General features: G+C 41.4%; 11 protein-coding genes and 1 pseudogene across 12 annotated transcripts; 7 read left to right on the top strand and 5 right to left on the bottom strand.

The window, feature by feature from the left end:
- Positions 1–5,494: 5,494 nt before the first annotated feature.
- LOC104420643 (RING-H2 finger protein ATL56) lies at positions 5,495–6,121 on the bottom strand. The gene has a single exon (XM_010032447.1). It carries the CDS (start codon positions 6,119–6,121, stop codon positions 5,495–5,497), a length of 627 nt encoding a protein of 208 aa, XP_010030749.1.
- A 6,256-nt stretch (positions 6,122–12,377) lies between these two features.
- LOC104420642 (methyl-CpG-binding domain-containing protein 9) lies at positions 12,378–30,318 on the top strand. Of its 2 annotated transcripts, none has more exons than XM_039301965.1 (10): positions 12,378–13,237; positions 16,179–16,887; positions 17,091–18,188; positions 18,297–18,986; positions 20,395–20,700; positions 21,166–21,501; positions 23,858–23,956; positions 24,390–24,821; positions 27,130–29,334; positions 29,458–30,318. In XM_039301965.1, exons 1-10 carry the CDS (start codon positions 12,708–12,710, stop codon positions 29,743–29,745), a joined length of 6,693 nt encoding a protein of 2,230 aa, XP_039157899.1. In that variant the 5' UTR covers positions 12,378–12,707; the 3' UTR covers positions 29,746–30,318. The 2 variants fall into 2 exon arrangements, with proteins under 2 accessions (XP_039157899.1, XP_039157900.1); XM_039301966.1 differs by lacking the exon at positions 12,378–13,237 and adding an exon at positions 13,252–15,439.
- Positions 30,319–31,359: 1,041 nt separating this feature from the next.
- On the bottom strand, positions 31,360–34,399 carry LOC104419278 (homeobox-leucine zipper protein HAT5). The gene is made up of 4 exons (XM_010030902.3): positions 33,833–34,399; positions 33,243–33,376; positions 32,495–32,734; positions 31,360–31,912 (listed from the first exon to the last, which is right to left on the bottom strand). Exons 1-4 carry the CDS (start codon positions 33,897–33,899, stop codon positions 31,550–31,552), a joined length of 804 nt encoding a protein of 267 aa, XP_010029204.2. The 5' UTR covers positions 33,900–34,399; the 3' UTR covers positions 31,360–31,549.
- A 2,286-nt stretch (positions 34,400–36,685) lies between these two features.
- Positions 36,686–40,206, top strand: LOC104419277 (peptidyl-prolyl cis-trans isomerase CYP38, chloroplastic). The gene is made up of 7 exons (XM_010030901.3): positions 36,686–37,096; positions 37,433–37,726; positions 37,864–38,063; positions 38,534–38,769; positions 39,117–39,259; positions 39,575–39,646; positions 39,760–40,206. The coding sequence occupies exons 1-7, from the start codon at positions 36,890–36,892 to the stop codon at positions 39,985–39,987; spliced, it is 1,380 nt and encodes a 459-aa protein (XP_010029203.2). The 5' UTR covers positions 36,686–36,889; the 3' UTR covers positions 39,988–40,206.
- Positions 40,207–40,681: 475 nt separating this feature from the next.
- On the bottom strand, positions 40,682–45,620 carry LOC104419276 (serine/threonine-protein kinase STY13). The gene is made up of 6 exons (XM_010030900.3): positions 44,903–45,620; positions 43,635–43,756; positions 42,570–42,766; positions 42,267–42,441; positions 41,539–41,673; positions 40,682–41,215 (listed from the first exon to the last, which is right to left on the bottom strand). Exons 1-6 carry the CDS (start codon positions 45,219–45,221, stop codon positions 41,009–41,011), a joined length of 1,155 nt encoding a protein of 384 aa, XP_010029202.1. The 5' UTR covers positions 45,222–45,620; the 3' UTR covers positions 40,682–41,008.
- On the top strand, positions 45,292–54,092 carry LOC104419275. The gene is made up of 8 exons (XM_010030899.3): positions 45,292–45,297; positions 45,400–45,473; positions 45,775–45,868; positions 46,891–47,049; positions 48,243–48,392; positions 51,128–51,664; positions 52,704–52,868; positions 53,423–54,092. The coding sequence occupies exons 1-8, from the start codon at positions 45,292–45,294 to the stop codon at positions 53,741–53,743; spliced, it is 1,506 nt and encodes a 501-aa protein (XP_010029201.2). The 3' UTR covers positions 53,744–54,092.
- A 580-nt stretch (positions 54,093–54,672) lies between these two features.
- On the top strand, positions 54,673–61,254 carry LOC104419274 (protein farnesyltransferase subunit beta). Its single transcript, XM_010030898.3, has 14 exons — positions 54,673–54,913; positions 55,061–55,147; positions 55,464–55,569; positions 55,834–55,869; positions 56,502–56,584; positions 56,672–56,725; positions 57,319–57,370; positions 58,305–58,369; positions 59,145–59,201; positions 59,373–59,445; positions 59,663–59,749; positions 59,817–60,006; positions 60,231–60,358; positions 60,789–61,254. Exons 1-14 carry the CDS (start codon positions 54,702–54,704, stop codon positions 61,041–61,043), a joined length of 1,485 nt encoding a protein of 494 aa, XP_010029200.2. The 5' UTR covers positions 54,673–54,701; the 3' UTR covers positions 61,044–61,254.
- Positions 61,255–62,553: 1,299 nt separating this feature from the next.
- On the top strand, positions 62,554–65,971 carry LOC104419273 (CASP-like protein 4A2). The gene is made up of 3 exons (XM_010030897.3): positions 62,554–63,429; positions 63,673–63,808; positions 65,573–65,971. The coding sequence occupies exons 1-3, from the start codon at positions 62,690–62,692 to the stop codon at positions 65,765–65,767; spliced, it is 1,071 nt and encodes a 356-aa protein (XP_010029199.1). The 5' UTR covers positions 62,554–62,689; the 3' UTR covers positions 65,768–65,971.
- Positions 65,972–66,990: 1,019 nt separating this feature from the next.
- LOC104419272 (2-methylene-furan-3-one reductase) lies at positions 66,991–69,393 on the top strand. The gene is made up of 4 exons (XM_010030896.3): positions 66,991–67,918; positions 68,015–68,314; positions 68,524–68,683; positions 68,887–69,393. Exons 1-4 carry the CDS (start codon positions 67,706–67,708, stop codon positions 69,159–69,161), a joined length of 948 nt encoding a protein of 315 aa, XP_010029198.2. The 5' UTR covers positions 66,991–67,705; the 3' UTR covers positions 69,162–69,393.
- Positions 69,394–70,580: 1,187 nt separating this feature from the next.
- Positions 70,581–112,088, top strand: LOC104420641 (annotated as a pseudogene).
- LOC120288292 (2-methylene-furan-3-one reductase-like) lies at positions 74,199–76,059 on the bottom strand. The gene is made up of 4 exons (XM_039302116.1): positions 75,641–76,059; positions 75,237–75,545; positions 74,907–75,066; positions 74,199–74,677 (listed from the first exon to the last, which is right to left on the bottom strand). Exons 1-4 carry the CDS (start codon positions 75,851–75,853, stop codon positions 74,403–74,405), a joined length of 957 nt encoding a protein of 318 aa, XP_039158050.1. The 5' UTR covers positions 75,854–76,059; the 3' UTR covers positions 74,199–74,402.
- Positions 107,680–109,354, bottom strand: LOC104419269 (2-methylene-furan-3-one reductase). The gene is made up of 4 exons (XM_010030893.3): positions 109,037–109,354; positions 108,634–108,942; positions 108,316–108,475; positions 107,680–108,086 (listed from the first exon to the last, which is right to left on the bottom strand). Exons 1-4 carry the CDS (start codon positions 109,247–109,249, stop codon positions 107,812–107,814), a joined length of 957 nt encoding a protein of 318 aa, XP_010029195.1. The 5' UTR covers positions 109,250–109,354; the 3' UTR covers positions 107,680–107,811.
- Positions 112,089–120,151: the final 8,063 nt, after the last annotated feature.

Genomic DNA, 120,151 nt, shown 5'->3' with positions numbered 1-120,151 from the left:
TGCTTGGCATGTTCCTCGAGCATTTAGTTATATACACAAACCAATCAAGAAACAAGTGTAGTAACTTATTCGTCAAAGTTCAAAATGTGGCCAGCACGTTAGTCAAGCCGAAAGGCATGACAAAGAACTTGTACGATCCATATCAGGTCACGCACGCGGTCTTTGGCTCGTCCCTTTCAGCAATCCGAACATGGTAGTATCTTGATCGAAGATCGAGTTTGGTGAACCACCGAACTTCCCCAAGCTGATTGAACAAATATGTAATGGGAGGAATCGGATACTTATTTTTTATGGTGAGCTTGTTTAATGCTCAATAGCTAGTGCACATCTGAAGGGATTTGTCATACTTCTTATGGAATAGGATTGGGGCATTGAATGGAGCCTTAAAGAGCCGAATGTATCCCTTGTCGAGCAACTCCTTGATTTATTTTTGCAATTCTTCCAACTTGGGCAGGGCCATATGATAAGGTGCCATGGTTGGCGTTCAAGCATCAAGTATGAGCTCGATTCAATGATCCACCTCTCTTCGAGGGGGAAGCTTCTTGGGCACTTCAAGCAGCATCATATCTCGGAACAAATTGAGAACTTAGGTGACCTCCTTTGACGTGTCGCCTTCCTTCATGTCATCAGCCTTCAATGTTGTTAAGAAAATCATCTCCCCTTTCTTTGCTCCCTTCGACAGTTGCATGGTCGATAAAATCTTCCTATCGCGTCCCGACTTGCAATGGATCGAAACCATGCATTGGCACTACTTATCTAGGATGCATATGCAATTTGCGAACGACATAATGTCTGCATTAATCCTGTCGAGCTATTCAAGACCCAACACATAGTCATAATCTTCAAGGGGGATTATCTCGATATTCTCCCCGCTGGTCCATGGACCAAGATGGAGCTCTACATTCCTAGCCACGCTGCTAGTTTAGACTTCCTTGGAATTCATGATTTTGAGCCAACCGGTTCTTCCTTTCTCAACTAGAAGATTTAGCTTCTCTACGGCCTCTTGAGATATGAAGAGGTGAGACACCCGAGTATCCACAAGTGCACTCATTGTGGTACATTTGATATTCACATCCACGAATATCATGCCTTTAGGTTCATTCACCTTCTTGGTTTTGATCAATCCGAGGTTACGTAGCGAAGCCAATTGCGCCTCCTCTCGTAGTTCATCCTCCTTGCATACAACTGCTAGTTTGCCTCTCTCAGTACAATCATGAGCCATGGGAGGACCATCATAGAAGAAACATTTATAGATGTGCATCTTTCTTTGTCCCCATCCACTCGACTTCGGTTGGGTAGGCGCTACCGTCAATGGTTTGCCTCCATTCGGATGATTGAATTTTCTCCAATCTCCTCTACCATTGGCCTTGTCCTTCAAATAAGGATTGAACTTTGCTATGAATAGCGACTTGTACTCCACGAGAGACTCAGCCACGGACATGGCTGTCACAAGATCCGCTGCATGACAACGCTTGAGTCCTTACTTGATCCATGGCTTGAGTCCACTCATGAACTGGTGGTATGCCTACATCTCTCTCATGGACGAGATTTTGGAGCAACAGGTCCAAGAATCGCTTCACATAGTCACGAACTCCACCATTTTGCTTGAGGCACTTGAGTACATTGCGAGCTTCCTCTTCCGTGTATGCATGATAATAATTCCATCGAAATTCTTCGACGAATCGAGCCCATGTCATGATAGGGTCATCACACCTATCATCCGACTGACAACACCACCACAACAATGCATTATCAACTAAATACATAGATGCGGTGTTTACCCAAGATGCGTCGTTGTTGATTCCTTTGGCCTAGAAGTATTGTGCTATATACCATAGGAAATTATCCATGTTCTTAGCCACCTACGAGCCCTTGAACTCCCTTGGCTTGGGTCCTTCAATACATGAGTTTGCACGCACAATGACCACCCCATTCACGCGTGTTATTTCAACCTCAATGAGCTTGCCTTTTAGCTCAGCAATCTCCAAGTCTCATCCTGCTACTGCAACTCGTGGGTGAGGGACCCCAGCACCTCAATGCAAAGACCTCCTATGCTGACCTTGAGTTCTTGCACTTTGGCCAAGAACTCCTCCCTTCCAGCTTCCGCTCCCTCAACGATCTAGTTTTGATCGTCCACCATCGCTTGGATGTCCATGACGGTCTCCTCTAGAACCGTCATTTGATTCTCCAAGTCACCCTTTGGATCCCTCAAGTTTGAGATAGCACAGTTTTTCTTGGACCGGGTGGTCTTCTCAATCGACCTTCCATGATCCTCACGATCTTCGCTTTGAGCGATCGCAATATCAAGACGAGGATTAGCCATTGGGTTTAGAACAAAGGCTCTAATAGCATTTGTCACAAGTCGGTCGACTACAAACAATCACACACCCATGCAACCTTAAGATTCAATCCCAAGTCAGCCTTACATGCCCTCAACTCACAAGAACGAAGTATGGGAGTGAAACTCGAATGTATTAGCTTGTGAACTAGAGTGTACAGTGAAGGGGGAATGTCCCTTATTTATACATGGATGAATCTCATCTCAGCCATTGATTCCTCTCTAATCCAATGGTGGTATTCAAATATATACAATCATTAGAAGGCTACATGTAGCACAAGAGACCCTAAGGTGTGGGAAGGCCCAAGGGACGCCTGACATGGGTTTGTAGGATCAATCCATGGGGAAACCAAAGAGTTGCTTGACACAAGGGACTCGAACGGTCACGGGCTTGTTCCCACATTGTGCATGGGCCGACTCTCACATTGATCATCAGTTGTTCATGGGTTGTTCATGGGCAGCTCGTGGGCTAGCCCTGGTATGGGACACGGCCCCATCATTTTGGACGGTCTTGGATCATGCTTGTCCTTGGGCCGTGTCACAGGCATCTATGCACTCTACATGGAAGATATGCCTGCAGATCATCCTTGGGCTGTTCTCTCGATGCCGGAGGGGAGGCTCGAGATATCACCTAGGAAGGGGAGGAAGACAGCGAAGGTTGGGGTGCCAATGAGGTAGCGGGAGACGAAGGGAAGGTTGGAGGGAGTGGTGAAGACGAGGACGGCGATGGCAAGGTGGCGGAGGAGGGAACGACGTGTATGGGATCGTCGGAAATTAGTGAACCCATTTTTGGTGCTTCTTCTATATGTGGAACATCAAGGAGGTGCACGAGCAAGTTCTCTATATAGAGCTTACTTTCTTTTTTGCTTGCTGTAATTTGGTCATGCATCTTTTTGCCGAAATAAGTAAATCTAGACTAACCTATATGCACTCCCGATTTAAACTCGTCCAGTTAAATGTTTAATAGACCTCGATTCGACACAAGTTTGGTATAAGAATCCATCCATTTGGGTGATGCATAAAATGCAATCATCTGTCCCTTTCTCTTCCCTATAACGTCACTAGTATAATCAACAAGAATCCGGTAATGGGAATGGGAAACAAACAAAAAAAGAAATTTTGGAATGGTAACTAATTCACAACCTAATCGTGTTGGGCATCGAGAGTGACATTTGATGTAATATAAATTGCGGGGATGAATTATTTGATAGATGCAGTATTACCACTCGATATAGACTCCTCCTACAATGCTGTTTCCATATCAAAGTTTCTTCTCACAAGAAGTGGAAAGTGCTAGTTCGTTTTTTTTTTTTTTTTTTTTGTGGTTAATCCTACTCTAATATATTCTAATACTTACTTTTAGACTTTTGCCATGTCTCCTTGCAGGGCGTGAGAGTCGAAACCCACTCCTGAAATGAAATCATTCTCACCCCAATTCCTCCTGAGAATGTGGGGATTTGAACCTCCAACCTCCTCATTCCAAGTTGGAAGGGTGGCCACTAGAGCGAACCCCCAGTGGTTGAAAGTGCTAGTTCGTTCATTCGTTGTACAAATTCACTTTTCCTTAGCTTGCTGATCTCACTCATTTGCTTCCCATTTTTATACCTGTACTTTCCCGTGGATGCAGAAAACTATCCACGGACCACCTCTCTTTCCAAGCTTAAGGTTGAGGAAGGATGTCCATACAACATGCAACTACAAAGATCGACAAGCCTGGAGGAAGTTTTGCCATACGAGGTCAGCTCTTTTTCGTGCCCCTCTCTCTCTCGCCACATACCATCTCTCTCTTGATCTGCAACTCCCTGGTGCTCGATATGTGGCTTAAAACTATTTTGAAGCGTAGTACCAACTGGCGGTCGCATCATTTGATACTCACAGCCAAAGCTCTCTACACCAGACATTATCTTCTCGCCTGAAAGCGGAGCGCGCCATCTTTCATCCTTTTCTGTGAAGCGCGTTTTGTCTCTCTGCGCTGGAAACTCAAGACCTCACACGTCGCATGCGCACCCTAGCCCTTTTCTAGTCTCCTCTTGTTGTTGTTTGAACCATAAAAGGTATACAGTACATCCAGCGTTGACTCATGGGTCGCGATGTTAGACAAGGCATTGCATTTCACTGGACTCCCGAAAGTCGATGAGGGAGAGGACGTATAACGAGAAGTCTTGTTCAGCACGATGCTGATAGAACAGCCGAATCAGTGCAGATATCAGATGTACTGTATTCGGACGCATGGTTGGGATCGAAATAGCACTCCACGGGCGGCGTGATCAGTTGGCGAAGATACTCGGATCAATTCTTTTGGCTGGTTTTGGAAAACAAGAACCTCACGCAGGTGGCTGTGAACTTCTATGATCGGGAGTTAGGGAAGGGACAACCCCACTCCGCCAACCGCACCGCATTGGTGGGGGCAATGCGTTCGTGAGCATCATGGCACATATGCCTCCTTGGTGTTATTTTGTATCCATCGCCGGAAAACATGACCTTATCAGTTACGTTCTTCCGTCGTGTTGGGCTAATTTCTTGTACTTTAATTCACTTCATGTTCAATTAAACAAGGTCAGCAAGAAATAGGCAGTGAGCATCGAAACATAATACGACAGATGTTGTAATCATCTTGAACAGAATATCGCTATTGCACGATATTATCGAAGAAAAAACATAGATTTTGGTACAGATACTTGTTGAGTCGATCAGGCCCACCATTCTTCGACATTATTTACATTACTATGACTAAATAGACTATAGTGTCTTGATTCAATATGAAAGAATAAAGATGGAAAGATGTTTTGAGATTGGACTCAATTACTAAATCAGTCCTCTTCATTTGTAAAGCATTATTGCGACATATACTATCGCTGTTGAAAGTTAAAAAGAAAAACTCCGCAAGGACGCACCTCTATGAAATAATAGGTGTGCATAAAATGTGACATCCGGTCATAGAATAGGGCAGGACCCTCTATTCTTATAGACGTGTTTATGTATGATCAAGATGTTATTATCAGTGGAAATTGAATTTTTCGCGCACGATTTAAACCATAACATCTACTAGGGTAAAAGGCCAGAATCAGAAAGAATCGATTTCTTATGAGCAGTGAGAACAGCTCAAGTCGGTTCTATCATCATTTACAGCTCTATGATTTACCTGAAATGAAACTTTCACACATCAGGTTGGGGCACTGTTTGGAGATCTTGAATCTCTGCTCTCACATCAACAATTTGCTCTCCTCTCTCTCTTGATTCACTCCTGCTAATATCACTCAGGTTCATCTGACCCTCTGCGATTCCCGTGCTAACATCGTCCTCGAAATGGCTACTGCTGCCTGGCCCACTCCCGCTGCTGCCCCCCTCGCCTAGGGACCGGCCAGAATCAGCACGGCTCCGGCAGATCGGGCAATTGGCCATCTTCAAGAGCCAAGCATCTATGCACTCCGTGTGGAAGCTGTGCCTGCAGATTGGCAATAGCCGGCACTTGTCGCCGATCTTGAACTCCTCCAAACAAACCACACAGTTCACGGGACTAGTAGCAATGCTCATGGTAACTGTCCCCTTGCAGTCTTGATCATCATTCTTGGCCTCGAATTTGAAGCAGGGAAGCTTCTCCACATCGTCGACGGACATGCTTGTGTTCCCGGTGCTGGCTCGATCAGCAAGAGCGCCGTCAGTAGCTCGACCGGCAGGGTAGAGTCCGCTTGCTCTGAAGCCCCACTCAACTATGCTCACGTAGAACAAGACCAGGATCACGATACCCACGAACAGGAGGACTAGTAGCATGATGACCGTCATTTCGGAGATCCCATTCATGGAATCCGCAAGAACTGAGCAATGAGATGTGGTGAAAAGAGAGAATGAGCGACTTGGAACGTGTGTTCTCAGAGTGGTTCTTTGTTATACTAGAGACAAATTTGAACGACAAGGACCTGGCTAACCAACCGTTTGACATGTTGAGGATGGGACAATTTTAATAATGGTTTATGGTGTGGTGGAGTTGGTAACGAAAGACATAATCTCTACGCAAGGAAAAAGACGGACAAATTATCTAAAAAATTCCTAAGCCTATTTGTACTTTATCAATTCAATCATAAATATTTTAATTTCATCAATTTAGTCATAGATATTTTTACGTGTCCCTTGAATGCTAGTCTTCTTATGTAGCATGACAGGTTTGGATCGGGTCATAAATGATTCAACCCAAATTATTCCATTAATCAATTTATGATCCATTTATTAATAAAATAAGTTTATTAACTCATACTCGACCCAACCCATATCCAATCCATACTCAATTCAACTCATATTGTAAACACTTTCAAATTTAATCAAATCTAGAAAAGCTTTATAAGTTAAATGAGTTGTAAATGAGTTTAAAGACAAGCCCATTTACAACCCATATATCATTGGACTTAAATACAATCCAAACCTATTAAAGACCCATTTATTATAACTTTACTAACCTATATATAACCCATCTCACTTTAAATGGGTTCAACCCATTTTGACAGCTGCCACTAACATTGACAATTTTTAATAATATTAATTATTTTTATTTTCTTTTTCCTTTAGTCGGTTGCTAGCATTGGCAACCAACCTGAGATGAGGGCCAGCAAGATTGACCTTGCCAACCTCTAGTGAAGCTTGTCCCAATCAGTCACTAGCAAAGGTAAGCCTCGCTCACCTCTAGCGAGGTTAAGCTCACCAGTGGCCAGTGAACTTGACATCTCCTGGCGAAAATGAGGTCAAGCCTTGCCAAGGGCAGGCGAGGCTTGCTTGAGGTTGACCTCCTTGACCCTCAGTTATTACCGAGGCCTAGTGATCGACTAGAGGAGAGAATGGAAGAAAAAAAGGAAAATAAAAATAAATAAATAAATTTTTAAAAATATAAAAAAATTATTTATGTTAACATCTATCACAACACGTAAAATATCTAGCGGTCACATTAGCTATTTTCGTCCAAAATTAGGCTAATAGACTTAATTGACAAAATATCAAAATTTTATAATCCAATTGACATAATTTGAAGGAATTGAACTAAATTGGCAAAAGTATAATATATTTAAAGTAATTTAGACAATTTAAGAAAAGGGCATAGTCTATTTATTATTTTGAGAAACTTTTACATAATTACATAATATGCAGTAAAATTGAACTTGGACCACCGAAAATGGTCCCACTATTTGGTAACGTTGTACTTGGCTCACCGAATAAATTTTTGTGCTCTTTGATATTTTATTTATTTTTTCCTTCTCTCTCTCTCTCTCTCTTTGCCTGCAAAGAAGAGAGAGACTAAGCAGGAAATGACACGAGGAATGCCAAAAAATATTGGAGCTGTAGCTTTTGGCGCACCCAACGTAATTCGGCCTTTCCGCCTTAGAGATCACGCGCATCTCGCGTACGGGTCCCTTTGGTCCAACTTGCCGAGACAATCGAAATAAGATCTTTTTCAGATGTACGACAGTGGCAAAGGGAAAATAAGAATCCGGGAAATTAAATGTAGTGTCAGTGGCAGGATCACACGATCCATAGCTTATGTCAAATGTCATGCAAGACTAGGATTGAGTTGTAACGTGAAAGGGCGGAAATGGAATTAATTTTGACGACTACTATCGGTGACAACTACAGAAATTGGAGTGCCTTAAAAATGTCTGATCAAGTAAATAATCACCTTACTGGAAAAAATTGAAGCGGACGATTCTAATTCGAGAAAGAAAATGCGTTTTGAGACATCTCATGTCACTGAATTTAATGCAAATTTTGAACAAGGCCATGCCAAGTCGTAGTACTTGAGGTGGGGACTAGGGATAATCGTGTCCTAGTTCCCAATTCCCAAAATTGGATACCAAGGACTAGACTGGGAATCTGTCATTATTTTTTCATATTTACATCCATATATCTTATTGTCCAAAGTACGACAAGGAGCAAATTCAAAGTTTGAGATAAATCTTATGCATCCATCTATATATCTTATTGTCCAATTGCGTACTTTAATTTTCTTGAAAACACAAAAACTAAACTTACTAATTTTTTTGAAGAAATAAAGATATAAATAATAAAGTATATATAGTCGGTACGGTCCCATCTAGTTCTTTATAGGAACTAGGAACTAGACCGGATTGTCCATATAGGAGTTCTACTTTTAGGAATTAGGAACCGGATTGACACTACTGAACACTAGACCAAATCGGACGCCGATCAAGGCAAGTCTTATTTCAGGCGGTCCGTTTTGCGCACTTCTAGCGGGAACGAACTTTCCAGAAGGACATTAGTACAATCGAGTTTAAGGAAACACGTGAAAGCCCTATGTGCTCTTTGGCGAAATCTAAATAGAAGTCTTCTGTGCATAATGATTGACTTTATTTATTGAGACTATCGTAACGTGGAAGCGGACATTTTGAGTGGGTCGAGGTGTGGACAAAGAAAAGACGCCTTACGGACCAACCATTACAATTCGCAAGCTACGTATATCATTAAGCACCACTTCTTAATGAATGACCTAATCCACTCATTGTGCACCTCCTCTATATATTAATAGCCTCCTTAATTGCATGATATTAAATCACAAAACGGGGTTGACTTGAAATAAACAGTTGGCTCGTCTACAGCTAATCCCAGTAAAAATTAGGAAGACCCCCCCGCCATCTACACCCCTCTAGCATGCAAATGAAACACAGATATAGATCGAAAATATTTGTAATTTTTGCTAGACAAGCCGTTCTCCTCGAATTAAAATTTAAGATTCGAGTAGAGTTGGGCCTCCTTGATCTCGATGGAGTCCATTGTCTCATGTCATTGCATCGAATGTTCACTTCAAAGAAAAACTCAATTGTGAAATTCATGAAGAATATTTAGAAAAGAAGAAGTTGCGATTGAGTTGAATATCTCATAAGAATAATTTAGGTGGAACTTTTTTTTTCCCTATTATTCAATGTACCACATCGAAAGTCAAATTAATAAATTCCACTAACTTGAATTAATTGAAGTAGACTAATAGCCGATCAGTCATTTCTCTCTCTTCTCTTTGTTTTTCCTTCATCTTCTTCGACCTTCAATCATGGGAGAGGATTTGAGTTAGTCTCATCCTCCCCTCTCTCTTTTGTTGATTTTGTTTGTGTTTTATTGTTTTTATTTTTTACCATCTTGCTTTTTCTTCTCTCCCGGTATAGGTTTTGGAGTTCTTTTTTCCCAGTCTAATTCTCAATTTGAGAGTTTGAACTCTCTCAGTTTATTTTTAGATTTGGATGTTATCTTCTCTCGATTTAGATCTTGGAGTTTATTAAATGTGTTTGTGGGGATTTGGGGATTCGATGCCTCTCCACTTTGTTCGTGTACAAGTTCCCTACATGTAGCCTCAATGAAGATCTCAGATGTTTTGATGTCTCGTTGAACTGCAAAAAATTTTCTCCTCCACATATTAGATCCATGGTTATTTAACCTATTATGGTCGTATCCGTACGATGATAGTGTAGAGGAAGCCAAACTCATGCATTGCAACGTCATAATAATTCAAGAATGAATTTTAAGTGTATGCTCATCACTAACAAAAACCCGAAATCTAGTAATCGGCTGCTAATTTTACTTAACAAATCCATTCTTATGAAACTTGTATGTGCTTAACTTTGCTAGTGCTTCTCTGATCCTTATTGTTTTTTGGATTTACCTTTATATTTTAGTATTCTTATTCTAATTTTGATTTGCTTTGTCTTGAAAACTATGTATCTCTATATTTGTTTAAAGTGCGTGGTTCATGAACTTCGATATGTATTTAATTTACTTTATAAATTATGTAAAAATATTCAACGCTGTCATTTAATTTATTTTATTTTTGTTGAAAGAAAATTGTATTCATTACTCAAAATGATATGACAACGTTGAATAATTTTACATAATTTAGGAACTAAATTAAATACATATAAGAAGTTCATGAACCACACACATTAAACAAATTAAAAATTTGGATATGAAATTGTACATTGTTTTCAAAACGAGTCTTGAGGTAAGCTTCGTTGCAAGTTGATTATCGATGGGCACGAGCAAGTGAAATACAAGTTGACGACTATCGTGCTGCACCGATAACGCGAATGAAAGTTGAAACCTTCGATCTTATTTAAAGTTCACGAGTCACTCGAGTTACAAACGTTGGCACCTCGATAATCGAGGCCGTCGATCTGGAGTAACCATCGGGGGCCAATTTCTGGTCGGTTGGTCGGTTGGAAATCCGTGCATGGGCGCCAGGTGCTGCCCCCGCTTCGACCGTGCCTGCCGCACCGGCAGTTGCTCCGATCCGGCGGGGGCAATTCCGTCATATCGGGCCCGACCTACCCTCTATCCACGATTTTGCCACGCACGGAAGCGGGGACCGAAAAGGAACCGATAACGAGAAAAGAGGAAAGAGAAAAGGAAGGAGGGGATAAAATAAAACCACGCGTGAAGCGGACACGCCACGCGCCTCGAGCAGCCGCGGGGACCCCTACTCGCGGCGCCCGCCCGACGCGTGCCCTCGCGTCGTCGAGGGGTTTGACCGAGCGCATCCTCCAAACGGGTGCGCCCCGTCGTACCGGATCTTTTCCGTTCGCAAAGGAAATGAGATCCTACGTGATTTTTTGTACCACTTCCACCTCCTTAATTTTTTTACAATTAATCTGCAAACATCGCGGCCGCGCAGTCTCGTGATGATAAGATTTCGAGGTTGCCACCTTGCTCGAAGTTAGGGCATCATCGAGTCGAGTCAATGCGGTTTGGTATTCGAACTTAACTCGATTAAAATATTCAAGACTATTACGCTCACTTTTTTTAACTAAAATTTTAATTCGAGTTAATTTTTGATGAGCCCAGGTTTGACTTAACTGAGTCAATTGTTTGATATGCTTTATTCAAGGCTTGAATTTGAGCTGGAAGACATGTAATATACGAAATATAATTATTCGACCAAAATCACGAGTTATTGAAGTCAGAGTATTCAAGCTCGAGCTCGACTTGTTTAGGCACTCGAGCTACTCAAATTCGATTTGAAATTTAAAGAATTGAGCTAAGTTTGAGATATTCACTAGTCGAGCTCGAGTGGTTTATTTTATTTACCTTGGCTCGGAGTAAAAAACTAATGACTGGCCATCTTTCATTTTACTTTCAGCAGCAAAATTCGTAATCTTCATATTTCTAATAATAAAAGAGCTTTTTTTATAATTCGCAACTCATGATATCATTAATTCGGTTTTTTAGTTACCATATGTTAATCCCACGGTTTCCGAGGAGCCAATAAAATAAGAAGAAGTTAATTGAAAATGCCCGGTAATTCGCTACAAAAAAATGATTATTACTTTTCACTTTAATTAGACGGATTTCGTAACTGTATAAACAAACATATCTTACTGAATTTGACAATTCGTTAGTTCGGATCATCAATTTACGAAAAAAGGCCAAATCTTCGGATGAGCCGAATCGACACAAAACCAAACACGTGGCCGAGCACCGTTTGCGAAAATTATAAACAACGCCATATGCTCCGTGATAAAATGGGTCGAGTGGCGACATTGCCAAAAATGGATCATAATGCATATGATTCATAAACCTATAATTAACTCGATGTGGTATTTAAACTTTTAATCTGTTCAATGTGGTTCATGGATTTTCAATATATGTTCAAACTAACGAATTTTCCTAAATTATACGATTAGTGAATTATACGAAAATACCCAATATTGTTTTTCCATTAATAACACGTTGACCCTTTTAATATGTATTGAAAATGGCGAGGATTATATAGCATATTCCTCATGAGAGCTCAAGTACAATTCGTGGGAGTTTCTCTTATGAAAGACAAGACTCCACCTTCCGCTTGGCTGGGCTCACACGTCTTTGTCCCGAGAGCTGGCCTCCCCATTTCCCACGCCGTGACCGCGGGAGAGGGGGAATGCGGGCGCGGGGAGCCCACGCTCGCGAGTCGCGAAGGGGCAAAAGAAGGCGCCCCGCCCCGCCCCCAAAATTCCCCCACCGCCTCCTCCTCCACCACCTCCTGCTGCTCCTCCTCCTCATCGCTCTCTGTTCCATAGAAAGAAGAAAGTCAGGGCAGGTCCTCCTCCTCGGGATACGTCTCTCTCTCTCCCTTTCTCTCTCTTCTGCGCCTCACCCCAAAAACGTGAACTCAAAAAAAAAATCCAAAAATCCAAAAATCCAAAAATCCAAGAAGCCGGAAGAAGAGCCAACCCCCCATAAAGCGCTCCGCTCGGAAAAAGGCAAAGACAGAAAAAAAAGAAAAGAAGAAGAAGCAGCAAACCCCCACCTCCTAGCCTCCTCCTTCAAATCTCGGGCAATGCCGTTCTTCACGCAACACCGCGGGGACCGCGACGACGACATCTTCGCCCTCGGATAAGTGCAGGCAATGGAGCCCAGCGACGTCGCCCCGCGGCCCCAGGCCGGCGGCGACGGCGACGGCGGCGTTGGGGAGGCGGCCGCCCGGCCGTCCCACCTCGAGATCGATCTCAACGAGATCCCGTCCCCGTCCCCCGATTCCGACCCCTTCGACGTGGTGCGCAGCTTCCAGGACGCCCCGGACCCCCCCGCGGAGCCCGCGGCGGCGCCCGTCGCGGCCCCCCGCGGGGCCGCCGCCGCCTGCGCCGCCTGCGGGCAGCCCGAGGAGGGCGGCGGGGGCGGCGTCGTGGTGTGCGACGGCTGCGAGCGAGGGTTTCACGTGGCGTGCGCGGCTGCGGGGGCGGCGGCGGCGGCGGCGGCGGCGCCGGGGAAGGACGTGGAGGAGTGGGTGTGCAGGGAGTGCGTGGGCAGGGGGGTGAAGAGCCGGCGGTGGCCGTTAGGGTTTAAGCGGAACCGGAGGCGCTTCCTGGATATGAACGCCTCGCCCCCCAGCGACGGGGATTGCGAGGGAGAAGGAAGTGAGGATGTGATCGAGCTGAGGTAACCGGGCGATTTTCATGGGCATTTGGCTGACATGGCTCGTTCAAAAGTTTGTTTTTTAAAGCATTTTATGGTGTCCTCTAAGCTCATTTAAGTTGGCAAAGGCTGTTTGATAGATTCCTATTGGCTCGCCGAGTTTAGGTGTCTGTTATGCTCGCGGATACTTTGGTTTTTCTTCGTGGCCGATCTCTGTCGAAGTAATTTTTAGCTCGTAATATGGAGCAGAGGCGTTATGGGGAGTCTTGTGATAATTTTGAGTCACATATATTGCATGCTAAAGCAGACGATAAAGTACTCCTTGATTGTATTACTAGCTATTAGAAGTTTGAAGAAGGGTATCGGGTTTTTGGCCTTTTGGATATGCTCACTCGATAGGAGCCTTCTGTGGTTCACCAAAAAACTGTTTCCCGGTTGTAACCTGTCACAACATCGTGCATTTTGCCGTATTTCCCATATAAAAAACGGAAGCTTTCCAAATTTAACGATCAGTGAGGGAGATTTACTCTACTCTGGTTTAATCTAAGGCCCACCACCTCCTGGAGGATTAGATCCTCGGGGAGTCGTAGAAACTTCCACTTCGATATTAGCTGTTTGATGGAGGTTGAGCTGGCGGTTGCTTTCCAGGATATGCTTGTATATATGGTTATAGGGAACCTAACAACAACTAGATCTTTTTCTTCAAGTTTCTATTTTTGAGCCTTTGGCCAAATTCTGGCTTGGGATATTATTGTCCATCTAGCATGCAACGTTGGTATGATGCATTTTCATAGACCATTTAACGGTGAATGCTTGATACTCACTACTACCAGTGTGTTTTAACTGGTTAAACCTGTGATGCTCCAACATCTGATTTTTGTTGCTTGTGTGATGGATGCTCGTGGTTTTGTTGTTTGCGCTTGATATTCACAAATGGAGGACATCGCTGGGATCAAATGCAAATTTGATTAAGTTGTCAGTAGCTTCTTCTCATGCTACAGGGCATAACTTTTAATATGATTGCCACCCATACTACATGGCAGTAATGGTTTACACCCCAATTTCCTTGTAGTATCATGTAACAGTCTCATTCTGTTTTAACACACAGAGGCTAGTTAGATTTTTCTCTGTGCCCCTTAACCAACGTACGATTTTTATCTAAGCAATTATCTCTGATAGTTTCTTGAGTTAAGGAGTGCTTATGGGTCTGTACTAGGAGGTTGAGACATCACAATAGTTTAATTGTCACTGGTCTCGACAGCCAAGACTATTTATAAAGCATAAGAATTGGAAGAATGCCATTCTTAACCACCTATTCAACCTGCACATTTTAGGTGCACTGATATAGCAACCCAGGCTTTTCTCCTTGGACAACCTTGCATTATTGCGCTACAAGCCTCTGTCTGGCCATTTTTCACTTGAGCCATATGCCCTTCTCAGTCCCAACATCTTGAGGCCATGGTTTCATTTTGTAGTTGTATTGGTGACGAGGGACATGTACTTAAGCGTTCCTCTTCTGGCTCGACTTACATATTATCCATGCTAAAAAATTCTGGAATATCACACCTCATCAGATCCTGTTCTTCTTTATTATAACTGCAAGGAAATCTTTGTTCATCTCATCAATCTGAATTTTCGATGTAATATAACGGAGTTAATAATGGCTTTCTGCTCATCAAAGCAGACTCATTAGACAATTCCATCATATCTGAAGCTAGTAAATAAACTGTAGGAAGTGTTATAACTTCTACTTCTTATGTAACTCCTGGATCTCACTGGTTGTTGTACAAGAGATTATAGGTGTGAGAAATGCTGTAAAAATTGTTCTTTTTAAAAGAAAGTGACGATACTTCAGCAATGCCAAAATCCTACCTGTCTTATCACTTCATCCTGCTGGTAGGGAATGACTGATAGGTCTGCAAAACAGTGTCTACTCTATGGCCGTGATTCTTGGAAACTTGGTTTAACTGTCCCAATCTGTAACAATTTGCTGCTGCAGAATTGCTGCGTCAGCATGCATTAAGCATTAGGTTTGGAAATTGAGTAGAAGTGTTTTGGGTGAGGAGGGTGAAAGCGGGCTATATGGAAAATAGCAAATTGCGTTTGGTGGTTATATCCATTATTCTAGCTGTTCGAACTGATATGTAAGTGAGGTTAATGCAGCTAGTGAGGGATTTGCACTTCGCTGCAGGAGGTGTTCTTATCTTCAGGCACTTACATAATTTGGTATGTCTCTCTCTGCATGTTAATCTTAAGAAAGAGAGCCGGAAAGTGGAGAGGAATTAAGCAATATATTTGACCTTTTCCTTTGATGGTACTGCAATGATAATTAAAGCCCAACAATTTCATCTCTGAAGAACACATTGTATTACCTGATCTTCATAGTTGGTCGTGGTGAACTTATTGATAGTTAATGAGAAGAGAGAAATAATTACTAAATGAAGAGAGTAAAATAGAGGATAAAAGCAGACATGACAGACTGCGTTATATAGAAAGACAGCATGTTAAACACATGATACAAGGATTTTAAATTTTTTGAAAAGACTAAAGTGAGGAAAAGAAGTTGGGACGAAGTGGTAACCTGTGTCCACCTCCGACCCAACTTTATGCATAGAAGATTAATGTAGTCATTCACTATGTTCCTCCATTTTAAGGTGGTAACTAGACTGGGTAGCTGTTGCAAGCATTGAGTCATTGCATGACTTCTCAGCTTGAAAAATTGGAATTGATATTTTGAAGCACTGACTATATGTTCATGTCGGTGTTGCCAATTTTTTCCTTCTTTCTTTTTTGTTTCAGCCTTCAGCTCCATGCATAATTTGTGACAAGTATGTTCTGGGCGTGCTTGTTAGCTATCTTTGTAATGGTTGCAGTGTTCTGGCCCCTCGTTTTGTTCTTGTCATTGATGTATTGATCTTGAGAACCTACTTTTATGAGTAGCTGATGTTCAATTGATTTCATTTAGAAAGCGCACCTTGGGTGATAATTCTTCTGGTGGGAATCCATTTGGTGCTCCGGTTAGATGTTCAAGTTATGCACATGCTGGAAATGGATGTCACTTTGAAAATGCTGCTGGTGTTGTGACTGAGACTTTGGGTGCTGGTGTTAGAGATATTGAGCATCATCCACTAATGCAGTGTGGAAACTTTGAAGTCGATTTGGGTTTTCCAGTCATACATTTAAAGAGCAGTAATAATACAGTGATAAGACTATCATCTGGGAATCCTAAGGAGTTCCTTTTGCAGACTCTTAGGGAATATATTTCTCAATGGCATGGTGTACTTGATGATGGTTGGTACGTGGAGTTCAAAGAATCCTTTAATGGCTGTGGAACATATGTCTGGTACTGTGCTCCAGGTGGGCTAAAATTTGATACAATGTCTGAAGTTGCTTCTTATCTTGGTTTGACGTCAAACCACAAACTTGTAGAGCCCAAATTAAATAGTGAGGGATCTACAGTGCTGGAGAGATTTCATCTACCTAGGAAAAGGAAGTCATCTAAGTCTGTAATTAATGGTTTTGCCGAAAGTAGGGGATACCTTACACATGCTCATCATAAGGAATTCATATCTGACAGTCAAACTATGGAAGTGGTATCTAGTAATGGGAATACTCTTAAAGCCGCAGAAGCAAGATCTGAGGAAAATTTTGGATCTGAATATCAGCAATACAAAGTAAGTGCCTGATCCCTCTCCCTTTTATCCTTGAACTTGCTAATTGTTTGTATGCTAAGCTACTTCCTCTAGCTTTTGCCAAAAAGAAAAAAAAAGGAAAATCTTTAGGTGAATGATAAAATTCATCAGAAGGGCTCTTGTGTGCTTGTGGTTGCTGGTTAAGTTTGCTTCCAACTGATATTTGCTATTCCTTGCCTTTTCAGGATGGGCTACCAGTGCAATTTGAGGATTTCTTTGTTCTCCATTTGGGGTCAGTTGACTTGAGACCTTTGTATCATGAGCAGGAGAGAATCTTGCCTGTAGGTTACAGGTCCTGCTGGCATGATAAGATTACTGGTTCGATCATGTTTTGTGAGGTGTTGGATGGTGGCGACTCTGGACCTCTATTCAAGATCAGAAGGTGTTCTTGCTCTGTAGTGCCGATTCCAAATGGATCAACTATTCTCTTTAGGCGAGTCCTTCCACAATATGCTGGGCCAGATGCCAAAGTGACTGATGATGTTATATACTCTAGTATGGACTCTGATGATGATGGTATCATTCAGGCGATCCTCACCAACCCAGTGCCTCCTGTAGAAAATGAACTTTCAGCTTGCCTTTGTAGTGGCAGAAATGAAGTTTCTGATGTGAGAGAAAACTCTAGGCAAGCTGATCCAAGTACTGCTCTTGTCCGTTATGCAACTGTCAATCACGAGGACTGCCTTCGAGATGAAATTGGTGAAATTGTGGTTGAAGAGCGTTCATCTTCCTTAGCTTGGAAAAGATTGTCTCAAAAATTTGTTGATGCCTTATCTGACATCCGTAGCAGGAAAAGCTCTTACAAGCTGTCTTGCAAGCATGTAAAAAATGAGACAATCTCATCTTACTGGGATATGGTGGATGAAAAGTGTGTTCCTTCTCCATTGCAGAGATTTTCCAGTTCACCACTCTCTGCAGGCTTCTCATTGTACAACAGTGATTCTGATATTTCAACTGATGCCTTGCTAAAATGGTTGGGCCAGGATAGATTTGGATTGGATGCAGAATTTGTGCAAGAAACTATAGAAAAGCTTCCAGGCATCGAAGGTTGTTCTAGGTATGTACTTTTGAGTAGTAGAAATAACCATTCAAGGTCGCTGACTATTGGAAATGGAAACCTTATTGTTAAAAGAAAAGGAGTAGAGATCAAAGAAGGAGCATTTAATGGTCTATTTGGTGAATTGAGAAAAGGTACGGTGGATGTAGATGATCGGTGTAGCCCACCTTCTGGGACAGAGCCCTGCTCCAGGCTATCACCTACGATCACTGGAGATTGTTACCAGGTATGAAAGAGTACATTATTTTATGGTTATGACATTAAATACGAAAATAAAAAGTAGAATTTTCAAAGTCCGGTCAAAACATGATGTCGTTATTCCTAATTAATGCAGGTATGGGAAGTATTGTGGCGTTTCCATGATATTCTGGATTTAAAAGAGCCTCCCACTCTGAAGAAGCTTGAGGATGAACTTATCAACCCATGGGTAGATGCTAGCAAGCTTGCAGTGAATTTTGGTCAGGGATTGCAAGGATGCCAAGTCTTGGATTTGCATCCAAGTGATCATAGGGGTGATGAAACACCCTCAGGAATTGCACCTGGTTCCCAGCTTTGTGGGGAACATCTGTGTAAATTTAGGACAATGGAAACAGGGGCAAAGGAGGAATCATCTTACACTAAAAGCCCATGTATTTCATTCAATACCTGTTGCGGTATGGCTTTGACAAAGGTGCATAGCTTGCTGCTTGGAGTTCTAATAGGTGAGCTACAGTTGAAGGTTGCTGCACTTGTGGATCCAAATTTTGAGACTGGTGAATTAAAATCCAGAAGGGGAAGGAAAAAAGATATGGAAAGCTCTCTTCCTGCAAAAAGAGCTAAACTCAGTATGCTGCCTATCAATGAACTGACTTGGCCTGAACTAGCACGGAGGTATATTTTGGCTATCATAACCATGGATGGTAATTCTGACTCTGCTGATGTTACTAGTCGTGAAAGTGGGAAAGTTTTTCGCTGCTTACAAGGTGATGGTGGCGTGCTTTGTGGCTCATTGACTGGTGTTGCTGGGATGGAAGCGGATGCTCTTGTAAGATCGATCATAAGTTTTCATGCCCCTTATTTTTCCTTATTATCCAGAGCTAAATTATGTGAGCTCTTCAACTTTATTGCGAAGCAAATTCCTATAAGACTACCATTTCCCCTTTTGAAGAGTCTAATCTGCTGAAACCTGCCAACTGTGTACATGGGCTGTAGTAAGGGGATAGGTTGCAATAGTTTTCTTCCAAGCCTACTGATTCAAATATTCGTTAGAGAGGTTGCGCTGTATGCTCGGATGATTTATACGTGTTTTAATTGATACTTGATTTTTTATTTGTCTTTGAGGATCCTTTGCCTTTTCTTTTCATGTAAATTTTTCATCATTAGTGGGAGAGTTACATATCTGCAGCTTAAATAGCCTGCTTTATGAGTTAACACTCATCCTTAGAAGGAATATATTAGGGACAAGTGCACTAGAAGTTCTAAAATTTGTTAAGTTGGTGCAATCAAGTTCTAAAACTTGTCAGAATTTTCCATTTGTCAAGTTGGACAAAGTTAACGGAAGGACTGCACTTTGAAAAATTTAGGACTCATTTGCACTTTCGTGACAAGTTTTAAGACTTCCAGTACATTTATCCCAATATATAAATGGGCATTTTTTTTCCAGCGTGGATGATATTGTTAGGAATTGGTAAAGTAGATGTTGCCAATTAACTGGACCTGCAGCTGTGTTTATAGTCCTATGTCAATTATGAAGCAAGTTTAGAGTAAACTTTAGTGCCTCTTGTTTCATTGTTCTTGATATGAAATGAGGGGGAATATTAAATGGAAAGATTTGACTTATGTAGACTAGTGAAACTTTTGCTGGATAGCACAGAACTCGTTTTCCTCAGGTCACATAAGAAGAACAAAACTACCTACTTTGGAATTTCTTTGGAAAGTATTATCCTGCTCAGTGTTGCCTTTTTTGCTTGGGAGCAGTGACAGAAGGGATTAACTTTAGAAATCTTGTAAAAGAATGAAAGTTGTTTACGGATGCTCGCTTTGCAACAGAAAGGCCAGCTAAGAACCAGTGATTTAGCAGTATTATCAAATTTTGCAGACAAGGAAATCACATCCTGGGATGAATTTGCTTCTCCAAGGATAAGATGATGCTGCCTGGGGTTCTTTACATGCTCATCTGGATTATGTTGGGGAAAGAAAATCCTAGCATTTTTAGGGTGTGGGCATACCCTTTCATTTTGGGACGACCAGATGGTTACACTCAATGTTACACTTTAAGTTTTTGGTTTGTTAGGTTGATTAGTTATTTTTGTGTAACTTTTGTCCCTTATCATAAATAAATCTGCCATGTGTACCTTTGCGTGCTGTTTAAGTTTTTTCTATTATATTGCTAATTTTATGACTGCTATTATGAAAAAGTGTTTTCATAACATCTTGAATGGTTTGATATCTAGTTGCTTGCAGAGGCTTCAAAGCAAATTCTTGGTTCTATGACCAAAGAAAATGAGTTTCTCACCCTGGAAGTGGAAGAATCAGCTGTACCTGATGCTGTTGAAAAGAATTTTGTTGGTGATGATAATCTTCCAGACTGGGCCCAGGCCCTGGTGCCTGTGAAAAAGTTACCAACAAATGTTGGGACCAGAATTAGGAAGTGTGTGCATGATGCTTTGGCTAAAGATCCGCCAGACTGGGCAAAGAAAATATTGGAACATTCAATTAGCAAGGAAGTCTATAAGGGCAATGCATCAGGACCAACAAAGGTACTGTCCTTGACTTCTCATCTTTCTTATGTTTCTCCTATTACGCATTGATGCATCTCATTGCTTTCTTAACTCAGTGAACTTATCTGGTCCTTGTGCATTGTTCTGTCGTTCATTTACATGCTGAAGTTTTCTCTGGGGAGAAATGAATCTGGATATTTCTCTCAAAAAAGCAATCCTGCAAGTTTTATTAGGTTCAAGTGGTTCACTTACATGCGCAAACCTCTACTTTTACCTCTTGGTCCTCTGTTAAATTTTGGGGAGTTATTAGAGTTTGCTACCTTATGTACATTGACTCCAGTGTGATATTTTAACTTCTTGACAAGAAAATTGTTGGACTCCATGTGGTGCAATTTATTTGTTTGTTTTCCTGTTGCCAAATTTGAATTTGTTGTCTATGCTTATAGTCATCATTCATTTCATTGTAATCATGCTGAACTCTATCCTTTTGATGATTGAACACAGAAAGCTGTTATTTCTGTGCTAGCAGACGTATCTGGTGAAGCATCACAACCAAAACCTGAAAAGAAAAGTAAAAGGAGGACTGTTGTTTCTGTTTCTGATGTAATCATGAAGAAATGTCGTGTTGTCTTACGTCAAGCTGCTGCAGCCGATGATGGGAGAGTTTTTTGCAATTTGTTGGGAAGAAAAATAATGAATAATAGTGACAAAGATGAGGAGGGACTTCTTGGATCTCCAGCCATGGTGTCTCGACCACTGGATTTTAGGACCATTGATTTGAGATTGGCATTTAATGCTTATGGTGGTTCACAGGAAGCATTTGTCGAGGATGTTCGAGAGGTATGCGTTTCATGTGAAATGAAACTTGTTTTATTATACTCATGCAATCTTGATTTTTTTTTTTTTTTTTGCTGTTGGTAATGTAGAGTTTCTATGGTGAACTGTTGAAGTATTGTTCCACATTGCTTGACTTGAGATCTTAAATACTCTTTATATTCATGTAGTTTTGCTCCACTATTAGCTTAAGCTTTTGGGTTAGACTTTCTAACATGGTATCGGAATCAACTTGATCTCTTTTGTAAATGTGTGGGGTCAAAATTCCATGTGAATGTGCGTCATTAAAATTTTACGCGTCTCTCGTAATCCGACTTGCACGCGAGAGGGTGTGTTGAAGTATTATCCTGCATCGCTTGACTTAGGTTCTAAATGCTTTTTATATTCATGCAATCTCCCTCCACCTATTAGATTAAGCTTTTGGATTGGACTTTCTAACATGAATCTCTTTTTTGGCCCTCTGGTCATTCCATGGATTTTTCCCCTTTTTTGCATCGGATAGTAGGCACAGGTTGCGTTTGCTTCGATTGACTGGAATAATAGGAATTTTGGTGGAACTTGGGGAAATGGAACATGATGAGTATTCCAGTTTCTTTGGTTTTTAAGCAATGCTTAGAAATGGAAAATCTAATAATTATGAGCATTTTGTTACTGAGTGCCCCACTAAGCAACAAAATAAGAAAATTTTGCAATTTTCACTGCATTGACTTTTCTTGTGATATGTGTAATTGATGGTCTCATCACAAAATGTCAAAGTTGTCATGATAAAGTATGAGGAAGACAAGTTAAGGGTACAATAGGAAATGTCTGCACAAATTAGTGAAGGACCCGTGCTGGTGCACGAAGTTTAAAAATCTCTTTCATAATTTACTTTAAAGAAATAAAAATTGTAGCTACCTTTTTTGTGACTATATTGATTACATTTATCTATCATCTATAATTACGGGACAGATCACTTTTGGTCTCTATCCCTTTAAATCATTATTTATATTTTTATTTATTTTTTGTTAGAAAGGCTTCTTCTAATCTGCTTTCTTGGTAATGGTACACTGCCCACTCTTTCCTAAGGCAATGGATGGGTGGAATTTATTACCCATGTAGCAACTATAACTGTGTTGTGAAGATGTGAGCAATGCGTGATGGTGCTAATTTTGATAATGTAGAGTTTTTAGTTTAACTTGGGTCAACCTAGATAATTTTGATGCATTCTTTTTTACATACAATATGTGTATAGTGATTTCTGTCAATGGCCAGGATAGATCTATATTAGAAACTTATCTTCTTTTTCAATATCAAGGTTCTAATTGCAGTGATGTCTTAGAAGGATGAAACCATTTAGGAATTGTTCTTATTTATTGCTTATAACTCTTACTTATCTTGTGTAAATGGTGATTATCGAAACCATCTGATTGTAAATGAATTCTATCTAGTATGAAAGTACTAATATTTTAGTGAATAATATCAAGCTGGGTTCTCATTCTGTAATTAATCAGTTTCTTCCTAAAATACTATCGAATATATTACATAAAATTTGTGACAAGTATATATGAATAATAAAGTTTATCTGCGCACCCACTATTTTAATTACATCCATATTGCCCTTTCCTTTTTTTACTCTACTCCACTGTCAATTTTTTTTCTTTCCATTCATGAGTTTTTGTTATCTCATTTAAATTTAAAACCAAATATTCTTTCATTAATGTGATTTAAACAATTTAAGCTTACAAATAAGTGCAAGTGTATGCACAAAACGTGGTATACAAATTAAGCAAAAGGAATTAATATTATAGAGTATTCTCTATCCCATGGAAAACATGTAAAATTCACTTTTGTCATCATAAATATTACTTTTAGGTGGTTACAATCTATTGGAATCTCAAATATACAGAATTCATACAATCGTCAATTATAGATTTATCCTATCTCAATGAGTTAAGAACACTTTTGGTCCCGACTCTTGTCAACTGAGCAATTGGGTCCTTTAACCTTATTTTTGTGTCTTTAAGTCCCCTAATATGTATGATTTGTGTAATCTCATTATCTTTTTCTTGATAGTTTGTAAAATTTTACGATTTTTTACCATTGAATCTTAAATTAACTCCTCAATTATCATAGTTTATATCCTTTTTAGCTGTGTAAGTTTTCTACTCCACTATTATTATCCTTTACACACGCAGCTTCCTTCATCTTTTCCTTTTTCAGTTGGGAACTCTTTCTATATTTTCTGAGTTTTTCCATCTGACAGTTCTACATGGAAATGGAGTATCCTGTTTGCTGTAATGCAGTAATGATTGATAGCAGAAATAGCTATGCTGTGTATGTTAATGGACTTCCTTTTCTGTATGTCAAATTCTCTGTGCAGTTGTGGAATAATGTGAGGATTGCCTTTGGGGATCAGACTGATGTGGTTGAGCTAGCTGACAAATTATCTCAAAATTTTGAGTCGTTATATGAAGAGGAGGTATGTAAATTTATTTTTCTTTATTTGTGAATAAGTTGCTGATAGCACCACTATCCAAATAAAAGCTTCATATCATCCAAGAGATTAGCGAATGAACATGTGTATAGGTGTAGGATGTGCATCCGTTTTAACTTATTTTGGACTTATATTTATAATTTGTCCGTACTGTTCTCTTCCTTTGATTAACGAAATTTTCTCAAAAACTAACCGAGTAACATGATAGATTTCTTTCCAGTAAACCTGAGTCTTAATGCTTGCATATCTGGTGCACAAAAACTTTTTTAAGTAATGCTCATGCAGTAAGTAACACTTTCTACTTATTCAAGTGTTTGCGTGATTTGAATCAGCCATCTTGTATGGTTATGTTACTCATGACTCTTGGTCTTTTGTGTTCCTGTTGGGAGGCTACATTAGTTCCTTTCCTTCCATGCAGGTTGTCACTCTTGTTGATAAACTTCGGGTGTATGCAAAATCGGAATCCTTGAGTGCAGAAATAAAGAAGGAAGTGGATGATGTTCTTGCCTCTCTAAGTGAGCTTCCTAAGGCCCCATGGGAGGAAGGAGTCTGTAAAGTTTGTGGTATTGATAAAGATGATGATAGTGTTTTGCTATGTGACACATGTGATGCTGAGTACCACACCTATTGCTTGAATCCTCCACTTGCAAGAATTCCTGAAGGAAACTGGTATTGCCCTTCTTGTGTTGTTGGTAGACGCTTAGTTCAAGATGTGTCTCAGCAGAATTATGTCATCCGTAAGCGCCGAGCTAAAAGATTTCAAGAAGTTACCCGTGACTACTTGGAGGCACTCTCTCATTTAGCATCTAGAATGGAAGAAAAGGAGTACTGGGATTATACTGTTGATGAGGTACATTCGATAGACTTTTATACTCTCTATTATCAGTTGTCCATGGAATTTTTAGATGTTACTGGATATTTATGTCTACCACTTTCAGTTAAGTCAAAAAATTGGTTTGGAGCCATTTTCTTACGTAAATCTGTTCAACTATTCTTGCATTTCTCTCTGTTTTTTTTTTTTTTTTTTTGGTAGGTAGTTCTTAGACTTTTACTTAAGACAAGAAAGGAGATTGTGGTTGGCACATTTGCTATCTTTTAGTTTAGCCATTGCTTTGAAAATTGATGAGATGGGGCCACAAGAGTGTCGATTTTTCCTCACTTAAGTGAACCTTGAAATCCTCTTCGAAGTATTTTAGAAAACATTTTTCTGTATTTGGAATGTAGAACTTGGAAATAGACTGTTCACGAGGTTTTTTCTTCTTGGACATCCAAGTAATGTGCCAAAAAGAAAGAAACGAAGAAGTGTTGCCTTTAGTTCTGAAAGTTTGACAAACCTCTGCAATAACAGTGTCTGTAGGTTGTACTAAGACTTTTGACTTTAGATTGCAAGTGACAAAATCCAAATTTGTATATCTCTATGTCTACATCCACATATAATGTACAACTACTCTCCTACTATATATAAGGTTCATCTATATATTACTTTATTATATTTTACTATTAATGGAGGTCATTCTTTTAGTTATACCTATTTATAATTTTCTATGATTTATCATTCTTGAGAGGTGTCTCCCTAAATGAACTAGCAAAAGGGGCAAAAAAAAAAAGCAACCATTTGTATTGAAAAATGTTCCTATCAATATGCAAATAGCTAAATAGAAAGTAAGTCACACAAAGCATGGGCTGTAAGACTGTTATTGCGATAATTCTTGACTCCTAACTTTTACATTGACTCTGCCCAATAACAATGAGAATTATTTCTAAGGAGTTCAAACAAATTTTCAGATACTTTGGATGGACCACTTAGTCTTTTCTTGTGGTACATCTACTTGTAATTCTAATGGACTTGTGTTTATCTTTTTTAACACTAGTTTGTCAATTACACAAAAGATTTGCCATTATGTATATGACTCTTGAGAAGCCATCCCCTTAGAAACTTAATCCTGGTCAAACAACATTGGAAGGCTTTGTTGATTTAATGTTTGCAGCACTCTATTTTATCTTTGGAGGGGGCCTGTTTTCATACTTATGACATGAGAACAGTGTGAATGGTAGACTGGTGGAACATATCATTTTGGCCATACCACAAGAATTGCTGCTCTTGAACCTCCAAGTCCGCAATAATTTGCTTATGGCTGTTAGTGTTTATAACATGATGCTTAATGCTGATTTGCTCATTGAATGATTGGGTTTCGTCATATCATCGATTAATTTTGTAGATAAGATCCAGAAAAGTAATGTTCATTCCAGCATGAGAAAATTATCGTCTTAATTACAACGAGTGCTAGTTGCATCATTTCATGTTCTCGTTACATTAAAGCTTTGTTTGTTTTGAGGAAAATGAATAATTTGAAAATTATTTTACTGAAAACGAACACTTGTATTGCTTGAAATAATCAGTCAGGGAAATGTTTTTTAATTATTGATAATTTTTGTCTAAACATTTTCGTAGAGGATGAAAATACCTTTTGTACATATATTTTTGTAAGAGATATAAACGATCATTTTTAGGATAATGTTTTTCAAATCATTCATTTTCTTTGAAACAAAACACCCCAAGGATGCTTCACACTTATCATATCCTATGTCTCCACGATTTCTTTTAGCACCTGAAATAATTTGCCACTGTTTGCTGTCTAATTTAACAAATTGAAAGGTTCAACCTGGCCCTTCATGATATGACCTCATCCCTTCAGTTGGAGGATGCAGTGATTATCCTCTAAGGAACCTGTGAGGATAAAAAATCAGGATATTTAAGTAAATGGCAGTTGTGAAGTGTGCTGTCTGCCTAAAGAATCACTTCAGCAGTTAAGTTTGGCTGAGGAAAGTTATTAACTGAGTGAAAAAGCTTGTGCTGAGACACTAGGAGTGAAAATCGTTTGTTGAATTCATCCATAAAAAAATATCCTCAATGTTTACTGGCCACTCATATCAACATATGTACAGCTTGAAACTGATAAAAGAAAGAAGTGAAGCTTGAAGCCCATTCAGTTTGCTAAAGCGCTCTTAATTTTAATTGAAATTGTTTTCCTCTTTACTTGTTACTGGGATGAGGGTGGTTCAGTTGACCACCGGAATTATAACAGCTTTCATTTGTCAGGTCGTGTTATTTATTTGGTGGTAGTTTCCACTTATGAAATCTTTTTGCCATGGTGCAGAGGACCTTCCTGCTCAGATTCTTATGTGACGAGTTGCTTAGCTCAGCTCTTGTTCGACAACACCTCGAGCAGTGTGCAGAAATATCGGCTGAGCTGCAGCAGAAGCTGCGAATGCTTATTGCGGAGTGGAAGAACCTGAAGCTAAAGGAAGACTACCTGATGGCAAGAGCTGCAAAAGCTGATGGTGCCACTAACACATGTGGAGAAGTTTTGGGGAAGCGTGGTTTAGACCCTGCACAATCAAACAACACTAGACGTATCATCCATCAGCTAAGTGACAGATCCAAGAATCTTAATATTCTCCCTGAACTGCGATTCTTGGAGGCTGGTCATGAAAAATGTGGGCTTAATGGTTTTGACCACTCATCTATCAATATGGCAGAGAAGAATGGTCTCTACAAGGATAAGGCAAGTAATCCTGCTAATGACGAGTGTGAACCGGAAGACAATGGTGTTGCCAATGGCGACAGAAAACTGCTTGGCAACACTCTATCCTCAAGGGCTTCTCAAACCGATGATAGTACTCTGAAATCACGTGACTCGCCTACATCAGATCCTTTTCCAGAAGAAGTCAATGACCCTGAAAGAAAAAATTTTGAGCAAGAATGCTGCCTTCATTCTGATTCAAGAAGCTTCCCTCGTACTCAGAACCTTGATGATCTGAATGAGTCAACCCACCAGGTCGAACTGACTTCTGTGAAAAATGAGCTTTCAGCACTGCAGGATTCAATTGGCAACTTAGAGTCACAGCTTCTCAAGCATTCATTACGCAGGGAGTTTTTGGGTAGTGACTCTGCTGGGCGATTGTACTGGGCTGCAGCAACACCTGGCAGTCGGCCGCGGATTGTTGTTGATGGTACTTTAGTATCTGGGAAAAGAAGGAAAATTTTAAATTCTATGGTCCCGAGCAGTACTTGGGGTTCTGCTCCCACTGCAGAATCAGCTCTAGAGGGGTCAAAAGCTTGCTGTCCCTTCATGCACAAATCAGATGGAGCAGCCGCTGCAAATCAATCATGGGTTTTTTATCAAACTGATGATGAAGTTGAACAGCTTGCTGGATGGTTGAAGGGTAGTGACTCGGGAGAAAAGGCTCTGAAAAATGCCATTTTGCACTGGTGGAAGTTTAAATTGCAGGATGTTGGCCATATTTCTGATGGAAGTGAAACAACTTCTGAAGGGTGCTTGAATGGTGAAAACTTGGTAACTTCTGTTTGTGTTGCTACAAAGGCTTCCTCTTTTTTGGAAAGAAAGTATGGTCCTTGTACGGAATTGGAAAATATAGGTACTTTGAAAAAGCGAGCAAAAAAGGCAAGAGCACCCAGTGAAGAAAAAATGTACCGGTGTGAATGTTTAGAGCTTATTTGGTCATCTCGATATCATTGTCTCTTCTGCCACAAGACTCTTCTCACTGAGGATGAACTGGAGGAGCACAATGACGGCAGGTGCAGTTCAGAATTTTCAGGGCATGAGAAGGGTAAAGAAAATGCAGACTTATCCAAAAAGAAAGGAAATCTCAAGTCTGATCCTGCTCGTATAGAAAGAACAGGTGAAAAGGATGTGTATGATAAAAGTCAACACCTCCATTTATGCTCAAATTTGATCACATTTCAGAATGAAGGTTTCGTGTGCCCATATGACATTGATGAGATAAGTTCTAAGTTTGTCACAAAAGATTCGAACAAGGATTTGGTACAGCAAATTGGTCTTATCGGATCTAATGGGACTCCATTACTTGTGCCATCAAGGCCTCCTTACCTTGATGACTCTGATCCAATTCTTTTATCTAGTGGTGATGCTAGTGTCCCAAATGAGGATGACAAGGAAGTAGGAGTGACTGCTGTTCGGGAAGATAGAAGTATATGCAACACCAACACATCTGAATGTTATAATATCAGACCTGGAGGTGAGAATATTGGCACACAAAGGGATGCTAAATCAAGCTTGGCCTGTTCAGAGGGGAAGGAGAGAAAATATACCCTACATAAGCGCGCTATGGCAACAGGGCTTAGTCAGCGCTGTGTGGTGCCACAGTCATCCTTGAGACCCTTACCTGGCAGGGTCTCTCCAATTTTGAGACAGTTGAAGATTAATTTACTTGACATGGATGCTGCTCTAGAAGGAGAATATTTGAAACCATCAAAAGCACATCTGGAAGGGAGGTGGGCCTGGCGTTCGTTTGTTAAATCTGCACAGACTATTTATGAGGTTAGTGTCACTCTCACTTTCCTCTCCGTTTAAAACTTAGAAATGTCATAATCATAAATTAGGTTATTTCGTTCTTGCTAACTACATTTAATACTCTTTAAGAAATGCACTGTGTCTTTCCAGATGGTTCAGGCGACATTTGTCTTCGAGGACATGATTCAGACAAAGTATTTAAGAAAGGAGTGGTGGTATTGGTCATCCCTCTCTGCTGCAGTTAAAACCTCCACCTTGTCTTCCCTTGCCCTGCGTATTTATTCCCTGGACTCTGCAATTTTATATGAAAATATATTGCCCGACCTGGACTCAACTGATATTGTGGTAGACAAGGCCATAGCTTCCACTTCGGATCCGACCGAGAAACCCAAGCCCAGCAGAAAGTCAAGCAGGAAAAGGAAGGAGCCCGAGGGCTGACGGAGCACGGATCTATGTGTAGATTTTTTTTCCAAGACAAACCTGACCCCAGCATTGAGCTTATACAAAAGTAATTCAAGAGGCTACTTTGAGAAGGGAAGAGAAGCCCCGAGTAAGGCGGTTTATTGCACACATTTCGGCTTCTTGATGGGCAATTCATGCTGACCGCAATGATGTAGGCTAGGAAGAGGTTGCTGCTGCTTCTGATTGGTATATGTGTACATAGCGCCAGCTCTGATTGGCATTTCTGTATATAGGTATAAGGCTGACATCTTTGGCCGTCGGGATCGAGGTTAAGAGAGGAGTCCGGCGGTTTATTAAGCCTGGCGTACTAATGCTATCGACAGATCAGTGGGTTAACCAAGGGGTGTACACATTTGTTTTTTGGACCGGATTTTGCTGCAGATTTTGGGCTTGCTCGGGATGTTGGAATCAATCGAGGAATTTGTCTTGCGGGGCACAACTTCCAGATTTCGTTAGCAGGAAGATTACTGTAAAAAGTTGAACAAGTCAAAAAGAAAAAAAAAATGTTGATAATGATGCAGCTTAGCGATAGACAATTTTCATTCTTTATGCGGGTCTCTCTCTCTCTCTCTCTCTCTCTCTCTCTCTCTCTCTCTCTCTCTCTCTATATATATATATATATATATATAAATATATGTTGTATGTATGTATGTTATATGTATATGTATGTATGTATGTATGTATGTATGTATGTATGTATGTATTTTTTGTTATATGCTCCGGGTGTTATTCCAGGGCGGTAAGAAGATTCAATAGCTTCATGTGAAGTATTTCTACCATACGTAGGTAGGTGTAGAAAATATATCAGAACGTGTATTTGCATCCTATCTAATCTCAAATCTCGTCTTTAAGAGCCTATACCATTATGCATCTGGAAATAATTTTTACTTAGAAATGATTTTTTTTTTTTTTTTTTTTTTGTTTCTTGTTTCTTGTTTCTTGGACGAGATTTTGAACATTTGAATGCATTAATGAACTACATAAAATTTCTGTGTCTAAAATAGAAAAATATCAGAAATGCGCTTGGTACGACGTTTGAATTTTTTTTGGGATGAAGAATATTTTTAAATTTTTTGAGATATAAGGTTTTTCCTTCTCTTATTCCTCTAGGTGGCGACCTCAGGCCTTGTCGATGGCTGAGTGAGTGAGGCTAATCTCATGTTAGCTAGGCGAGATTGAGCCTTGCGCAGCTAGTGCAAGGACCTCGATTTGTCATGGTGAGGCTCTAGCAAGGTTGTTGGACCTTGTCTTTGGTCGACGATTGGTTAGAGGAGCATGAAGAAGAAAAGAGAAACAAAAAAGAAAAATAGATTGACGTTAAAATTGTTGTTGAACATAAAGAAGTAGCTTTTTTTTTTTTTTTTTTTTTTCATTTTTGATTTTGTTCAAAATCTGTTTTCGAAAGTTGAAAAATTAAAAAATTGACCGGTTACCAAACATGCCCTAAGTCTTACACCCATTTCAAATGCTAGCAAGTCACAATGTCAAATGTCAAGATAAAATTACGAATTTAGGAAAGATATAAGAGGAAAAACTGAAGAATTTTCTCATTTCTCGCACCAAGGAGAGAAGCACAAGAACACCGGAACATAGTGGACAACGCACAAGACCTGTAATCTTATTCATTAGACGGCCATGTTCAGTATCCCTACGATTTATTTGACATCGTATACAGAAGGAGGAACATAACCGAACCTTCTTATGACAAGGCACACATAAACAAAGGGAGAGATTAGACTATCCATAGCTAAAAAGAGAGGTCTTCAAGGAGGCCCCAATCTCAAGACCACACCCACCAGTCCATTGGCTCCTCCTCTTCTTCGTGGTGTGGCTGCTCAGTCGCGGCGGCAAAAACGCCCGGGAAGTAACTCTGGCCGTCATCACTTCCATCATCCTCCGATTGGGCTACGCATCCGGGGTAATTTTCGCACAGGAGGTACGAGTTGCCACTGTCCACAAGCTGTGGACCTTCCTCGTCGATCACTGCGCTTCCCCCGCTCCTTGTGCTCAGCCTATCCTCCACCTTCGCACTGAATTGGACGGCCTGGACATCAGCCTCCTCCAGCGGAGCTGGCTCCGAGGGGCCTGTCATTGGTGCTCCATCGACTTCCTTGCCCTGAAGTTTTTCTGTCAAGGAATAGACCTGCCAATATTGAAAGGTGAATAATATGCAGGGAGACGATAGATCAATCCTAGTCGGCAGTTGGAATCGTCAATGATGTTATTGGAGGAGAACGGTCCAGTCATGAGAATCTAAATTAAGAAGGAAAAATCGTCATTTTACTTTAAAAAAGTAGGAAGGGTAACCGATGCTGATGTGAGAGCACATGTGTGTATGTGGTAGACAATAGCTGTATAATAGAATATGGAGGTCAGAGAGATGGCTATCTTCTCTTAAAATGTAAGGCTAAATGTCTGCCACTACCTTCATCTCAACTTTCGTTGACCAACGGATCAAAATCTTTAGTTAAATCAAGGGTTATGTTGGGTGCATGCTGTCCATGTATTTAAGCATCTCGCGATAGAATACTTGGAAAAACTGAATTAGAACCCGAGTCAACTGTGAATAGTTTCATCTGGCCAAAATAAAAAGAAAACTTTGGAAAGTTTCCACCCAAGTTCAATGAATAAATTCGACATTCACTGGTAAGTCCATTTCATTTCATGGATTCTTGTAAATGAGAAGGTTATGACCATAGAATAGACAAGGCGGAATAAGGAATACCTCCAGTTTGAGCTTCTCGTTTTCCTTCAAGATGGAATCATAGTCCGAAAGAAGGGAATCGTATGAAGATTTGAGGTAATCATAATCCCTTTCCAGTTGCTTTGTCTTCCACCGAGCCCGGCGATTCTGGAACCACACAGCAACCTGCCTTGGCTGCAACCCCAGCTTCTTAGCCAGCTGGGTCTTCCGCTCCGGTTCCAGTTTGTTCTCTTCCTCAAAGCTCTTCTCCAGCAGAAGCACCTGTTAATTATGCCCAAAACATTTCATAACTTCTCAGACTATTTAACATTAGGTGCCATCACAAAAGAAGAAATTTTGGTCTTCGATTTGATAGCTGAGAAGAGATGGAATCCGAATGCTGTGTTTTACTTAAGAATAATTGAATATAAGCCAACTTCCTAAACAGTTAGAACATGGAAATCTAGGTGAAGATGGGAACTTTCCAAATGAAGCATATTCTTTCTCCATAATATGGTCACTTCACATTTACTACCTAATTTATAAAAGACTGATTTCTATGTTTGGTCATCGAACCATGATGAGAGGTCAAGTCTTGTTATCTTATCGGATCACACTTCAGATAACTCAAGAAAGGAATATATTCTGTTTTGATCAGGACTAAAAGAGTGCGGTATCTGAATATGCCACCGGTTGGGGGGAGGTGGAATACAAAGGGAATGGAACAACTAGATACACATCGGATCAAAGCATATTGTGTTAGATCTTGAGTTCCTGATCTGTCACGTACCTGCTCAGGAGTGAGGCGACGTTTCTTTTCTGGCATCTGCTCATCGTAATATTCCTCATCGAAAAGTTCGTCCGGCGAGCAGAAAAACCGGCGCCTCTTCGGGGATTCCTCCATGCCCATCATGGATCTTGATCCTGAAACACCACCAAACAGTGAAGAGAAACGAAATTTCTACTCATCAGCACCCAATCACAGATCTTTGAGCAACCGTTTGCATACGAAGCTTTCCCTCTATCAATTCTTACTTGTTGAGTTCCCTTATCTTGTAATTTGGAATAGAAGTTTCGAAGGTCAACCAAAGAACACAATTTTTTTCCCAAGCTTAGAGCTTTCAAGATTGAACCGTTTCAATCCAGGAGAGGCTAAAAGAGTTCCAAAATTCTTCAATTGAGCTAAACAATCAAATTCGAAAACCAACCGGCATGAAAATTGATCATCTCGTATCATACGACGCAAAAAAAAAAAGAGGCTCCATATACATGCCAAACGACAAGATCAAACATTAGGAAAAGCACCAAAACAAATAAATTCATCATAGTCAAGACCCAAGAACAAACAACAAAATCACGAGAGAGAGAGAGAGAGATCACCTTTATCAAGGAAGAGGATGTTCCCCTGAAGCGCGGGGGGATCAAACAGAAAACGCCCTGCCTCCATACCCTTCTCAGCCCGAGGTGGATCTCCGGCAACCTGTATCCCAGCCTGACCGAAACTCCGGCGAGGCACTGGAAAAAAAGCACTTAACACGTAGATATACGTACAAACGAGTTTACACTATGTCTACACAGGGAGGCCGCGAGTTAGAAGAGCATGAGCTTGTGACGGAAGAAGCTGGTCGTCCACAGCAGCCTCGCCGGCGTCTCCAGCGGACATATGCAAAACCCCATCATGCCACTCCTTCCCAAAACACTTCCCAGCTCCTCAAATCTCTCTCTTTGCCTCTCCCCCTCTGCTTCGTCTGCTCTCCCTTTCTTGGGTCGGAAGCTCCGGACTGAAGACTCAGTGGGCCTCCATGAAAGCAGCCACCTTCTCCCCTTTGCTCAGCGCTTGCTGCTGCTGCTGAAGCGAGGTGATCTGAGGCCGCCAGGCGACGGCGAGAGGGAAAAATGGAATCTTTGCGTTGCGTTTGGGGAGGCGTTGGGAGGAGGTACGCGAATGTAGCTAAAAGTTGAAACTTGGAAGAGGTGATGCGAGTGGGCTTTATACTGGAGCCCAAAAAAAAAAAAAAAACAAGAAAAGTTTTTTTTCTCTTTGTTTTTTGTTTTTTTGTGTTTCGTCAATGGTGGAAAACCCGAAATGCCAAGATGCCCTTTTTTATTTTTTTTTTATGATGCATCTGTTTTACAAAAATTGAAAAGTTGAAAAAAAAAAACTATTTTTTGGAAAATAATCACTTATATTATTTATAAAAGTAAATGAACGTGGAAGTAAGATATGAATTATCATTGATAATGTAAGACATTTTAAGTTGACTAATTTTTCTAAAAGATATAATTAGTCATCTTTTCAAAACATATATTTTAAATTTTAAATTTTTCGTGAAACAAACGCGTTCTTTAATTGTTATTTTTGTGAGGTGACGTCTAATATAATCTTTGGATGCATTAAGATGATGTTTGTTTTTTATGATGGGTTTGTTCCATCTGGTGCTTACTTTAATATTTTATTCCGTTCGAAGTCATACACTTGAAGCTATACTTTATAATCTGATTATCTTTCAATGATTCAAGAGTCATCACATGCGTAATAATGTCGATCTTTTAAAACTTTTGAGATGTGCATTTTCAACATTTGATAAATAATTAAAATGCAAAAATCTTTTAATTTTAAGTACGTTTGGTCGTCATGTAATTTTATGGTGACGACTTATTGATTTTCTTTTCTCACTTAATGAATTTCATCCTTCAAAAAAAAAAAAAAATGGGGTCACTTGGCTATCGATATGTTGCAACACAAACTCATATTATCTGGCTAATGCTATTCATGTTTAAGAAGACAAATCAATTAAAATTACGCATTCGATATATCAAGTTCGATTGTGCGCGGGTGGAGTCTGTCCCTACTCGATCTCTTTGCCATGCTTCCATGGCTTCGACTTTACAGCCCTCGCTACCTCCCCTCGAATCTGTTTTATCAAATCGAGTTCCTATAATGTCAAGATGTAGACTCAATTTATTAATATGGAACGAATCGGTTAGCACGTCCTGTTTTTGGCATTTGAACTTCAGGGTGTGAATGCAGAATTGGGTGGAAAAAGACGTCATTACACGGAGAGAGAGAGAGAGAGAGAGAGGAGAAGAAAGAAATGGCAAAAGATGCTTATGTGTTAGCAAGATGAAACTCCACTTTGAAAGGGTCTTTATCTTTTTTTTTTTCTTTTTTTAATGATGGTTGCTGTTATTAAAATCCAAATGCCCTAGAAAGCAGAGGTCCACGATGCATCATTCCTCACATGGTGGGGGCTTTAATATGCCGACCAATCAATAATGCGAAGGGGCATGGGCATGGCTTGTTTGGAAAGTGTCATAATGGTTAAAATAGTTAAAAGAATATATATATATAGAGAGAGAGAGAGTCAACCTCTATTGCATTTTAAGCATGAAGCAACATCCCAACACAAAGCAACTCGAGCAGTGTAAGTAGGGGATACAACTACCCAGATACAATGCCTGGAAAAAGATTGAGGTCCTGTTTTGGTGACCATTATTTTCCCTTTGGGTGACATTTGGGTATGATTATGCCTCGGAAGCATTGTTCGGGTTCGACGGTGGATAGAACTGCAAGGATATGCAAACAGTGAATGTAATCCATCGAATTTTGTGGGTTCCACATGAGGGCCATTAGGGTTTTCTTTTTCTATCTGACCGCCACCATTAATTTTCTTGTAAACAGAGGAGTATCTTGGGGTGAGAGAGGGAAGAGGGTGGGGGTTTTACAATGCCTAATGAACACTTCACAAGGGTTGGGGTGTTCACATTTTCAGAGGCAGCACTAAAGAATGTAGAAATGTGATATTGGAATCCTAGATTTTGAGCAAGTAAGTGTAACGTCGCCGAATCTATTAGGTTGATTTAAATTAATGCCATGATAATAAAAATTGTGAGAGGTTTACAATATCTAATAAATATTTATCATAGGGATCAAGAGTGTTCATAATTACAAAGATGGCATCGAGAAAATATAAATATACGATAATTCGGATTTTAGATTTTGAGTGAGCAAGAGCAAGTCAAAATCTATTGAATCGATTTGATTAAATGGGTGATACAAATTGTGCGAATATCATAACAAGGTTTAAGTCAAAAGTCAAGCTTTTCAAACCAAATAACTGGTATTTTCCTTTTAATCTAAAATTAAATTGTCCAAAATTATTCGAGCTATCCTCAAAAATCCCGAACGAGATATCATCTTATCCGTAGCGAGAGGATTTCTCCCTCTCTCTGTCTGTCTGTCTCTCTCTCTCTCTCTCGCGGCATCTGGGCGTTGGAATATCTTCTTCTTCCTCTCAGACCGTCCCAGAAGCCTTATCTTCATTGGCTTCTCTCATCTCCTGTACCAATTTCGTGTCTCTCTTGTTTTCTTCCGACACACCCGTTTCCCATGTCTTTGTAACACCTCGAAAGCTCTTATCTTCTGCGCTCTCTCCCATGGCAGCAATCATATCCTGCCACCACTACCACTCCTGCTGCTCCTCCCTCATCGCCTCGAAGTGGGTTGGCGCCAGAATACCCACAAGCTGTTTCGGCCGTTCGAGTACGCAGGGCAACAATGCGGCGTCGGTCAGGCAGTTCGTCACCCGGTGTTCTTCAAGCCCGAGCGGTCGCGGCCAATGGCAGCCTCACCAGAACGGAGAGGTGGGTTCGGTGAAAGATTGTTTTTTTCGGGAGTTTTGAATTTCAAATTGTAGTCTTTGTTAGGACGCGCATTCGAGAGTTACCGCCGAGTAAGTGTGGCATTTTGACCTCCAATCTGTTTGCTGGCACCGGTTGGGTTGTGGTGCAATGTTGGTACTTAGATTGGATCGTGTTCATGTAAATTGGGAAAAGCACCGGTCGGAAATGAATAATTTGCTGGCTGTATTCTAGTTACATCGAAGGGAGGTCTCTTATTCGTTAATTTCTGCAACTTCCTTTGAGAATCCAATGTCTTGTGTTGGTGTCACTGATGAAAAGTTTTGAAATTTTGAGCAGAAAGGGAGATCATTTTCCTTGAGAGAATGTGCGATATCTATTGCTTTGGCGGTTGGATTGGTGACGGGAGTGCCTTCGTTGGATATGTCTACGGGCAATGCTTATGCTGCTAGTCCTGCTCTGCCTGATCTCTCTGTCCTAATATCTGGCCCACCGATTAAAGACCCCGAGGCTTTGCTAAGATATGCTCTTCCGATTAATAATAAAGCCATAAGGGAAGTTCAGAAGCCGCTCGAGGACATCACGGATAGTCTCAAGGTTGCAGGACTCAGAGCTCTTGACTCCGTGGAGAGAGTAAGAAACCGAAGCAGGACTTCATTTTGATTTTACTTGGCAGCTCGAAAAGATTCTTTTGTATGTTTTAGTTTATTAGTTTTAGGGGACCTTGAAACGAAGATAATTGATTTTGTGTTTGGCTATGAAAAATATAGAATGTGAGGCAAGCATCTCGGGTGCTCAAGCAAGGTAAAAATCTGATTGTATCTGGCTTAGCTGAGTCAAAGAAGGATCACGGAGTGGAGTTGCTTGACAAGCTGGAAGCTGGAATGGATGAGCTCCAACAAATTGTGGAGGATAGAAATAGAGATGCTGTAGCGGGCAAACAGAGGGAACTGCTAAACTATGTTGGAGGGTGAGTTAAACGATACAGCATCCTTCATACCATCACATTTTTTTTTTTGGGCAAAATTGAGTATTAGTTGATGAGGTGCTGCAGAAGATTGATCTACTTCAGTGTCTGTTTTAGAAGAAGAAATTCTTAGAGTTTGTGCCGCTTGTGTGCACAGTAAGTTCGGCAGATAAAAATTTCAATCTTGCTAATCTGAAAGTGATGAACCTGCTTATGATTTTTAATGGCGCCGTACTTTGTGCATAGTTGTTGAGTCTCCTTTTCTTCTCCTATTCTATTTTTGAATAGGCACTCTTGGGCATTAGTATATCTAGTATTTACCTATTAAAGCAGAAGAATGTCAATATTGGTATGTTAACTTGAAAGGCGGAAGGATCATGTAAAATTAATCCCCTCAAGAGGTAAATCCTTCTCATAGATACCCTTGTTATTGACTGCAGCTGAGATCTTCCTGGGGCATTGGGTTTCTGCAGTGTTGAAGAGGATATGGTGGATGGCTTCCCTTATGAAGTTCCTGAGGAATACAAGAATATGCCTCTCTTGAAAGGTAGGGCTGCTGTGGATATGAAGGTCAAGGTCAAGGACAATCCCAACCTGGAGGAGTGTGTGTTTCGAATAATCTTAGATGGTTACAATGCACCTGTGACTGCTGGGAATTTCGTGGATTTGGTAGAGAGGCACTTCTACGACGGCATGGAAATCCAGAGAGGTAAACTAGCCTTCCAATCTTCTGCTTGATCTTTCACTGAAAGGGGGAAAGGCCTAGCCTCTTGAAAATACCCTTGAACACTCTAGTTTCTTATTCAGCTTGGATGGATATGGTCACAAGAAAATTTTATTATCCTTATTGTTGCTTAAATCCCAGTTAGCTTCATCCTTCAAATATTGGACAACACCATATCTTCAGGGGAACTGTGCTACCCGAGTCTAGCTTAAGATCTAGTAGCAGCAAATATGTTAGCTAGGATAATTAAAAATCTGTGCCTAGGGGATATCAATTTCACTTGGATTCTGTTCTTATAGTGGCTGATGGAAGACTTTTTTCTTTTCCTCCAGCCGATGGATTTGTTGTTCAGACAGGTGATCCCGAAGGTCCTGCTGAGAGTTTTATTGATCCTAGCACGGAGAAACCCCGGACGATACCTTTGGAGATCATGGTGGATGGGGAGAAAGCGCCAGTATATGGAGCAACTCTTGAAGTGAGTCTCTCTGTGAAAAATTCATAGCTAAAGACAGTAGGGGCTTGGGTGTTTTCTTTCACCGTGTGAATTTTATTGATTAACCGGCAAAAAAAAAATATTGATTCTCTTGAGAATATAGGAATGTAAAACTTGTTGAAGTGAGCAAGAGAATGACCTCGCATGCCTTTTGCATGATGAAACTTTCATCGCAAAACAGTGTAATGTAAACAGTGAGTAGTTGTCCTGCTGCAATTTACTCAGTGAACCATCACTCAATATGAAGTAATCGATGAGATGAAGTATTGTTGTAACTCTATGCTTTTCATTTTACAGGAGCTTGGCCTCTACAAGGCTCAAACAAAGCTTCCATTTAATGCATTTGGGACAATGGCCATGGCCAGAGATGTAAGATTTACTACCTTTTCATGGCCGCACTCTACCTATATGTTATATGGTCATTCATATAAGTTAGATGGATTTCAGAAAATTAATCCTGTGTTTATTTTCTCACTTGACAGGAGTTTGAGGACAATTCCGCATCAAGTCAGATATTTTGGCTGCTAAAGGAAAGTGAACTGACCCCTAGTAACGCGAATATATTAGATGGGCGGTATGCAGTTTTCGGTTATGTGACAGAAAATCAGGATTTCTTAGCAGATCTTAAGGTCGGTGATGTCATAGAGTCGGTGCAAGTCGTCTCGGGCCTGGATAATCTGGCGAATCCCAGCTACAAGATTGCCGGCTAGAGTTTTCCTTTTCTCTCCGTTTCCCAATATCGTTCGTTTGGACACTGCACATGCCAGCTTGTATGACTCCAACGTGTAGTTGTTTAAGGCTAATGTTCTTCGTATGATTCTTGTTATTTATGAGAGATAATGTGTTGTCCACATTGAGAATGTATTATTTTTTGGGATTGCATTGATATCAAATTCAGATCTATTAGTGAAAGTTGGCATGAGTCTCAATCTTAGGGGAATACAGTACGGAGAATGAATTTCTGGATGAAATTGGCAAGCTTTCTTCTTCTCACTGTTTATAGGAAATGACTCATAGAACTCTGTTTGCGGCACAGTTGCGATGAAACTACTCATATTTCCGGCACAGTTGTGATGGAACTACTCATATTTCGACATATGTCCGACACATTTATACTTCTTTTGAAATCTTGTGAGATCGTTGAGATTGACTTGATCTAATAAAATAAGTTGTGACAAGCTCGTTTAGCTTTTCGTTCCCATTCTCTTTTCAGTATTTCTAGTACCTTTCCATGGTCAGGCTTCTTTCACTATACTAAACCTGACTCAAGAGTCTCAGACCTTTGGCCGTGGACATGATGTGATGTCCCACAGCAATTTGTGTCGCATCTGGAACCATGAGCCACAAGCAGAAGTTGGCATATCCAAGGACAAGTGCATATCAGAATATATGAAAACCAGAAGGTTTTGGGTCAACAAATTTTTTCTTTATTGCCCCTAACAATATTTACTGTCAGTTTCCTCCACCAATGGAAAGTGATAGTGAAGAGCAGATCAAGCTTTACAGGATCCATAACAAAGAAAAACATAGGGCTCTTCACCTACTTAAAAACAAAATTAACCAACGCAGAAAAAGAAAGAGAAACATAAGAACTTGATATCTAACCCTCCAATCGAATGCCCTCAGCCCATGCACTCCACCCTCTTTAATTGTATTACATACAGATCAAATTCCAGATGTTCTTTCTCAGATGCTCGACTGTCACTTCACTTGACGTGGCTGCACCAACATTCAAGGACCTCGGTGTTTGCGGAAACAGAAGCAACCCTGCGACTGATCGAGAGGGATCATACCTCCTCCTTTCGAGGTGTCGATAGCCTCCAACATGGCTACCACCTCATCCATTTTGGGTCTCTTGTCAGGATTTCCATCCCAGCAGCGTTTCATGACATTCGCAAGCGAGCTCGGACAACAACGCGGGATCTCCGGCCTCAAGTTCTGTTGATTCATGAAAAAGCTTAGAGTTCTCATCTTTGGATCCAATGCTACATTTGCCCAAATGAGCAGAAGAAAACCAAGTAGATTAAAATTCTCACAAGAGTTGTTGTCTTTAAGAAACTGCAGGCGAAATACTTTAGCGGATCCAGAAATTAGGATTCTGCCCAAATTTTCCAATCTTAAAACCATAGCTATTCGAATCCCTCTTCTGATTCATAATAGCAGTGCCAATGTCTCTGTATCACAAAGTGCGAGCTACGCAAGCACAAAAGGCAGGAATCTGTACCTTTATAATCTATCAAGTAAAATTGCATAGCACTTACCTGACGGACAACAGCTGATGTCACTTCCGAGAAGCTCAGATCAGGGTATGGCATATCACAACAGTATATTTCCCACAAGCAAATACCGAAGCTGTACACATCACACTTTCGGTCATAAGCACTACCATTGAGAACCTGCAGAGTAAGAAGTCATAAATTATGGATTAGACGTGAATGCTTCTGAAGAATTGGTCAAAACAAACAAGATACAAACTGGAGCTAGCTATAGCTAACATTAGTTGACTAATAATTAGAAGCTTAATGCGCATCTGTCAACTATAGTAGTGCCAGGCATCTGTAGCAGTATTTCGTATCCCAAGCTTAGTTCTTTCTATTTCCCTCTTGCCAGAAAAGTAAACGACAAATATTTGCCGCAATCGTGTCCTGGTTGAAAATCTAACCAGAAGGTCCAGGATTAAACTCAACCAGAAAATCTGCGACCAGTGAAACAGAAGAAAAGAAGGAAGAAAACACTGAGGATTCTGATGTGGTTGGCTATGATTCCATTTATACAAGTAAACCACCATCCCAAGAACAGGTCAAATTGAGGTATGGATAGCCTTCAGGTCAGTATAAACTTATGCATGTGCTACCAATCGAAAGTTCCTTTTAAAGCATTCAAACGCAAGTTAACATTCAAAAGAAAAACTTGGGCAGAATAAGTTTCATATCGCTGTGAGAGAGAGAGAGAGAGAGAGAGAGAGAGAGAGAGAGAGAGAGAGAGATACCTCTGGAGCCATGTAACCAAGAGTTCCCGTCTCACCAGTCATGTCATGAGGATTGGAAGCCTCAATCCGAGCAACTCCAAAATCCGCTATTTTAAGAGTGCGTGTCTTGTCCAAGAGCATGTTTTCAGTCTTAACGTCTCTGTGCACAATTTTCTTGGAGTGCAGATAGCTCAACCTATAAAAGCAATTGAATAAAACCAAAAGAATTTAAATAATAAACGAAACTGCACACAGACTGGATTCACTTAAAAAGTTGAACTTCAAAGATCTGATTCAAAAGATAAAAGAGCATAAGATCTCAACCCTCGTGCAAGATCAAGAGCCAGTTGAATGACTACTTTGAAAGCCAGTTTCTTCCTTCGGTTCTTGATGAGGTAAGATTTCAAAGCCCCTCCAGGGCAATACTCCACAACAACACAACAAATGTTACTTGGCATGCCAATATGACCATTCTCACTTTGTATATGCAAATCTGACGTGCCCATGGTCGCCCCTATGAACTGCCAAAGGGAAATGAATGAGAAAAAAACAATGTTGAGTACATGTTTTGTTGGACATCTTTCAAAGCATTATAAAGGTCTGAGCAACTATTTATCAACATACGCTGTCCACCACATAAACTTAAGCAAGCTTTGACGAATCTCATTTTGGAAGAGCAAAATTCTTCAAGAGGTGAAATAATGAAGAGGAGGGATGTCATAACATGATCGCAGTTCATGTGAATTGCATCCTAAATTGTACTCAAGTATAGTCAATTGACTGAGTCTCAACTCAACTCATGCAGGATGTTCTCACAACATAACCATGACCTCCCAACATACCATAGCAGCTTATACCAAAGTGATCAATGCTCAATGGGAGCTTGGAGGCCCATGTTCCCATCATGTATGCTTCCACTGTCATCAAGACCCAAATTGCAGCAAACGGTATAAGTTTATTATGGGTTCACACAATTATCCTGCGAGAGATATGAATCCAGACCTAACACTAGCTTGTAACAACCCATCTTGAAAGCAAGTGGACTGTACTTCCAAAAAGGGGTATGAACATGTAGAATATCAGGGGCAGGTCATTGCTAACCAGTATCTGGGTTAGACTTCATACTTAAAAAAAAAAAAAAAAAAAAAAAAAAAAATCCGTGGTAGACTCCTACCGGTAATCCATGAAGGATTCAATTATCAAGAAGGGTCAAAACATATTTTATCTTTCACACTTTGTACTGCATTATCATAAGATTTGCGGTTCCTCCCAACCCAGAAATGAAGGAAAAGAACAGATCCAATGCACTGCTTTGTTAGAAAAATAGTGACCGTTGTCGTAGAGGCAGTTATCCAGGGTAACTGATAGAATCAATGACCCAAATACTACCTTAGTCACATTTGGATGCTCCAGCTTGTGCCAAACAGCAACTTCTTGTGTAAATGCCGCTCTAAGGGAAGCTATTTCAGCCTCTGATCTGTGTCCCTCTTCCCCCCAGTCAAGAAGTTTGACTAGGCATAAAGAAAAAGAGTAAAAGGTCACTCATGTACTGTGAAGTCAGCATAATCGCAGAGCAGTTAATTTAATCGGACATGCATCATCTAAATCATAGGTGCAGTGCAGAAAGAAGCTTAGTAGCCAGAGCAAAACAACAAAATTGATATTATGGTTTTCATTTATAGTGGCTTTGGTATTTAATCCCAGATCCTGTTTCAAGTTATAAGCTAGTCCATAGTTTCTGAGTGGCCATTATTTGATAAGCAGAAATCATTACCCGGGCAAAAGAAAATCTAAATTTACAGAACACCCATACTCCTATTAAGTATCCAAGCTGGGAATCAAGTGTAGTTGCTTGCATCAGCTTCACTGATGTAAAAGGAGCGATGGTGTTGTAAGGTTTGATAAGGACAGTCGCAATTTGCATTTGGGAGCAAAACACTGTAACAATTTCAGTTAAGTCACCCAACTTTTTGGACATTTTTATTTATCCACGGAGCACAGCGGCCATTTTTTTTTTTTTTTTTTTTTTTAATCAAAGGAGTGAAGCGAGGAGATCATCAGTGACTATCAGAACACGTTAATGAGGGGGAAAAGAAGGGGGAAAAATAATGCAATCAATGTACCCAACTGCCTAACTCAAGAAAATCTCGTGAGTCACGGATAATAAAGTTGACCAAATTTTGCAACAAAATGCAAGAGAAAAAAGAAAAGATATTTTTCCCAGCGATTTTTCTCATGAACTGCAGAAATTGAAGCTTGGAGCTGCTAGATTAAGCACATGAAAGTCTGGAAACCTGAAGGATGGAGGGAAAAACACGAAAAAGGAAAGGTTTATATCAAGAACTATGAACAAATCTGTGTCACAACACACTCGAAGGTCGCAAAAACCATCTCATCACTCCTAAGAGAATGTTCTTTTGTTGATGTTTCGAAAGCATTGAGCTAAAACTTGCACTCTCAGCACAAATCAGAGAGTCGACGAAAATGAACAACCCCATATCATCTGAGCTAAGGTTGAAATCTTGAATCTCCATAATGGGCAGTAAATGGGTGTTCTTTTTTCAAAGAAAGGAATCATCTTTCCGAAAGAGAAGCTCAAAACCAGCAAAGAGAGCCCCCATATACAAAGAAAGAAAGAAAAGGAATGTTTCGTATACCAGCGACGTCTTGGCCGTCGTAAATGCCGCGATGAACAGTCCCGAAAGTGCCGCGAGCGATGACGCTCTTGATCACGAGCTTGGACGGGTCAATCTCCCACTCCTGCCTGGTGGGGAGGCGGCTCCCGCCGCCGCCGTACGCGGGCCTCCTCGCTAACGCATCGTTCTCCTGTTTCCCGTCGCCGTTGGTGTCGGCGTTCTTGTTCTTCTCCATCGTCCATGCTCTGCTCAGGTGCCTCTGGAGTTGCTCGTCCAGGCTCTTCAGATCTATCTGATCCGCTCTCACGTACCCTCCTCCGCTCTCTCCCTTCTCCTTCATCCTCGCCCTCCGCGACCCTTCTGTCCCTCTCCCTCTCCGGCGACGTCCAAGGGGGCGAGAGCGGACTTTAATGCAGGTGGGTGTGTGGAGAGCGTGTCGCCTGCGTCTCTCCTCGGCCGCGTTGGTGTGCGTGCAAGTGCAAGTGCAAGTGCTTTTCGTACTGCTGATACTGCAACAGGTTGTGGTTGATGATGATGATGATGATGATGAGGTTATGACTATAATTATTAGGATTGAGAATGGGTTTTCCAGGTACTGTCTCTCTGTCTCTCTCTCTCTTACTGATGCTGCTGCTGTTGTTGCTACAACACAGACGCACACACAACACTCACTCTCTCTCTCTTATTATCTCTCTCTCTCTCTTCTCCATCTCCATCGTCCATGTGGGCACATGGATTTTGCCTGAACACGACGTGTGTTTCTGACCCACCTCTATATCTCTCTCTCTCTCTCTCTCGTGCTTCTTGTTAGTTTTTTTGCGAGAGGATCACGGTCAATGTACCTTTTTTCGTATTTTTTCTCGAACTGTTCACTTCTCTGTTTTGTTCCGTAGGAGGAGTCCAATCCCTTTCAAACATGGGGGGAAGCGTCCTTTCCTGCCGTCGATACCGGCAACCGTTGGAAAGCATGGGGAGTTGCGAAAGGCGGTTGGATTTATTACCCCTTTTTCGTAAAGCGAAAATGGAAACGATCCTCGAAAGTTATTACAGAAAGATTCACGTCTCTGCGAAATGCATGATCCGAGCTCTATCGATCGTCCACGAGGATGAATCAATCATTGTAGCTACCGTGTTACAGGCCAAGGTTGTTCCACCTTGAAAGTATGCCTTGTATTGCTCGGCTATTACTGCCGACGATACTGAAGACCAGTACATCGAATTAGTATACTAAATGATATGATTGCTTGCCATATGGATAGTAAAGCAAATAGGTCGCTTGCAATATCTATCCGTTGTTTGAAAGTAAGTCTCATATCAGTCCATAATCACTACCAATAATATCAAAGATCGGTGTACCAAATTAGTATACTAAATAAGGTGACTCGCTGTCCTATGGACAGTTAAGCAAACGAGCTGTGTGCAAAACAAGTTTTGTCCCACTCCTGAAAGCAAGTCTTGTATTGCTCGATGTTATTGAAGATCAGTATTTCAAATTAGTATACTAAATGATGTGGCCGATTGCCCAATGGACAGTTAAGCAAATGGATCGCTTGCAATATCTAATAACATGCTCTCGCATTAGTTAATATATCAATTTCGTAATTCAAATTTAGTAGATATAGCATATCTCTCAAATCTGTTGGAGAAGATTTAGTGGCCTCCATGCGATGTCCGGTGACGAGGTAGGATCCTTACAATGAACTCTGTATTGCCGCCTAGCGTAAACATAAGTCCATCCATTTGTAATTTGGATTCATTGAATGTCAATGTGCAGACTATTCAAAAGACTAAATAATGGGAACATACTATGCTGGGCAACTTTTCTAGTGATTCTCCGTACTAGTTACTTCTCTTCTGGAAAACAAAGTTACTAGTAGTTGAAATTTACCGAGATAAGGAACTTACTAGACTAGGTTAAAAAAAGAAGGGAGAAAAAGACTTTTAGATTGAAAAAGTACATACTTTGCCAACATAAGAAAATAATTTTCATCATGGTTACTGATGTTTAGAATGTGAAGCTATCAGAAGTGGGTGAAGTCTGCACGACTGCAGTAAATTTCACTGGAAATGGATCCGACACATGTAATTCCGAGAGATGGTCTCGTGCCGACGTCGATCCCAGGCTCCATGTGATCATTCATATCAAGCTAGACAATGCTGCTGTTTTGGTGGGTCTATGCTGGCCTCAAACTCTCTCTCTCTCTCTGATCACGAAATCTCGAAAGAGCTATGTTGGGTTTGGATCTTGTCCAGTTATGTCTACGACAGCAAATGAGGCGGATGAGCACGGCATGTGAACTGCATCATCTTCGGCAGTTTGCGCGCAACTTTGTATGAAAACTCCCCCATTTGGACTGGACTCGTTTCTTTTTCGAGACTTTCTAAGGTACAAATAATAGAATATCAAAATATATAATCATGTCTTCATTAAATGGCTTAAATATTTAGAACGGTTAACAATGATCCTACCAAAATTTCACATAGAGCAGGAGGCTTTGAGTTCAAAATCTCACATGGTATTACATATATTATTTTGAGATTTCTTGCAACTTAGTATGAAAAATCGCCGTTAGATAGGAAACTCATTTTTTTTTGTCTCATAATACAACACGGTAATTGAATCAAAATATTATAAGTTTGGAAACCCTAAATTTAGCAGGTGAGGAAACTTATCTTTTGTCTTGTGATGCGACGTGATGACCAAATTTGAAGCATTTGTAGAACCATAATGTCATAACCTCGAAAACCCTAAATTTAGCAAGTGAGTTCAAGTGGGGAAGGGCCAGCCTCCTGGACACAAGCTTTTGTTTATGTGATGGCCGATGATTTTCCAACCCATTTTCAAATGCGGGAGCCCGACCGAATCATGCTTGCAACAACTCACGGCCGGGCCATCATCAGAAGCTTCTTGGTGCTCATTATCCAATTTAAAAAAAGAAAAATTGGAATTGGACATGGTATTCTACTAATATCAGCTCTACATGATATGTTTTCCAGGTGATATTGCTCTTGAAATACGTTCGTAGTCCAAACTGAAACACGAGCCAACCTTAGAGAACTAGTCTAATTTGCAAAAATCGACGTGTCTGTTTATGTGTGATCACATGTTGCTTCCATAAAGAATCAAAACGAGACAATAGGAAATCCAGGTTTTGATAAATTTACTTTAATATGAAGCCAAAGTTGTGCAAAGCAATTTCATGGCATCCAAATCAGCCGCACAACCATCCATCCGATACTCTGCATAGGTTTTTTGCGTATCGTGGGGGATCGCCTAGGGGGATCGCCTAACACCTAAAAAAGGGACCCATCCATCTTCTGAAGAATTGACATGATTTTTACATCTTTTCTATGGGGGCAGGGCAAAGAGTCTCAAATGCTTGCCAATGCTAATTTGGGGAAGTTCCACGTTTCGATTGCACCAGTAGTTGCACAAGTACGGATACGAAAGGAAGGTGCAAGAGCTCCAGCAAAAAAGAAAAGAGAAAGAGATGGCATCATTTGGGGGCAGGTTGGATCTGGAAAACCAAAGAAAAATAGAGGATAAATCACCTTTTAATTCGGGTAATGAATATGTGTAACCTTTATTCCCTCTATCTTTTTTTTTTTTTTTTGGAAAGTTATTCCCTCTATCTTAATCGGTAGTGGTTGATTTAATCTCATGATCCGCACTAAACTTGAGGGCAAAAGAGAAAGGAGCCAAAGACAAGGACCCAAAATGGAGCAAATTGGATGGTGTCAAGAGCACCCTTTTGCTTATAATTTAAGAATTGGGAATTGAATACCGCAATTTCCAAGAGGAAGCTCTAGGTGATAAAGCGGCACTGAAGGGTTTGTTTGGGAACAGAAGCAACCAGAACAGATGCTCAGACAAGTGGTGTACTTTCCCGAGAAGATGGGCGCTTTCTTGATCGATAAGCAATCCACACCAACACAGATGATCAGACTAGGGTTTGCTTTTCAACCCGGGTCGAATGCCTGCGCCATGCATGTGAACGAAGGCCTGCACTTTTTGACTTGAAACGAGGCATCAAAAGAAGAGGCTAGCCTCTCTTGGAGACTGTCCGCACGAAAAAGGGGAGTTCACGGGACATTGAATCTCCCTATAAGCCTAGCCTTCTCGTGTGTGGTCGTCTATTGCCATGGCATTACATGGAAATAGACCCCACGAGCTATCCATGTGAACTGATCCGATCGAGCTGGGAGGACTGAATTGATGTGTGAGGCTGAGGCTGGAGAAAAGAAGAAGGTATTGCGCAAACAAGCTCACGTGTTTGGTTATCTCGAATATATTTCTTTTTGAGTACAAGTAAAGATAGATCATTTCGGCTTGGAATTATTGCAACTTTGCTTGCGTGAAGCCAGAACTGCTTGTAATTGTCGGTCAGCTAGAAAGCGACCATCTTAGTTGTGACCCTTATATTGTACACTGCCAGCCGTCACATTATATGAGCAGGTAATATCTTCGATTTACGATTCTTAAAAATAATAGTTCCTCTTAATGATAATCATGATATGAAATCGCCATGTTACACCAACAAAAATTTGAATCCATACTTCATTAGCAATTGATTGACTAGAGAACTTACAGTTATCAAGAAGAAGTGGAGCAGAATCATAAGTCACTGAGCAGACTCCGACGGGTTGCTGCTACGTATGGCCTAACTAGTGGTCCTAGCTCCTCCCGTGAACAAAACACGTACGTATGAATGTTGGAAGGGGACTGGTGTCCGCTTAGGTCCAATTGAACTGGGCCAGAAATTTAAAGCAAAACGGGGATCTCCAAACCCGTCCAAACGAATGTATAGGCCCACTTGGTTTGGGCAGGCCCATGGACCGGTCTGACATCAAATTTAACCGTAAAAACAAATAGACTGTGGGCTAATAGCCTTCGAGTAGTTCCTATATCATATGGATCCATTTGGTAGGGAGGGTAATCGGCGGTAGCGATCCTCCGGGATCTTACTTCTTGCTTTTTCTGGACGACTTGCAGGAATTTTACAAGCCCGTACCCTACTTCTTGCGATAAATTTGTGTCATGAGTTGGGCAGCTGTATGGTCCACGTAATCCTAAGCTTGCCCAAATGCATTATGAAAAAGGATCAATATAGGCATGTGCTCTTTTTTTCTTTAGGGAAAATTACGCAAATAATCATTAACAGTACTAAACATTTTTATGTACTCTAGTGACTAGACCAAACATCTATTAAGGGATCACCCACCTAGGTGGCGCTGCTGGTTTTGGGCCCTCTCCCCCTCGTGAAGGGGAGGGTTCGAATCCCCAGTGCGTCGCAGGGTGACTTAATCGTTGACGTGAGTATAATGGCCAACTTGCGTTAGCCACCGGTTCTTCCCCGCCACCGGTGGTTTTCGGGATTTCTGGGTCACAAAAAAAAAAAAACATCTATTAAGGGCGCGTTTGGTAACGATCTGTTTAGAAAGTAGATTCTAATCATAAATGATTATTTTTATTTTGTTCAGGAAACAAATTATAAACATTTTAAACCGTTTGATAACGTTTCAAAATTTCGATTCTAGAATAGAATTACGTTTGGTATCGTGCTCATTGATTATATTCCAAATCAATTTATTTTAATTTTTAAATAATTTTTATACTTTTTTCCTTTTTTCTTTTTTTCCTTTTTTCCTTTCTTCCTTTTTTTTTTTTTCTCCTATTCTTCTTCTTCTTCTTCAAGTCGGTTCTTCAGACCGTGGCCACGAGGGCCGGCGACCTCAGGAGCGTTGCGGCCCTCATTGGCCGAGCCTTGGCGCGGCTAAGCGAGGCTTGGCCTTGCCTGGTGGCTGGGCTTGCCTTCGGCGAGTTTGTCGGGCGGTTTCTTGGCGACCAACGAATGGTAGCGGCGGACGGCGGTGGACAACGACGAGACGGCGGCGGTGGCGGACAATGGCGAATGGCAATAGAGGAGGGGAGAGAAGGGTTTCATTTTTTATTATTTTTTTTTGTTCCCTGGAACAATAATCAATTTTTTTCTTGATTCTACTCTAAATCTGTTTCTGGGAATAAATTTTTTATCAAGCTTGATTTGTTCCTAAACTGATCCCAGAAATAAAAAAATCATAATTAGGCACTATTTAGATAGTTACCAGAGAGTGCCTAATAGGTCAATGATCAGATTGAATAAATTAAAAGTTCAGAAATGACATTACAAGATAGACCAAAGTTAAATTACCATTTATGCCACTTTTCCTTTTCTTATTCATCGTCACAAGGCCTAGCCCGCCTAGTACATCCGGGCCTGGGGATACAAGTCGGGCCCGGTCCGACCCGCCTTGTCGATCACCCCTATCTGCATTATTAATCACGTCGACACGAGTATAAACGAGAGGCCAGTGTCGCCCAGCTCCAACGAGATTTTAACTTCCACTGTGCTCGGCAATGGTGGTCGGGACCTCCACCCTCACTCCCTCTCCCTCTCCCTACACGTTCCTCCGCAAACCCGCCTCGCCTTCTTCCCTCCTCTTCCTCCGCCGAGTCCGCGCGCGCCCGAGACGGCCGACCGGCGCCGGAGCGGCCGGCCCTCATGGGCCTCCTTCTCGCCGCCGATCAAGTCCTACATGGAGGAACAGACCTCCCTCGCCGGCTTCGCCAACAAGGTCATTGGCTCCCTGCCCGTCGTCGGGCTCGTGGCGAGGATCTTCAGTGACGAGGGCGGGGTCGGCGGGGACATCATAGACTTCGCCGAGTTCAGGAGGCGGGTCGGGAAGAAGTCCACCGTCAACGACTCCCGTGCTTTCTACGAGTTCCAAGATCGTCGCGGCCGGGTAAAAGCTGAACTCTCTGTTTTTCTCTTGGGATTCGGTGGATTGTTCTTTGGCTCGAAGTCACCGTTTAAATTGATGATTCGGTTGTGTATGTAATGTGTGGATTGAGATGTTATGCGCTGAGTGCACTGTTTCGAAATCAAAGCCGTTTCGGAATCGTTCACTGGTACTGGAATGTCATGCTGGTTTTGTAGATGCCTTGTTGAGATATCATCTGGTTATGACATGTCCGTGCAGCTGATTATATGAATGGTTCAGTTGTTGGACTGAGGTCTTGCATGATTAATTGTTAGATGAATGTGTGATTTATTATATAATGTTGTAACACTCTCCTAACATGTAGATTAGACTTTGTCCTAGGCATGAGAATATATAATTGAGGAGGCAAATGGGGGTTTGGAAAGATTTGAACTTTGGATTTCTTACTCCGATACTATGAAAGATTTTGTGGGAACTATTGTCAACTACTCTAAAAACTTAAGCTATTAGATGGAGATGTGATTTAATATTTAAATATACTATAACTCTCCCTCATGGTTAGTTTTGTTTTTTGGTCTAGTACTAAGTGTGGAAATATTTCATTGGGGAGACAAATAGGGGTTTGGAAATATTTGAGCTTAAAACCTCTGCTATGATAGTTGGTACATGTGATATTTTGTGGGACTATTGTTAGTTCTTCTAAAAATTTAAGTTATTAGCTGGAGGTGTGGTTTAATGTTTAAATATTCTATCGGTAGCTTAATGCTCATACATGGGTAAACGCTATTGTGTGAAAGTTGGTAAGGTGATGGAAATCTGAAACGTTAAAGTTGTGAACTCGAGGCGGGTGATGGAGGGTGTGAAAAGTCTCACCTGTGAACAAGGTAGAGTGCGAGGGGAATGTGACTATTGAGTAACTGATCACATTACTTCCCCATGCTGACACCATCTTAACATCGTGCCCGTATTTGGATTTGTGGTGTTCTTTTTGCTCGTGTCATTCTTTTTCATGATAGTTGGGTATGATGGTGTTGAGCCTAAGCTGGGACTTGTTGGGTAGGCAGGGGATCCCTTGTATGTTCTGCTTTGCTGTTGGTTAGCAGCTGTTGGAGCTGGTCTTCTCAAATCTGAGGATATATTGGGAGGTGTGGCCAGGCTGCGGCTTTCGAACGATATCGAATTTGAAGAACAAAACTTCATTGCCTTGATGAACGAGGCGAGAGAGGTGGGTTTTCTCAATTTTAGATCATTTCTTTATCAGACTGTTGTCAGCTGTTGGATTATGATTCTGGATCCTAAATATGCATTGATAAAAAAACATCACATCTTGTTCAATTTGGTGAGAAATAAAATTTGCTTCTTTTGACTGTTAGAACAGATTGGAGATACGGTGAAGGATTCATTCTTGGCATGATTACTGCCATTGTTGTGGTCCCAGTAAATCTTACCATGTACTTGAAACTATGCTAACCATTCAGTATAGCGATTGTTCCATTGGATCACATTCTAGTTCTCTTCTTTGTTAAACTTTCTGGAGCCGAAACAGCATTGAGTTGAGCTGAAATTGTTCGAGTCTTTCCATGCTTTCACTGGAAATTTTCGTGAAGGATTTCTATTTGTCTGACCACTCAACTTATGTGATCATTCTACATGAGCTTTGGTGCTCCATCCTATTGTTTGTTTTTTCTGTTGACATATTCAATACGAGGCTTGGCCATCTCTGGGCTTCTTTTGTTTTGATTATGCAAGTCATTGCTTATAAGTTTATTCATTCTGCAGAGAAGAGCAAAGTTAAATGCATCAGCCCCAAGCATCCCCATGGAGGTTCGCGTGGAGAAGGCACTGGAGGCGATTTATGTCTGTTGCTTCGGTAAGGATCCTATTGAGGAGGAAGATGAGCAACTCCTGCAAACCATGCTCGGCGTCGTTTTCCAGTCGGTCAAGCAGTCTCAGATACAGACGATGATTAGAGACTTGATTAAAAAGGTAGCCGAAGGAGGCAGTGAAGTTACATTCGTGGAGGCGAAGCCCTTACCTAAAGAGGCCGCAGAGCTCCAAATGAAGGACCTCCAGTTTCTCAGACAAAACAGCGAGACTTGAGAATTTGAGGTGCTGGTGAGGAAAGATGGAGAGGTTTGTGATTCGGAGTATGATATGTTGTAATTAGCACGCGCTGTCACAGGAAGAAACCGGCGATGCCTGTCTGTTCGATGTTCACTCATCGATCGAGGCAAAACTAGAGCGTGCAAATGCACTGGAGAGAGAAATCTTGATTAGAGTTTGTTCTGCACTGCCTTTTCCTCTCCTTGTTACTCTTGAGTGCTTGTAATTCGATCGAAGTTAAAAGGAGAATTAAGGGCGAGGCACCTTTAATGTGATTGAATAACATTCCCGTACCTTAGCTGTTGTGACACTTTTAGTCAACCCTGCTCGTCCTTGTTGCGCCTTTACATGTATGCTTTCACATTGATCGATCTTAGATTGGCAAATGACAATGGTTGAGCCTTGAGCATGATCGAAATCGTCACGCCTTTTTATCTCCAAGAGCAATGCAACGTCGCTCTAGATTGAATTTAGCAAAATGGTGGGGCTTAGATGAGCCGGTCCTTGTACAAAGCCTAAAATTCATTGCCCAATTTACTTCATAATGAGAAAGATCATTGCATTTTTCAATTGAATTTGATGGGTCTATAACGAAAATTCAATTGGTAAAATGTTAAACTAGTATTAGGATCACATGTGAATAGGAGAAACAAGTTAAAATGATAAAATTGCAAGGGTCGTATAACCTAATTGAGGGCCGCCTCAGTTGATGGCCACGGGCACTAGATCTGGCTTGTCGGCGGTTGTAGCCTTTTCTTGATTCGGCGAAGGGTTTAGTTCAATTTAAAAATATAAATATATATATATATTATAAACTCATTAAAGCTCATTACCAAAGTTTTTTTTTTTATCAAATATATATTTAACTCAAAGTTTATTTACAAATTTTTTTATCAAACACAATTGGTTTCCCGACCACCTTTCAGCATTTGCATCGGAATTAAACCCCTTACAAATGCCGATCGGAATCGCTGCATCGTTCCGTTTCGCTGGACCGAGGAAGGAGAAGAAGAAGAAGCTGGGAGGAGCGCGCATGGAGCCGCCGCCGCCGCCGCCGCCGCCGTCGGGGACGACGGTCACGCAACGCGATCAGTGGACGGTGGAGCAAGAAGTCGGCAGGATCTACTCTTTCTTCGCTCAACTCCCTCCCGCTGCTCAGTCCTTCGCGTCCGTACCACCTCTGTCTCTGTCTGTCTGTCTGTCTGTCTGTCTCTCTATATCTGCGCTCGCCTGAGCTGCTGAAGAGTGATTTGATTTCTGTACTTTTTCCCTTCTCCTTTGCTCTGTGGGCTGACCGCTTCTGCGATTTCGAAGGCTGGAGGTTCAACGGGATAACCACATCGAGTACTTGACCAGAGGCCTCCGTGGGCTCGCTCCTTCCTTCGGCTCCTTGGATGCCAGGTAATCCCGCCGTTCCGCTTCACCTGCTCCGTCGAGGAATCGGAGTTGTTGATGCTGTCTACTTTGTAGTTTGATCGGGAGGTTGGCCCTCGTGTTATGAATTCGGGCATTTTCTGTCGCGATTGCTGTCTCCTGGTTGGAACGAAGGAGCCCTTTCTTATTATGGTGATTTTGGGCGCTAGTCGGCGTGTTCGGAATTGAGGAACTTGTTGAGTGGATATGCCTTTGCGTTTAGCCCTTGCTGGGTAATAATTTCGATGCCGACTGCTAGGCCTGAGCTAATGTTTGATTACTTCTTCATGGAATCCTTTTGCAGTCGTCCGTGGATCTGTTACTGGATCATACATTCTCTTGCTTTGCTGGGTGAACCTATTGATGCTGAACTTGAAGAGAGCATCATCGACTTCCTTAGTCGCTGTCAGGTATTGATGCATTGCTTCATACTGGCCATTTCTATGGTTATGTTTCCAGTAGAATTGACTGCAGTGTCTTCCCTGCTGATGTGAAGGGTTAGCCTCCTTGGGGCCCCTTACGAGCAAATTTGAAGTTGGACGACTATTTTCGAATTATATTTTCCTCATTATCTCTGCTATCCATGCTCAATTACATATTCTCTGGTAATGCCTTAATTTTTGCCTTAATTTTATCTTGTAGTCGCATTGACGGTTTTGCTTTTTCGCCTGTAGGACCCAAGTGGTGGATATGGGGGTGGACCTGGACAGGTAGTTATTACTCTCCCAATGTTTAAGGATGGAATGTTGCAAGATATTTTGAATGCTGAAATAATTTCTGTCTTCATTTCTACTGCTTTGACCACTTGATGTAAAACTCATTCTTCTCCTGATTGGCTCTTTCTCTTGACTCACCTTCCATGGATGAACCTTGTGGAGGAACACTTAGGTTTTGGGGAACTGGGTTCTCACCAACGTTTGAGAGAGTAATTGTAAAGTTCTTTGGTGGATATTCCAATGGAGATTTTCCATCTTTCTTGTACCCATCAGGAAAATTAGTCAAAATGCGACATTTATGCAGATGAATTGTGTCAAGTAGGGCCATAATATATGTGTCAAATACTCATTATTGCAGCGCATAAAAAGGTTCTAATTTCAGTTTGTTCTTACTTTTAACATTTACTTGGTTAGCCTCTTTTGCATTTTTGGAGTTACCTAGATGTATTATAATTTTTGCCTAAAAGGTGTCTTCCTATTCTTCCAGCATAGCTAGAGGTTATCTAGCTCAGATCTGAATGTAGTTCAGCTGTGCAGAAGATTGGTTTTTTCCTTTCTTTGGTTTATCTGTTAAGTTGCCTGGTCTCTTGCTGGTGGTTAACAACCTATAAACATTTTTTTCTCAGCTGCCTCACCTTGCAACAACTTATGCTGCAGTCAATTCACTTATTACCTTGGGTGGATCCAGATCTTTGTCTTCAATTAATAGGTGGTCTCTTTAACTTATGACCACATTAAAGTTCCTTGCTCTTTTTCATGGATGGGTTGTAATATAGCGTAATTTTTTTTTTCTCAGAGATAAAGTGCACAACTTTTTGAGGCAAATGAAACAACCAAGTGGAGGCTTCAGGTATGAAATCAATTCAGACGTTTAATTTATAATTGAAGTCTTGTCTATCCAAATAAGCTATATCATCTAAATGTCAAACTCTTCATTGAAAATTTTGAGATTTAACAGCAAGGCCTGCAGCACACCCCCTCCCCCCTTCCCTGGGTTGTGTGTTTAACCACTAATTTTCACAAGTGATTACACATTGACCCACTTCATTTTTTAAGTGCTGGATCTCCATGGAGCTTTAGTCACTTAAAATTTGAGATTCAACGGGAGAGAGAAAAGGGGGGGGTGTGGAGTGGTGATGAGCAATGAACAATATGTGACAGTTGTGTTTAACAGCTAAATTTCAGAAGCAATTACGCTTTGATCCACTTCATATTTTTTAAGTGCTGGACAAGTAAGTCCTTTGCGTGTCCTCTCTTTAGTGGCATAACCATGGAGCTTTAACCGTGGTGGAATTGTAACCTTTCCAGCACAGTAGAGAATTACTTTTCATACCTTGATAAAATACCATTCAACTATCTATTTTCTTTCTTATTTGCAGAATGCAGTGTACGATTTGAAAACTTTTACTAATTTGGGTTAATTGGACTTCTTCCCCCCCACAGGATGCATGATGGAGGAGAAATCGATGTCCGGGCTTGCTACACTGCTATCTCTGTAAGTTTATGTCTCCCCCTCCCTCCCTCCCTTTCTCTCTCTCTCTCTCACGCACTCGCATGCGCACACACAATCAATCGTGCATGAATGATTCAGAGGACAGCCATATGATGTACTTCATATTGACAACATGATATAGCTTTGTTTCCAATTATTTAGTAGCTCAGTAATGACTTTAGTCTACTTATATTAGCACTCAATTTCTGGAAACCGTCGTGTGACCTGCTGTGAGGTTGGAGACACATTAACTATGTGATTCTGATGCTTTGTGAGTCAACTAACATATCAACTTATAAGCACTTGTATTACTGTAGTAATTGCTGTTAAGGCTATGTTTCTTGCTTATTGAGATTTTTTATCTGTCCATATAGATTTTTTTTTGGATGCAAATATAATCTACTCAAATTAGATGGTTGTCTGCTTTCAACCACCCCTGGGTTCTCTTATGCTGGAATGCTGGCTCTGGTCAGGCTATGGTTTTAGTATCTTTATCTCCTGTAAACCATGTACTCTGTAGCCTTAAACAAGTGAGATAAATGCTCTGCTAACAAAGGATTTTGGCTTTGTCCTGGTCTCTGTACTAGGAATTGCTGGATCCGTAGAATTGAGGAACCTTCTAGTATCTTTTGCAATATCAAATCACATTATGAGCTTATCAGCAATCCTGGGATGTCTTACTCATGTATAATGCTTTTTACTGAAGAGGGTACTTGATTTAAGGAAGCTCAGCTTCCTTGTGTTCTCACCTTTTGGCCACTGGTTAGAGCCTGAGTTAGAATTTCTTCAGTCCCTTAGAAAGTGATTGATCTATGTAACTATTTGCCATTGAAAAGTTTATGCTTATCCTGGGATGATTCCTTAATTGTTTTCATGGTCACGGTTCTCCATTTGTCAGATTAATCTCTGAATGATGCTGAAATTCCTGCTTGGCTAGGTTGCAAGCACCCTAAACATTTTGGATGATGAGCTGGCTGAAAAAGTTGGAGATTTCATATTGAGGTCTGTGAAAGTTGATTTGACATGGAATCGATGGGGCCTTTTGAATTTCATTATCAGTGCTCCAGTCTCTTGCTTGACAGTCTGTCTCCTTTCATGGCCTATTGACTCAAAAGTTGATACAAGTCTTTTTCATGTATTAGCATTAGCCTTCTTGCCACCTTTTCTTAATGTGATGCTTAGTGAGATCTGTTAGATGATGTTAATATGCTTACTGTTTACTATAAGCATACATGATACTAGAGGTGGAAACGGCGTCATATTCTTTGATGCAAAAAAATTATAGAAAAATAGAAAAGATCATTTTGGTCCTCTGGTTACTATGGCTTGTGCAATACCTAATTGCTGTTTATTGGAGATACATTTGGGGCATATTTTAAATAATATGCTGAGGATCTTTCATAGGTTGATCTGTTTTCTTTCTTGAAATTGTGTTTTTTGTCAATGACTTTTAGGCAGGTCAGGTCGTGTCGTCAACCTTAAGATGTTAATTAATGGCGGGTTGCCGATATAGATCAGTAAATAATCCTTTGTATGATCAAAATGTCTTATACCTATCAAGATCCAGGCTGGCACAAAATCCAGTTGTAAAATGTTAAGCTCATATTTTGATGCACCTGAACCAGCTGACTTTTCTTACTGGGCAATGTCAATGTAGAAAATCTCGCCTTATGTGGCTTGGGGAAGTCAGACTCTAATAGATACTGCCTTAGGAAGCATCTTATTCATTATTGAAAACTGTAATGTGCTGAAAGCTCTATCCTTGGGCTCTATGCAGTTGTCAGACATATGAGGGTGGGATTGCAGGAGAACCTGGTTCTGAAGCTCATGGTGGGTATGTTTCATCAAAGTGCTTAGAAGTGGTGTCTGTTGCTTAATGTCAGGAATAAGTCGTTTGGATGGCCATGAAGTTGTTTTCTGTTCATTGTTCTTCCTCCATGTTAACGTGGCTATGTGTTTGTCTTACCATGAAATTTTCTTAATACTTCCGTTCTGGGTTTGACAGATATACATTTTGTGGGTTGGCAACAATGATTTTAATCAATGAGGCCGATCGGTTGGACTTATCTAGATTAATTGTAAGTCACAACACTATCCTTACTTGCCTCTCTTTCAACTGTTACGTCTGCCATTTACGTCTGGCTAATTGCTACCTTTTATACATTTAAAACTTATCGTGTCTATCATCTTGATGGTTTTGTGAGAGTCTATGATAAGTTCTTTGTCTGCTCTTCTTCTTTTCTGTTGTCTGTTGTTTTGTTTGAAGTACAATTCAGCTATGCTTTGTTCTGTCAGGATTGGGTGGTGTTTCGCCAAGGAGTAGAATGTGGCTTTCAAGGGAGAGTCAATAAATTGGTTGATGGTTGTTATTCCTTTTGGCAGGTAATTTCTGTTTTGACTGTTTTGGTTCCAGTTGGCTGATTGTGGTACTAAAAAAAGGAACTTTCAGGGTGGAGCTTGTGCATTGCTGCAAAAATTGCATCCATTTGGTCTATCAGAAGGAGGAGAAGATGAATCAACAGATTCAATAGATTCATCTCTATATGCTGCATCCAATGTGTCTGAACAGGAAGAACAGGAAAACAATCTGGAGAGTGCTTCTCCTCAAGTTGATGGGACCTGCCAGTTCAAACAGGGAGGTATGTCTTATAAATAAAATATAGTCTCTGTTTTTACTTCCCTTTGCTTTGCAAAAATGAACTTTCTTTCGTGCTTGTTGATCCCAGTCTGTTTGCGATAAAAAAATATGTGCTGTCTGCTTCCATTATGGATATCACTCATGTCATGTGGGATATGAACCTAAATTAATTCGTCAAGTTGTCATGTCTTATTTGTTGTTACATGTGAAATTGCTTCTTTGCAGGCCCTCAGAGTGCTTCCTGTTCCGAAAACACTGGAAATGCCAGTTATAATTTTCATGAAAGATGTGCGGAGGGGGGATCTCTCTTCAACAGCTCAGCCTTGCAGCAATACATTCTTCTATGCTCTCAGGTACTTGTGCATAGTTTGTTAAAGAAGCTTTGTGCTTTTGTGTATCTATAATTGAAGGTCTTTGATAACTCCCATGTCCAAATCCAATATTTGGTAGAAACGAATTCCCATTTGCATTCTGCAGGGTTTAAGTTGCTGTGTGGTGATTTATAATCTTAGTAGGGTCTTGTGATTTCAAATGTTTGTCATGCAGTAGACAATCTATGCAGTTAAAGTTGCTGATTGCTGTAGCATGTACCTTTCTGATGTCTTCACTAGCACTCTATAATCAGCAGAGTACCATTTGTATAGAACGAGAGATTAGTTTCGATGATACCGATTGACCTTTAAGACGCTAAATTCTTGTGTCCTTAATCATCGATCTCACCCTGATATGCTGCTGCCAATTGTGAGGATATGCAGTGTTGTGACCTTTCATGCTTTGATGCAGTTGCCGGAGGGTGGATTCAGGGACAAACCCGGAAAGTTTCGAGACTTCTACCACACGTGTTATTGTCTAAGCGGCCTCACGGTGTGTCAGTACAGCCAGTCAAAGCATGCAGATTCGCCGCCTTTGCCCTGGGATGTTGTAGGTCCATACTCCAACCTCTTGGAACCCATCCACCCTCTCCACAATGTCGTGTTAAGCAAATATCAGGAAGCAAATGAGTTTTTCAGGGTAGCAAGTGGATTTGTACACTTATAAAATCTGCAGTGGGAAAGATTTTCAGGTACTCCAGTCACTAGTGTGGAAAATTCTGTTCATGGTGATTAATGGAATAATGCAAGCTTTTAAGTCTACAAATTTCGAGGTTTGGTGTGCTTGGGCTTCTTCTCCATCCCCGTTGCGATGCGACGGATTGTGATGTAGAAATTGCAAACGATAACGAACCAATTAAGTGGAAACCTTGGGAACCCTGATTATGCCCAATTTGATGTTCAATGACACTCGGGAGAGTTATAAGACACGCCGGGAGTCGATCCCTGCTGTATTAAAAGTCTATCCTTGGGATTTCATTTAGTCGATCGTCGAAGGGGACAGGTTCAGGCCACCCCTTTGATTGCTTATTAGTCAGCGCCTGCAAGCTGAAGGGTTCTGACGCCGAACGTTGAACTGAATCGGCATCCAATTCGACGGACAATTTGAAGTGGTCTAATGAGAGTGTAGGGATGGGAGAGCGCTTGAGGATTCTCGATGGCATCTAAGCTCCAAGCGCTGGTAGATGAAATTGATTTCGGTGGCTCCACCTGGTTATGGTGCATCAGGAACCCGTAGGCTTTGCTAGTTTTGATTCTCTCTGGCGGAACAAAATCAGTGTCTTCAAGCTTGCTCTTGGGTAACAAAAGGAAAGGAGAAAGAAACAAAGCAAGAGCAAACAGGACAAGATGTTTACTGTGGCTTTGCCCTGAGAATCCTGTCAAATCAACTTTGATATATTTTGTCTGTCTGAAAAATTAAACGGCGCACTCAGTTAAGTGTTATTTACGACTGGAAGAATATGCAAGTGGAAGTGATATGTTTGGTTCGCAAAAATGATAAATTTAAAAAATATTTTTAAAATAACCGTTTATAAATGAGGATTTTTTTCATTATCCATCAAAATCCATTAGACATAAATTATTATTGATAATAAAAATATTTTTCATTAATTAATTATATCGAACTGCATGAATAATCGTATTTAAGAAAGTATTTTCTAAATCAGTCATTCTTTGCAGAACAAATGAATCCAAGACAAATTGTTGATTAAACTTCAAATACTGAACTCTTTAGTTCGCAATTTGATATTTTCAATTTCAAACTCGATCCCTTGGACAAGTTTTCTAGATATTAGTTTATTAGTAGTACAATTTCACATGTCATTGATTTGAAATGATGAATAACTATGACTCAAGGCACTTTCGCAAGAAATTTCCTCATTGGTACATAATTGATGCCTTATAAAATAATGAAGTAAAATCTTAAGTGCGCTTGTTCGATGGAAACTCAAGATTTTAAATTTTTTTTTCAAAAAGTGATCATTTATTTTTATATTACTTATAAAAATGAATAAATATGAAATGTTTTCCTCACTTATGAAAATAGTTAGATATAAATAATTATCAATATTAAAAATATTTATTATTGATTAATCTTTTCAAATAATATAACCAGTATTTAAGAAAAGACGTCTTTCGAATTTTGAGTTCGTTCCGTCCAACCAATCCAGGAAACTGCCAAGAACTATTTGCCTACTTGGCAATCAGTCTCTCGTCCGTCGTCAAACTGCTCCATTTTATTTATTTATAATAAGCCACCTTCATCGGTGGACGACTCGAACTCGAACTCGAACTCGAACTCAGTCGCAGAAAATGGAAGCCGATGACGATCATCGCCGCGCCGACCGAGAAACTGTAGAAGAGCGAGAAGAAGCAGAAGAAGAAGAAGAAGAAGCAGAAGAAGAAGAGAAGCACCCGATTCCCACTGCATCTCCGCCCTCTTCGTCCCGCTCCGAACCCAACCCCGCAGCCACGCCGCCCCGCCCCGGAGGCGGCGAGCTGCCGTCCCCGATGACGTCGCCGCTCCACCGGATCGATTCGCCCTACAACTCGTCCCTCTGCTCCGACCAGAGCCCCCTCAGCCGCTTATCCTCCCCGCGGGACGACGCCCCAGCCCGTTCGCCCCCGCCCGTGGCCGCCCCCGCCGCGAGCCCCGACCCTCCGCCGCTCTCGCTGGCGGCGCCGGTGGCGGCGGTCTCCGTGAAGCGGTCGGTGAGGGACGGCCCGGGCCCGCTGACCGTGGTGGATCCGGGCGCCGAGAGCGCCCAGGTCAAGCAAGAAGGCGGCGCCGGCGCCGGAGCTGGCATCGGCGCCGATGGCGGCGGCGGCGGCGGAGGAGGAGGAGGAGGAGTAGGAGGAGGCGGCGGGAGTGGAAGGTTGAGGCCGAGCCTGTCGATACTGAGGAGGGTGAGGAGAGAGAGAATGGTGAGGAGGGCGCTGTTGGTGCTGAGAGTGTGTGGGCTTGTGCTGTGCTTGGTGTCTTTCTCTGTTATGGTGGCTGATAAGAACCAGGGCTGGGCTCTTGATTCCTTCTACCGATACAGGGAGTTCAGGTCTGATTTCATCCCATGTAATAACTCTTCAGAACTAAGTGTTCCAATTTCTCATTTTGTCAGTCTTCTTAGATTGAGGTTTCTGTGAATTTTTGCAACTCCCAACTGAAAGCTGGTGATCCCATGTGATGTGCTTTTTGTTCCTTCAGTTGTTGTTTGGCTTTCGGGGTTGGTGAGATGATTTTGGGCATTTGGAAAGATCACAAATGATGATACCTTCTGATAAATTCTTACATTATGCAGGTACATAGTAGCGGTGAATGCGATCGGATTTGTGTATTCGGGGCTGCAAGCTTGCGACGTTTCTTATTTGTCAGCCACCGGAAAGCGTATCGCTGGGTTCCATCTCCGGCATCACCTGGACTTTTTCCTGGATCAGGTGAACCTTCTATTCTTTTCACTATCTTCTTTTCCTGGAATGCACATTTCTCAGTGGCCCGCATCTTGTCATTTTGATTAGGTGATATTACTCTTTCTCTGGATGTGTGATTGATCATCATAGATGGGGCCTCCAATTAATTTTAGTTGTTTGTGATAAGAACTGTGCTTGGGGGTTAAAGTTTTCGTGTACCATTTGCTTTTGGTTCCCATTCTATCGAGTTCACCTAGGACTATCCTTTCTAACTTTTCCTACCTTTCTTACTCGATAGATGCTGCCTTTTGCTGGCAATTTTTTGTTCTCTCCCGTGTGTATTGCACTTGAAAAAGTTGTGGTCTTTTCTAAAGTAAAACGAATAAGACTTTTGGCAGGGTGTGATAGAATGCCCATTGTAAAGTGACTGGGGCAAAGTCAGCATGTCATTGGACGAGTGTCATTTCTTTGGTTAGTTTAATCTGTCTTCGTGGTTAGGAAGGAAAAAGTTAGATTTTGCCACCAGTGGTCCCAGGATGACAAGTAAAGCTTTCTTAGGAAAAGTAGAGTTCACTCCATACCTATTGTAGTTGAGAAAACCACAAACATATGCAGTGAACTTGTGGGGTCTTGTAGCCCTCCCTTTTTAATGATCCAGTATAATTTCATCGTTTCATAGACCTTGATTAATTTTGGCCCATGAGATTGAATTTGTAAAAAGGAAAAGAAGAAAATATTCTCCCATCGTTTCAGTGGCCTCCCACTGCTTCCTTTTCTTTTGCCATTATTTTGGCTGTTTCTGCTTCTTTAGGCCCGCTCCTGCGGTCCTCTTTTGCATTCGGTGCCCTTCCACTCACTCTGACTTGTTGTCTTGTTGAGTGCAAGTTTTGTGGCGCCGGATCTTTTGTAATTATTGGTTAAAGCTCTATATATTCTTACCCTTTGCCAAAAAAGAAGAAGAAATATTCTCCCATTTTGATAGGTGTTGTTCTTTGCTGTGAACCCTGACTTTCTACTTTCTATGGAATATTTCACGGCTGGTAGGTTGAACTTTACAAGTGAATGAAAACAATGTTGGCATCTCTGTCATATCTTATTTCATTTTGAGCCTTTGGCAAAACCCCGGTTTTCAACTCTTTCCTCTCGGGGGCTCTTGTGTGTGTCTTGCCTCGAGTACGTAGGCATCAAACAAATTCAATGTACTGTCTTCAGATTTTATATTGGAAAGCCGGTCTTTGTAAAAAGACTTTTGAACAAATAATCTTGGACTAAGAATATTTATCTACTAATGAACTGAATACAGTCACCAAAAATAAACCTGCATATGTACAATTGTTTTATGCTATATGAGGAATAACTTTTTCACTCCATGCTAGTACTAAATAAAAAATCCTTTAATTTATTCAGTCAGAGATATTAGCTCCATTGACTAACAAACTGATGCTGTGTTCATAGGTGTATAAAATGAAAGCCTACAGAATAGATATGGCCATCGGCTTTCAACACCAGACAAGTGTGATTTATTATTCTAGAACACTTGATTTGTGAAAACAATGGCACTGAGGTGACAAGCTAAATGATTTGAACCTAAGACATCGGGTTTTGGAGACCCATGTTCAGGGGAACAGTCCCTTGTCCTTTGATTTCCATATAAAGATCAGAAAGGGAACAGAATTCCCTCACAGTAAAGATTGATATTAGAATGCATTTGAAACTTTCCATGTTCTCATGATTGGAATATTTCGTGTCATTTTCAACTCAAGCTCTGACTGCTGTGTGTGGGAACTGCAGGTTATGAGTTATCTGCTGTTATCGGCATCATCATCGGCGGCGACGAGAGTTGATGACTGGGAATTGAACTGGGGAGAGGACAAGTTCCCACAGATGGCAACTGCATCCGTGGCTCTCTCCATCCTGGCTTTCATGGCCTTTGCTCTCTGCTCCATCATCTCTGGTTACACGCTTTGTACCCTCCGTTCCTCGTAATCGATGAAAACAGATGAATGACCTACCTACTTTTGTTTTTCTTTGGTCGGTCAATTACCTGTGTGCATGTACTAAATCTACTTAATGCAGTTTCGGTGCAATATATGAATAGTGTAGATAAGCACGACAGAGGATTTCACTGTTTGATCGAAGCATTGCGAGAGGAAAAGAGTGAATACGATCAGCCACTGAAATTTTGCCTTATGCAAGTGAGTTTAGTGATTATAAAGTTATCCTTGTATGATCAATTTCAACAAATTTGAGGCTGTCATAACAATCCTATCGCTTGGCAGGAATTTGTCTCCATTGAAGCTAAGGTTTATCTAGGAACAACATGCTTTTAATGAAAATTATAAAAAAAAGGTCATAAATATATTGTCTTCATACGAATTCAGTTTTAAATCTTTTAATCTAATAAATTTGGTCTTAAATTTTTGGATGATTTGTTCTGGTTAATTTAAATCGGAAATTGTTAATGTAGACATTAGTCATTTTACGTGACATAGTTGATGTTGAAATAGATAATTTAAAAAAAAATTGAATTTTTGTTAAAATTTGATTTTATTTATTTATTCTTTTCCCTTCTAAGCTTGACAAGGGCTGCCGGTGAGTGGGATCAGTGAGGGTCAGCCAACCCTTGCCTAGCGAGGGTTGGCCGGCCACCCTTGCGAGACCTCGTAAGGAAAAAATAAAGAAAAAGAAAGAGAATAAATAACATTTGAAAATTTTTAAACGAATTATAAAAACTGTTACTATTAGTGTTGGCCATCCTACATGGCATGTTGGTGTTGACATCGATGATTTCTAGTCAAAATTGTTAAGAAGTTAAAAATTAAATTGATCAAATTGAAAAGTTTAAAACTTAAGTAATTTTCTTTTTCTTTATAAGAAAATTAGAATTATGGAGGATAATTACTAATCATAACTACCGTCATTTACAAGAGTTTGGGATATTTTACTATGCTATTGGTTAATAGCTAAGTGTTGGCATGATCACTTTGCGAACTTAATGGGCAGATGATTGTTTATAAATGTAAGTTACTTATTATAGGTTGTAAACAAGTTATGATTGTTAGAAGTGAGTTAAGACCAAAAAGTTAAATTTACCTAGAAGCACAACCGATCTTACCATCATTTTAGGCAAATGATGACAAATTTGGAAAATTATGGGACCCCGGAAGGATCGAAGAAAGTATATAAAAATTGATTTACTAACAAAGGTTTTGTTTATTTAAAAAAAAAAATGAATGATTTGGAAAATATTTTTCCTAAAAATGATTACATATATCACTTATTGGAATGAATGAATAAAAAATATTTTCGTAGTTTATAGAAATATTTAGATGTATATTATTGTTGGCGATGAAAATATTTTTCATTAACTAATTATTTTAAACAATAGAAGCGATTATTTTCAAGATGATATTTTCAAATTATTTATTTTAGACGGAGCGTAAAATGTTGGATGTTCATTGTCAAAACAATTCTACTCTTATCCCTACTTTTGAGTTCATTTCTCTAGTAACCACTCAAGTGGGGACATTTTCTAGTAGTTCAAATTTCATACATCAATGGTATATCTAGACTTTTCTAATCTAAAACCGTGAAAGCAGCCCATAGGCATATAGATAGAAAATAATATAATCCCATAGACTTTTCTGCACCAGTACAGTTTTGAGAGATTGCTGCATATTTCACCACGAGACCAAAGACCTGAGTTTCTCTTTGCCTTGGTCTGGCACGTCTTTGAACTCGTCAACCCTTTTCGTTTGGCGTCATCAATGACAGTTTCTCCATTATGAAGTCACCGGATATGTCACCAGCCCCCCCTGGTGCTCGTAACCATCACCCCTTTATAAAAAGCAAACGAAGTCCTCACACCGTATTGTGTGCTTCGAGCTTGAGATAGATCGATCCAGAGATCTTAGAGAAAGATCCATGGCCACGAATTTCGTCGTTCCGACTAAAATGAAGGCTTGGGTGTATCGCGAGTATGGAGACGTCGGCAATGTGTTGAGATTAAACCAGGAATTCGAGGTCCCTGAAGTGCAAAAAGGCCAGGTGCTGGTTAAAGTCCTCGCCGCAGCACTCAATCCGATTGACCACATGAGAGTGAATGCAGTTTACAAGCTCCCGCACTTTACTTTACCGGTAATTTGGTTGATATTTTAGATGGACTGTATCCGTCGCCTTTTCTTTTCCTTACAACATGTTATATTAACGTTATGCCCCACCCTTTTGCATTAGGCCGTCCCGGGCTACGATCTTGCTGGGATTGTGGTGAAGGTGGGTGGCGAAGTGGAGAAGCTGAAAGTTGGGGACGAGGTATATGGATGTGCCACGATATACGGGACGCTGGCAGAGTACACGGCCGTGGATGAGTCAACCTTGGCTTTGAAGCCCAAGAAGCTGAGTTTTGAGGAGGCTGCTTCCTTGCCGTTGGTCATTCATACTGCCTATGGAGGCCTCGAAAGAGTCGGCCTCTCACCCGGCAAGTCCCTCCTTGTCTTGGGTGGTGCCGGTGGTGTCGGCACACTCGTGATACAGGTATCATTTTGTTTCCTTCTTTGTTTTCTTACGAATCATAATCACATCGACTTCACAGGGGACTTACTCGATACGAGGATTATACTTTTACCTTCTTCTTCTTCTTCTTCTTCTTCTTCTTCTTCTTCTTCTTCTTCTTCTTCTTCTTCTTCTTCTTCTTTTTGGGTGGGGTTTCACATTTTTTTGTTGTTGTTGATCCAATTGCACAGCTAGCTAAGGAAGTTTTTGGTGCATCAAGAGTAGCAGCTACATGTAGCACTGGGAAGCTAGATTTGTTGAAGAGTTTGGGTGCTGATCTGGCCATTGACTACACCAAGGTCAATTTTGAAGACCTCTCAGAAAAGTTTGATGTTGTCTATGTGGCAATTGGTAAGTAAAAGAACATAAACGAACTTGATCTTTTTGACGTCCCATATTATATAGTTGCGTATGCATGACATTACCAGGTGGATGCTATGCAATTTTCTTTGTTCACTGAAAATCGATTCGCTAAAAATGTCCATTTTCATGGATAAGATTTTATAAGGAACTGTTTGGCACCGGGCTTAGCAATTAATGTTCCTCATGTGCAGGGCAAAGTGAGCGGGCAGTGAAGGCTGTGAAGCCTGGAGGGAGCGTGGTGACGATTGTAGAACATAGCAAGACATTACCCCCGCCAGCTTTTTCCTTCGTATCAGCATCGGACGGTGCGACATTGGAGAAGTTAAAGCCCTTCTTGGAGAGCGGGAAGGTGAAGCCGGTGATTGATCCGAAGAGCCCGTTCCCGTTTTCGCAGGCCATTGAGGCCTTCTCGCATCTTCAAACCCGCCGGGCAGCCGGAAAAGTCGTGATCCATCCCGTCCCGTGAAACACACCCAAGAAGGAAGTAGAGCCTTCACATGGATCTGCCTTAATCACGAGTCCTTGATTAGCGGTCGATGGTGCTTCTTGTTGTCTCTGTATATTTGACTTCTCTGTATTCTAGTTTCTACGTTTAGAGTTAGTGCGATGGGAGGTTTAAAATTTCCTAGTCTCCATATTGTGCCTTTGTCACCGAAAGTAAATTTTGATGGCGATATATCTAACTATCCTTGAAATTATGTTGGCCAATTGGAAAAGAAAAATGATGATAATGGTGGTAACCAGCTGTTGGCTAATATGATCACACTCTCATGGCCTCAATTGACTAACAAACTTGTGCTGTGTTTAAACGTGTGTAAAATGGAAGCCTAAAGAATAGATATGGCCATTGGATCTCAACTCTGGTCAAGTGTGATTTACCATTCTAAAAAGACTTGACTCGGCGTAGTGTGGAAACAATGGCACTGAGGTGACACAAGCTAAATGGATCGATAAGGGAACAGAATTCCCCTCGGCAGTACAGATTGATAGCAGAATGCATTTGAAACTTTCCATGTTCTCATGATTGGAATATTTCGTGTCGTCTTGAATTCCAGCTATGACCGCTGTGTGCGGAGCTGCAGGTAATGAATTACCTGCAGTTATTGGCATCATCATCAGCCACAACGAGAGAGTCGACGACTGGAAATCGAACTATGGTGAGGACGAGTTCCCACAGATGGCAACCGCATCCATGGTTCTCTCCCTCCTGGCTTTCATGGCCTTTGCTCTCTGCTCCATCATCTCCGGTTCTCACTTTATACGCTCTGTTCCCCATAATCGATCAAAACAGATGAATGACTTGCCTACTTTTTTTTTTCTTTGGTCGTTTACCTGTGTGCATGTATTAAATCTACTTGATGCAGTTTCGATGCAATATATGAATAGTGGAGATCAGCACGACAGAGGATTTCATTGTTTAATCGAAGCATTGCGAGAGGAAAAGCGTGAATACGATCAGTCACTGAAATTTTGCCCTATGCAAGTGAGTTTAGTGATTATAAAATCACCTTCGTGGGATCAGTTTCAACAAATTTGAGGCTGTCATAACAGTCCTATCACTTGGCAGGAATTTGTCTCCATTGAAGCTAAGGTTTATCTAGGACCAACATGCTTTTAACGGGGAAATTATAAAAGAAAAAGTTCTAAATCTATTGTATTTATGCTAATTCAAAATACTATAGATTTGTTGAAAGCATGTCTGATATGAAATCATCGTATCTGTCATTAGACTCCCCTTAGAGCTTATGATCATTGCACTCTATAAAAGCAAACGAAGTCATCCCACTCTCTCGTGTGCTTTGAGCTTGAGATAGATCGACCGAGAGATCCCAGAAAAAAAGAAAGAAAGGAGAATTTCCTTCTACTAATTCATCCATTCTTCTCCATGGCCGCGAATTTCGCCATTCCAGCTACAACGAAGGCTTGGGTGTATCGTGAGCATGGAGACGTCACCAGCGTTGAGAGTGGACCCGGAGTTCGAGGTCCCTGAAGTGCAAGAAGGCCAGGTGCTGGTGAAGGTCGTTGCTGCGGCGCTCAATCCATTAGACACCATGAGAGTGATTAAGGTTTACCAGCCCCCGGGATCTTCTTTACCGGTAATTTTAAAAAAATATTTTAGATGATATGTATCGTTGCTTTTTTCCCCCTTATAACATGTATTATTAACATTATGGCCCACCATTTTGCATTAGGCCGTGCTGGGTTACAATCTCGCCAGCATTGTGGTGAAGGTGGGTTGCGAAGTGAAGGAGCTCAAGGTTGGGGACGAGGTATGTGGATTTACAGGGCGTGCCAAGAAATACGAGACGTTCGCTGAGTACACGGCGGTGGATGAGTCATCCTTGGCTTTGAAGCCCAAGAAGCTGATTTTCAAGGAGGCAGCTTCTTTGCCGTTGGTCCTTCAGACTGCCTATGGAGGCCTTGAAAGAGATGGCCTCTCTCTCGGCAAAGTCCCTCCTTGTTTTGGGTGGTGCTGGTGGTGTTGGCACACTCTCAATTCAGGTACCATTTTCTCGCTAATCGTGTCTCTCGAATCGCATCGGCTTCACGTGGGATCCACTCGACATAAGAACTCTACTTCTCACATTTTTTTTGTGGTGCTTCATATTCTTTTTTCTTGGTCGGTCCAATTGCACAGCTAGCTAAGGAAGTTTCTGGTGCATCAAGAGTGGCAGCTACATCTGGTACTGGGAACCTGGATCTACTCAAGAGGTTGGGCGCTGATCTGGCCATTTATTACACCAAGGACAACTTCAAAGACCTCTCCGAAAAGTTCGATGTTGGTAAAGCATGAACATAAACCGCAGCATCCCTTGACGTTCATAACTTTTCACGGGCTATGCGAAATTCTGCATCGTCTTACCAAGAGTCAGGATGAACTGTTGTAGAGGTTGTGTTGTGTCATTCAAGTGAATAAACTTGTTCCTCCGTGGAACAAAAAGCGAAGAAGAAAGTGTTAATATGCCATTGGTTAACGTTTCGTTTTTTCCGTTACGCAGAGAAAAGTGAGGGCAGTTAGGGCTATAAAGCTCGGAGGGTGTCAGATATATCACCATCGAAATTTTACATAGACAACAAACGCAGAGAATGGAGACTAGGAAAGTTGAAACTTTCATCGCGCTGCGTTAGAAAAAGCACCGCCTATCTCTCTCTCTCTCTCCAGGTTTTTCTCGACCACATCTTTGCTTCTTTGGTCAAAATCCTTGCTGGACAAGTAACCGGAATTGTTGACTACTTGAAGTCGGCAAGTTGAGAGCTTGAAGGACTCCACCGACCTTGCAGCCTATAAATAAGAGGAAGTGTGTCTTGTGCGTGTAGTGTGAGTGGTAGGGTGATAGGGGTCTTGTGTAGAAAAGTGTGTAGTGGTGTGGAGTGTGAGGCGTGTGAGGCGTGTGTAGTGTAAGTGCAGGGTGATAGTGTCACACCCTGATTCACAAGAAGAAAGGGCATGATACCGCCGTCCTTTTTTCAAAGGACGCAGTCTCAACGTAACCAAAATTTCAATCCGATATCAACATATATACATCCACATATATATATTTGACAAGAAGGGACAATTGGTTACAATATCAGAGTATATCTATAATCCACAAAAATCAAAACATGATCTTCTACAAAGACTAACTTATAAACTTATCAACTATGCATAAGCTATACCCCAAAAATTTCCACCACAAAAGTCTTCTCCGAACGAACGCTCATGCCTATTCGCGACTCGCTGAAGAACCAAAAAAATAAGTAGATGAGAGGAGTGAGCTACCACGGCTTAGTGAGTAACACATTTCTTTTAAGCGGATCAAGAAATTACTATACACATTTTAAAACACAAACATAACTCACTTTATCATAATATCAAATCATAACTCGAATATCGAAAATATCAATGGTCGAATCCATTAGTCAATCTTGTAAAACATGCATCAATGATCCATTCCATTGATTAATCTCATTAAATCATATTGATGGTCCACTCCATTGACCAAACTCAAATCACACGTCAATCGTCTACTCCATTGACCAATTCATGCTCAAATGTCTAACTATGGTCACGCGTAACGCTTGTGACAAAACGACCAAGATTCCCCCATTAGCAAGGTCTCCACCTATTATTAGCCGGTGGCTTAGCCCAAAGGATATCTTAGTATAGTATGCGCATACCCACACACCCTTAGGGTCCGCATCGACATTAAGCACCAACCACCAATCACAATATCCAGTAATCCAACATCAGAAAGAAAGTCATATCACAACTCAAAATTCGATATATAAATATCAAAGCATTCTCCAAAACATTTCAAGATTATTTCACAAAGAATTTCACAAATCTCTTTTCAAACAACCATTCAAATCGAAGTCGGAATATAATTCCCTTCAAACAACAAAAATGGCAGTAATAGCTCGATCCTATTTTATGCAACAAAATATGCTTTTTATCAACTTATGGAATATATAATTCACCACGTTTCTCAAAATATGAGTTTAAAATACAAAGAAGAAATAGTGTCATTCACCTGGGAAAAGCCAAAAATCAACTATGACGCTCACACGAACCAACGCATTCGGATCCCTAACAATTAACGGAAAAACAATATAAAAAAGCCAAGTAAAAAGGATATTCTTTATAACAACTCACCTATACTAGGCCTATTAGTCGATAAAATGACACCTATGCGCCCCAAAAGCTCACAATTTAGCAGAAACCTATCAATTTCAACTAGGCGCGGCCCATGCGCCAACTTCGTCACGCCATAACTCTCTCCACAAAATTCCGTTTCAAGCCGTCTTATAGTCTTTAGAAAGCTCTCTTAACGTAAAACAACAACCCCAACTCAGCCACCCCAAAACAGTACCGAAAACAACAAAAAAGAGACTTGAAGTCACTGTTCGCTACAGTACCAGATTGTGCCCCCAACTTCAAAATTCCATTCCTAACAAACCACAAGCTCAAATCACGATCCGAAAGATACTATAGCTTCACAACATCCCAAAGTATCATTTCTAAAAAAATATATAGCTTAACGACTCAAAAATCGGGTTTCGCCACACAAATATCTAAGAAATCCGAATTTTGAGCCCTAATCACGGCGATTACTTGAAGTAGGTGATTAAAAGCTTCGATTCCTTATCGGCGTTGCAAAACACACTTGAGTCGGCTTGATGAGGCGTCCGGACCACAAGCGTACTAAAGTTTTTCCCTTTTTCCCTTTTTTTCTTTTCTCTTATTTCTCTCTTCTCCCCTGTTTCGCGTTTTCCCCTGCTTCTGCCGATATTCTTCTCTTTCTCTCCCTCTCTCTATCTTTTTAAACTCAGCCGAAGCTTCCTCCACTTTCTTTCAACTTCCCTTTTTGACTTTTCAACCCTTTCTTTTTCTTTTCTTGTTTTAAAGCCCATATATTACAGATAGAGAGTGACTGGGTGTGTGCAGAGAGAGTTGTGTTCGTGTGTGGTTTTTGAAGTGAGTCGGTGAGCAAGTAAAGTGAGTAGTTGCGAGAGTGTGATAGTATAAAGAGTTTGTAATATTGTTTATAGAAAATGTAATTATTTTATTTGTACATCCACTTGCTTCTCTACACGCACTATGTAGAAACTACTATGCAAAGAGAAGCTGAATGTACGGAGACAAACAACAAGCACCACCGACTACTAATTAAGGACTCGTGATTAAGGCAGATCCATGTGGACGCTTTATTTCTTTCTCGTTTGTGTATCATGGGACGGGGTGAATCACGAGTTTTCCAGTTGCCCGGCGGGTTTGAAGATACGAGAAGGCCTCAATGACTTGCGAAAATGGGAACGGGTTCTTGGGGTCGATCACCGGCTTCACCTTCCCGCTCTCCAAGAAGGGCTTCAACTTCTCCAAGGTCGAACGGTTCGAAGTTACTGCAAAAAAGAAAGCAGGCGGGGGTAATGTCTTGTTTTGTTTTACGATCGTCACGATGCTCCCTCCTGGCTTCACAGCCTTCGCTGCCCGCTCAATTTCCCCTGCAGATTAGGAATATTGATTGTTAAGCCCGGCGCCGAATGGTTCCTTGTCGGGAAAGAAACTGATCACATGGAAAATCTTTATCGATGAAAATGGACATTTTTAGCGAATTGATTGTTGGTGAACAAAGAAACTTGCATAGCATCCAGATGGTAATGTCGTGCATACACAGCTATATAACATGGGACGTCGAAAGCATCAAGGTGTCGTTTATGTTCTCGTACTTACCAACTGTATCGTAGACAACATCAAACTTTTCTGGGAGGTCTTCAAAGTTGACTTTGGTGTAGTCAATGGCCAGATCAGCACCCAAGCTCTTCAACAACTCTAGCTTCCCAGTGCTGGATGTAGCTGCTACTCTTGATGCACCAAAAACTTCCTTAGCTAGCTGTACAATTGGACCAACCAAAAAAAAAAGAAAGTGAAACCCCACAAAAAAAAAAAAAAAAATAAAAAATGATGGAAGTAGAGTCCTCATATCAAATAAGCCCCGCGAGAAGGCGGTGAGAATCGTAAGACATGATTCGCAAGAAAACAGAGAAGGAAACAAAACAGTACCTGTATTATGAGTGTGCCGACGCCACCAGCACCACCTAAGACGAGGAGGGACTTGCCATGAGAGAGGCCAGCTCTCTCAAGGCCTCCATAGGCGGTCTGAATGACCACCGGCAGAGAAGCAGCCTCCCCGAAACGCAGCTTCTTGGGCTTCAAAGCCAAGAACGACTCTTCCACGGCTGCGTACTCAGCCAGCGTCCCGTCTTTCTTGGCGTGAAACATAAATCCATATACCTCGTCCCCGACCTTGAGCTCCTTCACTTCGCGGCCCACCTTCACCACAACGCCGGCGAGATCGTAACCTGGCACGGCCTAATGCATAAAGGTGGGGCATAACGTTAATAATACATGTTATAAGGGGAAAAAAAAGCGGCCATACAGTCCATCTAAAATATCAACCAAATTACCGGTAGAGAAAAGCCCGGGAGCTTGATAACCCCCTTCATTCTCGCGGCGTCGACTGGATTGAGCGCTGCGGCAAGAACTTTAACCAGCACTTGGCCTTCTTGCAATTCAGGGACCTTGAGTTCCGGGTCCAATCCCAATACGTCGGCGACGTTTCCGTGCTCACGGTACACCCAAGCCTTCATTTTGGTCGGAATGACGAAATTCGCAGCCATTGGAGAAGAAGGATCGATGGTATCAGGAAATCTTCTATTTCCGCTGGGATCTCTCGGTCGATCTATCTCAAGCTCCAAGCATACAAGAGAGTTTGAGGACTTCGTTTGACTTTATAATGTGCGATTAGTTATAAGCTCCAAAGGGAGGCCGATGACGTATACGATGACTTCAAAAAGGCCAAGTGCTGGTTAAAGTTCTCGTTGCAGCGCTCAGTCCGGCCGACGCCATGAGAGTGAACGGCGTTTTCCAGCCCCTGGGCTTTTCTTTACTGGTAATTTGGTTGATATTATAGATGGATTGTATGGTCCCTCCCCACCCCCCACCGCGCCCCCCTAGATGGACTGTATGGTCGCTTTCCACCGCCGCTTGATATTTTAGATGGACTGTATGGTTGCTTTCCCCCACCCCTCCTATAACACGTATTATTAATGTTAATATAGTTTTAAATATTTTAATTTAGTAAATTTAATCTTAAATATTGGGACGATTTGTTCTAGGCAATTCTGATTAGAAATTATTAACATGGATACCGATTGTTTTATGTAACATAACTGACATTGAAATGGACAATTTTATAAAAAAAAAACATTCTGAATTTTTGTTATAATTATAATTTTTTTTCCTTCTAAGCCTAGCGAGGGGTGTAGGTGAGTGGGATTAACGAGGATCAGATGATCGGCCAACCCTTGCCTATGACTAGTGAGGGTTGGTTGGCCACCCTTGTGAGACCTCTTAGAAAAAAAATGATAATAATATTTGGAAATTTTTAAAAGAATTATAAAAATTGTCAATATCAATGTCAGCCATCCTACCAGTATCGACATTAGCAATTTTTAGCCAAAATTGCTCGGAATGACTAAATTGGCAAATTGCCAACAAGTTTAAGATTAAATTGATCAAATTGAAAGGTTTATGACTTAATTGGTATATATGCAACCGGTTTTTTTTTTTTTTTTTGGTAATTTCCTTTTTCTTTATAAGAAAATTAGAATTATTGAGGATAATTACTAATCATGACTACCGTCATTTACAAGAGTTTGGGATATTTTACTATGCTATTGGTTAATAGCAAAGAGTTGGCATATTCACTTTGTGAACTTAAACGGCATATGATTGTTCATAAATGTAAGTTACTTATAATAGGTTGTAAACAAGTTACGATTGTTACAAGCGAGTTAAGACCCAGAAAGTTAATTTACCTATATGCGCAACCAATCTTACGATCATTTTAGGTAAATGACGACAAATTCAGGAAATTATGGGACCTAGAAGGATCGAAATATGACATCCTGACCATTGCCCATTGGAATCATGAGCCCTTGAGTACCTAGCCGTTATCGTTGCGCCATCAAATTCGTCACTATACCGCCACCACATTGCGCACTACCCTTCGTTGCGCCACCTAGGCACGGCATGCCGCGCCACCCGGCCTAGCCAAGTGCCTTCCAGTTGGCGCCTTTTCTAGGCTGCCAACGTTGGCAAAGTGGCACAAATTTGTGCCCAATATTCATGCAGGCGGGGCAAGCAGTGGGAGAGAAGAAGTGGCCCCAACAATTGCATTGTGTGGCACTCAAACCGTGCCTCAACTCGTCCAAGCGGTGAGGGAAATGTGAAGAAGACAGCCGTCCACCCTCATTTTCTTCTTCCGCACCAGCTGGTGCGTTCCTGTGCTGCCAAGTCAACAACACAGGCGGTCAAAGAAGGGGAAAAGCAAGATTATAAGAACCCAGCAGCCCTTCCCCTTCGTTCCCCTGCACCCTCCGTTCTCTCTCCGCCCTCTTCCTCCTCACTTCAACAACACCCCCTCTTTAAGTTTTCTGTTTCGCGTGACCACAATGCGAGAATTTCGCAACTTCGCCAGAAGACAAGTAAACTGACTTTCCTTTTATGCTACGTAAATTGATTACTGTGCATCGAGGTTGATTTCCTCGATTTTTAATCATCTCAGTTGATTTCGTGCATAGTTGTGTTAGTCAACGACTTTGGAAAACGTATATGGTGAGCATTGCTGAAATTTTAGTTCATCAAGTCCATGGATGTCTTGTTGAATGCTAGATGTTGAGATTTATGCTGGTTTGAACTTGAATGACGACACAAATTGTGGACGAAATCCGGGAACGCGACTATTTTGAGGTTGGTTGACTTGATTTTGCCAATTTTATACCGATTTTCATTGTACGAATATGGTAAGGATTTCTTCATGAAAGTTGCTCATTATATTTTGTTCTATAACATACTTTAATTTCGGATTATTATGATCAAAATATTTTTGAAAACTTAAGTGGGTTTAAATCTGTTTTCTCGAAATTTCACTAATCCTTATTCGGTTTTTTTTTTCCACAGATTTTTTGACAAAAGATTTGGACTAGCATCCTCCATGAAAGTTTTAGACCACACTTCAAAATATATAACATGTAATTTTTCAATAATTTTTAGAACTCATTTAGGCTTTTGAAACACCCAATTTTGGATCGGTTTTACTTTGGAAATCTGCCCTATTTTTGATTCGACGTATCTAAATTATTGGGGCCCGTACAAGCTGAACCGGGTTTTGAGTTCGAAAAATGTTCCCCGGAGTCTCATCCACATTGTATTAAGTTTAGTAATTTTTGGAAATTGATTCACTTGTCGATTTCTGGTGATTTCTATAGATAGGCGAATTGCTCTCTTTTACTGTCGATTTTGGATTTTGAATAAACTCCTTTTCCACAACCCGTCTTTTGAACTGGTAGCATAGACTAACCATTCTGTATCACTTCTCTAGCTTACCAAGTATAGTTGATGGTGGATACTAAACTATTTCTGTACAATTAAACCAGTAGATGACATTTTTAAATTGAATCATTGAAATTTGTACCATGGTATGAGTGTGTGATTTGAGAATGTTGTCGGTCCTTGGGATGATGATGTCCCGAGTTGTAGTAGAGATGGTTGGAGGGTAACTCGTTTCCTTCAGATGCCTGGAGGGTATAAAATGGTTCCCCCATATGTCCTCGCAATGCTGGATGGATGGGAGATGCCCGGAGGGTAGTGGGGTCTCTCGAAAGATGGGGTAGCTAATTCACAATAGATAGTACCATTGGCATTTTCAAATTTCATTTAAACTTTATTAGTTTACTGGTTTCATAGGAAATGTTTTTCATCTGATATGCTAATTTTAAAAACGGTTCTCAGGCAAGTTAATTTTAAAGCAATCTTCTATATTTTATATTCAAACTTCCTCACATGTGCCATTGTTGACATACGTAGTGTAGATTGGTTGGTAGTTACTTACTAAGTTTTGTACTCACTCGTGGTTGATTATCATTTTTTAGATTAGTAGTTATACCACTACTACCTACGTCCCCTATGACCCTCTATGGTGCCCCTATAGACTTCACGTGGCACCAAATTGAGTTGAATGACCCCAACTTCCTGAAGTAACCTTTTTCGGATCATTGTGATATTGACGGTTGACGCTAGCTAACCATCGGGCTCGGTACTAGTTGGGTTCATTGCCGTCTATGCCTACGTCGATGGGTGTTTGGTGGGACTACTCCCACTCTCGGACGATGATGATAATGGGAGTAACTGGATCAAGGAGGATGAGGGCAGGAGGGCAAGGATAGCATTTTTTGAAAGACTAGGTAGTGGGGTTTGGACGTACTAGGCGACCTTGTAGATAGATGAGATCATGGTCGGAGTGGTATGGCTAATGGAATTTTGAGTACAGTTTGGAGTAGCATCATTTTCGGTTGGACACCAATGTACTCTACCTATATAAATAATAAAGAAATGAAATTGCGTGGTTTCATATTTCCACGTGTGTTCTTTGGGTTTTATTTGTCTTGGGTCGTTTTCTATCCATATATGCTTCAATGTGCTTAAAAAGTGAAAGATTTTGGTAATTGCGTTAGCCAGCGCACACGTGCAAATACGAAACCAAGCAATTTCATTTCTTTCTTATCTATATACTTTTGGCAACCTAGGTCGGGTACATTAGGGACCAATAAAAAATGCTACTACTCTGAACTAACTGGCCCAGAGTTCATTCAACAGTCAAAAGAGAAAGTTAGGTTGGTTCGGGAACGTCTTAGAACGGCTCAAATTCATTAGAAAAATTATGTGGATCTTAAAAGACGCAAGTTAAAATTTATTGTGGGGGATCACGTATTCTTAAAAGTTTCTTCTATGAAGGGTGTAATGAGATTTGACACATGTGAGAAGTTAAGTGCAAGATACATGGGACCATTCTTGATCTTAGAGAATATTGGTGCAGTGCTATCAGGTATTCATAATGTGTTCTATGTTCCTTTATTGCGGAAATATGTGCCAAATCCTAAACATGTACTAGACTTTACTCCATTGAAATTACGGGAGAACTTGACGTATGAGGAGTAGCTTCTTTGCATTGCTGATAAGAAGGATTAGGTGTTGCAACAACGAAGTATTCCTTATGTGAAATACAATGGCAAAATTGTACTGAGAGAGAGGCCACTTGGAAACTTGAGGAGGAAGCAAGATGCAAATATCCTCACTTGTTCGAAAGTTGAGGTAAGTTCAAATTTTGATGATGAAATTTCTTTTAAGGTGGGTATAATGTAATAGTTGGATTCTCTTTTCCCTTGGTGGTGGGGTTCACTTTGTTTTTAAAACGGAAACAAAAGAAGGTTTGAACAGTAAAAAAAAGAAAAAAAAAGAAAAAAAAGAAAGAAAGAAAACAGAAAAGAGAAAAAGGGGTGAACAATGGTTGCTCACTTTTAAAAGCACGAACCACTTCGGGAGAGAGAGAGAAAAGAAGAAAGTAAAGAAATAGAAAAGAAGAAGAAGAAGAAGAAGAAGAAGAAGAAGAAGAAGAAGAAGAAGAAGAAAGGGGATTTGGCATGTGCACACTGCAGATGCCCATCCAAACTGACTCCACTTAGTAACGTAACGCTTGGTAAGAGATTGAGCCCCTCCTTTGTCCAATCGAAGTAGTTTAGCGCTCAAATTTGGAATTTTAGGAAAATTGAGTGGCGAAGTCTGATTTTTGAGTCATTAAGCCACGTATTTTTATCAAAATAATAGTTTAGGGTGTTGTGAAGCTGTGAGATTTTATGGATCGTGATTTGAGCTTACGGTTTGCCCGAAACAAAATTTCGAAGTTTTCTGCGCGCAGTGAACAGTGTGCGTCCAGCAGCTTCGGGCTCGTATTTTGTTGATTTTTGGCTTGATTTTGGGACAATCAAGTTGGGATTCTTCTAGTATGTGTGAAGAGCTTTCTATTGACTATAAATGCATTTGGAATGGGATTCGGAGGAGAAAGTTATGGCGTAATCAAGTTGTATGTTAAGACGTAGTTTAGTCATTTTGTAGTTGAGGTAAATTTTTATTTGATTTTAACATTATTCATAGGTTATTTGATAGGATCGCAAGTTCAACTATCGCTTATTGTTTGGTTGTGGGCGATAGGGTGAGTGGTATTATATCTTCTTTGGTTTTATAAAACCATGCCTTAAAGTATATGTGTAGATATATTAAATTGAGAAGAGCATTTTTATTGTATAAAAGCCAGATTTAGCACTTGCTATTCTATGGTTGATTATGAATGTTTTAAAAGTGTATTATACAAAGTGTGTGAACTAAATATATATGAAAATTGCTTTGCGACTAGTTTATGGAAAGATTTATTATGATTGGAAAAATTGGTAGGAAATGGCGGATGGCCTTTTTGCAAAAAATTATTTTCTTGGTTTATGATATTAATTTATGGATTGGATTTCTGGTATTAAAGGATGGTTATTTATGCTCAATGGGTGTGAACTCAATGAAGGGTTATGAGATATACATACCTGTCGCGACCTACCTTCGGGAGGAGAGAATAGGTTTAGAGGTATTGCCTAAAGGATGGGCCTAAGACCCATGATTATGCGCGCGCTCTCCCAAGCCCATATCCCGCGTGACGTTGGGATACTCATAAGAAATTTTGCATAAAAGGAGTTGCCACTAGCCTATTGGAGTTGGCTAGAAACCAAGTGAGACATGTGAGTATACCTCACTTCTTACGCAACCAGAGAATTTAGGGTAGGGGACTTGATTATACTAATTGACCAATTAGTGCCATTTCGGTACCTAATCTTGTTCATTTTAACAAAAATGATTTTTAACAGGCAGTTTGGGTTGATTTTATATCGATCCACTAACATGTGAGGTGATCATGCGGGTGCGCAATCATTAAACTAATAATCATAGCTAACAATGTCCTAATTGCCATAACACTACACACATACCATTAAAAATAACGAGATATGCAAACTAAACATGCAATGTAATCAACATACGAGCAAATAAATGCATAATTACACTTAAGACGGAAATACATAGCAATTTCCAACCAACCCAACAATTTTGGATAATTCAATTTTTTTTTAAAATTTTTTAAAATTTTTTAAAAATTTCGGAAAAAATATATATATTTTAAAAATATATATTTTTAGGGGGTCGGATCGGGTCGAGCGGGTTGGGTCCCATCGGAGACTGGACCCGGGTTCGGCCCCTAAAAAAAACCACACAAATCTTTTTTTTTTTTTTTTTTTAAAGATAGGGATGATTCTCGGCCCAAAGCCCATTTTCAATTTTCTAGCCCATTTGAGGGTTAATTTTTAACTTTCTATTTCCAGCCCAACCTAAACGGCCCATAGAATAAAAACCAACCCAAAACTAAGCCCATTTCTCTTTTTTCCTATTATTATTATTATTTTTTATCTTCTTGTGCTTTCTTTTCTTTTTGTATTTTATTATGCCCCTTTTTTTAGGTCGTCTCCTTCGGTCTTCTTCTCTCACATCCGCAACATGCCGAAGCTTCTGTAGCTCCTTTGCCGGTCCGACGTTGACAACACCGCAAGTTCTGATCGCCCTAAGGAAGTCGCCGGATCATTGCCGCTCACTAGTTGTCCCCCTTGACCGGCGCCGGTTACCTATTCCGGCAACCACTAATCTATTTCCGATGGAACGAGTCTTTGATCCAACTACATGCCAATATCTCGTGTAAACCGTTCGAAAACATAACAAATATGGACAAAGCAACAAGGATTAAGCAAGCATGGGGGCAAAAATGAATGGGTTCGGTATTAAAATGCAAGCTACTCCTCGGTTTTCTTTGAGGAATTTTGTCGAACACATGGTCTGCACTACCGAACTCGAAGGATTCCGGCTTAATCGAGCGCCAAATACACTTCAAGGGTCTTGGGGTACAATGTATAAGGAACACGGGAGCAAAGAACAAAGGCGACGTGGGTTGGAGCTCATGTGAACCGGTCAGCCGCAAGCTCCAGCTCGGCGTTTTCCAGAAACACGACAACGGGGTTTCAGGGGACCTACCTTGTTTGGGAAGGGCTATGACGGACGATGGTAGGCAGAGGGGCCTCTGGCGATGGCTAGTTGCTCCCTCGTTCCTTTGGTTTGGTCTCTCCCCTTTGTACTCCCTCTTCGCCTCCCTCTATCGCCGATCCTCCCCTGTTCTATTTGTTCTGCCTCCTGGAGTTCCGGTGGAGTTGGAGACAGTCGACACCTCTAGTGGCGATCAACCGCAACGATTGACGGCTAAAGGTGGGTTTTCTCCTCCTCTCCTTCCCTCTGTGTTTCTTTCTATGCTTCGTGTGTTCTCTCTCGCATGCTCTCGGCTTGTTTTTTTTTTTTTTTTTTTTGTGTGCTGATCCCTCTTGTTCTCTGTCCTCTCCTTTGGTTTTATGCTTGCCTAGCAAGTGTGCATGGCCTTTGCAATTCCCAGCTTGTTGGCTGGACTGCTCCCCGACCCGTGGATCATGCCGCTCGCCTGCCACCGATCCCCCTTCTCTCTATTGCCGCTCATCCCCTCTGTTTTCTGCAGGTTTTGCAAATTTTCGAGCGAAGACCAGCAGAAGAGAATAAAGAAGGGCTGGGCCGCCGAAGGAGAAAGGAGTTTGGGCTAGGCCTAGCGCAAGGGAAGAAAAAAAAGGGCGGGTCGGGCCAAGGTCGATTCCGGCCCGACTTGACCATTTTCGTTTTTTTAATAATAAAAAAATTAACTCTTTTTTTTTTTTTGAATAATTTTTTTGTGACTAATTCCTAACCTTTAATGCTACTTTAAATTAATCAATTTAAGTAAAAAATTAGGTGTCAATAGCTGCCCCTCTTTGAATATAGCCTCCAAGAGGTTGCATTCAAAGACAAAAGATACCTAAATTATTTCGGCAGTAGAGAAACCCTAGGTGCATATGCACGTATCACGTCGATGGAAATGACTCATAACTATGAAAACGCGTCTTGTCAATAAGAGGAAGAAAGACTCTAGGCTACGAAAGCCCACCGGGTCATAAGAATGGGTAAAAAGACTTTGGGCTATGGAAAGCCCACCGGGTCATGGGAAGGAGGAGAAGGACTTGGGGCTACGAAAAGCCCACTGGGTTATAGGAAGGAGGAGAAGGACTTGGGGCTACGGAAAGCCCATTGGGTCATAAGAAGGGGTAAAAGGACTCCAGGCTATGGAAAGCCCATCGGGTCATAGGAAGAGGGAGAAGACTCCGGGCTACGAAAAGCCCACCGGGTCATAGGAAGAGGGAGAAGGACTCCAGGCTACAAAAAGCCCACCGGGTCATAAGAAGGGGTAAGAGGATTTCGGGCTACGGAAAGCCCACCGAGTCATAGGAAGAGGGAGAATGACTTCGGGTTACGGAAAGCCCATCGGGTCATAAGAAAGGGTAAAAGAACTCCGGGCTACGGAAAGTCCACCGGGTCATAGGAAGAGGGAGAAGGACTCCGAGCTACGGAAAACCCACTGGGTCATAAGAAGGAGGAGAAGGACTCCGGGCTACGGAAAGCTCACTGGGTCATAGGAAGAGGGAGAAGGATTTCGGGCTACAGAAAGCCCACCGAATCATAAGAACGAGGAGAATGACTCCGTACTATGGAAAGCCCACCGGGTCATAGGAAGAGGGAGAAGGACTCCGGGTTACGGAAAGCCCACCGGGTCATAAGAAGGAGGAGAAGGATTCCGGGCTATGGAAAGCCCACTAGATCATAGGAAGAGGGAGAAGTACTCCGGGCTACGGAAAGCCCACCGAGTCATAAGAAGGAGGAGAATGATTGAAGTCTCACCGTGTAACAACGGGTTTCGACTGGGTTGAAAATACATGGTTTGAGAAAAACCTATGAACTTTTGTAGATGACATGATTTAAGGTTGACTATGAACCTTTGTTGTCTTTAGGGAAGCATCCGCTAATCACTTGAAAACCGCATGGCTTCACTGGGGAATCCTATCAAACTCAACTTGAACAAATGTCATTAGAGATGTCATCAAGAGACGTATTAACGATATTACAGCATTAATTGAACAAGCTAATCAAGCTAAGTCCGACTGCTTTTTTAAAAAAAAAACACTCAATGTCAATCAACATCATGTGTCACAAAACTGCCATCTTGTTCGGGGATGTACCATTAATCATCAAATCCTCTAGGAGACAATTTCTTATCAAAACGATTTTTATTTGTGAAAAATGCTTAGGGATAAGTGTTCCAGAAGTCTTAAAACTTGTCACGAAAATGTGTTTCAGTCCTAAAACTTGCAAAAAGTGCATTTAAGTCCTAAAACTTGTCAAATTGTTTCAAATGGGTCATAAAATCAATGCCGTTAGCCTTTTCCGTTAAAAATGCTAACGTGGCATTTTAAATAATTTTTTTATTTTCCACGTGTATTTTTTAATTATTTTTTATTCAAATTTTTAAAAAATAGATTTTTAAAACTTTTTTTTTTTTTAGTTTTTAGTGAACATAAGATAAAATGAATAAATATAATCTTTTTAATTTTTAAATCTAATTTTTTTAAAATAATTAAAAAATAATTAAAAAATCAATGCGGAAATTAAAAATTATTTAAAATGCCATGTTAGCTTTTTTAACTGAAAATGCTAACGGCGTCGATTTTAGGACTCGTTTGAAACAATTTGACAAGTTTTAGGACTTAAATGCACTTTTTGCAAGTTTTAGGACTGAAATGCATTTTCGCGACAAGTTTTAGGACTTTTGGAACACTTATCCCAAATACTTATTAAGCATGTCAAACTAGAGCTTCTTAGTCAAAAAGGACTTTTCACACACTCTCGATAAAATGGCTGTTTGATCCCATCAGTAATAGATTGTTGAGGGTATCTCACATAATCCATGTCAAAGGCTTTTAGAGATATTCGCAATGAGCACAATCTGATCGATCAAAAATGTCTTTTGAAAAGACCGCAATATAGGCTCGGTTAGGGCTTACACAAATGAATTATTGCTTTGAGGTCGATAAAGGAACATTTGTCACTATCTTCAATGGGTTCACAAGTCGAGAACTTGGAAGATAAGATAAAATAAAATTACTTCCACTCCTTCAAGCAGTAGCTTCTTGGTGGTATTCCCATTTTCACTCAAATTATCCCAATCAGAAGAGACTTCGAAAGAGGGTTGTAATGTTGGTTTGGGAAAGGCTCGAAAGGCTTAAAATTTTCAAGAAGGTTTTTAAGAGTCGGTGATCATCATGGCATCGTGACCAGGTCACTTGATCTTTCAAAATCATTTGACTTTTGGAACACAGCGCATCTCAAAAGTCCATTGACTAATTATTTATGCATGGAGCCTTGCTCCTTTTTCTAATGTCCTTTGCTCTTGCAATGAACTTTTTTTTTTTTTTGCGCAAGCACTTGGAGTTTGATAATTTTTTCTTTCACATAAGATGTAGCCGTTTGGCTCTTTTTTTTTTTCTTTCTTTCTTTTTTCATTTTTCATCGACATTGGCCTTGCTTTTACCAGGCATACTGCTTTTTCATGTCCCCTAGTTTGTCAAACTCTTTTTTGAACTTTTAGAGCTCTTATGACTTTTGAGATGTTTTTCATGTTTTTTAGTAAATGTCAATTGCATGTGGTCAATCTTTATGCCTTGCCCTAGTGAAGGGAGATGATCACCGCTCGGGGTTTAGAAATGAAGAGTCAGGCCCAAATTGGTTAAAGCAACGGGTATCAATGTTTGGGTAGAAATGAAATGCTCTTCTTCACCTTGGGATGAGTCAAGCTCTAATGAGAATCCCTATGAAGCTATCACTAGAAGATTGATGCAAGTGAAAGTAATAGAATCTTTCTCAACCTTTTGCTTTACATTGCAACCAAAACCTCCTATGCTGCCCCATTGTAGGGTCATCCTTGATAGGGGTACTTTGAAGGGTCTTTGTGCTCAATACGAATGAATCATTCGTCCTAAAAGAATGTCACTTTTTACTTAACTCTCAAAAGTGTTTGAAGGATGGTCTGAAAATGGGCTTGCCTTTCTTCATCCTAAGTACTTCTTGTTTGGCATGGTTAACGTTTCACTCTTTTATTCGAATAAAGTGCCATTTTTTCTTGCCATTTTTTCTTGAGGGCCGTGGACGTGAAGTGTGCATAGTGACACTAGAGAATAGGTCATGCGAAGCATGTCTTGCATTTTTTTTGTCCTTATTCTTTTTGTTTGTTTGTTTTGTTTTGTTTTGCCCCCCCTTTTTTTATTGTCTCAACTTGCCTCTCAAAAGAGACATTCAATCATTTGTGCGAAGACTTGATGGATTCTTGAGTCAGTTCTTTCCCCTGCCATTTTCTTGTCAGACGGTAGGGTGCCTGAAACACAAATAGATATGCGTGTATGCAACATATGCATGATATCTACAATGCTATGTATGATGCTATGCGACTTGAATTGTGCATAAAGTGATCCCTCGGCCTTGATTTCATTCATGGAAAATACTTCTTGACTGCATCCGCGTTTACAGGTTTAGGCAATTCACTGCCATCCATTTCAACTAAAATCATGGCACCACCAGGAAGAATCTTCTTAATGACATACGGCCCTTCGTAGTTTAGGGGTGAATTTGCCACGAGGATCTAGTATGATTGGAAGCACCTTCCTCAACACCAGGTCGTTGACTTCGAAGTGTCTGAGATGCACCTTTCGATTGAAGGCTTTTACAACTCATCTCTGATAGCATAGACCATGACATATAGCTTGCAATCTCTTCTCATTGATCATGTTTAACTGCTCATGCCTTTGTTGCATCCACTCAGTCTCATCGAGCGTGGATTGGGAAAGGACTCTTAAAGAAGGGACTTCAACTTCAACAGGCAAGATTGCCTCCATCCCGTACACGAGTGAGAAAGGAGTTGCCCATGTGGAGGTGAGGATAGAAGTTCGGTATGCCATTAGTGCATAAGGAAGTCTCTCGTGCCAATCACGATAATTTTCAGTGGTCTTTGATAAGATTTTCTTTATGTTCTTGTTCACCACTTCCACTGCTCCATTCATCTAAGGACGGTACGGTAACGAGTTTAAATGCTTAATTCGAAACTCACTAAACAAACTATCCATGACTTTGTTGTTCAAATTAGTGCTGTTGTTGGTAATGATCACTTCCGGCACCCCATAATGAGCGACAATGTCGCGACGAATGAATATTGCCACATTCTTGGCAGTAACATTAACATACGAGTTGGCCTTGATCCATTTGGTAAAATAGTCTATCGCCACCAAGATAAATCGATGCCCATTTGAAGCCTTGGGGTTAATGAAACCAATTACGTCAATTCCCCACATTGAAAAAGGCCAGGGTTGAGACATTTGGTAAAGTTCAATTGGAGGGGCGTTTATCCCGTCTCCATAAATTTGGCACTGGTGACATCGTCGTATGTGCTGAATGCAGTCGGACTCCATGGTCAGGCAATAATAACCGAGTCGCATGATCTTTCTCACCGAGAGGTGTCCATTCATATGGGGGTCACACTTCCCTTCATGTATCTCTTTCATCAAACGATCGGCTTCTTTAGCATTGACACGCCTTAGCAATGTCAAGTCGAAGGACCTTTTGTAGAGGACATCTCCACCGGTGAAGAATTTTGATGCTAGCTTTATCAAATGCTTTATGTCTACTACTTCACTTCCTTTGGGGAATTCACCCTCATGTAGATACTTCAAGTTGTCATGATACCAAGGTTGTCCGTCTGGTTCCTCTTCAACCGTCATGCAGTAAGCTAGGTGCCTAAGGATTTCAATTCTCAACGGTTCAAGGTCCAAGCCTCCAGCTACTTGCAACATCAAAGACAAGGTAGCTAGGGCATCAATGAACTGATTTTGAGACCTTAGTAAGTATTCGAATGATATTTCTTAAAATTCTTCCGTCAACTCTCCCAGGAACTCATGATACATAATCAATTTAGAATCATGTGTTCACCATTTGCCTTTAGTCTGTAAGATGATAAGTGCTGAATCACCATAAACTTGTAGCTTTCGAATTTTCATATCAACGGTAGCTTGGAGGTCGAGAATGCATGCTTCATATTCAGCGATGTTATTCGTGCAAGGGAACGTCAATTTAGCAGCAACGGGGTAATGCTGTCCATCCGGAGAGATAAGAACTACCCTAGTACCCGACCTAGCTAAGTTAACCGCACCATCAAAGTACATTGTCCATTTGTCACTTGATATAAGTAAAATTCGCTCTTCTGCATCACTATCCTCATCAGATGCTCTGGACCTCTCGAAATTTTCTGTGAACGTGTCTGCTATGGCTCGACCTTTAACAGACTTCCATCCCAAGCTTTGAACATCAAACTCAGAAATTAAGATTTGCCACTTGGCCAACTTGCCAACCAATGCCGGCTTCTCTAAGAAATACCTGATAAGATCATTTTTGGTCACCAACAAGATTCGGTGATGAAATGTGTATTGTCACAGCCTGTGCAAGACCCAAATTAAGGCTACGCAAGTTCTCTCAACTTCTGTATAGTTCATCTCAGAAATAGTGAACTTCTTGCTCAAGTAGTATATTGCGCATTCTCTCCCGTCATTTGGTCTTTTCTAGGCTAGCATGGCTCCTAGCAATTCGTCATGTATGGTTAAGTACAAAATCAGGGGAATTTTAGGGAGTGGAGGCACTAAGACCGGTGTATGAGTGAGATAATGTTTTATCTTCTCAAATGCACCCTAGCACTCAGCATTCCACTCAATCTTTGCATTCTTTTTCAGGAGCTTGAAGAATGGCTTCACCGTTTCAGACAACTGACAAATGAATCTCGCCACATAATTAAGTTGTCCCATCAGGCTGCGGACTTCTTTACCGGTAATTGGGGGTCATAAATCGCAAATGGCTTTAACCTTTGATGGATCAATCTCTATGCCCCTACTACTAACCATGAATCCTAATAGCTTCTCAGATTTCACTCTAAAAACATATTTTGCAGGATTGAGGCGCAACTTGAATTTCCGAAGACGTTGGAACAACCTTCGCAAGACTTTAACATGATCTTCACCACGTCTCGATTTCGCAATCATCTCGTCGACGTATACTTCGATTTCCTTGTGCATCATGTCATGTAATAATGTGACCATGGCCCTCTGATACGTTGCCCTAGCATTCTTTAGATCAAAAGGCATCACTTTGTAGTAGAAAGTTCCCCAAGGAGTTATGAATGATGTTTTGCTCCTGTCTTCCTCCTTCATACGAATTTGGTTATATCTAGTAAAACCGTCCACGAAGGAGAATAACTCGAATTCGCCTTACTATCAACCAAGACATCAATATGCGGGAGCGAAAGTTATCCTTGGGACTAGCTCAATTTAGGTCACGATAGTCAACACACACCATGATTCGCCCATCTTTCTTCATTATAGGCACGGTATTTGCAACGAATCACTTCGATAAAGTCTACTTTTAGTAGTTTCATCACTTCTTCTTAAATCTTCTTGGACAACTCTAGTTTAGTTTTCCTGAGTCTTTGCTTCTTGGGTGGCACATTGGGATCCGTTGGTAAAGCATGTTCCACAATTTTAGGATCCAATCCTGGCATGTTGGCATATGTCCAGGTGAACACATCTTGATACTCTTTCAGAAGATTATTCATCCTTTCCGCTTCTGACTCTGAGAGACATGCCTCGATTTTTACTTCTCTGACATTCTCTGCATCCCCCAAATTTTTAATGACTGTTCGCTCTTCAGTCAACGGCTTCGATTTTTTGTGTCGATTCCATTCGCGCTTGATCCCCTTCTGATTGTCATTGTCGGTGTCATTGGAACTAGAGGGACTTTCTTCATGCACATCTGAGTCACATGTGTCCTTATCATGATTATGCATAATGTAATGCCTGAGATGCGATGAGATGAGTTAGAGTAATGTCAACAACAAAGACGATGCATGTCATTTTCAAAAAAAATTTGAAGTATTTTTTTGTGAAAATTTCAAGAACTCGTTCCCATATCCTCGGATTTCCTTGTTCTTGCAAAACAGTCAAATAAAGGAGCATGTGGAGGCCTAGGCCTCAGCGACCATCATAGGGTTAGTTTGATGTGCTTCCACATGTCCTTAATAAAACATGTGTCTATTTTATTGAATGGAGAAAAATAAGGTCGTATTTTAACACACACCACCCTCGACCAACGGCTCAAGATCGAGGCTAACCATAGTTCATGTTACAAATGACAAAAACAGGAAATAAAGAAAGAAAAACTACGAGATCTCGAGCAGGGGAAAAGACAAAATGAAAGACTAGGCTAAACAAAAGCCGCCATACTCTGGAGGGACAACCACAACTTTAGAGGTCTCGGCTTTCTCGAACGCCAAGATGGTGCATATGACGTCTTCCTCAAATAGCTCGGTCACACCATAGATATCTTTCTCTTCCTTGAACAACATCCTTAGGGGTCTTGGAAACATCTCTTCCAGCAACAGGGGACACAGGCTTTGATTACCCTCGTCCTCTTTAGTTTGGACAACGCGTTCACTCTAGTTGCTATACTCATCTCGGCCTCCTTGGGCACCTCAGTCTTTATGCCTTCCACAACCTCCTCGGTTGCCATGGCCACTTTGTTTGTTATGGCTTCTTCGCTTCTCGACATATCCCAAGCCTCTTATTTTGAAGTTTTTATGAGCTTCAATGGGTTTTCGTACACCCTGGCCACACGATCTAAGACCCTCCCTAGGATTATACCCGCTTACTAGCATGATCCTTCCCGCAGCTATAGCTAGCCTAGACAATTCAAGGGCCTTTATGAAAGAACTCGCAGACACATGAATCATGGACACCGGCTCTAATGTTTGAAAGTTGGATTCCTCGGTACATTCGTGTTCCACATAAGGGATGACTGTCTCGTGGTAGATCTTGAAGTCAGACTCTTCATGGATCATGACAAGCCTGTTGTCCACCACAAATCATACATTTTGATGAAAGCTGGAGGCAACAACACTCGCTATGTGGATCCATGGCCTTTCTAGCAGAAAATTAAAAGCGCTTGGTATATCTAATACTTGGAACGGGACTTGGAAAAGTACAGGGCCAATCAACAACTCAAGTTCAATTTCCCCTATCACCTCCTTCTTCATCCCGTCAAAAGCCCGCATAGTTGACTTGCTAGTACGAATTCTTCCAAGATCAATGTCGAGACGATGGAGCATAGCCAACGGGCATATATTGAGCGTCGAACCATTATCAATTAACACTCTGCAAATAAGGGTGCTCTCATGCATCACCGAGATGTGTAGCGCTTTGGTATGATTAGGGCCATCGGGAGGGAGATCTTCGTCAGTAAAGGAGATTTGGTCTTTCAGTAGAACGGCCCCAACAAACTCTTCCAATTAGACTTCATCGATTGATTCTGGCACGTGCACCTCATTAAGGGCTTTCAGCAAAATGTCCCTGTGTTTCTTGGAAGATTTGAATAATTCTAGTAGGGAGATTTGAGCCGATAGCTTCCGTAGTTGATCCACCACATTAGACTCACTAGACTTTAGTACGGCTAAGAATTGCTTTGCCTCCTCCTTGGTCACGACCTTCTTTTCTACTCCTTTATTAGGGGCGTAACAGTGGCCTAATCGTGTGACAGCGTCTACCTCAATTGTTCCATAGTTCCAAGGTACAACTTTGGGATCGAATTTGGGAGGATTCTCCAACACTATCACTCCATCTTTCTCCCGGGGTGGCAGTTTTATTGTGACTGGCGTTGCGTTCACTCTCGTGACTTCGATTGCCGACATCTCCTCAACCATAAGGTCGATCACCATGGGTTTATGGATTTCCATCTTGATATCTTCGGCGGGCTCCTCATCAGGTAGTTCAATTACCATTGGGGTTATCATAGCTATCACTCCTTTATCGTACAAAGCTGGGGTCTTCAAAATTCCAGACATAACCTTCTTTGCTCAAGATATACAAGCAAACTTGCAGAAAGATGAGCGGAATGACGATGGCATTACCATGGATATGACCCTCTCTTCCTCTTCGCCACGTCGGATTACCCCCATGGCTACCATCCTACGGACGCGGTTAAGCTTCTCTTCTGGGGTCACATCCTCCTGACTTTCATAGTATCTCGCTAGCACTAGGGACTTGTACAACCTAGAAGTATCCACCATTAGAGGTTGTTGACTTGCCCGCATTTCCTTGGAAATTGAGTTCACTCCCTCTGCATGATTTGGTAGCGGGTTCTATTGCACGTTAGGTTGAGCCTCCCTGAAGGTCAAGATCTTCTTGTCTAGAAGCTGTTGAATGTTGTATCTTAGCACGTTGCACTCATCTACATCATTCCCCCTTTCTCCCATGTGGTATTTGCAGGTCTTGTTCATATCGAACCCAGCGAACCTCGGGGGATTGTCTCTAGGTACTTCTTTTGCGACCATCCTTTTTTCGAGGAGCATGGGCAACAGCTTTGACAATGGGCGTGGTAGTGGAGAAAAATCCTTTCGAAATGGCCTCTTGCCATTATCATATGCTCATGATGAGCTACCTTGGACCACTATAGGCTTATGTGCGGGTGTTGAGGACGGTCGAGGGAAAAGTGGCTCCTGCACAAGCGCTTGCAGCCTCTTTATCTTTTCTTGCTAGGAATTTCTTCGTGCCTCCGATTGAAATCTTTCCCTCAACCATTGCCCATTCGACTCCTTCACCTACCTCAACTAGTTGCGAAAATGTCCAGAAGTATTCAGGGGGTAATGTCTTGAGGAACAATTGTTTCATCTCCCTCTCATTCAAGACTGACTTCACTTGTGAGGCCATAGTCCTCCACCTTTGCATAAAGGCCTTAAATGACTTGTTTCTCTTCTTCTCAATACGGGTCAACTCTTCCCCTGTGGGGGCGAGCTCAGTATTAAACTGGTATTGCTGCAAGAACTTATTAGTTAAATCTTTCCAACTAGTGAATTATTCAATGTCCAGTGCAATGAACCACGTCAGGGCAATGCATTCCAAGCTATCTTGAAATGTGTGTATGAGAATTGGCACGTTGTCAGTGTAGTGAGCCATTTTCCTCATGTAATATCTAAGGTAGGTCTTGGGACATCCCGTCCGTCATATTTTCTTGTGAACTCAGGCTCTTGGAAGTTCTCAAGAAAGTTTGGCTTGGTGTATAGAGACAGTCTATCAGCTCTTTTCAGCTCGTAACCTTGCAAAGCACACAGTCGCTCCTCCATTTTTGCTAAACGTTTTTCATTCTCTTCACTTAGGCGGAGTGTTAGATTTTCCTTCGGAGGAGGATCCAAGTTGACGATGATTGGCGTAACAAAAGGAGCCTCCCCGGCAGTTTCTTTCCCGGGGGGATCAACAACGTGTGTGCCTTCCGTCGACACCGGAGTGGATGTTCTTGTGACAGCTACAGTAGGGGGCTCCTTGAGCTTCTGGCTTATTTCAAGCATCATTGTGGTGAGTTGGGCCAGTTGGTCCTCCATCTTGGCCATGCGTACGTTGGTGTCATCGTTCTCCATTCTAACTTTCGCGAGCATGCGAATTGGGGATCTCTGCTTGGCCATGTCGACGATCGGCAAAAGATAATCGATCGACTAGTACCTGAACAATGATAGATAAGCATATGTAAGCATGGAGTAATGATTAGGCGGTCAGTTCATGACAAACATCTAATCGCCCCAATTTGTTCGTTTCATTGAAAGCAGGGTTGTTACATAACGCAGGAGAAGACATGAAATAAAACCCCTAAACAACGAAGCTAATCATGACTCTTATCTCCTGATAATGCGACACGTGACAAATTCTTTAACATTGAAAGATATGTGGGCATGGGCCCATTACATATCGCATTTGACTCAATCTAACTAACAATGACAGCTTTTGCTTGTGACAGCCCCACTAACTCGAGTCAACTTCGAGGCACACTCCTCGGCTTCTTCAAGCTTCCTTTTGAGGTGCTTGATCTCAGCTCGGTGGGTGGTCTTTAATGGCACAAAGGGAATTTTCGGGCGTAGGCTCTCTAGGATTTTATGCCTAAGGATGTATTCCATCGAGGCATAGTAGGTCTTCTCTTGCCCTTCCAACTCCTCTTCGGACCATATCAGCTTCCGGGGATGGCACATATCCCATATTAGCTTCCGGGGGTGGCACATATCCCACATCGACTTGACTAACGCGATGGGGTCTTCGTGATCTTAGCATTTATCAGGGAAGTCTATTCTGAGCAGGTCTTCTTGAATCGTTGGTGAAAGTTGTTAAACCTCTTGGAACTGGCGGGTGACCCGGGTCGAATAATACTCAGTGACTTCGGTAATTCCCAACAAAGGAACAGGTCCAGTAAGCCCACACACAAACTGCGCTTCTCGAACTCGAAGCCATTTGGCGTGCCATTGGAAATCTTCGGGTCCAGGGTTGGTCATGAAAACTAACCGCTTAGAATAATGATAATCGGGGACAAACGTCTTCCTATCTTTAAACTTCAGGATAGGGTGGCTAGAGTTAGAGATGTCGTTCACGGTCATTAAGCTACCAAACCCTTTAACGTGAGAGAATAACCAAATTTGCAAGAGTTCAGGAGGAGCATGTAAAGTTTTGTTTTTGTTTTATTTAAAACGAGTAAGAGAAAGAAAAGTTTCAGTCAGGATGACGTTAACAAAGCCCTTTCTCATATATACCTCACGAACTACCCATGCCATAGAATGGTTAATAGCGTTCGTACAATGTGGGAATAATACGAACCCAAAGAAAGCTAACAGGAAGATCATATTCTTTTGAAAAGATAGGGCATTTTGAAAAAGCTCGTTTAAGAATGAAAACGGGCAAGTCTTGCAATTAGCTTTCAAAACTTTCCTCATGTTATCCTCCTTAACTCTAAGGAAATCGAATAAGGTCGATGCATGCTCAATCCCTACAGATGGGCCAATTAACTCCGACACCAAGGGCTTTTCCATGGCAATAATGTATTCTTTTAGGGTTGGAGTGAGCTCGTGGTCACCGAACATGAACGTGCAAGTCTCGAGACACTAGACATGCGCCAACGCTCGTACAACACTATAATGAGTTTCTATTTTTAAGAGGGGAAGTAATCGTCCGACATAGGATCGCACCCAATCATGGCCAGTTAGGTCTAGTGTATCCCATAATGTGCGAAGCTCGGCTTTCAGGGCAGCAATGATGTGAAGCTCGGGTATCCCCATCGTGTACTACTCACAATTACGGTCAACCTAATTTGCCATGAACCGACCAAAAAAGGAAAGCGAATAAGTAAATTACGAATGAGAGAATTCGAAAATCTTACCCTACTCATTGAGTAGCAAAGCCAATGACATAAACATACGCATGGATGGTGGTTCAATTTCTACTCTAAATAGCTCAAAATGGAGCCATGGGATCACTGGACTAAACCAGCAAGGTCACGGCTAGGTTGAGTTACCCATAACTCTAGCTTCGTTAAAGAATCGACCCGTGTCGCGCGATTGCAAATCGGGGTGGGTACCTTCAACATGAAGAAAGAAATTTTGGGGTTAAGGTGGGTGACTCGTATTATGCGGTTGTAGTCGGAGTGGTATCCACCTCAACACCATCCTAGGTGATCCTATGCGGCCCAGGTCCGGCGGTAGGTTGTGTGTGCTATGGTGTAGTGCAATGCAAGAGATACATGCATGACAATTGATAAACAAATTGGCACTTCATGCATAAATAAACTATTCATTCCTACACCTTCCTGCAAGACAAAGGTGAGCAAACACTTCCCCTTATATCTCCAATTTTGCAAAAACATTTGACACCTTTAATGTTAGGGACATACTTGAAGTTATCGCTGGCAAACAAAATATTTTTGAACAAGATTAATTTTGGCCTAAGTCCTCTAAGGTTTAAAACCAAGTCTTCAGCGGAGTCGCCAAGCTGTCGCAACCTACCCTCAGGGGGAGGGAACAGGTCTAGGGGTATTGCCTAAAGGACGGACCGAAGACCCATGATTAAGCGCTCTCCCAAGCCCATACCCCGCGTGACGTTGGGATATTCATAAGAAATTTTGCACAAAATGAGTCGCCACTAGCCTATTGGGGTCGGCTAGAAACCAAGTGAGATATGGGAGTGTACCTCACTTCCTACGCAACCAAAGAATCTAGGGTTGGGGACTTGATTACACTAATTGACCAATTAGTGCCATTTCGATACCTAATCTTGTTCATTTAAAAAAAATGATTTTTAGCAGGTAGTTTGAGTAGATTTTATACCTATCCACTAACATGTGAGGTGATTATGTGGGTGTGCAATCATTAAACCAACAATCATAACTAATAATGTCCTAATTGCCATAAGACTACACATATACCATTAAACATAACAAGATATACAAACTAAACATGCGATGTAATCAACATACGAGCAAATAAATGCATAATTACACTTAAAAGGGAAATACATAGCAATTTCCAACCAACCCAACAATTTTGGAATTTTGGAAATTTTTTAAATTTTCTTTAAATTTAATTATTTAATTATTTTTTTATTGTTTTGGTTTTTAAATTTTTTAATTATTTTTAAAATTTTAATTTAATTTTTAAAATTTTTAATTTTAAAAAAATTTCGGAAAAAAAATATTTATATTTTTTCAAAATCATGATTTTTTTAGGGTCGGATCGGGTCGAGTCGGTCTCCAACCGGACCCGGGTTCAACACACTAAAAAAAAACCACATGAATCTTTAAAAAAAAAATAGGGATGATTCTCGGCCCAAAGCCCATTTTCAATTTTCTAGCCCATTTGAGGGTCAATTTTTAACTTTCTATTTTCAGCCCAACCTAAACAGCCCATAGAATAAAAACCAGCCCCAAACTAAGCCCATTTATCTTTTCCTATTTTTTTAAAATCTTTTTGTGCTTTTTTTTAGGTCGTCTCCTTCGGTCTTCTTCTCCCACATCCGCAGCACGCCGAAGCTTCTGCAGCTCCTCCGCTGGTCCGACGTCGACAACGCCACGAGTTCTGACTGCCCTAAGGAAGTCGCCGGATCACTACCTCTCACCGGTTGTCCCCCTCGACCGGTGCTGGTTACCTATTATGTCAACCACTAATCTATTTCCGACGGAACAAGTCTTCGATCCAACTACATGCCAATATCTTGCGCAAACCATTCGAAAACACAACGAATATGGGCAAATCAACAAGGATTCAACAAGCATGGGGGCAAAAATGAATGGGTTCGGTGTTAAAACGCAAGCTACTCCTCGATTTTCTTTGAAGAATTTTGTCGAACACATTGTCTGCACTACCGAACTCGAAGGATTCCAGCTCAATCGAGCGCCAAATACGCTTCGAGGGTCTTGAGGTACAACATATAATGAACACGAGAGCAAAGAACAAAGGCGACGTGGGCCAGAGCTCACGTGAACCGGTCGACCGCGATTTCGCTCTCCCCTTTGAACTCCCTCTTCGCCTCTCTCTATCTTCGATTCTCCCCTGTTTTATTTGTTCTACCTCTTGGTGTTTCGGTGGAGTTGGAGACAGTCGACACCTCCAGTGGCGATCGACCACAACGATTGACGGCTAAAGGTGGGTTTTCTCCGCCTCTTCCTTTTGTGTTTATCTATGTGCTTCGTGTGTTCTCTCTCGCTCACTCTTGGCTTGGTGTTTTTGTTTTTGTTTTTATTTTTATGTCGATCCCTCTCATTTTCTGTCCTCTCCTCCGGTTTTATGCTCGGCTAGCAAGCGCGCATGGCCTCTGCAGCTGCTAGCTTGCCGGCTGGACTGCCCTCGACCCGCGGATCATGCCACTTGGCCACCATCGATCCCCTTGCTCTCTGTTGCCCCTCATCCCCTTTGTTTTTTTGCAAGTTCTTCAAGTCTTCGAGCGAAGACTAGCAGAAGAGAAGAAAGAAGGGCTGGGCCGCCGAAGGAGAAAGGAGTCTGGGCCAGGCCCAGCTCAAGGAGAAGAAAAAAAAAGGGGGCAGGTTGGGCCAAGGTCGAATCCGGCTCGACCCGACCATTTTTCATTTTTTTGTTAAATAATAATAAAAAATTAACTCGTTTTTTTTAAATAATTTTTTGCGACTAATTCCTAACCTTTAACGCTAATTTAAATTAATTAATTTAGGTAAAAAATTATGTATCAACAATACCAAGTTTAGAATATCCTTTTGGGCCGAACCACTAGCTTTGTAAGTGGATACCTTATCAAGGGAAGAATCTTAGTCACCTTATCAATAGGCGTTATGTCATACCCATGGTAAAGCATTGAGCATTAGATTAGTTAATTGATGGACCATTAATATGTGATATTTGATGGAAATTATCAAATGAACTTGACCATTGATACTTAAATTGTGATGGTCATTCAAATGAGTTTTCCATATTAGTATAAATCTATGATGATAAAAAATAACTTTTATATGATTCAATATGTATTTTATATATTGAGTTCTAGTTATGAAGTTTGGCATTGCTTTGTATATATGTATAATGGTTGTTCGATCTACTTAGAAGATATATACTACTCACTAAGCTATTATTACTCATTCCACTTGTCCTTCTAATTTTTTAGGTTCCTTTGTTAGTGGCGAATAGAGCGAGAGCGCCGTTAGTGAGAAATTTTTGGGAGTGCTATTTTTGGGTATGGCTTAAGGAAGTGGTGTACTTGGTTATTGCTAGTTGTTGGGTTGGCTGAGTTCTAGTTGTAAATAATCTTTTTGGTGGATTTATAGAAACTCTGATGTTGTGATCAACATGTTGGTTTATCTAATATATATGTTGATATCAGGTTGTTGGTTATATTTGAGACTGCGTCTTTTGTGTGGAAGGACGGCCGTGTCATATTCATTATTTTTGTGATTTTGGGGAGTGACAAATAAAGTGTCAACATTTTCTTGGGTAACGTTTTTTTTTTTTTGGGATATGTAGAGCAAATTGAGAGCTATAAAGCCAGCGGGGAGAGGGGCAACCACAGTCGATTATCGCAAGGCGTCGAGGCCGCTTTGTTTCGTTTACATTGCCAGTTTAGATGGCTCAATCATAGAGAAGTTGACTCGCCAGAAAAAAAAATGTTAGAAAAAGTTGAAGCCCTACTTTCATAAAGAGTGGAAGAGTGAAGCCAGTGACTGATCCCAAAGACCCATTCCCATTGTCACAAGCCATTGAGGCCTTCTCGCAACTTCAAGCTAGTAGAGCAACTAGGAAAGTTGGAATATACCCTGTCCCATGAAACATGGAGTTTAGTGATATCTTTTCTTAAGCATGTTGGGTGGATGCTCTTTTTTTCTTGTCAGGGGGGAGTATGCAACTCTTAAGTCTTGAAATGGTTACTATTCTGTCTAAAATTGGCAGAAAAATAGCCTAAGTGTCAAAACTTGGCACGGGGGGATACTTAAGTGCCAAAACTTCGAAAATATACACTTAAGTGCTAGTTTCGAAGTTAAATGGAACACTTAAGTGCCACTCTAGCAAAAATCCAGCCAAATGGTTGATGTGGCAATTTTCCGGCAAGTTTGGTCCAAAATGACGTCGTTTTGCCCGCTGATGTGGCGAGAAAATGCAAAAACGACGCCGTTTCGTGTTTGATGTGTAAATAATAATATAAAAATTAATTAAATTAAATTTAAACTTAATTTTATTTAAAATATTCTAAAAAAAAAAGGGAGGCTGAAGGGGCGGTTGAGGGCCGAGCCCTCGTCACCGCCGCCTCCCGCCGTCGGCCGGGAATGGCTGGCGACGGAGGGGGAGGGTCGGCCGAGGTTGCGGCCCCCGGTCAACTAATGGTGAGGGCCGCAACCCTCGCCCCAAATCTGGGTGAGGGCTCGCGGGCCCTCGCCGCCGGTTGGTCGACCCCGGCCGACCCTCCCCCTTTGTGGTTGGCCCTTCCTAGTGGTGGCGAGGAGGCGGTGAGGGCTCGCGGCCCTCACTAGATTTGGGCGAGGGCCCGCGAGCCCTCACCTAGATCGGGGCTAGGGCCACAGCCCTCACCGTGATCCGGCAAGGGCTCGCGGCCCTCATCGCTGGTCGGCCAAGGGCCGGCAACCCCGACCGACCCTCCCCCTCCGTTGTTGGCCCTTCCGGCGACGGCGAGGAGGCGGCGGCAAGGGCTCGGCCCTTAGCAACCCCCTTCGGCCTCCTTTTTTTTTTTTTAGTTTTTAAATTTTTAGAATATTTTAAATAAAATTAAGTTTAAATTTAATTTAATTAATTTTTACATTATTATTTACACATTGTACACAAAATGGCGTCATTTTTGCATTTTCTCGCCATATCAACCATTTGGCCGAATTTTCACCGGAGTGGCACCTAAGTATTCCATTTAATTTCGAAACTAGCGCTTAAATGTACATTTTCGAAATTTTGGCACTTAAGTGTCCCCCATGCCAAGTTTTGGCATTCCAGGTGTCCCAAACTCATCTAAAATTGTTGATAAAGCACTGTACAAAATGTAAAGCAATATGGAAATCGGTGAAGGATCTGAAAGGTCATTTATTCATTCTAGGATAGGAAACACGGATTGATGAGAAAATTAAAGATATGAAAACTGGAAGCAACCATATCATGTAAAAAGATATCGGAATGTAAAGATAACAGGAACATAAAATTAAACAATAGGTGTTTATTGATTGATTGTTGGTCCTTGATTCGAATTATGATCATGATATTTATAGTAACTAGCAACGGTTAACCCCAATTACAAAAAAAATAAATAAAAATACAACAGTTCTAAAATTTAGCAATTTGTGTTAAAATATATCTTGAATTTAAGCTCGCGAACAAAGCAAATCCGAGATGAATTATTATTTATGTGGACGTTCGAAATATTGGGCAAAGGAAGATGGGCATGTAATTTCGCCCTTGCTTCTGAAGTTGGCCGAGGAAGAAAAGAAAAAAGGAAAGTTGGGGTCAATAAATGAATAAAAGAAATTAAAGATTAAATCTCCACTTTCCTGTTCTACATTCCATCACGGTTAAGAAAGGAAAAGTCCAAGTTGAACTTTGGCTTTGACCGAAGCACACGAATTCCTTTTCTGATTAGAAGTTGGACTGATCGTCACGTTGCTATTGTTGATGCATGCAATCTTGATGCCCTGTTTCAAAGTGAGTGTTTGGCCGTGGGTTTCTTCCTTAATTTCATTCATGCGATTACACCCAAAAGATTTAGTATTCAAATTGATCAAATCTTACACGTTCAAGAATTATTAATTCTTTTGTAAGATTAAGATATTATTTCGCGAGAAAATATTAGGCTAAACATTGCATGCATTATTAAGTATAAATTGAGTTTGGGAAACACTGTTAAGTGACTCGAATGTGTAATTTCCATTGTATTGTTTGATCTATAGTGAAATTCATCTCTACTCTTCCCGTGGACGTAAATCACTATGATTCAATCTCGTAAATCTAATGTCCGATTTATTTTTTTATTCTATCTATTTTATTGTTTGATCGCTCGCTTTTCGCAATAACATGTATTTTCAAACAATTACAAAAAAAGACTTGCTACTCAACGATTATGGCCTCATCACTTGCCCTAGGTCGACCATTTTGCAACCCCTCTTCCTAACAATTATAACAGTCCGTGTTTTTTGGTCATTATCACTAGTGGATTATGAGATTCTTGGTTTTATGAACTTGCGCTATCCTTATCCCTAAATTACTACGAGTGCAACCGATCTTACGATAATTTTAGGTAAATGACGACAAATTTGGAAATTTATGGGACCCTATAAGCACCAGAGAAAGTATATGGAACTTGGTTTACTAAATAAATGTTGGGTATTCATTGTCAGAGCAATTCTACTATCGTCCTTGCTTTGAGTTTATTTCTCTAATAACCATTGAAGCCGGGGCATTGTTTAGGGAATAATTATTCAAAAAGTCATAAATTTATTATATGACGATTAATTTTGTTTTAGACTTTTCAATTTGATCAATTTAGTCTCAAATTTTTTGACAATTTACCAATGATAGCCGGCATTCACTTAAGCAATAAGGGTTAAATTTGGCCGGAATAATTATATTGGAAAATTGTCGAAAGGTTTAGGACTAAATTAATTGAATTGAAAATTTTAAGATTTAATTGACCGTTATACAATAAGTTCATGACTTATTGAACAATATTCCCCATTGTTTATTAATTCAAAATTCATATATCGGTGATATTTCTAAACTGCTCTAATCTAAAACCATGAAAGTAGCCCATATAAAAAATAATATACTCCATGGATGAAATTTATATCATGAGCCAAGATCAATTACCACGCTTGATGTAAATAAAATTTATCCTGCCAACCTTTCGGTCAAAAAGTACATTACAAATGAAATATACCAGCCAAAAAAATTTGAACTAGTGATCTTTTTTGAGTGATTAAACGGATTGACTTCTTAGGGGGATGGGATGGGGACGCGTAAGTTTTAGGAGTGGGTTTCGACTCCCACGCCCTGCAAGAGACATGTCAAAAGTCTGAGAGTGAGTATAGTGTATGAATAGAGTATGACTGAAAAAAAAAAAAAAAAAACGGATTGACTTCTTACGAGCTATTGGGTCAACCATTTGGGGTTGACGCTGTTAATCACTTTCTTCTCAAGCACATTTTTTAGTTTGACCAAGACCAGAAAGTCACATTCCAACTTGTCAAACCTTTTTGGCTTTGCGTCATTAATGACAGGTCATTAGACTCCCCTTGGAGCTTATGACCATTGCACTCTACAAAAGCGAACGAAGTCATCCCACTCTCTCGTGTGCTTTGAGCTTGAGATAGATCGACCGAGAGATCCCAGAAAAAAAGAAAGAAAGAAGAAGGAGAATTTCCTTCTACTAATTCATCCATTCTTCTCGATGGCCACAAATTTCGCCATTCCAACTACAACGAAGGCTTGGGTGTATCGTGAGCATGGAGACGTCACTAGCGTTGAGAATATAGGTGTTAAAATGGGTCATAAACCCATATATGACCCATTTAAATCATAAATGGATCATATATGGGTCACTTGTCTTTTGAAAAAGTTAGTTAAATGGGTTTAACAAGTAAAGACTTAAAGTAGGTGGGTCTTAAGTGAGTCTTAAATGGGTTGGATTTAAAACCCATTATCACCTAAGACCTCACAATCTCTCTTCTCTCTTTAACTTTATAAAACTTTTTTTTTTTAATAAAAACCGAAATTATAATTATAATTATAATTATTCTTTTCTTTTCTTTTCTTTTTTCGTTTTTCTTTCCTTCTTTTCTTTTCCTTTCTTCTTCCTCCGGTCGTCGGCACAAAGCAATGGCCGGCTATCAGCCAGGCGAGCCTCAAGCTCGCCGACATCGGGCAAGCTCAAGCTCGCCGGATCTGGCCTCGCCGACGCCCAATGAGGCTCGAGCCTTGCCGATCTGGCGAGACTCGAACTCGTTGACGTCGGCGAGGCTCGAGCCTTGCCAGATCCGGCGAGGGGCGAGCTTGAGCTCGCTCGATGTTGGCAAGGCTCGAGCTCGTCGGATCTAGCAAGGCTCGAGGCTTGCCGAGATCTGCGGGGCGAGCTCAAGCTCGCTTGGTGAGACTCGCCAGCATCGACGACCGGGCAAGCTTGAGGCTCGCCTGTGGCTGGCCGCCAACGTCATCATGGCCGGTGGCCGGCCAAAGAAGAAGAAGAAAAAAATAAAAAGAAAAAGAAAAGTATATTTAAAAAAATAATTAAAATTTAATTTTTAAAATAATTATTTTAAAAATTATAAAAATATTCCATTAAATTTGTGTTGTATAAAATTATTTTAGCAATACCATTTTTTAATATATATAAGAAATTAAGTTTAGTTAAATGGGTCGGGTATGGATTAGGTATGGGTCGGGTCGGGTATGGATCAAAATTTTTGCATTGCAATAAACGGGTCATAAACTGGTTAAATGGGTCGATTTGGGTCGGACCATTTATAACCCAACCCGACCCACCCGTTTAACAGGTCTAGTTACGAGTGGACCCGGAGTTTGAGGTCCCTGAAGTGCAACAAGGGCAGTGCTGCGGCGCTCAATGCAGTAGACACCATGAGAGTGATTAAGGTTTACCAGCCCCCTGGATTTTCTTTACCGGTAATTTTAAAAAATATGTTAGATGGACTGTGTCGTCGCTTTTTTCCCCCTTATAACATGTATTATTAACATTATGCCCCACCATTTTGCATTAGGCCATGCCAGGCTACGATCTCGCCAGCATTGTGGTGAAGGTGGGTCGCGAAGTGAAGGAGCTCAAGGTTGGGGATGAGGTATATGGATTTACACGGCGTGCCAAGTGTTGGAGAAATTTTTTTAGAGTGTTTTGAAGCTGACAAAACGTTTCTATCAGTCTAGTCTGGGAGCTGTGCAGACCCTTGAGTCTGAAGAATTTCAGATCACCAGACTCAGCACACAAGACTCAAGACTCAAGACTCAAGACTATTCTCATTGACAGTTTCCAATCTAGCGATGAAGGCGATCCATAGCTAAAGTGTTTGGTTAAGGATTTGGTCTTATCGACTGGAGAAGATCTCTTGGCTGGATTTGATATAACGGATTATTTATTCGAAATCAAGATCGTTTGAAGATCCGATGATTGACGAAATATTCTTGGAAGGTTCTATTCTTGGAAACCAAGATCCTGATTGTATGGGCGAACAAGATTGATGGGCTATCGACATGTTTCTTTAATAGCTCGAATGACCTTCTTAATTGATTCAGTCTAACGGGTAGATTGTAAGAATTCCTTTGGTAAGTACCAACGGGTATGATGGCATAAAGGAGTATAAAAAGAAGACATTCAAGTTATTCTAGAGTGTGCTCGATAGAGAAATTCCAGAGTCTGAAGCTCCTTGATTATTAGTCGATTCATATTGAGCGAAACTGTACACACAAAGAGAGTCTATACTTAGTGATACCTTGAGAGAGTGTAGTAGATCTTCTACACCAAGAAATCAAGGAAGAACAGCATTGTGATATCTCTTTGTTCATAGTGGAATCCAGCTAGTGGGTTGTCAGTGCAGAAGAGTGGACATAGGCTTAAAATAAGCCGAACCACTATAAACCTCGTGTTCAATTTTCTTTTCCCTACTCTCAGTCTTACTTTGATTGTTGTTTGTCTCATTTCTATCAACTGTCTAGTATTGTGTGATTATCATTAGAAATTACTCGTTATACCTATTCACCCCCCTCTAGGTACTTATACTAGCCATATCACCAAGAAATATGAGACGTTCGTTTTTTGTTCATCCGCGGAAAAAAAAGCGAAGAAGAAAGTGTTAATATGCCATTGGTTAACGTTTTGTTTTTTCCGCAGAGAAGAGTGAGGGCAGTTAGGGCTATAAAGCTCGGAGGGAGTCAGATATATCCCCATCGAAATTTTACATTGGCAACAAACGTAGAGCATGTAGACCAAGCTTTCATCGCACTAAGTCTCGTCGCACTGTTAGAAAAGCACCGCCTATCTCTCTCTAGATTTCTCTAGATCTCTCTCTACTCCTCCAGGTTTTTCTCAACCACGTCTTTGTTTCTTTGGTCAAAATCCTTGCTGGACAAGTAGCCGAAATTGTTGACTACTTGAAGTCGGCAAGTTGAGAGCTTGAAGGACTAGGGGTGATCGGTTCCCGGTTCGGTCCGGTTCCAAGGTGGAACTGGGAACCGGACCGGGAAAACCGGTTCCCAATTTTGGGAACCGTGGACCGGACCATCGGTTCCGATCCGGTCCGGTTCGGTCCAATAGGATCGGCACTTTCTTTTTTTTCACTAAATAACAACCATTCATTAAAAAAAAAGACCATGCTCTGGACCGATCAATTCAATTCGGTTCCCGGGCGATCTAATAAAACTACTCACACGTGTTTTCACGTGCAAAATATTCAAACTTCACTTGCATAAATATTAATAATAATTTATGTGTTTCACTATTAATTTTAAGCATAACTGTGCTTGGCTTAGGTTTTATAGACAATCTCTCTTCTATGCTTTAAATGTTTAGTTGATGTCGGACTCTTTGAGGCTTGAAGTGCCTTGTCGTTTGCAAGTGAGGGGAGCAAGAGAGAGAGTGAGAACTCCTAGAGCCTTATCCCACATCGAGTAGAAAATAAAACTAATAAATAAGTTTTCTAAGAGCTTTGGTGGTCTCTTGGCCACATAAGAGGTTGTTACCTCAATTGCAATTCCGATTGCAACAAATTTCATATATAGTATTCATATATTATATGTGTTAATATATTATATGTATATAAATTATATATAAAAAAATTGGTCCGGTCCGGTCGGTCCGGTTGGTCCGGTTCCACCTTGGAATCGGGAACCAGACCGCCGACCGTGGGAACCGCCCAAAACTGGCCGGTTCGGTCCGGTCTGGTCCCGGTTCGGGCGGTTTCCGTTGCACACCCCTATGAAGGACTCCACCGACTTTGCAGCCTATAAATAGGAGGAAGTGTATCTTGTGCGTGTAGTGTGAGTGGTAGGGTGATAGGGGTCTTGTGTAGAAAAGTGTGTGTAGTGGTGTGGAGTGTGAGGCGTGTGAGGTGTGTGTAGTGTAAGTGTAGGGCGATAGGGAGTGAGTGGGTGTGCGCATAGAGAGTTGTGTTCGTGTGTGGTTTGTGAAGTGAGTGGGTGAGCAAGTAAGTGAGTAGTTGTGAAAGTGTGATAATATAGAGAGTTTGTAATATTGTTTATAAAAAAAAAAAGTACGGAGACAAAAAACAAGCACCATCGACTATTAATTAAGGACTCGTGATTAAGGCAGATCCATGTGGACGCTTTATTTCTTTCTCGTTTGTGTAATCATGGGATGGGGTGAATCACGACTTTTCCAGTTGCCCGGCGGGTTTGAAGATACGAGAAGGCCTCAATGGCTTGCGAAAATGGGAACGGGCTCTTGGGATCGATCACCGGCTTCACCTTCCCGCTCTCCAAGAAGGGCTTTAACTTCTCCAAAGTCGAACGGTTCGAAGTTACTGCAAAAAAGAAAGCAGGCGGGGGTAATGTCTTGTTTTGTTTTACGATCGTCACGATGCTCCCTCCTGGCTTCACAGCCTTCGCTGCCCGCTCAATTTCCCCTGCAGATTAGGAATATTGATTGTTAAGCCCGGCGCCGAATGGTTCGTTTTCGGGAAAGACTCTGATCACATGGAAAATCTTTATCGATGAAAATGGACATTTTTAGCGAATTGATTGTTGGTGAACAAAGAAACATGCATAGCATCCAGATGGTAATGTCATGCATACAGAGCTATATAACATGGGACTTCGAAAGAATCAAGGTGTCGTTTATGTTCTCGTACTTACCAACTGTATCGTAGACAACATCAAACTTTTCTGGGAGGTCTTCAAAGTTGACTTTGGTGTAGTCAATGGCCAGATCAGCACCCAAGCTCTTCAACAAATCTAGCTTCCCAGTGCTGGATGTAGCTGCTACTCTTGATGCACCAAAAACTTCCTTAGCTAGCTGTGCAATTGGACCAACCAAAAAAAAAAGTGAAACCCCACAAAAAAAAAAAAAAATTGATGGAATTAGAGTCCTCATATCAAATAAGCCCCACGAGAAGCCGGTGAGATTCGTAAGACATGATTCGCGAGAAAACAGAGAAGGAAACAAAACAGTACCTGTATTATGAGTGTGCCGACGCCACCAGCACCACCTAAGACGAGGAGGGACTTGCCATGAGAGAGGCCAGCTCTTTCAAGGCCTCCATAGGCGGTCTGAATGACCACCGGCAGAGATGCAGCCTCCCCGAAACGCAGCTTCTTGGGCTTCAAAGCCAAGAACGACTCTTCCACGGCTGCGTACTCAGCCAGCGTCCCGTCTTTCTTGGCGTGCCACATAAATCCATATACCTCGTCCCCGACCTTGAGCTCCTTCACTTCGCGACCCACCTTCACCACAACGCCGGCGAGATCGTAACCTGGCACGGCCTAATGCATAAAGGTGGGGCATAACGTTAATAATGCATGTTATAAGGGGAAAAAAAGCGACCATACTGTCCATCTCAAATATCAACCAAATTACCGGTAAAGAAAAGCCCGGGAGCTGGAAAACCCCCTTCACTCTCGCGGCGTCAGCTGGATTGAGTGTCGCAGCGAGAACTTTAACCAGCACTTGGCCTTCTTGCAATTTGGGGACCTCGAGTTCTGGGTCCAATCCCAATACGTCGGCGACGTTTCCGTGCTCACGGTACACCCAAGCCTTCATTTTGGTCGGAATGACAAAATTCACAGCCATTGGAAAAGAATGGATCGATGGTATCAGGAAATCTTCTATTTCCACTAGGATCTCTCGGTCGATCTATCTCAATCTCCAAGCATACAAGAGAGCGTGAGTACTTCGTTTGACTTTTATAATGTGCGATTAGTTATAAGCTCCAAAGGGAGGCTGATGACGTATGCGATGACCTGAAGTCATCGCATACGTCATCAGCCTCCCTTTGGAGCTTATAACTAATTGCACATAAGGGTGAGCATGGTTCGGGTTAGGCTGACCCACCCCCTAACCCTAAGATCAACCCACATAGTGCTAGTCCTTAATTTTTGGGACCGATGACCAATCTTATTGAGCTTGGGACCGAGAATCGAACCGACCCAATGGGTTTGGTCCAGTTCTAGGGTCAACCTAGAACCAACTGATAATTTATTTATTTCATTTTTATACTCTCTGAAAAGGCAACCAATGATTGGACCAACCCAATGAATTTGGTCTAGTTCTAAGATCAACTCGTGACCAACCGATAATTTTTTATTTCATTTTTTGTACTTTCTGAAAATGCGAGCGAGGATTGGACCGACCCTATGAGTTCAGTGACGAGCGAGATCAACTAAGAGAGGTGAGCGACAAGTGTCGAGTGGGGTGAGCGTTGATCGTCAAGCAGGCAACAACAAGCCAGATGAGCATCGAACGATGAGCAGCACGAGTGACCCAAAACGAGTGAGGCAAATGTTGAGTGGCGAGCAGAGAAATTGTTTCTTTCAATTTTGCCAAATTAAAGATTAAGAAAACAAATAAGATAGAAGAACACGAGTACTAGATGAGGATGCCGTGAGGAGCTATTTATGTCACTTTGAATGTCATGAGAACTCCTCACGAAAACATTTTCCTCATTTGTAAATTATGGCTATTAACGCCGTAAAAAACATTAAAAGATCTAAGTTATTAAAAAATAGTGTAAAATTACTTGAACTCCTCACTAATGAGCTATTTAATGTTGTTGACGTCGTTTATTTTAGGTTTTTTTTCTATAAAAAAATTATAAATAATATATTAGATATATAGAATTAGGGTTAGTCTGGTTGGACCGATCCTAAACTCTTAGGACCGAGGACTAACCCGTATAGTGCTGGTCCAGGAATCCCAGAACTAAGGACCGACTTGATCTCCCTGGGAACTAGATTAGGATTGGGAGGGTTGGGCCGATTTAAGGTTGGTCCAAGCTTGATCCTAGACTAATGCTCACCCCTAATCGCACATTATAAAAGTCAAATGAAGTACTCACGCTCTCTTGTATGCTTGGAGCTTGAGAGAGATCAACCGAGAGATCCCAGAGCAAAAAGAAAATTTCCGGATACCATCGATCCATTGTTCTCCGATGGCTGCGAATTTCCTCATTCCGACCAAAATGAAGGCTTGGGTGTACCGTGAGCACGGAGACGTCACCGACATATTGGGATTGGACCCGGAACTCGAGGTCCCTGAATTGCGAAAAGGCCAAGTGCTGGTTAAAGTTCTCGCTGCAGTGCTTAATCCGGCTGACACCATGAGAGTGAATGGCGTTTTCCAACCCCCGGGCTTTTCTTTACCGGTAATTTAATTGATATTTTAGATGGACTGTATGGTCGCTTTCCCTCCCCCTCCCCCTCCCCCTATAACACATAATTTGGTTGGTATTTTAGATGGACTGTATGGTCGCTTTTCCTCCCCCCCTTAACACGTAATTTGGTTGATATTTTAGATGGACTGTATGGTCGCTTTCCCTCCCCCTCCCTCCTCCCCTATAACACGTAATTTGGTTGGTATTTTAGATGGATTGTATGGTCGCTTTCCCTCCCCTCCCCCTCCCCCTATAACATGTAATTTGGTTGGTATTTTAGATGGACTCCCCCCCTAAACACGTAATTTGGTTGATATTTTAGATGGACTGTATGGTCGCTTCCCCCTCCCCTCCTGCCTATAACACGTATTATTAATGTTATGCCCCACCTTTATTTTAGGTGCTGATCTGGGCATTGACTACACCAAGGTAAACTTTGAAGACCTCCCGGAAAAGTTTGATGTTGTCTATGATGCCGTTGGTAAGTAAAGGAACATAAATGAAACCTCAATGTTCTTGTCATTTCATATTAGTTAATTGTGCATGCATGACCTATCCGTCTAGATGCTATGCAAGTTTCTTTTGTACACCAGCGATCGATGTGCTAAAAATGCCCATTTTAGCCAATAAGATTTTCTACGTGACTGGTAACTTTCTTGATGATGAACTATTCGGCACTGCGCTAAACAGGTGATGTTCCTAATGTGCAGGGCAAAGTGAGCGGGCAGTAAAGGCTGTGGCGCCGGGAGGGAGTGTGGTGGAGATTGCAGAATACCAGAAGGAATTACCGCCGCCCGCTTTCTTTTTCCAAGCGACATCGGACCGTTTGACCTTAAAGAAGTTGAAGCCCTTCTTGGAGAGCAGGAAGGTGAAGCCAGTGATCGATCCCAAGAGCCCGTTCCCATTTTCCAGGCCATCGAGGCCCTCTCGTATGTTCAAACCCGCCGGGCAACTGGAAAAGTCATGATCCACCCTGTCCCATGAAACACAAACGAAAGAAATAGAGCGTCCCCATGGATCTGTCTTACTCGTGAGTCCTCGATTAGTTAGTCGATCGTGCTTGTTTTTGTTTCTGTATATTCGGCTTCTCTTTGTAGATTCGATTCGACACACTGCGGTGAGAGTCAGCGTGATGGAAGTTTTCAACTTTCCAGGACTCCATATTGTGCGTTTGTTGTCAAAAGTGAATTTCGATGGTGATACATCTGACTACCCTTACAATTATGCTGGCCAATTGGCAAAGAAAAATGATTACGATGACGATGATTCCCATTAGATTCGGAACGATTATAATGGCGACAGCTAGTTATTGGCCATGTTAAATGTAATGTTCTAGGACTTTAATTATCACACCCTGCATTTAGAACAAGCGCCCCTCGATACCAGGGTTCCTGCGACTCCCATTACTTGAGCCTCATATCTAGACCGTGCCGGGGTACAAAGTGGCCGGCATCGTGGCGTACGTCAGCGATCGAGTGAAGAAGTTGAAAGGTGGAGTTTCATGGCGCACGTCATCATGGCCGGACTGGATTGCATCATGGCCCACTCCCATTATCACACTCTGCATTTAGAAGAGTGTTGGCCCTGAAGCCCAAGGAGCAGAGCTTTGGTGAAGCAGTTTCTTTGCTTGCAGCCTATGTAGTACCAACACAAATACACAATATATGATGTAACACGACACGATACATCGACATGTTATTCCTCAAAATATAGAGAATTCAAACATGTTCTAACAATTTATATATGAATTATTTTTATATATAAATAAATAAATAATAAAAAGAGTCTAGAATTAATTTACACTAAAAACATTAATCTAATATTTGTTAATATCATTCATTATTTTAATTTGACAAATTCAATTACATTCTATTGCAATAATCCATAAAACTTGAAGAAAAGAACGAGCAATCCACATTTTACTATTAAATTTATGGATATATGCACTATAAGTCTTAAAATTTATTATAAAAGTGCAATTAAATTCTAAAGTTCATCAAATTGGTGTAATTGAGTCCTTCCGTTACTATAGTTAATTTATTTAATGCAAAATGCTGATTTAGTATTTTTCAATTAATTTTTTTATCCTACGTGGCAATTTTTTGTTACTTTTTTTTTCTTTAAATCTTATTTAAAGAATTGTAATTTTTTTTAAAAGCTAAAATAATTCTTAAAAAAACTAGAAAAAGAAGAAGGTAAGGTCATGAGTCTTGTGACTTGTGAGTGACTAAGCACGCAATTGTTGCAGATACGGTCGTATGGGGTTGGCGAGGGCATTGACCCTGGGCAACGAAAGGTGGGTGGCCCTCACCTGCCCAAGCAAGGCTCATGTGAGGCTTGCCCAAGATTTGGGCGATGCTAGCCCGCCTATGGTTGGCGAGCCTTCCCAGCTCTAGGGGAGGCCTTGCTAGCCCTAGGTGAGGGCTAGCAACTCTCACTAGGCTCGAGCAAGGGCACGACGTTGCCTAGATCTGGGTGAGCCTCGCTGGCCCTTGCTTGGCTGACGATGGTCTCGCACGGGCCGGCAAGCACCTCCCCCACTTCGCTACTTGGGGCCGGTGAGGTCATTGGCCCCCTCCAACGGTTGCAATGGCAGCGGTGCCCAGTCATAATCTCTATCCTTTTTTTTTTTATTCTTTTCTTTCATATATTTATATTTTAACCCATTAAGTTTTGAACATTTTTAAAATTGACCCTGTACATGTTGGAATGGCGTGTCAAAATTCCGAACTCGCGTGTCAAGAAGATTTGACCACGTGTTCAATTTTCTGACACTCGTTGACCTTGTGTTGGACACATGTCGGAGTGTCGAATACGATATGGAGGCTCCTGAAAAGTGTCGATGCTACATAGCTTGAGCTATGAAAATTACTCGTGGAGGCTTGTCCAAGCGAGTCCCTCCTTGTTATGTGCTGGTACAATTATTATTCAAGTAATTAACATTTAATCATGTTATATGTGGGCCTTTACTATTTTTTATCCATGAATGATCATAAGGGAATGGTTGACAAGGTTCTTGATTTAAAGAAAGACAGACATATTTTTTTTTTTTTGGTAAAAGGTAATTATATAGAAAGAGAAAGGCCAATACAAAAGATTGAAACCAAACCTACACTCTAAAACGAAGAGTGAAGGGGATCCGATGTAAAAGAGAACAAGAAGAAACAAGAAAACAAACAACCAGCAAACTGGCGGGACACCATACAGCAACGGCGACCCTCCGAAATCAGCAAGAAGGCAAAGAACGGAGAACGAAAGGCAAAGTGAGTGGCTGGACGATTAGTGAGTAGAGAATACCACCGGATCGGATCCCCAGCATCTCTGGAGTCTTAAATTCCTCGGAGAGGACGGCACGGTGGCGAAGGAGATAGCTTTGTCCCTAACAGCCTTAATAAGGTGATTCTTAAGGGCAGGGATAGCTACGTCCTCACCACGGAAGATGGCAGCATTTCTCTTCTTCCAGATCAAATGACACAAAGCACCAAACGAAAATCTAACCATTTTGTGGTAGAAGTCCTTACCACTGAAGAATTTCGGGGCCCAAGAGAGAAGTTCCTTCCAGGTTCTGTTCTTCCAGGGGATGTTGCACCTGGCGGCCCAAAAGAAGGCCAGAGAAGCCAAGGTGCGACACCCAAAGAAGAGATGATCAACAGAGTCCGGGTCTTCATTACAAAAGGCGCAAACACAATAATCAATTCTGCCATTAGATAGGAGCATCGACTGAGTGGGGAGGCGGCCTTTAGTTATAAGCCACAAAATAAATTGATAACGAGGCGCAAGGGCATTATCCCAAACTAGGGAGGCCCATTGGACCGGATTCCTCTTAGTTCTGATGGATTCCCAAGCCGAGGCAACCAAGTATACACTTGAGGAGTCACAGCTCCAAATGAATTTGTCCTGCACAGATGATAATAACGGCAAAGCAATTGACCAACTATCCAGAAGAGATCTAAGTGCTGCACCAATCGGAGTATAAAGATCAACAACTACTGCAAAGTCCGGAAGGCCTATAGAATCCCTAAACGATGAGGGAACAAAACCATCCAGAGGGCCACACGGTAACCAATAGTCATGCCATAGTGAGATAGAATACCCATTGCCAACGATCCACCTGAATGATGAGCGGAAGTAGGGTCTGAGTTGCAAGAACTTCTTCCACATCTAGGAGCAAGTCCTTGGCCTGTTGGCAATCCAGAAATTCTTCTTCTTCAGAAAAATGGAATGAATCCAACGGCACCATAAGGATTGTTTATCAGAAAACAGAATCCATATGTATTTGACCATGGAAGCCCTATTACCCTGCTTAATATTCCGGATGCCTAGGCCCTCTTCAGCTTTCGGGCAACAAACATCTTCCCAAGCCACCTTGGCGCCTCCTCGACCAAGAGATGTTCCTTTCCACAGGAATTGTCTCATTATCCGCTCAACATCCTCCAGGACTGAAGATGGAAGAGTGAAGACACTTGTCCAAAAGGCTTGGATGGAGTGAAGGACAGATCTTATGAGCTGCAATCTACTTGTGAAAGATAAAAATCTATGCGTCCAAGATTGGATTCTGGCAGTAATGCGATCCGTCAATGTAATGCAGTCCGCTCTATTCAATCTGGAAGAAATGATGGGAACACCAAGGTAACAGACTGGTAATTTCCCCTCCTGGAAACCAAACGCCCAAAGGATTTTGTTCCTCATAGAAGAGTCGCCACCGGCCAAGAAGGTTTCACTCTTGTGCTTGTTAGGGAGTAAGCCGCTCCAAGCGGAGAACAAATCAAGCCCTTTTTTCAGCATAACTACCGAACGCCAGTTCGCTTGGTAGAACAAGAACACGTCATCAGCAAAAAACAAATGGGAAAGCTGAATTGGCTTGCACCTCCAAAAGAATTTGAAGTCCGGATTGGAGGTGCGAGACATCAATATATCGGAGAATACTTCCATCACCAAGGTGAAGAGGTATGGGGACATCGGATCTCCTTGCCTTAGGCCTCTACCCCCCGGAAAGAAACCATGAAGATCCCCATTGATAGATATAGAGAAACTCGGAGATTGCACACAAGCCATGATAAGCTTTATAAAATGGGGGGGAACTGAAAAGCCTGCAAAACAAGCTCTAAAAACTCCCAGTCAACGGTGTCGTAGGCCTTATGAAAATCCACCTTGATTGCGCACTTAGGCAGGTAGGGAGAGAGGTGGAATCCTGCAAACAATTCCTGAGCCAAGAGAATGTTATCTCTCATTCTCCTGCCCTTAACAAAGGCGTTCTGGGAATGATTAATCAAGTCCCCTAAAGCCCCAACAATTCTATTGGCTAGAATCTTAGTGATCACCTTATAAATCGTGTTACAGCATGCAATTGGTCTGTAATCCGTTACAGCACTAGCATTGGGAACCTTCGGAACAAGAGCAAGGATAGTGGCATTTACCTCTTTTAGAAGGAGACCATGCCGAAAGAAGTCATGCACTGATTGAAGAACAGAGGAACCAACCGAGTCCCAGCAATGTTTGTAGAATTCAGCAGGAAAGCCATCTGGGCCAGGGGCCTTACCTTTGCCGAAAATAACGTGTTCTTGATTTGAGTCGGAAACCGGAAGACTAAGCACGCCGGCTGGTCTTGAGACAAAGGCTTGCGGACATAACGTCGCACCTCCTCAAGGGATGGCCTAACGAGACCTTCCTTCGGGGATAAAAGGTCAGAAAAATAATCAACAAACACACAGGGAACCAAGAGCGGATCAAGTAGTGACACTTCCGAAGGATCTTTAACCGAAAGGATTCGGTTTAATAGGTGCCTTCTCTTCATAGACTGATGAAAGAACTTGGTGTTCTTATCACCCTCCTTCAGCCATTTGATTCTAGATTTCTGTCTATAGAACGATTCCTCATGCGATCTCAGCTCAAGGAATACACGGTGACACTCCCTTTCTTCATGAGTAAGAGTAGAGCTAGCCGGATACGCTTGGAGCTGAATCTGGGCAGTTGCCAGAGCTTTTCTAGCCTCCGCAACCTTGATCAAAATGTCAGAGAAGGCGTCCCGGTTGAGAGATTTAAGGAGAGACTTCGCCCTTTTGAGTTTCGAGACCAATTGAAACATATGAACACCTACAATAGGAGTACTCCAAGCCTGCTGGACGGTGGCCTTAAAATTTGGATGATGAGTCCAGAATTCGAAGAATTTAAACGACTTTCTCCTATTGGAGGGCTGCAACACTCTAACGGTCATAGGACTATGATCCGATATTCCAGGATTTAGGAAGTTAGCCTCAGAATAAGAGAAGTGAAGACTCCATTCACCATTGACTAGAATACAATCAATTTTCCTCATTTTGCTCGCCTCATTAGATGAAGTGGACCAAGTGAAGCGGCAACCAACATACCTGAGGTCCACCAACTCCACTCGGGACAAGCATTGGGGAAATTCGTCGAAATAGGGAATCCAGTTTGTGGAACCACCAATGCGATCCGAAGGTTCCTTGATTGTGTTGAAGTCGCCAGCCACCAACCAGGGAGAATGACGGAAGGTATCACTATAATGACACAGGTCTTCCCATAGAGGCCGCCGACGGGAGAAAGAGTGCTCCCCGTATACAGCAGACACATAGCAAGATATGCCAGAACTGTTAAACTTAAGCATGCCATGCAACACCTGATCACTGATTGAAATAGCAGAGTAGGAGACGAAGTTTGGGTTCCATCCAACCCAAATCCTGCCGCGCGGCAAGAACTCATAGTTCGAGAGCCAATTCCAACCCCTAATAAGGGTGGAAGAGATAGATTCAAAACGGTCCTCAAGCACCTTAGTTTCAACGAGGCCAATGAAACACAAATTATTACTAATAGCAAACCGCCTGACTTCAGCCCGCCTAAGGGGATCCAAAATGCCTCGAATATTCCAAAAATCGATAATCATCCAAAAAACCAAAACAGACCGGGATTACCTCTTCCTGGAGGTCCTCTTCCCCATAGCCGATGCTTTCGGGACTACATCAGGAGGGGGGTCAGGAAGGAGACGCAGAACCTGATCTTGGAGGTTAGGAACCTTTGCGGGAGGCTTCCCTTTCATGGTAGAATTATTTGCAGACTGAACTTCATCATCACTAGGGGCATTGTGGATATTAGAGTTCGAGATATCCTCCGAACTTTCTGATAAGGGCAGAGGAATAGGATTTCCTTCACACGAAGGTTGGGGAGATTCAAACTGCTCCTTTTGCTGAACATCCCTGCGTTTCAACACATGACCTTCATTGGTAGGAGGAGATAGGCCAGAGGAAGCAGCTGCAGCCGCAGCAGCAGCAGCAATAGCAGCTTGCTTTGCTGCTTTCCTTTTATTCCTTTTATTTGTGCGCTTCACCTGTTTCCATTCCAGATCTCTTGATACAGATTCAGATTCAGCAATGGGAAGATTAGCCGGATTGGGCATAGAGGATTCATGGAGGATCCCCGTGTTCCTTTTTGGGGAGCTCGCTCCCTACCGCTCGAGATCCGATGCAATTATGCAGACCGAGGGGCGCTTCATTCGTGTCCTCCCTCCCTAAGGTAGGCTGAATAGCCACCCCTTTGCCTTTTTCCAATAAGGGAGCCTCGCTCTAGGCGGAACTTCGGCCTCGACATTCCGGTCAGTTGGCAGGGATGGTTCTGATACCTTAATAGCGTCACTGTAATTGTGTCCGAAGATTCCACACTTCCTGCAAGCAAGAGGCTTCCATTCGTATTCAACATCCACCACAACCAGTTTTCCCATAAGTTCCAATTGAAGAAAGTCATGGATAGGTTGCTGCACTGTGATTTCAACACATACACGAGCAAAGGTAAGCATGGCCATCTGCTCAGTCCTCTGGTCCACATAGAGCGGCTTCCCGAGAGCACTGGCTACCTTGCCAATAGAGTGAGCTGACCAGAAGGAGCATGGAAGATTTCTCAACCTTACCTAGATCGGCACCGATTGGAGGGACTCTTTGTTCAACTCAATCCCTGGCTTCCATTGCTGTAGCATTAGGGGAATTCTGGCCACCGTAACATTCCCTCCCTCTAGGATTTTCCTCCTAAATTCTGGGTCAGCAATCCGCAGCAAGAACAATCCCCTGCCATTAGACATCACGTCCAGCAATGCAGCCCCCCACGCTCTCTTGAGCGACTCATCAACAACCTTGAACGGAAGTTTCTTTCCTATGAAATACCCCACCAAGCAATCATAAAGTTTAGGATCGGCAGCCTCTAGGTCAGATTCGTCCATCTGAATAACAGGGTTAATGTCATAATGCTTAGGAGTATGTTCCAGATCATAGCCCCTGGTGGCACCGCTCGCAACAGCTACCCAGGTGTGGATTGGAGGCTTAATCGAGACACCCCTAGAGGCATTCCGCTTTGATCTAGACCGGCCCCTACTGATACCGTGACTTCGCACAGGGCCCGATTGCTGTCGCGAACCCGCAGCTCCAGACGAAGGGATCGGGGGATTACAGGACTGATCATTGCGCAGATTAACAATAGCCGAGGGACCAGCTATAATAGGATGGGAATACGTTCGTTTACTCGGCCCTTCATCACCTGAATGACCCCGAACAACCACTGACTCCATAACAGCAGACCTGAATGACAGAACCAGAGAAACCCTAATCCATCGCACAGCAAGAATTCCCCGGAAAGAAGACGTACCAGGCTACAATACAGCAGGGTTTGGAGAGCTGAGAAAGGTGCTTCTTGGCGCGGAAGATCGGGCCAAAACGACGATCAACTCTCGCGGAGCCACCAACAAACGGATGCGCAGGAACAGTGAGGAAATCGCCCGGTGGAGAGCATTCCGTGAACAGTATCAGCCTTTTTCTTCCCTTTTGGAAATATTTTGATAAAAAAGACAGACATATTGTTAAAATATAATATGCGAAAACGAGAGTATCTTGCAATTTACATCAATGCGAAATCACCGAAGAAATAAATAAGGAATAATAATGACACCAGAGATTTACGTGATTTGATTTGAGTATCGGTACTTACATTCACAGATAGAGCTAGCGGCAAATAATCCACCATAATAAGATAATCATAATTTACAATTGTTCACACACTCGAGTATTTTCTGCACATAGAACTCCAGCGTTCATCTTTTTCATCTTTTGCTGCATTCTTGTTCACAGTTTCATGTGGCTTGACACTTCTTTTGGACATGCGGCTTCAGAAGAGCTTTTGTTGACACTTAAATTTTGGTGATTTTGTCATTTATTTATTGTATATAAAATTATAGGTCAATTTTATCCCTAAAAAAATATTAATTGCATATAGATTTAGGTGCATTTATTTTTAATTTACATTTTTTGCATTTTATTGGATCTGTG

The sequence above is a fragment of the Eucalyptus grandis genome, chromosome 9 (assembly GCF_016545825.1).
Source record: "Eucalyptus grandis isolate ANBG69807.140 chromosome 9, ASM1654582v1, whole genome shotgun sequence".
Lineage (NCBI taxonomy): Eukaryota > Viridiplantae > Streptophyta > Magnoliopsida > Myrtales > Myrtaceae > Eucalyptus > Eucalyptus grandis.
Note: the sequence above shows the minus strand (reverse complement) of the source record. Positions and strands in the feature narration are given on the sequence as shown.

Excerpts from the sequence above, each read along its gene's own strand:
- LOC120288292 (XM_039302116.1), bottom strand. The coding sequence starts at position 75,853 with ATGGCTGCGAATTTCGTCATTCCGACCAAAATGAAGGCTTGGGTGTAC. Across the intron at positions 75,067-75,236 it reads TCGGCACACTCATAATACAG|CTAGCTAAGGAAGTTTTTGG; the intron begins GTACTGTTTTGT and ends CCAATTGTACAG. Across the intron at positions 74,678-74,906 it reads TGTTGTCTACGATACAGTTG|GGGAAATTGAGCGGGCAGCG; the intron begins GTAAGTACGAGA and ends CCTAATCTGCAG.
- LOC104419277 (XM_010030901.3), top strand. The coding sequence starts at position 36,890 with ATGGCAGCAATCATATCCTGCCACCACTACCACTCCTGCTGCTCCTCC. Across the intron at positions 37,097-37,432 it reads AGCCTCACCAGAACGGAGAG|AAAGGGAGATCATTTTCCTT; the intron begins GTGGGTTCGGTG and ends AATTTTGAGCAG. Across the intron at positions 39,647-39,759 it reads CAATGGCCATGGCCAGAGAT|GAGTTTGAGGACAATTCCGC; the intron begins GTAAGATTTACT and ends CTCACTTGACAG.
- LOC104420643 (XM_010032447.1), bottom strand. The coding sequence starts at position 6,121 with ATGACGGTCATCATGCTACTAGTCCTCCTGTTCGTGGGTATCGTGATC.
- LOC104420642 (XM_039301965.1), top strand. The coding sequence starts at position 12,708 with ATGGAGCCCAGCGACGTCGCCCCGCGGCCCCAGGCCGGCGGCGACGGC. Across the intron at positions 18,189-18,296 it reads TCACTGGAGATTGTTACCAG|GTATGGGAAGTATTGTGGCG; the intron begins GTATGAAAGAGT and ends TAATTAATGCAG. Across the intron at positions 29,335-29,457 it reads CTGCACAGACTATTTATGAG|ATGGTTCAGGCGACATTTGT; the intron begins GTTAGTGTCACT and ends GTGTCTTTCCAG.
- LOC104419278 (XM_010030902.3), bottom strand. The coding sequence starts at position 33,899 with ATGGAGGCAGGGCGTTTTCTGTTTGATCCCCCCGCGCTTCAGGGGAAC. Across the intron at positions 33,377-33,832 it reads CATCCTCTTCCTTGATAAAG|GATCAAGATCCATGATGGGC; the intron begins GTGATCTCTCTC and ends GTGGTGTTTCAG. Across the intron at positions 31,913-32,494 it reads ACGAGAAGCTCAAACTGGAG|GTCTATTCCTTGACAGAAAA; the intron begins GTATTCCTTATT and ends CAATATTGGCAG.
- LOC104419276 (XM_010030900.3), bottom strand. The coding sequence starts at position 45,221 with ATGAAGGAGAAGGGAGAGAGCGGAGGAGGGTACGTGAGAGCGGATCAG. Across the intron at positions 43,757-44,902 it reads CGACGGCCAAGACGTCGCTG|TCAAACTTCTTGACTGGGGG; the intron begins GTATACGAAACA and ends CTTTATGCCTAG. Across the intron at positions 41,674-42,266 it reads TTGGTTACATGGCTCCAGAG|GTTCTCAATGGTAGTGCTTA; the intron begins GTATCTCTCTCT and ends CTTACTCTGCAG.
- LOC104419272 (XM_010030896.3), top strand. The coding sequence starts at position 67,706 with ATGGCCACGAATTTCGTCGTTCCGACTAAAATGAAGGCTTGGGTGTAT. Across the intron at positions 67,919-68,014 it reads TCCCGCACTTTACTTTACCG|GCCGTCCCGGGCTACGATCT; the intron begins GTAATTTGGTTG and ends CTTTTGCATTAG. Across the intron at positions 68,684-68,886 it reads TGTTGTCTATGTGGCAATTG|GGCAAAGTGAGCGGGCAGTG; the intron begins GTAAGTAAAAGA and ends CCTCATGTGCAG.
- LOC104419275 (XM_010030899.3), top strand. Across the intron at positions 45,474-45,774 it reads ATTGAGAATGGGTTTTCCAG|GAGGAGTCCAATCCCTTTCA; the intron begins GTACTGTCTCTC and ends TTTGTTCCGTAG. Across the intron at positions 51,665-52,703 it reads TCCAAGATCGTCGCGGCCGG|GCAGGGGATCCCTTGTATGT; the intron begins GTAAAAGCTGAA and ends CTTGTTGGGTAG.
- LOC104419269 (XM_010030893.3), bottom strand. The coding sequence starts at position 109,249 with ATGGCTGTGAATTTTGTCATTCCGACCAAAATGAAGGCTTGGGTGTAC. Across the intron at positions 108,476-108,633 it reads TCGGCACACTCATAATACAG|CTAGCTAAGGAAGTTTTTGG; the intron begins GTACTGTTTTGT and ends CCAATTGCACAG. Across the intron at positions 108,087-108,315 it reads TGTTGTCTACGATACAGTTG|GGGAAATTGAGCGGGCAGCG; the intron begins GTAAGTACGAGA and ends CCTAATCTGCAG.
- LOC104419274 (XM_010030898.3), top strand. The coding sequence starts at position 54,702 with ATGCCGATCGGAATCGCTGCATCGTTCCGTTTCGCTGGACCGAGGAAG. Across the intron at positions 58,370-59,144 it reads GTTGGAGATTTCATATTGAG|TTGTCAGACATATGAGGGTG; the intron begins GTCTGTGAAAGT and ends GGCTCTATGCAG. Across the intron at positions 59,202-59,372 it reads GGTTCTGAAGCTCATGGTGG|ATATACATTTTGTGGGTTGG; the intron begins GTATGTTTCATC and ends TGGGTTTGACAG.
- LOC104419273 (XM_010030897.3), top strand. The coding sequence starts at position 62,690 with ATGGAAGCCGATGACGATCATCGCCGCGCCGACCGAGAAACTGTAGAA. Across the intron at positions 63,430-63,672 it reads TACCGATACAGGGAGTTCAG|GTACATAGTAGCGGTGAATG; the intron begins GTCTGATTTCAT and ends TACATTATGCAG. Across the intron at positions 63,809-65,572 it reads TGGACTTTTTCCTGGATCAG|GTTATGAGTTATCTGCTGTT; the intron begins GTGAACCTTCTA and ends TGGGAACTGCAG.